Source organism: Scleropages formosus, chromosome 6 (genome assembly GCF_900964775.1).
Source record: "Scleropages formosus chromosome 6, fSclFor1.1, whole genome shotgun sequence".
Taxonomy (NCBI): Eukaryota; Metazoa; Chordata; class Actinopteri; order Osteoglossiformes; family Osteoglossidae; genus Scleropages; species Scleropages formosus.
The window spans coordinates 23,334,559-23,456,454 of NC_041811.1; the positions used below are offsets into that span (position 1 = coordinate 23,334,559).

At 46.0% G+C, this 121,896-nt stretch overlaps 3 protein-coding genes across 16 annotated transcripts; 1 reads left to right on the forward strand and 2 right to left on the reverse strand.

Annotated features, from left to right (window-relative positions):
- Positions 1 to 40,533: 40,533 nt before the first annotated feature.
- On the forward strand, positions 40,534 to 105,843 carry rapgef1b (Rap guanine nucleotide exchange factor (GEF) 1b). Of its 14 annotated transcripts, none has more exons than XM_029252880.1 (27): positions 40,534 to 40,844; positions 76,858 to 77,003; positions 77,479 to 77,657; positions 80,020 to 80,176; positions 80,397 to 80,485; positions 80,996 to 81,148; positions 82,482 to 82,541; positions 83,128 to 83,248; positions 83,412 to 83,592; positions 86,885 to 87,397; positions 88,158 to 88,360; positions 90,786 to 90,947; positions 95,242 to 95,388; positions 97,491 to 97,583; positions 98,856 to 98,944; positions 99,046 to 99,151; positions 100,190 to 100,265; positions 100,877 to 100,961; positions 101,395 to 101,487; positions 101,990 to 102,175; positions 102,383 to 102,467; positions 102,559 to 102,653; positions 102,828 to 102,906; positions 103,329 to 103,430; positions 103,882 to 103,979; positions 104,237 to 104,365; positions 104,467 to 105,843. In XM_029252880.1, exons 1-27 carry the CDS (start codon positions 40,817 to 40,819, stop codon positions 104,615 to 104,617), a joined length of 3,606 nt encoding a protein of 1,201 aa, XP_029108713.1. In that variant the 5' UTR covers positions 40,534 to 40,816; the 3' UTR covers positions 104,618 to 105,843. The 14 variants fall into 14 exon arrangements, with proteins under 14 accessions (XP_029108713.1, XP_029108711.1, XP_029108712.1 ...); XM_029252878.1 differs by lacking the exon at positions 40,534 to 40,844 and adding an exon at positions 72,053 to 72,336; XM_029252879.1 differs by lacking the exon at positions 40,534 to 40,844 and adding an exon at positions 72,053 to 72,336 and having other exon boundaries at positions 99,049 to 99,151.
- Positions 105,844 to 109,557: 3,714 nt separating this feature from the next.
- On the reverse strand, positions 109,558 to 114,290 carry uck1 (uridine-cytidine kinase 1). The gene is made up of 7 exons (XM_018749083.2): positions 113,978 to 114,290; positions 112,813 to 112,972; positions 112,332 to 112,428; positions 112,004 to 112,146; positions 111,813 to 111,907; positions 110,716 to 110,764; positions 109,558 to 110,594 (listed from the first exon to the last, which is right to left on the reverse strand). Exons 1-7 carry the CDS (start codon positions 114,065 to 114,067, stop codon positions 110,419 to 110,421), a joined length of 810 nt encoding a protein of 269 aa, XP_018604599.1. The 5' UTR covers positions 114,068 to 114,290; the 3' UTR covers positions 109,558 to 110,418.
- Positions 114,291 to 114,733: 443 nt separating this feature from the next.
- Positions 114,734 to 117,218, reverse strand: dnlz (DNL-type zinc finger). The gene is made up of 3 exons (XM_018751505.2): positions 116,746 to 117,218; positions 116,098 to 116,237; positions 114,734 to 115,907 (listed from the first exon to the last, which is right to left on the reverse strand). Exons 1-3 carry the CDS (start codon positions 117,118 to 117,120, stop codon positions 115,751 to 115,753), a joined length of 672 nt encoding a protein of 223 aa, XP_018607021.1. The 5' UTR covers positions 117,121 to 117,218; the 3' UTR covers positions 114,734 to 115,750.
- Between the last annotated feature and the right edge of the window lie 4,678 nt (positions 117,219 to 121,896).

The window sequence follows — 121,896 nt, forward strand, 5'->3', positions numbered from 1 at the left end:
AACCCAACAGTGTTGTGGGTTATAGAGGCTGTGGAAGGCATCCAGAGATATGACTTCCTTTGCATACATTTTTAGAAATATAATATGTAGTCACAAAATATTAACACTTCAAAAGTTATTATAACATATATTCAGTTCACAAATTAAAAAAAAATAAGAACAGTTTGTCAAAAAATCAATTTCTCGTGTCATGCTACAAAGGTACTGGCGGGAACTCACCCAAGAAACACATAAAATTTTGGATGTCGGGATGGACATGGACTCAGTTTCTGTTATTTGGTCTTCAAATAATTTTGTAATTATCAATGCTAAAAAAAGACTTTAGAACTTGTTAACATTCTACGCAAGAAAAAATATCCTTTTGCTCTAGATCTCAGATAAGTTTATGGTCTTAGATGGCGTAGAACTCTACTGAAACATGTACCCTGAGACTATTTAACTTGTCTATTGCATTTAAAGCTCAATGTCTCTCATACAGTATCAGAACCTTTGCTGATATGTATTGATTCTGATATATCAACCAAAGCAATGAGAGAACTCAGATGCAGAACCAGTAAGCTGTTCGAGCAAAATGGCAGCTGCACAAATTGACAAGGTTGTGAACCTGGAAGAAGATGAACCATTGCATGAGACAGGGTTAGACCTGACTGACCAGGGGTTTTAGCAATCCTCATATTAAATGAAGGCCAGCTGTCTTTAATGGGCAGACAATCAAAGACAATATAAGAGGCAGTTTCTCTAGAAGCTCACGGAATTAAAGAGAGTCCCATGCCTATAGAATGTTTTATTTATGCTTTATATCTCAGGTTCTTCTCTGTACATATTTTACGTTTCTGTTCTGATTTTGTTTAAAAGTGCCAAGAGCCTCATTTCACACTTTAGTTATTTTTTCCTGATTAAAAACCTTTTATTTTGGACAAATTAATGTCCATAATAGCACTGCCCTACCCATTTGGCTTTATCACTCCCACAATAAAAAATTAATATCTCAGAATCACAGGAATTTGGTTTTAGGAACAAAGTTAAGCATAAAGTTGATTTAAACAACTATTTTGTGCTTTAAAATACTGGTGAAACTTGACAAGAAATATAATACTATGTCTGTGCATTTTTCTGAAGTGATGAGCTTTATATATAATTTCCACTGACCTGCCAGTTATCCCAGCGCATATATACACATTGTAGTTATCCATCCCCATATTTCACCCAGCACGGTATGTCATTTATTCAAAATTAAACCTAATGTAATTTCAATTAATTAAACAAGGCCATATGACAGGATTGGCACCAGGGTAGTGCCTGAATGACTATATTATTCCCATGCCATGGACTAGACTTTCCAGGCCTCACCAGAATGTGCCCCTGAACACATTTTGCTTCCCACTCCGAATTACCTCAAATCTTGGTAAACTGACCTCTAGGACTGGTGACGCAGCAGCCTTGAGACCACTCTGAATCAGATTCTCCGCAGGCCCCCAGATGAAAATAGAGCGGGTCCAAGAAGTTCAAGTTGAGAAACAGAGTGACAGAGCGGAATAAACACCTCTCAGTGGATGGCATTTTATCCGAAAACCCACATTTTATACCAGTCTCATTGAACTGTTATGTTGTTGTTGATGTGTGTAGTTGCCTTTCATTCTTCAAGTGAGCTGTATAGACAGTGCAGAAACATTCACCTTGACAATGCCTGCATGGCTGGGCTTTTCAAAGCCGCGTTACTTTAAGTTCAACTCTTTGACTCCTCCGTGTTTTCTAAAACTTGTCTTTCCCTCGCCGCCTAAAATGCAAGTTAAAGAAACATTAAGGTTTAAATATTGATGGCTTAATATGGCATTGTTGGAATGCTCACTGAGCTGTATGTTCCAGGTCCTGTTGGTGATTTGTCACACTCCAGAAATTTGCAAGGGCTTTTGCGGATTTAACTCTTTGAGTGCTGGCAAATGTGCCCTTGTGTGTCATTAACGTGTGACCTTCTTAGCTGCCAAAATAGGTCATACACTGTGTTGATACATAAAATAGAGTGGTTCAGTGGGTTGCCCTGTCACCTCAGAGCTCCAGGACTGTGGGTTCGATTGCTGCTCTGGCTCGGTGCATGTGGCACTTCTGTGTTGTCCTCATGTTGTTGTGGATTCTCAGCGAGAACTTTGGTTTCCTCTCACATTCCAAATACATGATGTCCAAGCAAAAAGGCAGCTTTGAACTACCCTTTGCATATGACTGTGACAATGTACTTTTGTGTGCCCTACCTTATGCCCTGTGTTTCTCAGGTCTCACTCTATTTGATCTGAAGAATAATCACATGCCATATGCCAAATGTCTATTGAAGATGGAAAGATATAATATGGTCTCACCAGTGGGGCCCCATCTACATCACAGTTAATCTTCAATTTACAAGCATGTGACTTTAAGATCTTTAAGATCTTTCTTTTCCTTTCTGATCCCTTTCTTTCCCTTATCCAGTATGTGTTTTATTTGTATAATAATATCAGACATTCGACCTCATAGCCACCCAAGAATAAGATAATTTTTTAAATAGCTGTAATTGTGCAACTATATATATAAGGATTTGTATTGTCACCACTCTGCTCTGAGACACAAGCAATAAATCCTTTCTGTGTACTACAAGGCTAAATAAGCATTAAATTTCTTGGTTTTATGACAGCTTTATTATTCTGGCTTACTGCAGCATAACATGATGAAGTCATCAGCTTGAGATAATGACTGTATGAATTCCTCCATGTCTTTGTGGCACTTTTCTGCCAGTATTTTTTTTTCCTGCAAATAAACCCATGCAAATCAGTTGGAACCATTCCAGCACCCTTAATGCATGCAATTTAATGTTTAAAGTTGGTTTGCACGTAGATACATTAATACAGATGAAAAGGAAGAGGTCTTGTTATCCCATAAGTATGGTCATTATATGGTCATTACTTAAATGAAAGCAGAGTTTTTAAATGTTAATGGTCAGGTCTTTATTTTATTTACAGAGATACAGTACAACAAATTATGGTTTTGAGCTAAACTCATAATGTGCTTTGTTGATTAGATAGTTATTGGTTTCATAGCTCAGGTTTTTTTCAGATGTTATTTAGGAATTAGGAGATATTCTGATATGCAACAGATGGTAGAGACAGACATCAGCGACAAATTAGCCAGATTTTAACATTTATTTTCTCCACTTACAACACAGTTGACGATCAGACACTGCTGTTGTTTCAGAGATTGTTCTTCACGTTTTAGAAGAGAGCTAATTATGGTGTTTTCATGTTTATACAAAAACTACAGAAAATGATTCATTCCTTTCTTCAAGAATTCTAAGACTTTAGGCAGTTGATTTAATGGTGACAAATACACAAATGCAAATACAACTAGCCAAAGCAGGTACAAGTAAGAGGAAATAAAGGTAAAAAAAAAAAAAATACCCTCTGTGTTAATTCTACACATTGAGTGATTTAAAATGGGAAATTTAACCCCATAACTCTAGAATTTTAACAAGTGGCAAAAAAAGCCCATATTGATGCAGGCATTTTATTTATGCCTGAAAAATAAGGTTTGCTGTTGAAATACCTTGAATGGTGAATTAAAACCTGCAGGAGATTAAGGGAATATATGTGCTTGTTTTTGGCAGAGGATGGAGGCTGCGGTGAGGGCAGGCTCACATCCGAGGCAGCTGGGGCCTGTTCGGGACCAGACAGGGACTCCGGACCTCAACAGCCAGGTAGAGCCAAGGGAGGCCAGAAGACTGTGGATGTAAATAAAATGCAAATATTAAATCTGTCATTATCAATGCTCCAGCAAGGGTGCTGCAGAAGGTCCATGGGGTGTCAGTGATGCTGATTCCATTGATTGTTAGCTTTCTGACAAGTGTTCACTGATTTTCTGTCCCTAGCAGAAATATTGCGCTTGTTAATCCATTTGAGTCGGAGCGCAGGGGGGCTCCGGAGGTACAGGTCATCGTTAACGGGATGCTAATGAATGCCTGCTAATCAATTTGTGCTTAATCAGCCATTCAATGTGCACTGCAGCTGGCAAGCAGCCGAGACCTGAAGGAGTATCAGTGCCGTGAGAAACTGCAGGCCTGGCCCCAGGTTAATTTCCTCTCCCTCTATCTCACCGTTTAACTTGATTTCTTTCTGTTCACCTGCCCTTTCCTAAAGCCTCCCTCCTTGTCTCACATATTCCATTTTTTGCTGAGAACTTTGTAACAGTATTGACACCATGTGCCTAACCCTCAGATTTTGCCTTGCAGCCAAGTTATGAATTAATTTTATTTGTCAAGGTAATTTGGTCCAGTAACTGTTTAAACCTGAAAATGTAAGCAAGGTGACTTGTGCCAGAGCTGATTTTTTAAAGGTTTTTGTTATTAACTTCATTAACGTCAGAAAGAAAACGTAATAGTTTGTTTTGAAACCTAAACAAGATATCCCTCTCTGCTCCTTCAAAATCAAACTGTACGTATCTCCAATATACAATGACCCATTCTTGTCGTCGTTACTTTCTCCATCTCATTCCGAGGGAAGCATAAACACGTGGATTTTTATCACGACTGACAGTCAGGGACCGGCATCTCATCCACCATGTACTTTGCCCTGTTCTTCTGGGATGGGCTCTGGACCACCATGACCCTTAGAAAGCAGGGAACAGGACCCACGCATGGACCCAGAGGAACGAATGATACCGCACAGGACTTCCGCAGCAGTGTAATATTAGCACGTACTCTTTGTTTCTGCTTTCATTGCAGACCGTGGCAGGATTTGGAAGCTTTGCATTCTGCTTCAAAACAGCAAGACAATAAGACGTTCGGCACATAGTACCAAACGTTTCTTCGCAAACGCTTCTTTTCTTTTTTCTGCTCTTCCATTGTATTTCCTGTCTATACAGATGTTTTCAGATGCTTATAAAGTTTCCGAGCGACTAGGCCAATATAATTTGCTTCAGTTTATTAACCTTTATTATTTTGCCGTTTCCCCAGGGACTTTGGAGTGCACCAATTTTCTCAGCTGAGTACTAGCGGCCATGCTTTGATAGTTTCAGGGTTACACATTAATCCTGTTCTTTAGCCTCTCAGAAAAATGGTGTAACTCAATCTGTTTTCCATCCAACGACTGTTTCCCAGAGAGCGCTGTTTTAAAAAATGACTTCAATACCGATACTGACAGGCACGAGAGGGGAAGCGAGGAATTAATCTCGGAGAAATATCTGGAATAAAACACAGAGGAAGAACAGCCGCCCGTTGCCGGGCGAGAGTAGGGCGTACTTCTACTTTGGAATGAAACCGTCTGCAACTGCTGGGTTCAATCATAGCACAGAGAGTGCAGGAAAGGGTGGCGCTCAATCCACATTACTGACTAATCTGTATCCCAGAGACAATCTGTAAATGTCAAAGCCTGGAAAGAGGTATTTATGAAGCACTGAAAATATTTGCTGATTCGGACTGCACAAAATAAATAAATTGGAGGACCTGTTAACATTCTGCTGGTAACGAGAACATGCGCTACAAGCTAAGGGGGTTTTAATTGCCCTCAGTGATCTGCTTGAAATTAGACTTCCTTGTTTAGGGGGAAGAGACGGGTGTTTTCTCTGCATTGTTATGCAGGGATTGTCCTACATTTTGTGCGCTTGTTTAAGCCTTTAAAAAAAAGTGCATGAATTTTTTTGTTCTTTTTCCTTTCATAAAGTATCAAAGTTTCCAGAAAGGGTTTTTCTTGAATCTTTGTAAAATATTTTAATGGTCCTTAAAACGTAACACACTTTGCTTCTTTAGCGTGTATTAAATATACCTTCACGCATCAGATTTCCATCTCTTAAAAAGTACAGAACACACAGTACATTTCCAGAGTAAATTTCTGCTATTAATAAATGATGAAGCAGGGAACATGACGTGTTTGCAGATAATGTTTTGCTTTGCTCGCAAAACTGCGTACTGTATTTTACCGTGGCTCTCCAACCGCCAAAGCAAAATATCATTGCACTGGCACTGTTTCTGCATGTAAGGAGGAGAAGTGACTCCTCTGAGTGGTGTTTGCCTGCACCTTGCAGAAGACGGCCGTTTTCCGTCTGTGAAGTAGACAGTTAGTCTTCGGCAGAAAAGGTTCTGCAGTGACCGCGTAGCAGCGGCTAGGGGGCCCCGTCGAGCTCCGACATGCAACTTACTTGTGTCTTTCTTTTACGGCCCCTTTCCCTCCCGGTTTAGTCATGTACAATTACTCAATCCGTATGTCTCCTCATTGAAGCACAACACCCACGCCGACTCGTGAGGGATGAACATAGGCGCACACCTCCCCCGACTTTCGTGCTTTGAGCCACCCGCTTCTTTTCATTCCGCTGGCCGCGGGCTTCGTGGAGTGACACAACATGCTTGCGGGAGAGCGCTACTCACCCCGTTCCACCTCCAGTCTTGCAGGCGCCCAGCCAAGCACGGATGCTCACTTGTTACTGACGGCGTATTGTTTCTGCATTGCAACCTTTTCTTCCCTTAAATATTATCACATTTCTTTCTTTTTGTAACCTTTCAATAGCCTTTATTGAGTTTGTACGGAACTGCCAACTTCCACGTGCAGTATCGGTTACGCTTCACCGGAGGAGGAAAATTAACCTTTATTAACTAACACTATTTTCCAAGGGAGTTTACAAAGTTAGGGGAGTGCAGTGACGTGGCGGGCTTGGCCTCTACCTGCTCTCTGATGGGTCTGAGGTTCGAGTCCCGCTTGGGGTGCCTTGCGTTGGACTGGTGTACCGTCCTGCATGCGTCCCCTCCCCCTCCAGCCTTAGGCCCTGTGTTGCCGGATTAGGCTCCGGCTCACCGCGACCCGGCTTGGGACGAGCAGTTTCAGTCAATGTGTGTGTGTGAGTTGACGAAGTAAGACAACTTTAAAATGATTTACCATTGATACCCACAGAGTTTTCTTACTGTATTGCTTTAGGGAAAGTATCTTCATCTAAGGTCCTACAGCAGGAGTGGAATTAGAACCAGTGCCCATCAGATTTTAAGGTGATTTCCATAACCAGATCAGTATCTGCTGCCCCTAATTACAAAATACTGTATAACACCACCCCTGCAGAGGTACAGTCAAAGCTAACCTCTTCAGAGAAAGCCAAACTTAGTCAAGCCTTGGACAAAGGGCTAAGTATAGAAAGTGCAGGGAAAACAAAGAACAGAGGAGTAGTAAAAGTTATGGGCCCTCAGGCACTCCTGTTGCTTCTATTGCTTTTTATAAAAGCCAATTTCATTTTAGAAATAAAATTCAGAACTTGTTAATATAACCTTAATATAAAATGAGTAGCGACAATACTATGCAGAGTATGTTGTATTACCTGGATTGGAAAAAATACACACACACACACACACACACACACACTTTCCGAACCGCTTGTCCCATACGGGGTCACGGGGAACCGGAGCCTAACCCGGCAACACAGGGTGTAAGGCCAGAGGGGGAGGGGACACACCCAGGGCAGGACGCCAGTCCGCCGCAAGGCACGCCAAGCGGGACTCGAACCCCAGACCCACCAGAGAGCAGGACCCGGTTCAACCCACTGTGCCCCCTTGAAAAAAATATTTACTGTAAATTTACAGTATTGGCTGTAAACTCAATGCTTTCATGCAGGGGAGTCAAACTCATTGCCTGCCATTAAAATATGGTATTTGTAAATGCCACACTGTGAAATAGCTCAAAATGTTTTTTTTAATAACCAATGATTGTATCAGTCACACACACACAGCAACTCAAACCGCTTGTTCCGAGCAGTGTCGCGGCGAGCGGGAGCCTAACCCGGCAACACAGGGCACAAGGCTGGAGAGGGAGGGGACACACCCAGAACGGGACGCCAGTCCGTCGCGTGACACCCCAAGCGGGACTCGAACCCCAGACCCACCAGAGACCAGGCGCAGGCCAAACCCGCTGCGCCACCGCATCCCCTAAGCAATAAATAATTATTAGAATTAGTAATTATATGATAATTAATAATTGTCATGACCACACCTGCACCTCAACCAGCAACACCTGGCTCCACTTAAGCACCTGACTTCAAAAACCCATGCTCTTCAACCCACCCCCTCTTCCACCACTCAGTCACTGTGAGACAGCATTGCTACTTGCTGTGCCACATAAATGTAAAAAAAATAAATAAATTATTACAAAATACATGAGACATAACAATGTCTAATTATTATTAAGTCGGGGGTGCGGTGGTGCAGTGGGTTGGACCACATTCCTGCTCTCCGGTGGGTCTGGGGTTCGAATCCCGCTTGGGGTGCCTTGCAGCGGACTGGCGTCCCGTCCTGGGTGTGTCTCCTTCCCCCTCCGGCCTTACGCCCTGTGTTACTGGGTAGGCTCCGGTTTCCCGTGACCCTGTATGGGACAAGCGGTTCTGAAAGCGTGTGCGTGTGTGTTATTAAGTCACATAATAAGACCGTAGCAAAAACATGCATACAAATATCCTACCTGGAGTTTGACTTGACACCATAACTTAATCCACTGTCAATGGACACCTTAAAGGTAGAATGTACAAAACTTTCAGAAGGTAACTGAAAGGTTATTAACTGTAATTTGAACTTAAATGACAGGTATACACTCTGAATATTAAACTTATTTAGCTACAGAGCACCTAAACTTTGGAACAGTCTGCTAGTTATTGTCAGGAATGCCCCGCCTGCCTCAGCCTTTAAATCCAGGCTGAAGACTTATATGTTCATGGTGGAGTATTTACATTTACATTTATTAATTTAGCAAACGCTTTTCTCCAAAGCATCGTACATCTCACAGAAAAATACAAAAAATGCATTACATCAACAAAAAGAGAGATTCATGACTGATGTAATTCCTGTTTGCTGTATTGTTTTTTATTCTGTATAGGACTCTCTAATCTCATTATGATACCAGCACTTCATGTTGACGGAAGGTGACCATCGCAGGACATTGAGTTACTAGCGCTTAGAAACAATGTTATAAATGCCTATAAATTGACTTAAGTCTTTTTTTAATTCTAGAATGCCTAGTAGGGGTGGGCAGCCACTGGCACTTGGACCCCCAGAGGTTTTTTCTCCCTTGCCTTTTGGTTGAGAGTTTTTTTTTCTCCCCCATCTGGCCAGTAGGCTTACTTACAGCTTTATTAATTACATAGCTATTGTAGTAATTTAATGTATAGCCAACCATTTATTTGTATTATGCCTCTAATCCTTTGTTCAGCACTGTGTCACTGTGTGAGAGCAACACTCTATTAAAATAAATTGAAGTGAATAGAATTTTTATGACTGGAGCAGACCTACTATATGCAAACAACTAAACACCACAGTATTTACGTGAGAGACGGGAGAAATGAGAATAGCAGAATAAGTTTATCACGATGTATCCTTCTGATACCTTAGTCCATTTGCAGATATTAGCAGATTAGCAGTTTACGAAGTTAAAATATTACAAAAACATTTTCAGACGGCAACCGATCATAAGCTAATACAGATCGACTTTGTACCTCTTCAAGGCTCCTCATTACTTCTGATCAGGTGGCATTCATGATGAGATGATTCCTGAGACAGCACCTTCCAGATGAGCTCCACTTTCATTTGCATGAAAGGCTCACCTTCATTAGAGAGCAGAGCTCGTCGCCGGGCCAAACTCCAGGGCCCACTCTCTAATAATGACGCTTGAATGTGTTTGATTTGCTGGGCCTCCATACTTGGCAATGAGAGGAAAGGGGGGGGGGGGGGGGGGGGGGGGAAATAAAGCAGAAATGCCCCAAAGAAAAATACTCTGCGCGTACGGCTTCACCGAATGTTTTTATCCAAGAGAGGAGTGTGTTTATCATGCAATGTAGAATTTGTCTGTCAAATGCTTTGAAGTCGCGCAGCTTCAATAACCTTCAAGGGGGAACGCATATCATGAAGTACTCTCAACGAGTCACGGGGAAGATGAAGTAAGATCCTCAGACTTTTTCATCACCATCACGATGGAGCTTGCTGTCCTTTGGCTGTGGCTCTCCCCCAGTGGCACAGATGAAACCCTCTTTACTTTGTATAATACGAACCTGCCAATTTTCCAGCTGTTTTTTCAATTAAATAATAGCGGAGTGATACAAGAAATTTGATAAAATGCTGCATCACTATCACTAATTTATTCATTATTATTATTAATGATGAATTATTACGAGTTTATTCATCCTCATTACTCTTTGGAATGGAAATAGTTCTTTGGTGATACTTTTACTAAGCAAGCAGACAAAACTTTCACATTACATTCACATGAAGGAGACGGATTATATATTCCGTCTGATCGATTACCAAGCTGAGTTTTTAAGGCACTATAAAAATACTGAAAAAAGTAGGGTACCTAATAAATATAATCCTAACAAGAGTTTGAGCTACATCCAGACAGTAATTTCTTTTTCTTTTTTGGGAGGGAAAGTATTCAGTTTGTAAAGAAATAATTGATGTTCAACACTTAGCTCTAGGCAAACTTTCATCGTGAGGAATTCATTTAAAATCCTTTTTCAAGTTTTCCTACACAACAAAATTTAAGACTATTGATTAATCCAAAGATGGACTTGTGAATATTAGGCTTGAAAATTTGCAGACGATCTTAACATGAGTTGCATCATGTGATAATTTGTACTCAATGCATTCTCTCCCCAGGTCTTCGCTAAACTCGTGCTTTATAGAAGCCAGGTGTCAGAAAACCTCTGCCTTTTTATCTGTGGCACTGATTTTAAGATCATTACGGCCTGAGATTAAAGCGTGGGGTTGCTAGCCTACAAACTGGAGACTGGAGGCGATTTCCATCCTTCCCTACCTCTCCTCTCTCTCACTCGCTCACTGATGCCACTGGATAATGACAGCAACATTTCAGAAACACAGCATCCCTCCACATCTGCCTGTGCCTAATGCTATCGACAGTACGTCAAGGAGCACTAAAACTTACTGTGTCATGTGTAATATGAACTGACTGCTTAAAGAAGTCATAACACAGACAGTTTTCTCATAACAGAGCGTTCTCCTCTCAACCAAAAACATGAAATGGCGAGAAACAGAATAAGATCTGAGCACCTTCTTTCACATTGTCACGGGTACTTTGTCTCTGTAACAAGCTACGTTGCCCTTTTCCAGTTGAATACCCTAACTGTAACCCTACCCCTAAAATCATTTTAAAAAAAAAAACAAATTAAGGTGAAATCTTATTTTAGATTATTAAAGATTCTTCTTTCTACATTTTGCCATTCTTCCACACAAAGAAAAAAACAATCCCCTTGTCACATGTGAATGACCACGCCGTGACTTAGTTGTGGTATAGTGACACATGACAACTTTCCAGAGACATGTCTATGGTAGCATTCAACACTGTGCCTTTTTAATACCTGTCCACGCACTAAAATCTTATATAAACAGGTTTTAAACATGAAACCACTGTTGTTGGCAATGTAATATTAATTTCACCTTAACAGACAGTGGAAAAAACATACTTAACCTGAATTTCTGCAGTAAAATCCAGTTGTAAATATGCCAAATTGGAAAGGTATGTAAGCTACGTTTTATAAATGCATTTCCAAACAACACAGTAATAATGATGATGGGCTCACCATTCACAATCCACCATTTTCTTTCATGGATTAATTTTTATTTGATTAGTTTTTTAATGTTACGTCTCTTTAAAGAACTTCACATCCCCTTTAAATATTTATATTGGAATTTCACGTTTGATTTATTAATATGTAAGCTATTTATAAACATTTAGACTGAATGATTGCTAACAAAATGAAAGGGGGTAAAATGAGTTACTTCAGTGAATATTTTTCAGTATGATGGGAATTGCAAGGCTTTGACCAAATAAAGGTGTTTTGGAGAAATGTTACAATTAAGTCCCCATCGGAAGATTGCAATAAATAAATCATATTAATCAGATGTTGTGTTCTCTGAAAGATTTACTAATTAACAACAGATGGCTAATTTATTTGTTTAACCGCTGAACTTGTCTAGTATAAAAATTTGATAAGCAGTGTGTTATTTACCAGTAAAATAATTAAATGAATACTGTAAAATATTGTATTTACTGGTAAAATAATTGAATAAATTTAGAGAAATATTCATCTCTGTCTCACTTTTTCCTCAGGCCCAATTAAATTTCAGGACTTTCAAAAAATACAATGGAACGTGCTGACCAAATGATATTTATTCCTTTTTGATACATCAGTGCCATAACCACCTGGTTGTGACCAAAGACGGCAGGAGTTTTGCCGACTGCTCTGTAAACTCTACGGTACATAAGCAAAGAAGTGCTCAACACAGATATGTATCCACCACCCCGCCTTGAAAGCGAGCCATGACGACTAAATGTGCGCACAACCCCCCCCCCCCCCCGAAGGTCTTCGTTATCTACAATTTATCAATAGTCACAAATGCCTTTGAACCGTATGCCTCTGCATTTTTATCGTGTGCCTCCACCAACGGCACCCTGCAGATCCTTTGCAGTCCCTGTCAGAAATGCCTCTGTCTTTTTCTTCTGCTGTTGCTGTCGAAGGACTCGTCCCAAGTTGGCTATCAAAGCTTCTTTATTCTTTAGACGTGCACGATCTAGCGCGCTCTTTTAAGTCCCTCCCACCGCGGGGCAGCTGTCCAACTGTAGTCCGTCAAGTCAACTGAGTGACAGGCCAAGGTCACACGGCACTCCCACGGAGCACGAAGGTATTTCGAAAGGGCGCCAACAAGGTATATTGTTTGGTCTCAGAGAAACTGTAGATGGGGGGCTGTGGTAGCCCACTATTCCTGTGAAAAACCAAGCCTCTACTTGGCATCCCTTCCGCGCAAAGAGGTTTGGTGCAAATGAAGATTACATAACTATTCACATGGAAAACAGAAAATGGTCAAGATATATATGATGTGCTTGTTGGAAAAAACAGACTACAACTTTCAGCCCTTCCACCTGAAGCAAAAGAAAAATTCCCATAAATCTGCTCTTATTACATTGTAGACTGTTAACTAAGCTGCTAAAAATTCAATGGCACTACCACTATATCACAACGAAAAAAGTGAAACATCTTTCCTACTGAACACGGTTGCTGTGGAACGAAGGGGTCAAACAGCATACCCTACATACTATATGTACAGCATATAGAGCTCAGTGTTGAACTTCCTGTGCTTAGAAATGGACATTAGTGGACACGTCGGAGCAACTATGTTCAACCAGAAGCATTTCCTTTTGGAACCACAGCAGTTGTATTAGAAAGCATGCAGGGAAGAGAGAAACTGAAGTCTGAATTTCCAATGTAGTCATGGAGCAGGTGAATATCTAGGTTGGACCACAATTTTTAAAATATTGAGCATGTGTCTGCTAGAGGGATGGCTGAAAATTCTAGGGAGCCACCTATTTAGAAGTCTTTATTGAATCAAAAGACTTGTCACCTGGAAGGAAACACTGTGACCCTTCCAACGGGGAGGCTAAAATCAGATGATCCCCCTTTTTTCCGACCTCCCTCTTCTGGTTTTTTATTCTTTGCTTTTTCATGGAACGCTTGTCAAGGCCTGTATCAATAATAGATAGGGAAGCATCTGCCTGGCAGGCCCATGCCTGGGGGCTGTTTTTGCATCTCTCAGAGAATTTGTCAGCGATTGCCGAGTGCGCGCGGACACGGAGTGCTGCTCATTAATTTTCATCACCAATCCGCGCGCTGCCTCTTAAATAATGTATTGATCTCCGGGCCGGTTCCTAATTCCCCTGTTATCGGGCTAGGCGGAGTGGGCATGGCAGCCACTGACGGATGGGTGGCCTGGGACAGCTGTGACAGACAGAGTCGGGCTGTGCAGCAAGAGGGTGACCTCTGGGAGTGGTGGGAGGGCGCTCACAGCATAGTGATAATTTAATGCAATTTTAGGCATCCCTTCGTCAACCCCACCTACCCACCACCACGTTTCCCCTGCTGAAGAACAGACAGATTAATCTGGTAACCGATCTCCGATAGTCAATCGCCTTCATTGTAGTAAATATTTTCTCCCAAGATGCCAAGTTCACTCACGGGGTTCCTTTTGATGCTTCAGCGAGAGCATTTTAAAAGAAAAGGAACTGATCTGCAGAACGTGATCAAAACTCAGTTTTTAGCTGTTCGGTGTTAATGCAGCGTCTCACCGGATTTTCGATTTCATCGTAAGCGGTACTGACAAAACTAAAAAAAGATTATCAAAGGGTGGACGAGCAACTCCCAGAACAGTGACAGAGAGAAACATGTACAACTTGACAAACGTCCTGCAAATTACCAAGCAGTGAGACCAGTTTAAATACTCGCTTAGTTTTAATTAACTGGATACGACTGGCCAAGTGGTAGGCAGGAGCGCGAGCGTGAGAGTGTTTCTTTTTTTTTGGACCTCATCAGCGTGCACCCACACATAGTTTGGCAGTGCCCTACGCTGACATAAAGGTGTGCTGAGAGCTATTTTTAACAAGCCATTCACTTTAAAGAGCAAATGACAGATTTTTTTCACCCCACCCAACCTATCAAACCTGGCTTGTAATGCAATGGTAATGAAGACCGAAGCTTTGATCCGGGGTGAGCAGCAGCATAAAATATACTAATTTAGTTCTGAATAATATTTAAATACTTACTTTCTGTAACTGTTTTGTATTTTTGTAAATTCTATTTATCATGAAGGAACACCAACGTCTTGTGAAGGTTTTAGTGATGATGTTTGCACACTAGGGCACAGAAGACAGATAGGGAGATCTCTTTATATCCATTTATAAAAAAATAAACAATTTATCACAATTTCACTATGAAATTTTGAGAAACCCTGCCCTGTCCACATTTTATGCCTTATTTTCCAAGACTGGCATTAATATTGTGAATCAGATATTATTAACCAGTATTAGCCTGACACCTTTGTCCCATAATGATTCCCATAATGACATACAATGTTAAGTAAGCAACTTAAAATTGGTTTCATAAACGACACAGGGTGAAAACAGCACAGAGCTAGACAATACACTGAGAAAATGCAAATATGTCCCCAAACACAGACCAAAGGCTTAGGGTCAAAATGTTACAACTTACCACAGGTATGATCATGCAGTGCTTTTTAATAACTTCCAGAAGGGTGTCCGGATATTCCAGAATTCATGGTAAGCAACTTTATAATGATTTACCCATCGGTAAATTTTATGGTACGAATGTCAGCCAGTATTACCAGTCAAGGGTACTACAGCAGGAGGAATCAAGCCATGAATTTTTACGTCACAATAAAACAACCCCATTCACTACACTACATTCTGCACCTTAAACAGATGGATACATATATAACAGATACACTGAAGGTTGACAAAGCATCTAAAATATAATTTGACTTATAAAGTTAGAAATGTGTCATTTACACTCATTTAAACTGCCCAAAATTGAATAAAAGGGTACAACAGACATATCAGAAGATTAACTTTAACCATTATGCCTTTTATTTCTCTGAGACAGAAAGCAGTCCAAAGAGGCTGAAAAGCTTGATACATCTTAAGAATTAATGTAGAAGTGGCATATGGGAGAAGCATGCATTTTGAATGGATCTTATTTGTATGGTATAAAGTGGTGACTGGTCATTCTGTGAGCTCTGTGTGCATTAGTCCAAAGAAGGGAAACCCTCCAGTGAGACATAAAATGCACAACATGAAAAGACACAAAAAGTGGTTCTCAATGAGAAACGTCCATTGTCAACAACCGCCTTTCCATAGCAGGGTCTCGGTGAGCCAGAGCCTTACCCAGCAACACAGGGCAAAAGGCCACGGGGGGAGGGGACATACCCAGGACAGGATGCCAGTTTGTGGCAAGGCACCCCAAGCAGGGCTCGAACCCCACACCCACCGGCCACTGGCTGAACCCGTCACGCCACAGGCTCAACAAATACATTGAAAATTAGGCATATGTTTAAAAGCAACGCGGTTCAACCAAGCTGATCTCTAATACGACCCACACAAAGACAGAATATGAAGGCCCGACAACTTCACCAATAATATTTTTTCGTTTCACCTTAAAAGGCACGTCAAGGCAGATTCCTGAGCCGAACGCCTGTGTACTTGTTTGTTGCATGATTGTATCTCTGTCAGTTGACACTGTAAGGAGAAGGCTGCGGATAACGCGATAGTGTATTTGAAATGAATTCTTGTGCTGTTGTTAGAGAGGTAGCGGCGTGCACAGCAGGTAGGGAAAATGGCCTGTCAGACCGGGTTTCCTCACAGCAGACAGAACAATTAGACCTGCCTCATTCTGCTTGTGACACATGCTGTAACACACGTGCAGCACATGCCAGGTAAAGAGATTGTTTCATTCACTTCTAAGTGTCAGTTAATCCATGAAGCCTCATTTTTATCTCTCTCACTGATGATAAAGTCCCATCCATGGTGTACAAGACATCACAAGTCACACACACTGGCTGAAGCTGCTTTCCCAAGCAGGGTTGCAGTAAACCGGAGCCTAACCCAGCAACACAGGGCATAAGGCTAGAGGGGGAGTGGACACGCTCAGGACGGGACATCAACCCATCGCAAGGCACCCCAAGCGGGACTCGAACCCCAGACCCACCAGAGAGCAGGACCCAGCCAAGCCCGCTGCGCCACCGCACCCCCACACACACCAAGACATGTACCTGAGTATTGCGGAACTGTTGGAAACTCTTCCAACTGTTCCAAAATTTATTCAGCATTTGTAGAAGTTTAATCACAAAACTGTTTCGCTTGAAGAAAACAAGTTTAATAAGGTGGTGTTGAAGCCTGGAGCAAAAACATGAAACTCCTCACACTGTATTTCCCAGAGTTGAATTATGCCATACCATGGGACTTTTTATAAGGCTGGGTTCGCTACTGCCCAACAAACAGTGCCAAATTACAAATAACACCGCAGTCCAATGCACAACAATTTTGAAGAACTTGCATGCTAAAAAAAAAAAAATCTGAAAAATTTTGTGTGGTTAAATAAAGTTTGCCAAAAAAGTATTAATTTGGAAATGTTGTGACTGAACTTGAAACAAGCAGTATTAGTTCCAGTGCTGAAGAAGAACATTTGCAAATTCTAAGTTTGGATAGGAAGATACTTAATTAATCCCTGCACAGAAATTCACACATAGAGCAGCTTAATATGACACGTAGCAATAACATGCAGTTATACACACATACACTAGCTGAAACCACTTGTCCCAAGCGGGGTCACAGCGAGCCGGAGCCTAACCCGGCAACACAGGGCACAAGGCTTGAGAGGAAGGGGACACACCTAGGATGGGATGTCAGTCCATCGCAAGGTACCCCAAGCAGGACTCGAACCTCAGATCCACCAGAGAGCAGGACCTGGCCAAGCCCGCTGCATCACCACGCCCCGTGTCCCCCAGCATGCAGTTATAGCCAACAAAAAACAAACAAATAGTAACAAATAAAATAACTAAATCAACATTTACAAGTTACCTTGGATAATATACAAAAAATACATTAAACCAATGGCACAACTCAAAGGTACTTCTTCAGAGGTTGCTTCTCACTGTTGAGGAGCTAACAGGATCTTGAGTGGAATTATGGAGGAGGAGGACTGTTGGAAAGAAGCACCCTGGAAGCACCTCTTTGTACACCACAGCTAAATAATCCTAAGGCTAAAGAAGCGGATGGCGACCAGATCATTGAAGGGATGTGAGCTATTGTCCATAACGGATATTAACTTCCTCCTCATCCTAGCCTCTGCCACTGCCTCCATTGAGTCAGGGTCAGACTCTTGGCACGACCTGCCTTCTTTATGAGTTTCCCAGCATAAAAGGTGACACTGGTGACTACAGTTTGGTATGAATGTAATGTGGTGAATTTCGCTATATACATTAGACAACCTGAGCCTTCTAAAAAAGTACAGCCTGTTCCATTCTTGCTTATACAGTACAGCTATATTATGAGATCACTCCAGCTTGTTATTAATATGCATTCCCAGGTACCTGTAGAAGTGAACAACCGCCATGCCTGTGCTCTCAATGGTAATCGGGTGCAAAAGCTCTCTAATTGAAATGTACGACTTAAGTCCAACTCAAGTCAAGTCATTGGACTCAAGTCACAAAACGTTCAAACTTTAGCCTTTTTGATTGTACGTAAAACATTTGTCAAATTGACTTGGGCTTTGTGATCCAGAACTGGGTGACTTGGCTTGGCCTTAAGACAAATGACTTGTGAAGATTCAGTATTCTGTCAATGTGGTTATTCTCAATTTCTCATTGTAACATATCTGCATGTTATATTAGGAAAAAAACCCCTAAATAACAGTTGCAAAACACTCCATTTCACAACAATAACTGCAAACATCACGATTCAGTGCATGTTGGTCTGCGTCAACCAAGAACCAATTACGGCAGGATGAATGTCAAATATTATTTGATTTGTATATTCATAGTTTACATTTGACTACACTAACAAGACAAAAACAGCATTTGCAAACCCTCTGGGTCAAAAACAATGCAATGATCACATCAAATTTCTTTCCTGATTTTAAGACTTCTAAAGGCAGGTATGTTAACAAGCTAATTAGTTAGCTGGTGGGTCAGGAGTAACACAAAACATAAATGAATACAAATTTATTACCTTAGTAAGCTGATATGAATTATACTATTTATATTCCAAGGTCAGACACATTTAACAGGTTAAATACTATGGTCTAATTTTGATGAACGACATAGATTGCTGAAAAATAGCATGAGCTACTTGTCTCACTACCGTAGAAATTACATACGTTATATATATATTTTGTAGTATACTCTTGATGGTAGCATACAATACAAGCTTTAGAAGATGCAGTCCTACTTTTCCAGTCTGTTGCAATTTACTATCCAATATACTGTAACTTGAGAAAAAAAAGCACAATTCCAAACATCAAAATTCTTTATGACAAGAAAAGTATCATAAGTACTTCTCCCTTTTGACCACAGTATCTTGTCATTTCCTCAGGTGCTAAATGGCACCAGAATTTCAAAATGGTTCATTTTTTTGAATTGTGTTTGCTCTAGGGGGGTGCGGTGGCGCAGTGGGTTGGACCGCAGTCCTGCTCTCCGGTGGGTCTGGGGTTCGAGTCCCGCTTGGGGTGCCTTGCGGCGGACTGGCGTCCCGTCCTGGGTGTGTCCCCTTCCCCCTCCGGCCTTACGCCCTGTGTTGCCGGGTAGGCTCCGGTTCCCCGTGACCCCGTAAGGGACAAGCGGTTCTGAAAATGTGTGTGTGTGTGTGTGTGTTTGCTCTATTGCTTAACATTTGCAGATGAGATACTTTTTTATATTGTTCTCGGAGATGTACGTCACTTGGAGAAAAGCGTCCAAATGAACAAATGTAAATGCTGAATAATTAAACAGCAAGGTTATCAGTGATCCTCAGCAGCCACAAATTATTCAGTTTACTCATTCTAGGACTGTGTACAACCTAACCCAACTTTAGCTGAAGTGATTACAGATGCAGTTTTGTCTGACCTAATTATAAACTCCATCGTACTGTTATCATCATCGAAAATAAGCATTTTCATTTTTTTTTTTTTTGGTACTGAACAGCAAGGATTCTTCCGTCAGTTGTGAAGCCATCACTGCAAAAACTGAAAGCATGAGGACGGAACAAAATAACCTGTCAAGCTGCAAAGAACTTGTAGCCCTCTAGCTTGGCTGCACCACTCTCTGCTCATTTGTAATGTATGTCAGAGCAGTGTTCTGTTCTGGGTCATGAACCAGCAGAGCTTCCCAACACTGTCCAATGTGGCAGTGAGAGTACTGGCCACACCTGCATTCAGCTCACCTTTACAGTGTATGATCAGCCATGCAGGCTTGATTATGTGGCTGCATTGCTCTCAGTTAGGTGAGAAAATGTCATCAAACTTAACCTTGTGTAAAGACAATATAATACAGTAGATGCAATCCAGTAATGTCCAGCGATGCAACAATTGTTTCCAAAATGCACAGGAAAAATTTTTATTTGCTCACCACTTCAACAGACAATATCAAAAAAATACTCCCATAGCTGTGCTTGCTATATGCAGCAATTTTATTTTTTGGTTATTTTGTTAAAAATAAACAATGTCTAATTAGTTTAGCCTTTTCCAATCTGTATCTTTGTTTTGATGTGGAAATTGTACATATGCAAATTGTAGTTTCACAAGAAATGTTAACTGGGGCTCTGTTGTGTATGGTTTTTTTCTCCCCTATGGATACTATTCACAGTTAAATACACAGAATCATGTTTCACACCCAAGTCCAAACCATCACACAAAAGAGGAGCAGTACATAATAAGTAATACCATTGTTTCATTAAAGGCAGCATCTATGGTAGTTCTGCTCATGGATTTCTCATTATGACTCTACTTGATTTGATTGACTGAGTGCACTCACCTGACTTGAGTTGCTTATGACTTGAAGAACAGGATCTGAGACTATAACTTGCACAGGCAAAACTTACTCCCACCTCTGCTCTCTAACAAGGTGAAAATGCATTGCCGGATCCTTTGTCTTCTTGATGCTAAGCTGGAAATAGTTTATGTTACACCATGAAACAAATTATACGCGTGTACTCCATTTCGTCACCTTCCTCTGTACACCCTACTACTGCAGAGTCATCTGAGAATGTATGCAGGTTACACAGTCCACACCTCCAATTTCAAACAGGAAGTGTACACAGTGAACAGAAATGGAGACAGTACTGTTCCCTTGGGTCACCTGTGTTGCTCACCACCTCATCAGTGGTACAGTCCTGAACCCTAACAAACTGTGAGCTGCCTGTTAGATCAACCAAAATCCATGACGCCATAGGTATATCTAGTCATTTTGATGAGTTTGTCCCTCAACTGGAATGATGGAACATACTGAAAGCACTGGAGAGCCAAAAAACCAGCCACATGGTGAGAGTTTTCTCCAGAATGGAATAAGCCCTGCTGGGCATGTGAATAATTTTATTGTTTACGGGACACTTTTATTTAGTCTGTTATCCATTTTTATCCTACGGATATTTAATGGAATAAATCCAGATTCACTATCTTGGCCAGGAATACTACAGCCTTAACCTTATCAATTCTGAACCACTATACAACCTGTTTTATCCATGGAATTCTGAAAGTTAGAGGAACCTAAATATTTTCCTTATTTCACAATATTATAAGGATAACGTTTGTCTTGTTCCCCCAGCCCAGCAAGTAGAACTCTGAATTTATCCCATAGTTTGTGTTACAACATTCCTTGCTGTAATGTGTTGTATGTGATGCCTCAGTGAAGATATAACACACACACACACACACACACTTTCAGAACCGCTTGTCCCATACGGGGTCACGGGGAACCGGAGCCTACCCGGTAACACAGGGCGTAAGGCCAGAGGGGGAGGGGACACACCCAGGACGGGACGCCAGTCCGTCGCAAGGCACCCCAAGCGGGACTCGAACCCCAGACCCACAGGAGAGCAGGACTGCGGTCCAACCCACTGCGCCACCGCACCCCTTCTGAAGATATAACAAATGGTTTTAAAAAGAAAATGCCTATGTTAGCTTGGTCAAATGCTTTACATGTTATTGAAAGACTTGCTGGAACAGACTAAATTTCCAAGACAATAGTCCGGTTATAAACGTGCTCACATGTTATCCGTGAGGTGGAGCCCCATACATACAGACTTTAGGGTTAGATACTGAACTGATTACGCACTCAAATATCCTGCTTTAAATGAGCAGCAACTCATTACCTCGCTGAAAATTTTTAAATTCAGACGTGTATGAAAGAGAACAAACAGGCTTCTGATCAAGGCTTAAGCGCTTATGAAACTGGACGTTGCTGCCATTTGCTCCTGGCAAAACTCTAGCAGATGAGTTTGAAAAACATGAAGAAAATCTTAAATCCTACGATTATAATGTGGCTAATTGTGAAGATCTCCATCTGTCTTTGGTGTTCAAAGTACAAACACTGTCAGCGCTACCTTTACTTCATACAGAACATTTTTGAACAAATGTGTCTGTCCTTCAGGTCTCCTTGGCACTATGATTTTCAGGTAGGAAAGCTACTTATTCTTCACATACACAAATCACAGAGATTAACTGCAACACAGTACAGTGACTAATAGGCATGTTTTATTTCATGAAAAGTGCATGTAAGAGTAGAGATTTTTACATGGTTCCATTACTTAGAAAGAGAATAAGGGCAGTGAACAAGTATTCTCTTTCCCATAAAATGGGTTCCTACCCATTGATGTGTTAACAGAGAATCAGTTGAAATACTCAAAAATTGTACTCCATCTGCAAGCAAATTCACAACAGAGGACTGTGATGACTAAGGGTTTAAGGATTAATGATATTAACCGGAATTGGCTATAAAAGCAATCTTTTACTAAATAGCCAATCAGTGTACATATATGAATTTAAGCAGTAGTTCTCTTTAATTTCGCAACCTAGAGCCCGTCTCCAAATATTGCACACGGCATGTCTATCTGAAGCATTCCATATGTGCTTAACACATGCAGAGCAGACATCTTCAAAAGAGGGATTCCATTGTCCCACAACAAGCACAGCAGTGGGTTACGTGGAACCACGTTGCGGTATTTTAAAAGCCAGATGAATGACAAAGCCAGTTTGCTATATTTAAAGTCATCCTTACTTTAAACAGATGGTCGCTGTTGTGAAGAAATATTTATCCTGGCCCTCCAATGCGGATGGACAGCACTCACCCATCCACAGCAGATTGCCGCAGGCTCACACCAATCCACGAGCAGGCGAGCAAGTTTCTAATTAGCCCAAATAGCAGGATCCTAAGAAACAGGCAGGCTGGACTAAAATATTTACACCTCAATTATTTCAGGCAGCAGCTCCAATAAAATGATTTCTGTGTGTTTATAGGTGTGCAGTGTACTGTGTTGATGTTTCTCATACAAATTGAATGAGTATTTTTTCTTTAGCCATGAAGTCATAAATATCTATTGTTTTCTATGAATTATAAAAGGATGACAGATAAAAGGGAATTAGACAAAACTCCAGATGAATACAATTGTTTTTTTTTTTTTTTTTTTTTAAAAAAAAGAGAGGTTTCAGAAACCAATGCCTTCGTCCACTGCAAGACCAATCCCAAATGCACTATTAAGGTGACTTTCAACTGTGGTGTCACATAAAGGGTAGTATGAATGGGTGGCATTTCCTTTCTAAGGGAGAAGAACAGGAGGCTATGGATAGCTGCTGGGCTGGCTCATTCACCTATTGATGCTGTAGAGGCCTAGTGGCCTCAATAGCACAGTGCAAAAGAAGGGGGGGGGGCAACACAGCAGGTGCCCTCTGCCTGCCCTCCCAGCTTGCATTGACCCAACTTGGGCCCTTGAGCTCCATGACTGGCTTGCCAGCCAAATGTCACATGGACTTTCCCTTACACTCCTTCTTCCCTTGAGGTCGGGATCAGCATTTTGAGTCCTTAGAGCATAAAGGTGCTGTCCACTGAGACTGCAGCGGGACGGGAAGCCTTCAAATTGAGTTCCCTAGACTAAGAGGAGGTATCCCGGAGCGCTCCTCGAGTCGGTCCAGTTATACCCTTCTTTAAAATGAAATGTGAAGCACAAACTCTGTCTGTGTCGCTGCGAGCAAGTACGTGCAATGTTTTTACATTTCTCTTTTATGCTTGTGACTTTTCTCACCGCTTTCTTGACTTTCTGCCCTCAATCAAATCTATTGGCAGACCGAGCATGATATGACATGGCAGCGCAATGTCACAGCGCTAAGAAGGTCACCGTTCTCGACTAATTGTCCCCTTTGCCCTTTCGCTCCCTTGTGTTCCTCTGTTCCAGGTCACGCCCCCGGAGTGAGGTCTTGCACGATCTATCTTAATTCTAGAGCAATACAGGCAACTGATGCTCTGTGGTCGATGCCTCATCGACAGAGTATACCAGCTCACAACATTGTTTTTACGGTAATTTAATCATCTGCACTCCCATGATGCCTCCCTGCCCTGCACACTTTCTTTTAGATCAAGGCCAGACAGTAAGTCCTGGATGCATCCTAAGTTCACTGCTTTTACACGTAGAATCGAGCAGCTGAAAGGACACTCTGTGCTCTCTCTCTGTCAGAAACCTGCTCGCCAACGTTTTTCCTTACAACATTGCTTAGTCTACAATTTTATCCAGTGTCAATTGCATGTTTTTTTTTTTTTTTTTTTTTTAACCTTACTGGATAGTTGGATATGCCACAGAAGTAATTTAGGTTTAAATACCTTCCATATGGATCCTGCATCAGAGCCTCTCCTGGGACTTGATCTGCCAACCACAAGGTTATAAGGATAGGTATCGATCTATCAAACCACCTACTGCCTTGACTCCAGCATGAACCTTCTCACACACACTTATTCCTAAAAAAAATAAATAAATATTAAAGAGCTGTTGAGGTATACACTAGCGCCTCTACGAACCTTTTCACACTTTTCATACTCGCTCATAAGTCAATCTCTCGTCCCTCACAAGCTGCTATGAAACATTTTTCCTTTGACACCAAGTTGTGGATTCCCCTTTTCATCAACAAATCAGTTCCCTTACAAGCCAGTTTTCTTCCATATTAGTCCCTGTATAAGAAAATCACTTACTGCCATTGTAGCTTCTGAATGAACATGCTCACTTTCACACAAACTGCGTCAATGCCTTACTTACGCAGTAACTCTGGTACAAACATTTACACTTGAAACATTTAAATCAAAACTTCACTAGCTGCCATATAAACCACTTTCCTCCCAAGCAAACTGCTGAATACGTCTCTTCCCTTCCACGCTAGCTCATGTGTAAACCTACATGTTTTCTCACGCTGCCTGTCTATAGACCTTCATCTTCAACACTCTGGTTCGTGTATAAAAGCAGGCTATCGCATTCTCATTTTACAGCATGAGTGGATTATTCGGAAAAAGCTGATGAACATATCACACAGTACATGATTATGTGGTCATGATGTTATTTCAAGCATATAATGCAGTTATAAAACTTGCACACACGAGTTTTCATAATTGCTCCATTTCACCCCTTTATTGCACGCTTTGCAATTTACACTCCATAGCACCAACATGTTTTCAATTTTGTTTCTCGGGGTTGTTTTAGAACCATAATTTCAGAAGTACGTGGATAGTCTAAAGATGGGAAAGAAAAAAAAAAAAAAAAAAAGAAAGATTATTCCAAAAGTTACTGGCACAAAACGCATATTTTTTTCCATTATGAAACATCTTGTTTCAAAGTAAGACCACTCAAGCAGCTTGAACTCACATGCTGGGAACAAGCCCAGTTCCATAACCAGGGTGCTAACCACTACTTGCTAACAGATGGGGTGCACTCCTGTGCAGCTGAGCGTCCTTGCACAATTTGGATCACCATTTCATGTACATGGGAGGTCAGTGTGAGGTTTTTACTCTACAGCTGCCAGTTGGTCAGAGCCTGGACATTTGGTCAGAGGACTATGTTGTTATGACTAAGCATGACATCACCCTTGACCAAGACTCAACACTTCCCTACTGCTGCAGAGGAAGCAAACTTCTTTGTCCCTGTCCTTCCTAAATGACCCATTCAGAGAGTAATGCGTTTCAACATATCCTTTAATTGTCTGATGCCTTTCGCATTATGTGACAGCACTATAAACAATGATTTCTGTCCATACACTGTTTTGCAATGTGTTTACGTAACTTCTAGACGTCGCCTTAAAAGAGTCAAATATAAAATGTCCACATTTCGCTTTTCAGCATTCCGATACTGTTATCGCACCCACACTGATTCAGTATAAAATTTCTCACAGTCAGTGGTCAGGTATAGTGTGTCACCAACAGGGAAAACATGCAATCGGCTATGTCATGTCTAAATGTAACAAACCGAAGGGATGTAATTCGTGTGGCGTGAAATTTAAAAAATACTAATAAAAAGTATTAAATACTAGAAAAATTTTTCGGAAGTGTGTGAGCTCGTGCTGCCAAAAACAACTTTTTTTTAAACCAAAAAACTACAGGTTTCTGGCATAGATTATAAGGGGTCAAAATCGAGTTGCTGATTTTTACATCGTCACAGCCTCCTGTGTGACTGGAAAGAAGACAGTTGTAATTCTTAAAAAATGAACATTAGTGCAGACAGTAAAAAATATTGCATTATTGACATTTGTTAAATTACATTAAAATAACACATTTTTACATTTGAGTCACATCCAATCAGTGAAAATTCTTAATTCTGAAAACACTTTAAATTTGATGTTGTACCCTCAATGCAAAGCTTTTACAGGGTTAAGTAATTACTGAGTTGATTTCAAAGACATAAAAAAATGTCTTTGTAAGCACCCCACCCCCCCCATGTATAAATATGGTCATCTGATTTATGACACTGGTGGTTACTGATATGATTTGTGATATCTCAAGTTTCATCTTTCCTAACATTTATTTGATAACTGAGTAGATAAATGAAAATGACAAAAACTCATAGTATGCACATGTGCTATGTTTTTGTAAATATGCATCTCAATTTGTGCATAATTACAAGATCCCCAAATATTCCAGCAATTCTATCAGTCTATTAGCATAAATGCCCTGCACTCTGCATTCAGGTGTACAAGATTATCGTGCTTCAGTCAACATCTGACAGCATGGCATTTGTAGATGCTGTAACTAAATATACACACAACTGTTTATCGTCTTACAAAGGGTAATAACAACATCCACCTGTTCCAGGTATCAAAAGAAATATGACCATCCTCTAATGGGTGTGGACATAAAATTTTTGTCCAGGGATTGACTTGGACAGTCCATTTCTCCCATTGGCCTGCAACCTTTTATACATGGACAGCTGTGCTTTCAAATAATCTGATAAGAGGCAGACATATAATTAAAATAGTGTTAATAGTTGCTTTCTCTTTTTTTTGCATTTCTGTATAACACCAAACTAATACTTGCTTTGACCAAGAACGTGCTTTATCCATTCTGTTCCTATCTGCTCTTTCCGACCTCACAACTCTTGTGCGTCATCTAGTGTTTAGATGTAGTACTGCATCACTAGCAAGTGATTGAGAATCCTGTACCGGTAATCGATCATTACCTTATTATGTTATTGTTCCTTAGCTGAGATACTACAGACGAATATTATTATTATTATTATTATTATTATTATTATTATTATTATTATTATTATAATAATAATAATAATAATAATAATAATAATAGCTGTAAAGTTAATGGCAGTTTCTCCAATTAACACCAAACGGCCATACGGCTTGAAAAAAGGCATTAAAAGTTATCACCATTGATCTTTATAGCATTGAGCTCAGCAAGTGGCCTGGTGTTTAAAGGCCGTCGCTTTGTAATGTAGATCTAATCTAATCTAATCCAGACAGACAGATATTTGTTCGAATCCTCCCCCTCTGTTCTGTATTGTTCTATACGGTTCAGATAATTACTCTAAAGAATACTCTGCTGTATAAACGAGTACATGAGTATTCGGCGCTTGAACGAAGGCTACGGTTACATTAATATTTACGGTTTTCCATAATTTATGGTCGCCTAATTACCCCGTCATCCAGGCTTGGAAACGGCGCCTTGCTTGATCCCGGCGGGAGCGACGTGGTTAATGGACGAGAACAGCTGGCCGGTTGAGCGCGCGGACGGCGGCCGATCAGAGGCGCGCGCGGCCGCCTCACGGAGCCTCATTACGGCGCGCTTTTCAAAGCGTCGGCGCGGCTCCGTTTGAAGTCGACGGCGGGCTTCAAACCTACAACATGAAACAGCGGCGCGCATCTGATGTGCCCATTAGGATACTCCCCAACCGCAGGGGACACAAACAAGCCCGTCGTAATGAATAGGGTAATTTAGAAAAAAAAAATAAAATTTGGACATCTCGGATGGCATTTTAACTGAGACTGGGAAATACAATAACAGCTGCAATTACTGTACATGGTGGAAAAAAAAATCCCCACTGTTTAAGAGAAGGGAAATACTGCGTAACACATCACCGTGGAATTTTCCGCAATTCCAACTGCACAAATCTTCTGTCCAGTAGCACGTGGTTAAGTAGATTGAATCACTCGCTCGCAATAAAGCAGTAATGCTTTAAGTGTTTTCTACTGTAATCTCTTGAAAGGTTGTCCTGCTGCCGCAGAGCGGAGAGATCACTTGAGGATGACTGCGACTGTCGCTTTTGCTTAATGCTGTTAAGCGGCATCACAGATCCTGTGTCAACAAACATTAATTAGCTCCCTTTTTCACAAAGAAACCCCCCCCCGAGTAACGCTTGTGTAACACTTTCTTAAACACGCAGCTTATTTTTCTCTCACGGCAGCGTTTGACTGGAAAAACTCCATGCTTTCCGCAGAGGAAAGTTTTCACAGACTCCCAGCCCTCAGGTTACAGTGATTAAGGCTCGCGAAACCGCACCCCTGCTGTTACACGAGTTCTCCGCTAGGTGGCTCAGCTCTCCGCGCCCGCTTTACCGCGATTGCGTAGAAACTGTTGTAGGAGTTGTAAAAACGCGCGCTGATGTTTCGCTGATTCTTTTCACTTTGTGCAATTTATATCACGCTGGATTTTTTCCCCTTCCTTTCTACAAATGCACAGATAGATTACAGAATGACCAGCGACTACTCCACACCATACAAATGTGATACATATGGTGGCACAACGAGAGGATATGGGTTCGATCCCCCCCCCCTCGGTCTCTGGAGTTCGCATGTTCTCCCTGTGTCTGTGTGGGTTTCCTCTGGGTGCTCTGGTTTCCTCCCACAGTCCAAAGACATACTGTTCAGGTTCCTCATAGTGTGTTCCACTGATGTATGGATGAGTGACCCAGTGTAAGTAGTGTATCTAGCAGCGTAAGTCACTGCGGTGAATAAGGTGTGTGGACTGATGACACTACATAGAGTTCATTGGAAGCTGCTTTAGAGAAAAGTGTCTGCTAAATATATAAATTGAAAATGCATGTTCATTTATAGCTGACACTTTTTCCAAAGCAACTATTTACCCAGCTGCGTAATTTACTGGAGCAATTTAAGGTAAGTACCTTGCTCAAGGGTACTACAGCCACAGGTGAGGATTGACCCTGCAACCTTTGGGACTAGCAGTAGCTCTAACCACCACGCTACCAGCTGTCCCACTGTTCCTCCTACTGTTGCCAACCCCTGCAGAAGGAAATAACGGACACTTTTGGGTTCTTTATAGGAAAATAAGGGACACTGGGAATTTCTTTGTAGCTAATATATATGTGTGAAAAAAAGTCTCTGCTTGACTGAATTAAATGCTAAAATGAATCTGAGACATTCAATTTGTTTTTAGCTCACCGAAATCAAATGTAGTTTTATACTGGAAATATATTTTAACCAATGATTATACACTTAGTAATATATTTTGAAAAGTAAAAGTTTAAAGAGAACGTGTCTGCGTAATATACAAAACAATAACCTACCAGCATCGGCTGAGGTGGTACAACAAAAAAACTGGAAATTGCTCCTTGGGGGGTCGTTCCGTCGATGATTTTCTGTGGTCGCATCTTGTTTTACGTCGCATACCCACCGTGGACTTTGCCATGGACTCGTTCTCCCTGACTTTGCTAAGCCATAGGTTCTCTGTCTCCCATTCTTTTTCATACTTTTTTAAAAAAAAAAGTATAAAAAGATTTGTACTTCTCTAATCGTTTTCATTTACGAGGTGGACTATAAGTAGCCATTTAGTCCTATAGCTACCTGCCTTATTCCCCCCCTGGGAGGGATTCTCCTTGACCCTTGACCCTCCCTCTGACGATTGGACTCACACATGCAACACACAGCTCTGTTTCACATCCATTTTTGTGATGTTTTCCTTCTTTTAATATTTGCATGCAAACTGCAAACTTTATGTATGCAATAAATAAATGTAATAAATACTTTTAAATGTCTCTGGGAGTGAAAGGTAAAAATACGGGACAAACCGCTTTCCGTATGATATGGTTTTAATACGGAATGCAACTCTTATCCCTTACGGAACGATTCTGTATTATACGGGACGGTTGGCAACCTTAGTTCCTCTCCTCACCCACATCTATATTAATTCTTAAGATAGATCATGCTTTTCAACCTGTTTGGACTACTGTACTTTCTCCCTGAAACAAGAAAAGGCATAATGGGTTACACATTTAATCTTCTGATATGCTTCTTGTACCTTTCTGTTCAACAGTGAGCAGTTCAGATGCTATTTTTGAATGCTTTGGTGATACCTGATTTACCATTGATGGTGAGGAAGAGGAGATAGTGGGGGGTGTATACGTGCCTACAGATTGCATACAGGTTGAGAGGTTATAGTGGACCTGCAACACCAAGGCCCTGGATAAGAAAGGTCAGAGTCACCTTTACCGCCTTGGAAGGCTCGGCTCTTTTGGGCTATGCAGGTTACTGGTGCAGATGTTCTACCAGCTGTAGCGGGTGCACTGGTATATGCAGTTGTATAATGGGTCACTGACGTTTCTATAATAAACTGAGGAAGGCTGGTTCAGTCCTGGGAGTTAGACTGGACTTTCTGAAGAAAGTAATATTGCGAAGGACACTAAAATAATTCTTATCCATTATAGACAAAGACCATCACCTGCTTTATGCCACGCTGGCTAAACAGACAAGTATCTTCAGCAACAGACTGGTCGAGCTGTGCTGCTCCAAAGAGCGCAACCTGAGCCCCTTCTTACCAACAGCCGTTAGACTCCATAACGAGTCCTCTAGCTGCTGCGGCGGTACTCACTTCTTATTGCCCAAGTGCTGCTGAGCTGTGGGTTCAACTTTTTTATTTAGTCTTAGGTGATCAGGATTAGGGGGCGCGGTGGCGCAGTGGGGTGGACCGGATCCTGCTCTCTGGTGGGTCTGGGGTTAAAGTCCCGCGTGGGGTGCCTTGCAACGGAGTGGCATCCCATCCTGGGTGTGTCTCCTCCCCTCCCAGCCCTATGCCCTGTGTTGCCAGGTTAGGCTCCCGCTCCCCGCGACCCCATATGAGACAAGCGGTTCAGATAATGTGTGTGTGTGTGTGTGTGTGTGTGTGTGTGTGTGTTTGCTCAGGATTAGTCTATCCTGAATTTTGTGCACCTACTCATGCGATGAACATCGGTGCATAAAGTGGAAAGAAACAAACTAGGTTTACTTAAGAACCACACGTCTGCAACTATCATGTCTCTCTTTCTCCTAATGTGATGTACTAATTGTATTTTCTCTGAGATGTACGTCACTTTGGAAAAAAGTGTCTGCTAAATGAATAAATGTAAATGTAAATATAAATGTCTTAACCCACCTTCCAAATGAAATTCTTTCCTGAAAAACACTTTGTGAGGTGAATTCGCATAATTCAAAGATATAATTACCATTAGTTCCAATGGTAAAAAGTTTACCATTACAGCCCCAAAACTGACACCCATTTATGTTATAGTATTACCAAATGCTCTTAAAATGGGCACAATTACTTCAGTATTTAACAGCCGTTATCAAAACAAAACATACTAACAAGGCAGTTTCCTTTATTACTCTAATATTGTACAGCTGTCTGTGGGCATCTGTTTAGCTCCTTTGTAGCTGTTATGTACAGTACACTTAAAAATCATTCACAAAGAAAACATGCATATATATGACACTCAACATTCATCTATTAAGTCAATCTGTAATGCAGAAAAAATACAAAATAGTAAAGACAGAAGATTTAAGTGAAAACAATGCAAAGTGAATTGGTGACTATAAGTGCCCATAGCTTTTCCATATGTGTGTGTGTGTGTGTGTGTGTGTGTTACATTGTTCTGGTGTGTAGAGAGGTGAATGATTTTATTGAATGTATCCAGGATTGTAAGCCACCTTGAATAAAGGGGTTCCCTAAATACTAGTTAAAATTTACTGTATGAGACTTTGGAAAAAGCTGCTAAGGTGCAAAGGTAAATATAAATCTCTCTGGCTGCTCAGTTGTCAGGAGGCACACAAAAATCCAAACTCTAAAACTGGAGTAAATTCCTTTTTAAATCAAAGTTGAGGTATTAATTGAAATATTTAATTGTGAAGTTGAACTCTCTTCACTTGGATGTGATCTCTGGGTCACACTGTATTTACTCACTTTTTCTTTGCACACCTTATACTCAGCTGTCTCAATGTGAGATTTATTTATCCAGTGTCCTCTGTCACTGCTATGTATGTATGTACGTATCTTTCCTTACACCTGAGATGTTAACATGGTAGGACCATTATAGGTTCTTCACCAGGATGTCGCCCTTTCCTCCCTCTACTTCCAAATGGAATTCAAGAAAGGGGTGGTGCCACATTGTTTACCTGTATTGTCTGTTGGACCAACGTTGATGTTTACTAAATCTTTTAAAAGTAGGGTATTTGCATTTCAACCGGTGTCCTGCAGGGCTCGGTACTGGGTCCTCTTCTCTTCTCGATCTACACCTCCTCCTTCGTCCCGGTCATAGCCTCCTGTGGACTCAAATACCACTGCTATGCTGATGATACCCAGCTCTTCCTCTCCTTTCCATCTAGAGTGTCAAACATTTCTGCACACATTGCTGTCTGCCTGTCAGACATCTCTGCATGGATGTCTGATCACCACCTCCAACTCAACCTCTTCAAAGCAGAGATCCTACACCTCCCAGCTGGCCCGTCCTCCTGTCACGATCTCTCGATCAAACTGGGCAACTCACTCATTTTGTCTCCCTCCTTGGCTAAGAGTCTGGGAGTGATGATTGACTCAAGTCTGTCTTTCTCTCAGCACACTGAAGCCTCAACCCGGTCCTGCAGATACATCCTGCATAATATTCATAGGATCTGTCCTTACCTCACAACTGGCTCTGCCCAACTACTTGTCCAGGCCATGGTGACTTCCTGTCTGGACTACTGCAACTCTCTCTTGCCTGACCTTCCTGCTACTGCCATCAAACCTCTTCAGCTTCTACAGAATGCTGCTGCATGAGTTGTATTTAATTTGCCAAAGTGTTCCCATGTATCTCCTCTACTCATTTCTCTGCACTGGCTTCCTATAGCTGCCCAGATCAAATTCAAGACCCCGGTTATAGCCTACAAATGCATCAGTAGAACTGCTCCCAGCTATTTACAAGACTTGATCAACCGCTACACCCCAGCCAGACCCCTTTGCTCATCTACTTCTGCTCGCTTGGTGGTCCCGTGCACGAAAGGTAAAGCAGGGAGGTTCTCGGTTCTGGCTCTGTTGTGGTGGAATGACCTTTCCCTCTCACTCAGAACTGCTGAAATTCTGCCTGCAGTCAAGAAGGGTCTGAAAACTCACCTTTTCCGGACCCACTTCACCCAAGATCTCTCAAGCTCATGTATGGTGTAAATGTTCATGCACCGTAACTTCATGATCATCCCCAGAAAACCCTTTACACAGCCGGTACTCCAGTATTGCATGTGAATGTTTGTGTACCTTATTAAAAAAAAAAAAAAAATTCTAGGAAGGTGATCAGGATTCATTGATCCTGCATTTTATGCACCTACTTGAGCGATGAACATCGGTGCATCAAATGGAAGGTAACAAACTAGGTTTACTTAAGAGTGACATGTCTGCAGCCATGTGTCTTTCACACACACATCATCTGAAGCCGCTTGCCCCTTACGGGGTCGTGGGGAGCTGGAGCCCAACCCGGCAGCACAGGGCAAAAGGCCAGAGGGGGAGGGGACACACCCAGGACGGGACACCAGTCTGTCGCAAGGCACCCCAAGCAGGGCTCAAACCCCAGACCCACTGAAGAGCAGGACCCGGTCCAACCCATTGTGCCACTGCACCCCCTCTTTCTCTTAAAGTAATGTACAAATTGTGTTTCTCTGACATGTATGTCGCTTTGGAGAAAAGCATCTACTAAATGAATGAATGTAAATGCCTAAGTATACATGGCATGGTGGCACAGCAAGTAGCACTGCTGTTTCACAGCACCAGGCTGGTGTGAGGGAATGTGGGTTCAATCCTTGCTCAGTCTGTGTGGAGTTTGCATGTTCTCCCCCTGGCTGCATGGGTTTCCTTCCAAAGTGGTTCTGGTTCACCCATAGTGTGTGAGTGACAGAGAGAGAGTGTGTTCCACTGATGTATGGATGAGTGACCCATTCCAAGTAGTGTATTTACATTTATGTATTTTGCAGACGCTTTTTTCCAAAGCGACTTCCAGTGAATGTTATCAGCCCACACACCTTAATCACCAATGTGACTTACACTGCTAGATACACTACTTACAATGGTAATCATTGTATGTAGTGTATCTAATGGTATCTAGCAGTGTAAGTGACCCGGGGACCCAGGTGTGTGGGCTGATAACATTCATTAGATGTTGCTTTGGAGAAAAGCATCTGCTAAATGAAGTAAGTTGAAGTCACTGATGCTGGGTATAAGTTAAATGAGAAACATGGTTTGTTGGGTACCATATTCTATAGGATTTTCATTGTCTCTGTAGAATGTAAGTCACTACTGGAATATACTGTAACACGTACTGTCCACAATAATTGATCTATGGAAGTGATTGGAAGCTAGAGGTTGAAGAACCCAGTTACGTGCGGAATTCCATTAGTGGTTCTAATTCCAGTACCAGGCAATGCTGTAAGAATGCCAGCACCGGAGCACACCGTGACACACATTCTTCAAAATAACCAATCCAAGGACGAGATTGGAGGCTTCAGTGTAAATAACAGAGGTATGTGTGGAATTCCATTAGCAGGGTTACCAGCCTCCATACGGAGCTGCCAGCACTCTTGGTTAGAGCGCATTAAACATTGTCACTCCGAAGGTCTACCTTGAACGCAGCCACCAGAGAGCAGCAGTTAACCATCTAAGTGCCTATGAACAATATAATTGTGGATGATCTCTGAATATATTTATATTTTTGAATTCCTATTCCACAATAGGTACGGAATGTATGATAAGTGTTTAGTCATTTAAATATGTGCATTAATTATTCTTCACCATCGACATTAAATAAGGAGATGGGAGTCCCGTAATGGAATGACATGTATTTATTTTTGTTCATGTTTCACAAGAGTTGATCAATAGCACTCTGAGAGCTACTTATCACTCTTCAGGTCTGATGTTTAGCTTCGACCGGAAAAAACAACACTGGCATTTAGGCCTGTTGAACATTTACTTTTTGTGCTTTTGTGCCACGATAATGTAGTGTGAAAAACAGAACACAGAATAAGTGAAAGAAATTTAAGGTTATACATAGAGCGATAACAGGTTAATTGGGACTGGCCAAATTTCGGTGAGAAAAGGTTCCATCAGATTTCGTTATAACTGAAATATCTCACGCACTTGTGTGCAAAAAATAGCTTTGACAAAAATGCGGGCGTACATGCTTCAACAAGTCTGCCGTTGCACGGCTCACCTGAGGATCTGTTTTCTTCTGTAGATTCACAGGGGCCCCAGGGTACACATTCCCTGGAGTCTGAGGAGATTGCTTTTTCTGTGCTGAATGTAACCGAGGAGCTGGCAACCCTTGAGCTCCATGGGTCTGATCGCTCCCTTTTGGGCTTTTGAAGAGGGAAAGCAGGTTCACGTACATGATGTCACATACCTTGTGTAGCAGTAAAACACCTTGATGCAAGAAAAAACTATTTTACTTGGTATTTCAAATGAAGACGTAATATGGAGTACCAGAAAACCTGTATTTATATTTTAAAAATACAATTAAGAAAATTTAAGGATAGATGTGCATTACATAGCCAATGATATAAGCCACACATGCAGTCTGAAGCTGCATCATGGTGAACCAGAGCCTAACCAGGCAACAAAGGGTGCAAGGCTGAATGGGGAGGGGACACACCCAGGACAGGACACCAGTCCATGTGATATAATCCATCTCTTATCAAATACACACACACACACACACACACACACACACACACACACACACACACAGAGTCTGAAACCGCTTGTCCTGAGCAGGGTTGCAGCACACCAGAGCCCAACTCAGCAACGCCGGAGGGGGAGGGGACACACCCAGGACGGGACGCTAGTCTGTCGCAAGGCACCCCAAGCGGGACTCAAACCCCAGACCCACCAGTGAGCGGGACCTGACCAAACCCGCTGCGCCACCGCGTCCTCTTTCTTATCAAATATGTAAGCACAAATCAGACATGAGTATTTGTAGTCCCTTTACCTTTGTTACTAAAATGTTCTTTCATACCACTGCCAGGCCTCCATTGTTGAAACTTTACTGGCTGCTTTGAGAGGGTGTAGCCCATCTGAATTGTACTCTTTATTTTGTGCTTATCTTCCTTGTATATCTGTGCTGGCCAAAGTCACACAATCAGAAATTAAAGAACCTTTAGTATTTGAGGCTGGTCATTAGGGCCAGTTTAATGAGCAAAATCTGTTATCACTCATCTCTGTTTTTGCGAAAGCCTCAGTAAAATATTACCCTGACAAATTAATGCCTCTTTCCATCAAAGTGGAAATCACAGAAAGTGATAAAAAAAAAAAAAAAAAAAAAAGTGCATTTGGTATATTTTGTAAATTACATTCCCAAATGAAGGCACATATCTTGAGAGACGCAGTTGGTATTCCATTACTGTGCTTGCCTCCTTCGTGCATTATTCATACACATTAAAGCACTACATGCTGACTGGCATGTATACGTGAAACCGCAGAGAGCACCGTGCGGTGTTGCGCGCAGTTTGTGTGTGCTTTGTAAAAAGTGCACACGCAGCATGTCTGATGAGAAGAGAGAAGCTACTCTCAGAAATGCTCACTTCTGCATGCAGTGTATACAGCAGTCCTGTCGGAGTGTGCAGTGTGTGCAGCCGATGAGGTCATTCCTATGACACACACTGTGTTCCTGTATGGCCATGACTGATGCAGGCTAAGCTTCACCTGGATAGACAAAACAGGAGGCAGTACCAGACAACACAGTTAGTTATCCATGGTGCATTTACCCTGTTGTGGTGGCACCTCCAGTTTCTAGGTGTCTGAACCCTTTATATATACATGCCTGTGTACATACACAGTAATAGATTACACAATACCCATTTACTATGTCTGAAAGGCAAAAATAGCTTTACACAGCGCAATATTCTGATTCCAAATTGTCTGCTGTAGTAGCTTTATGAGAAAATGGAAGTGACAGTCCAAGTTGTGATCGCACCTCTTAAATGTTTAATTAAAGTCATTATTTGGATAGCACCTTTCATCACCTAATATTCCAGGTGTGAAGATGATAACTGGAAAGTCATTAAGCAGATGATGTACTATCTTCCTCTAATCCTTGCAGTGTGCTTATTTAAATTAGAGCTGTGTTATGAATCAGGGCACAAAGCTGATTACTAATTTCCTTTGAAATATTATGCCATAATTTTTTTCTAAGTGTACTACTGTAAAAATTACAAGTCACTATTATGGTAACAGTAAAATACCTCACGAACAACACAGCTGTCATTCTCCCAAATTTATTCTAAGGTGAGTTACATTCATATGTGTGTGATTGCTTATGTTTTATCAAATAAACTTACAGTTCAGCCAGTTTGTATGGATAGAAAGTTTATGTATATTGCTTACGAAATTCAAGTTAAATACCTTCACAGGGTACAATAAATTGGTCTGCTACCACTGGAATTAACTGCTGCTCCCACTATGGTCATAGAGAAAAGCACATTTTTTTGCATTTATAAAAATGTTGTTACTTTGAACCTCATTATCTAGTCAATTAACCAAATTGTGCCTACTGAAGACATTTAACTGTGCAAAAAGCATATTTTATTGATTATAGGAATAGTCTTTAGTTAATGGATTTGATTTAATGATTTTTTGATTTGAACAAAATAGATCTTGAATTTGAACCTATTTTGACTTTTGCTAACTAGATTTTTGCTTCTTCTTCTTGCTTCTTAATTCATGAAACTCGTCAGTGATGCAGCAGCACAGCAGGTAGTGCTGGTGCCTCACAGCTCCTGGGGAGTTCAAATCCAGTTCAGTTTGTATTGGGTTTACATGTTTTCCCCACGTCTGCATGGTTGTTTCTCCCACACACAGTCCAAAGACATTGCCTCGGGTCAACTGGGGAACCTAAATTGCCCTTTGTCTGTGTGTGTTGTATTGTTCTGCTGTATAAATAGGTGAATTATTGTAGATACTTCAGTACAATGTATGTAGAGATGTAAGTTACCTTGTACGTAAATATCAGCTAAATAGGCCTACTAATTTTCCAATAGCTGTAGTACAGTTATAGCAAAACACCCTTACGAATCTTATGTTTATTTATTTTGTTAATTTATTATGATTCAGTTCGAAATTTGCCTCTTTTTTTCTTTTTTTTACAGATCAGAATGGATCCCCAACCCACCCAAGGGTGTCTGGCTCCACACACTGTCTTACTCGACAGGAATAAATTTCTCCATTCATCATTTCCGATAGTTAAAATCTTTATTCAATAAATAAATTAATCCAAAAAAACTGCCATGCAAACAATAAAATTCCCTAACTGTAAAACATTTATACCCCTACAGAACACAAGTGTCTATTTGTGCCACTTTCACTCTATATCCCAACGCAATGGGTGTCATACTACGATCTTTATTCCAAAAAGCTTTATAATGCTATACAGCGTTGCCTTAATAAATTAGTGGTGATGATCTATATGTTACCACGTATTTACTATAATACATTCGACTGTTTACGTTGAAATATGTTCTGTTTTAAATGATGACTTTGCAGTGAGCGCGGCCACAGTGCGCGTTGCTGCCCCCTACCGCAGCGGAGGGCGAACTACACCAACGCACACAGTCTGCAAACACGGCTCACGTTCGCAACTCAAATTCATATGAACAGAGGAAAACAATTTGAGACTAAAATCTTCATGAAAAATAGGTGCTTTTGATAACTATCTGCAATGTACTCTTTTCTTTCCCAGTGTTGCAGTGAAAGCTTTGAAAATTTTTTAAAGAGAATTTTCACTTCTATGCATTGCAGTCGTGCCCTAACTGACTGTGTCTGTGAAATCATGTCTCTTTCCTTCCTTGCCAATAAAATGGGAATGTATTTACAGTTCTGATTTTAACACAGCCCGTTACAATTCGGAATAAGTCACTGTCACTGTGCTGTTCTCATTTCAACACTCACTCACTCACTTTCTCTGCTTGTCTAGGATCGTGGTCGGCAGAATCACAGGCAAAAAATCATTGTAGGACAGTCTCAGTCTGTCTCTCTCTCACACGCGCACACACCTTCACAGATTAAGGACCATAGAGCATATAGCGTCACCAGTTCTCCTGAACGTCTTTGGAATGTGCGAGGAAACCGGAGCACCCGGGGAAATCTACACAGACACGGGGAGAACAGGCAAACTCCACACAGACTAAGTAGGATTAGAACCAATACCTGAACAGTCCAGGCTCTTCGCTGTGCTGCCCTTCTCAGGTCAAATGAGATTATAGCTGAGAACTTCCAAACATGGAATGGATTCAATGGTTTGCAGTAAATGACCTTTCAAAGAAAGACTTAGTATATGCACAAAATACATTTACATTTATTCATTTAGCAGATGCTTTCTCATAGAAAATACAATTTGTCCATTGCATTAGGAGAAAGAGAGACACGGCTACAGGAGTGTGATTCTTAAGTAAAAGAATCACACGTACGTCTCTCTTTAAGCAATGTCTCTCTCTTCTTGAGCAATTAATACAGATATTAAATGTAACGTCTAATTTAAAGTTGACATATTTTGATTTGCATACATTGATGGTTGCACTGTAGCAGTTGTGCAGATCTCTTAAAATAAACGTAAATGTAGGTTTCGAGAAAACAATAATAATAATAATAATAATAATAATAAATAATTGTACAGTGGAGAACATTTTCCTGCAAATAAATCAGTTAAGTGCTCTGGTAAAATGGAAACCTTGATAACGGCAGCCCTGCAAAACCTGGATTGAAGATCTACAATTCACAGTAGACTGATCATGATTAATTATTTTGTTTGAGTGAATCAGTGTGTGAGAGATTGCACTCTGATGGACGATGGCATCCCGTCCACTTTATACCCTGCCTCGCACCCTGTGCACCAGGATAGGCTACGGACCACCGCGACCCTGCACTGAACAAGTGATTACTGACAATGAATGAACAGAACAAGAAAATATTAAAGCGTTGACTAAAAAAGGAAAAAAAAATGATTATGATGAATGTTTCTCCTTTCTGACTGCTTAGCTTGTTTCCACAAGTAGAAAAGTCTTACTGCCAACAGTTATTAATTAAATTACGTGAGTACAGTTATATAAAAAGTAGCCAGGGCTGCAAGTGCAAGTCATATACCTAAAAGAGAAACACTTGAGCCTTTGAGATTTTTTTTTTTTTTTTTTTCCATCTGAAAGATTACGTGTGGATTTGGATTTATGCAGTATTTTCCCTCGCCCTTACAGGGCGTGTTGCATTTGCTATGATTCCATTTATCCAGCTGTAACGTGACACGTTTCGGTTTCACAGGGACCCCGAGAAGCGCCAGAGCCAAACTCACGGAATATGTCGCCGGGGGGCATTTTTAACCTGCTCATGCCGTCCGGTAGGGGGCGGTGTTCCCCATTCGTACACCCACCCCCCGCCTCCTCCTGCTCCTCACTCGCTCACTCACTCACTCTCTCACACACACAGTTACAGACACACACACACATACACGCGCGCGCGCGCCGGGGTCAGGACTGCTGCTGTGGCCTCGCTGAGCGTTTCGGGACGGACGGGCGAAAATGAGCGGCTGCTCGTGCGGCTGAGGCGGCGCGTTCGGGGGAGCGACACACAAAGGCGCGTTCTGCTGTAAAACCTCCAGCGAAATCACGACATCCCGCTCCTGTGCCGCGGCTCCACGATCATGCGGGACTGACGGAGGAGAAAAAGAGGAGCCGAGCGAAGAGGGAATCGGGGAATCGGCCAGCGTCTCCTCTCGACATGTCGGGGAAAATAGAAAGCAAGCAAGGTAAGCGTGAGGCACGCGGCTCCGATGGATGGCGGGCCGCTCGGCTACGGTCCCCCCCCGGCGGCGTGTGGAGCGGACAGCCCGGGGATCCCGGCTGTTGGGCCCTGTCCGCCACACGGAATCCGGATCCTCCGCGCGCACACACCTTGATCGGAGTTTTTATGATTATATACGCTACTGCTGACGTCGTGTCCCGCCCGGTCCAGGCGAGACGGCAGCTGGAATCACCAGGCCCACGGCGGGTACGGGGGGGAGGGAGGCAGGCTCCTGTCTTCTTCTGGCGTGACGGCGGGCTTCCCTCGCCACGAGACACCAGCAGCGGCGGGGGGTGACTGGCTGCTCTGTGTCGGTCCCGACCCCGAGTTGCTTTTGACTCGGCTCCACCGCGTAGCCAGTACCGTACCGTACGGCGATCGGAACCGTGCCCGTTTAAAGGGTCTGCAGCCAGCCTGCACTCACTGGGTTCTTCCGGGCTTCTGTCTCTCTTTAGCACGTTTTAGTGCGCCGTGTCCAAGTGGGAAATGGTGCGATCCCGTTCTGTTCTTATGTGTGTGGGCCACCCGTGCCGGATCGTGCGTGGCTGTCCTTCCCCCAAGGGAGGCCGGAGGGTCGCCCACATGGCGGGACCCCCGTGCCGTGTCACTGGCACGGGACTCCCGGCCGGCGCGCGACTCACTGTTGCAGTAAAAGCCGCGGCACCGAGCTGCCTCACTCGTGGGATTGTGTGTCGTAACCGCGGTGGTCTGGGATGGTTTCGTGACATGGTGGTGGTGGTGGTGGTGGTGTGACAGAGTCATGAGTCTGGGGCTGGAATCTGCCCCAATACCGTGATTTATCAATATACCGGACATAGTCATCGATCCCGTGTCACCGTGCTCCAGTATTTGTGTGCTTAGTGATAGTTAGTGTATACTCTGCTGTTGAATACTTCTTCAGTATATGATGACGTTTTCGGACATTTGATGAAGGGAATTAATAACAATAAGAAAAGAAGCTGAGCTGTTGGCACGACGATCGTGGAATTGAATGAACGAGCGTCACCGGCTTAACATTTAGTAAATGTGTTCCTTTCTTTTATTACATTTAATTTTTATCGCGACAGCAGATCTTCCCAGACACGGTGTGATGTGTGGTATTATTTCTAAGGAGTTATGTTCTTCTGTAATTTGACGATCTGAATAAAGCGCAGTACATCGTGATTACCCGCTGCTGCTGCTGTTAATAATAATAATAATAATAATAATAGTAATAGTAATAATAATAATAATTATAATCTTTGAAACGAAAATGTTGCCGAGAAAAGTGAAGGCATTGCATCCCTTATTCCATCATATTTACGTGACGTCATAGGGCACGCTTCGCTTCCCTGTGACGTCACAGGTCTGGTTCAAGCCCATTTCTGCAGTGAGCTGGTGGAGTCCTTGGTGGGCACTGTGAGCACCTGTGGCCCCTGCCTACAGCTCTCAGCAGCAACCCTCAGTCCCGCAGCGTAGTGCTTTCTGCTGCTCTGTACTCTCGTGAATCAAGTGTGTGTGCAGTTCAGAGTGAATGCCAGCACCTGGTTTTAGCGAAACTTTTGTGAAAGGAAAACTACCAGTAAGGGTTGAGGTATTGACCCGCATTTGTATTACGTTTACGTTTATTCATTTAGCAGACGCCTTTCTCCAAAGCGACGCACGCCTCAGCAAAAATACAATTTGTGCATTACATTAAGAGAAAGACATAACTGCAGAGGTGTGATCCTTAAGTAAACCTAGTTTACTTTCCGCTTGATGCACCGAAGTTCATCGCTCGAGCGGGTGTGTAAAACGCAGGATAGATGAATCCTGATAACCTTTCTACATTTTTTTTTTTTAAAATAAGGTACACAAACATTCACATAAAATAAAGGCGACTGACCTAAAGGCTGTTGCTTCAAGATGAAAGGGGGATGTGAAGATGTTTGCATAGGAAAAATATTTAAAGGTATTGCCTCAGGAAACAAGCATTTCATCCATCCATCCATCCGTCAGGAATCGCTTGGCCAGTGCAGGGTCACAGTGGTCTGGATCCTATCCCAGAGAGTGGGGCAGGGTATGCCCTGGTCAGAATACCATTTCGTCTCAAGGCATTCACACACGTTCACTCACTCCTAGACGCGTTAAGGACAGCAACTCATGTGAAATACATGTCTTTGGAGTGTGGGTGGAAACCAGAGTAACTGGAGGAAAGCCACACAAATAGAGGGAAACATGCAAACTTGACACAGACAGCCACATTTAACCCTTGTCTGAATGTCTGTGTCTGTGGGGCAGGTGGTAGCACCTGGTTGATGCCTTTGGAGCCAAAAGTTGCAAGTTTGAATCCCACCCCCAGCTATAGTACCCTAGAGCTTGGTATTTACCCTAAATTGCTCTAGTAAAAATTACCCAGCTGTATAAATGTTGTTTAACACTATAAGTCACACTGGAGAAAAGCATCAGTTGAGTGAATAAATGCAAATGTAAACCCACTAAAAAGCACCCAGTTAAATGTTTTTACTGTATTTCTTTGTAAAAATCAGCGAAAACATTAAAACCACTCTCGGTTGAAGTGAATAACATTGATTATCTCATTACAGTGACGCCTGTCAAGGGGTGGGATACATTAGGCAGCAAGTGAACAGTCAGTTCTTGAATCTGATGTGTTGGAAGCAGGAAAAATGGGCATGTGTAAGGATCTGGGCAACTCTTGACAAGGGTCAAATTGTGATGGCTAGATGACTGGGTCAGAGCATCTCCAAAAACAGCAGGTGTCGTGGGGTGTTCTCAGTATGCAGTGGTTAATACCTACCAAAAGCGGTCCAAGGAAGGACGACTGGCAACAGGGTCGCGGGTGCCCAAGGCTCACCGGTGCGCGTGGGAAGCGAAGGCTAGCCCATCTGGTCCGATCCCACAGAAGAGCTACCGCAGCACAAATTTCTGAGAACCTTAATGCTGTCCATGACAGAAAGCTGTCAGAACACACAGTGCGTCGCGGCTTGCCGCGTATGGAGCTGCATAGCCACAGACTGGTCAGAGTGCCCATGCTGACCTCTGTCCATCGCCAAAAGCACCTATAATGGGCACGTGAGCATCGGAACTGGACCATGGAGCAATGGAATAGGCAGCCTGGTTTGATGAATCACGTTTTCTTTTAGACCACGTGGACAGCCGGGTGCGTGTGCGTCATTTACCTGGGGAAGAGATGGCAGCAGGATGCACTACGGGAAGAAAGAAAGCCAGTGGATGGAGCGTGACGCTCCGGTCAATGTTCTGCTGGGAAACCTTGGATCGCAGCATTTATGTGGACGTTACTTTGACATGTACCACCTACCTAAAGATTGTTGCAGAGCACATACACCCCTTCATGGCAATGATATTCCCTGATGGCAGTGGCCCTGCTACACTGCAAAAATTGTTCGGGAATGGTTTGAGGAATATGACAGTTCACGGTGTTGATTTCACTTCCAAATTCCCCAGATCTCAATCCGATCGAGCATCTGTGGGATGTGCTGGAAAAACAAGTCCAATCCATGGAGGCCCCACCTCACAACTTACAGGAGTTAAAGGATCTGCTGCTAACGTCTTAGTGCCTTCAGAGGTCTTGTGGAGCCCATGCCTCCAAGGGTCAGAGCTGTTTTGGTGGCATGAGGGGGACTGACACAATATTAGGCACACGGTTTTAATGTTTTGGCTGATCGGTGTATTTTAACGGACAGCTAGTGGCATACAACTAAGTGCATTAAAAAACTTAACTTTGAACTTACGATGGACTTGTAAAGTAGCAATCTGTGTGGCGTCGGCTTACGTAACTTGTTGGTCATGGCTCAGGGTCACGTGTTCGTTCAAAACTAGGTGTGTTAGTCCATGCAGCGCTGAAACGAAACAGAACGTGTTCTGCTGTTACTTGTGGAGTCTGACACATGTTCACATCCATCCCACCAAAGGAATGAGTTCTTTGCCCTTCTGGAGCTCCTGTCCTGTAAGTATCAGAGGCGTGTCACACACGGGTTCCCGCCATTGCTACGTAGGCCCGACACACGTGTTTGTACGACTGACCGCCTCGCTCTGAGCTTTTCCAGCTTTTGTGAATGAACAGATATGGTTGTGGAGGAGATTCCGCTCATGTGGTCTTTACCAGATTGGAACGTCTGCTAACATCTTGCTGCAAGAGTATGCGCCAACTTCGATACTTAGTTATTCCTCTTGCTGACGCTTTTCTACAAAGCAACTTGCAATGTTAAGGTTACTACAAGCTTATGATTATTTACCCATTGATGCAGCTGGATAATTTTACTGGGGCAATTTAAGGTAAGTACCTTGCTCAAGGGTACTACAGCCGGAGGTGGGGATCGAACCTGCGACCTTTGGGTCCAAAGGCAGTAGCTCTAACCACTGTGCTACCAGCTTTCTGTTCTCATCCCAACTGAAGGAAGAGAATCCACTCTGTTTTCTTGAAGGGACTCTACACATTTGCAGAGTCACCTGCTTGGTGAGTTTATAGTTTGGTTTAATGAGTTATGGCATATGTGTTTACGCGTTTGTGTTCAGGCAGATTTTTGCAGCCTCAAATAATAGCGTGAATGCATATTATTCCCCTTGTTCCGGATTTGCTCGCGTTACCATTTAAATGATCGCGGATGTTTTGATTGTATACTGACCGGATGATGGCTCCTGTTACAGTCCAGACCTCCCCTGCCAGCATTATGGACTAGAAGCCATTGAGATCTGTGTGTTTTCAGTTGTCGCCTGTCAGGGCGCTCTGTTTGCCTGCTTCCACATGCAAGTATTGATGCAGGGAAAGTGCCCCGCAGGCATGCTTTCTTTCTCAGTAGTGGCAAAATGATCTGGGACGAGAGCCCTGTTTTTTTTTTTTTTTTTTTTTTTTCTCTCCTCCTTCCTCTGACGCCTCGGTAACAAGCCAGAGGAGACGTGTCACTGTCCTCCAGTGCAAAGTACAGAGGCCTAGTGTCCAGCGGCTTCTTGGAGCCCTGCCCCGCGCTGCAGTTCCAGCACCGCTCTCGGCCTCTCGCGAAGTCACACCACCGTGCATCCTTCAATTGTGTCCCCAAGGTGGGAAGTGATGTCGCGTCAAAGGACATTTGGGTCATCGCCGGTCACTGGGGTGCGTTCAGGGTGCTGTGTGGGGAAGTTGCTCATTGCTAGGAAGGGGGGAACCTGCCACATGACACAGAAAGGAATGCTGCTCCTTGGTGTGTCCCCTCTGCCTGGGAAGTGTGCGTTGCAGCGATCATGTAGTATCGAGGGAATGAACTGTGGGCCACGTAAATGTTACGCGCTACCCCTCCCTCGGCCGCCGCATTTTTTCCACCGATTGTGAATGGTGAAATGGGAAATTGCATATTATGCCGTTTGGTCCTTGTATGGGACAGCTGGTAGCGTAGTGGCTAGAGCTGCTGCGTTTGGACCCCAAGGTTGCAGGTTCGAATCTCGCCTCTGGCCGGCTGTAGTTCCCCTAAATTGCCCCAGTAATATTACCCAGTTTTATAAATGGGTAAATAATTGTAACGTTGTAAGTCGCTTTGGAGAAAAGCATCAGCTAACTGAATAAATGTACGGTGGTGAAGTAAGGTCCGGTCTTCCATGTTTGCTTCAAATCCCGAGTCATAAATGATTTTCTTCAACGTTTGATCGCCCGCGTGGTCGATAAAGATGTACCATGTTATCTGTTTAATAATTTAAAATAAAAAGCCTCCATTCAGCTACCTGTGTAACGCATAGTGGTTTATACTGTGGTATGAGACAATTTGATCTGCATCTAGCTTTCTCCTTCTGCTGGTGTAATGCACTTTTGTGTTGCTTTTGGAGAAAAGCGGCTGCTGAATGAATAAATGTACGCTGTGAGGGGAGGGGGGTGCAGTGGGTTTGGCCTCTGCCTGCTCTCCAGTGGGTCTAGGGTTCGAGTCCCGCTCGGGGTGCCTTGCGATGGACTGGCGCCCCACCCTGGGTGTGTCCCCTCCCCCTCCAGCCCTACGCCCTGTGTTGCCGGCTTAGGTTCACCGCGACCCCGCTTGGCACAAGCAGTGTCATACTGTGTGTGTGTGTGTGTAAAGGTAGTGTCATTGAGTTGTTTAGGCATTTCTGTCATTACACCAAATGCAGCAATTAATAGATTTTAGAAATTTGTTCTCCTTCTGGTCTAGATGGAAGGAGTATCACACTTGAACCAAGTTTGTGTTTTGATTAAAATATATTGCCAACAAATTTTAAGTTTCTACACAGAAACTTTATATTTTCCCTGACAGTCGACAGTCGTCCCATTTTGGGCCTGTGACCCGTCATCAGATTTTGATTGTAGGTTTAGTTAATAGAAAAGCTGTGCTGTATATGAGTTCCCATCCTGATGATGCATTTTAAGTAGGTGAAAAATATATCGACATTACTTTCAGTTGTCGCTCGGCTTATTGTTTGCAGTACATTTATCTAATAGCAGAGTATTTTTATGTATGCAGAGCTAAACGTATAGAAATGGCAAACAAGGATATGTTTGGAAACTATAAATGTTTCAGGTAAATTTTTAACTCTTTATTACAGCTTATCAAAGTCACATCCGCCTCCTTGCCAGACGAGCCGCTGTAAGCGTATTCTGAATTTACGAGTTCGTTCCGTAACCAGCGGCTGAAAGAATTTTTTTTTTCCGCTTAGGGCGTGTTTGTGTGTGCGTGTGCATCTTTTCCGGAGCTGCCCTCAAGACTGACCCAAACACCGGGGTTGTCCGCACGGCGAGGGGAAGAGCTGCACCCGAGATAGACCCGCTGCTCTCGTGAGCGCTGACGCTGGCCGCCGCTCGACACGTTTATCACCGCCGACACCGTGTCCTGCTGTCACCAAGGGCTCGAATGTTGAAGTATCGTCACCTACTAAGCAGCGAGATAAGTGATTTAAACAAAAAAAAAAAAAAGTTCAGTGGCAGATACTGTCGTTGCGACCCATTACAAAGAGGAGGGACCGCAGGATGCCCCTGTCTCCCCCCACCCTAAAGGCCTCGTGGGGGGTGTTGGGAGGGGTCCAACAGAAATAAATGCAGTGTTTCTGGTGTCGCCCAGAAGCGAACAAAACCAGGAAGGGAATCAAACTTCCCAAGTTTTCCTCTGCGCAGTGAGAAAATTGACTGTGCGAAGGGGGAGTGGGGGGCTTAGAGGGAAGAAGAGGGCGTGTGCCGAGGAAGCGCGGCCCGGGGGCCCGGAGAGCCACTCGAACTCATAAGAACTCCTGCTGATACCTGAAGTGCTGGGAAGTGGCTGCCTGGGGCTCCAAAGAACACAGGATGTAGCGATGGATGGTGGGAGGGAGGGAGGGAGGGAGGAGAGAACGACCTAGACGGCAGGAGGAGAGCGAGAGAAGAAATATCTTCCGCTGCCTCTGTCTAGCAGTGCTTTTCAGCTCTGGTCCCGGGCGACTGCTGTGTCTCTTGATTTTTGTTTCAGCGGGAACGGTACCGTCTGATTCCAGGTCCGGGTGGCATTGAGCCGCTTCGCGTAGCTGCTGGACTTCGCTGGACCGCGGCCCTTAAGTCTGGATGTCCTGGAGAGGTGGCGGGTGGATGTCGGGGAGGTCAGCCTCCGCGGAGGGCCGGTGTTCAGCATTCCGGTTTCTGCTCCAGCCAGCGGACCTGCCTTTAATTGGTCCATTTAGCGCTCGATTTTCCCCCACATATTCCTTTCCAGCCAAATGTACATTTGCAGAAAGATTCCGTAATATCTTTTCTGTGTGTAATTTGTGGTGAAAAATCAGTTCATGCAGACCTTGGGGAAGCGGCTGGGCTAATAACTCTAATCAAGCGTAGCTGTTAAAGCAAAACTCGGCAGACAGCAGCCGTTCGTAGAGTTCCGACACTCCTAATGGATGTGATCGTACCCTCAGTGACTGACTCCAAATTGGTTTTTATTATTAATTCATTTAGCTCACAATATGTATGATTAAGCTAGAGAGGCAAACTCCTAGCGAAGTGCAGAGAGGCCTTCGGCAGAGGGATTATGGCTGATGGGACGAGCATCTTGGGGAAATCGCCACATTCGCAGTACTTCATTCCGATTCATAATATGAGCAAATACTTTGTAATTAAACAAATATCAGGGCGAATCAAATATCTGCGATTTAAAGGGAGCTGTTTTGTAATCCGCTGCGAATAGAGATACGCTTCATGTGGCGTCCGCAATGCATTCTTCTTTCGGGAGGGAGTTTTTCCGCTAAGAACTTGCTTGAAGTGATTGGAAATACAATTTAAGAAACGTTTCCTGCAAAAGAAGTGACTTTGAGCGACTGTGCCGGTGTGAAAAGGCAGCCTGTGACAGTGCACGGCTGGCAAGACTCCCGAATAGGATTTATGGTGTCTGCTGTGGTCCGGTTTTGCACATCATATGTACAAAATTCCGTCATATTTGTATGATGATGGACGCACTCATCACACCTATTCCCAGCCTTTGGGAGTTATTCAGTCCATATCCACCTATACTCCTGTTGTGCAGTATACTACTGCAATGTTTTTATTTCTTATGGCATATTTTTGATTCCCCTGCACTACTGATACTGAAAATGAAGCAGTTTCGGAATGATAAAATACAAGTCAATGAGATAAGCATCACTGTAACATGACGTGTTTTCAGCTTATTTATGTTGCTGCTGAGTTTGGACGAAAGCGTCAAAGTCACGCACAGAACTGCAAAGGGGTTGGTAATGACATCACAACCCCCCTGATGGCTGCTACGCTAACACACGTCCGTAACCCGTAACTACAAACTTGACCGCACGATAAAATACGCGAGCCTTTGCGTTACAACGATAACTTCAAGTAGCGTTAAACTCCGCGCAAACATCGAACTTGAGCAGCAGCGCGTCATGGAAAAGCCGCAGCCCCTACATCATTTTGACTTATTCATAACCGAAAACAGCTGTTCCCTGATGTAATTCGTTCCCAGTATGGACATAACCGATGAATAAATAGCCGTCAACCTGGGGTGTTCCGAACCGACGCGGCAATAAAGTGTCCCATGCATATCGCTGTCGCGATGTTGCACGCGCATCTTTATCAACAGCCTGAATGAACGCTGTAAGCCGAGCCGCACGGGTTACGTCTGTACTTTCATCGACTGCCAGCGAAAGGGCAACAAAAGACAAGACTTCGTTGGAAAGTTGACTGCACGTTGTGCGTTTGGGTGTGTAGTGATGGGGTTTTGAATGCGCATTAGCATAGTCGTGGTGAGCATCGGGGGGGTGCGTTGACCTTACCGACCGCCGTACGGTTCTTCGTATCGTGGAGCTTTGGCCGGCGTCTCCGTGTGTTTGGTCTAGTACGGTTGCTAAGACACGCCGAAGCGCAGCAGAGCACAAGTTCCCAGAGTCCCGCCTCCCAAGGCCTTCATTAGTAGCACCCCTGCTGACGGCATGGTCAATGCGAGATGCTGCGATGCCGACCCCGTGGCCAAGGTGTTGTCGGCCATTTGACGGTATCGCCGTGTAACGGATGGATTCGCTTACTGCAAAACTTCTCAGATTAATTGGTGGATTAATTGATTGATTTATTGATTTCAGTCACTGGTGTGTTGTTAGTGCTAGTTCACGTACTGCATAATTACGGTATTTTTTTCACGTCCGAATCCCCGCCCGATGATTGTGCGGCTCGGACGGATAGCTTGCCGCGGACACGTTCGACATCCCCGGCACGGTGAAGTGCGTGGAAATGATTAAGCAGGCGACTCTTTCTTCGGAGGCGCCGCGCCAACGCAAAAATCCCGTTTCGTTATCTTCGCCGCTTCCCGTCTTTTGCTCTCCGCTTCGGACAGCCTCGTCCTCCTTTCGCAAGTTCATAACGTTGAGCCAGGAATCCGCGTGCGAGGTGGTCATGGCTTGGTGTTGTAAAATTATGTCTCCGGGACAGGGGTTAGCAGCGGTGCACTTTGTTATTGAAAGTTCTCTGTGCGGAGCTAAAAAAAGGGGGGAATAAAAGGGAAAAATTAAAAAAAAAAAAAAAAAAAAAAAAGCTGTGGCTAACATCACAGATTTGTTCGGCCTTTTTCTCTGCTCTGCTGTTTTGGGTTGAAAGAGATTCCAGGGTAAGTTATAGGCCCAGCGTCTGCACTGACATTTCCACTTTTCGGCCTTAGTGGCTTTTGTCTGAACGGGAGCAGCAGTGAAGCCGAGCAGCTGCTTGTTGACCCAGAGCAGGCAGCGATCTCCGCGGCTCGTACCGCAAATTCGAGGAGTGAGACTCCCCCTGCTGCTTTTATTCTTAAAATGGTTACACTTATTTCTTAAAAAAGCTTCAGCATTGTACTTCAGCCTTTTCTCCTTTGAGAGATAATACAAACACACACACATTTTCTGAACCGCTCGTCCCATACGGGGTCGCGGGGAACCGGAGCCTACCCGGCAACGCAGGGCGTAAGGCTGGAGAGGGAGGGGACACACCCAGGACGGGACGCCAGTCCATCGCAAGGCACCCCAAGCGGGACTCGAACCCCAGACCCACCGGAGAGCAGGACCCGGTCCAACCCACTGCGCCACCGTGCCCCTCGAATACAAACAAATGAGTAGTTTTTTCCATGGTACAAGCATGTATTGCGTTATACCTGCCTGGGGGTCACCTCGGATTTGACCCATTGTACATGTGGGGAATGCATTTACCGCCGTTGAACTTTTCCATCTGCCTGCCTCTTTTTTTCTTTTCCTTTTTTTTAAAGAGACTTTTTGGATGCTGTGAGGCTGTAGGCCTCGCTGTGGAAAAAGGTAGGGGCTGGAAGCCGTTCAAATTATTCCTATTGTGGTCGGGGCACCTTTCTTCTTCAGTGGAACCTTTAGCATTACAAAACAATCAAAGCACTTTAAAGTTATATCCAGCCTTTAAAAAAAAAAAAAAAAAAAAAAAAAAAAGAAGAAAGGGGGGGAAAAAAAAAACGCTTACTACTTTCTTTCCTGGTACTGTCGGGGCTTATTTTGGAAATAGAATGCAGAAGTCGGAGACTGTGCTTGTGCTTGGCAGTTGTACCGGAGGAACAGCAGAGCTCAAGTGCACCGCGACGACTAATAAAGAGTAAAACAATGAATCTCCTGCTTGTTTCCTAACCCCGCACTAGACAGCCATCCTGGAGGGGTCATATTGGGTTTCCCCAGCAGGAGAACTGATTTGTCTTCTGCATGCTCCCAAACGCTGCTGACAGAAAGCTGAAATTAAGGCTCGAGTGCAGACAGTTATAAATTACTTTTTCTCCACGGAACCGTGCTAGACGCTATCTTCTTCCTCAAACACGCGCTTCCTCATGCTTTGCATTTTGGGTTATTGTTTGCACATACTGGATATAATGGATTTTTCTGTATTTTGCAACACCTGTTGTTGGGGGCCCGAGGGATGGCCAACTTTTTGGGGAGCAGCAGAAACGGCAAGAAAAAGCTGTGTGCTAAATATAAGGTGATGGCAGTATTGTCACCAAGAGAATATTGTAAAGGATCACAAATGGTTCACTATTGCAGGTAATTGAACATTTTGTTTGCACGCTAATGTAGCGGTGTATTTGATTTATCTACATCACCGTTACAAAAGCAGCCGCAGCGAGTTAAGCTGAACACCAGTTACCAGTACGGTCATCTATAACTGAGGTCTGAAAATCAACATTTTATACACACACACACACACACACACACACATATTCTCTGAAACCGCTTGTCCCATGCAGGGGTCACGGGGAGCCGGAGCCTAACTCGGCAACACAGGGTGTCAGGATGGAGGGGGGACACCCAGGACAGGACGCCAGTCCATCACAAGGCACCCCAAGCAGGACTCGAACCCCAGTCCCACCGGAGAGCAGGACCCGGTCCAACCCACCGCGCCACCGTGCCCCCCTCGACATTTTATTATGTGAATAAAACACAGAGACGGTTTAACAGAGTTTTAAACTCGGTAAACACCGGTATTGCAGGTGTTGAAAGACAGGTATTGCAAATATATGTCAGTCAAAAAAAACTGTAAGATTATTTAATGTGGAAAGGGGAACAGTGTGGAATCGTGACAGAATGTGCCAGAAAAAAAAAAGCAGCACTTGGAAAAGAGGAAGAGTGGTCGCAAGTCAACCAAGCAATGTACAAAAAAAGCATAACCGGGGGCAGCGAGCGCAGATCTGCATCTGAAGTAATGTGGTGCGATTGGGCATGGTTACTTACATTAAGAGAAAGAACAGTCTGAATTTGGAGGCTCCTCCTTAACCCACTGACTCATATCGAAGTGTGTTTGTGCTGACTTTCCTCCACAACAGGTCAGCATGAAATATTCCTGCTCTATGCCCCGTTGAAGTCCATGGACCCAAGACTGGGGCTTTCTTAGGTATATACAGTATGTAAAAAATGAATATTAAAGGTAGACAGCGCTCTAGTCTAGTATTGCTCTGATTATCTGCAGAGAATTCATTTGAAGAGTGCGGAAAAAGTATTTTGGGCTTCCTGCAAGCTGTCTTCACAATGAAACACAGCTGTTCTTTGTGTTAAGTATTAACGACACATGCAGCGCAGAAATGATCAAATTTGGAAGTTAATGTAGCGTGCCTGATGCCTTTTTGGTTTTACGCTGGCAACCGACAAGAGGCGTGCCATGGAAAAGTGTACAGATGTGCTCCTAGAGAGAGGGACATTATCCAAAGTGGATCTGGGGAAATGGGATGGGCAGGACCTAACAACAGCCCCACAACTGTTGCCAGGGGGCTCATTTTGTGCAGGTTCCAGCCATCGGAGGGCCGTACTTCGGGCAAAAGGAACGCCGGTGCCAGCCAGCCGACAGCCCACCCTGCGCCCAGTGAAATCTCCGATTCTGCGCCGGGGCTGTAATTTAAGGTTTCGTGGAAATGAGCGAGTAGCTTCCTCTGGAATGAGAGGCATGTTTTGCCCACAAAGACAATTTTGAAAGGTGCAGTAATTAAAAGCCTCTCCAGCTCGGCGTGTAGGCGGAGGCAGGCATTTGGACTGGGCTAGGGGCAAGCTGCACGCTGGCGCCAGAGGGAAAATCGTAGATCTGCCTTGTGGGAGCTAGAAGCTGGAGGAAAGGACCGTGGACATGCAGGAGAGTTTTGTATCGCTGCATTATATCTATACATCTCTTGCTCTGCAGTACTGTAGCCACCACTACAAGTTAGATCTTGTGCTGCTGTTCCTGGAAGTCACAGCCTCCGTGGATGTAGTTGGAAGTGGTGGTTGCAGTCATATCCCGTCTGGTGGAATAATCGTGGCATGGTGTGCAGTTGTGCGGAACCAGCTGTCTGCATTGGCTTGGTCGCTGGATCGATCCTTCTCTACGTGATGGAGTTCCGTCTTGACCAACGAGCTGAAGAAATCACTGCTGCCTTGAAGCACTAACTGGTTTTTGTGGTGGATGTAGCTCTGGCCAGAGCTTTTCTCATGAAGATTTGCAAATGTCTTTTTCCACAGTCTCTTGAGTATGTATTTTTAGAGTCCTTCTCTTGGCTTATTGTGAGTCAAAAACTGAGACAAACGTGTCATGAGATGCCTGATGAGTAAGATGGCTGATGCTGCTGCTCGGTGACCTTTCTTGAATGTTTGCAGTTGCTTGGTTGTCATATCAATGGTCCTTGGAAGGGAGCAGTTGGGTCTTCATCCAGAGAACAGCTGTTCTTGGTCAGAATCTGAATGGGGAATATATCCTGGAAGAGCCAGCCCAACCATGGGAAAATAGACTCTCTCTTTCAGGGAGAAACTGAAGATGAATCAGGTAAGAGCAATGAAGATGTGGTCGGGGGTTGATCGGGTGTCCTTGTTTAGCTGCAATTAACTTATCGCTCTCTATGTACACCGATCAGCCAAAACATTAAAACCACTGAAGCGAATAACATTGACCATCTGTTAAAATGGCACCTTTCAAGGGGTGGGATATATTAGGCAGCAAGTAAACAGTCGTTTCTTGAGTTTGGTTTGTTAGAAGCCAGAAAAATGGACGAGCGTAAGTATCTGAGCGACTTTGACAAGGGCCAAATTGTGATGGCTAGATGATTCGGTCAGAGCATCTCCAAAACGGCAGGTGTTGTGGGGTGTTCCCGGTATGCAGTGATTAGTACCTACCAAAAGTGGTCCAAGGAAGGACAACCGGTGAATCGGCAACAGTCATGGGCGCTCGAGGCTCATTGATGTGCGTGGAAAGCGAAGGGTAGCCCATCTGCTCCGATCCCACGGAAGAGCTACTGCAGCACAAATTACTGAAAACCTTAATGCTGCTCATGATAGAAAGGTGTCAGAACACACAGTGCTGGGAAACCTTGGATCCCAGCATTCATGTGGATGTTACTTTGACACGTACCACCTACCTATAGATTGTTGCAGACCACGTACACCCTTTCATGCTAAAATTGTTCAGGAATGGTTTGAGGAACATGACAGAGTTCAACGTGTTGACTTCACCTCCAAATTCCTCAGATCTCAATCCGATCGAGCATCTGTGGGATGTGCTGGAAAAACAAGTCCAATCCGTGGAGGCCCCACCTTACGACTTACAGGAGTTAAAGGATCTTCTGCTAATGTCTTAGTGCCTTCAGAGGTCTTGCGGAGTCCGTGCCTCAACGGGCCAGAGCTGTTTTGGCGGCATGATGGGGACCTATGCAATATTAGGCACGTGATTTTAATGTTTTGGCTGATCAGTGTGTATCCACAGTTACTGGGGTTCTGCCAGGGTATGTTAAGAGCTTTCTTTCTACCCATCTCAGCTTAAGTTTTACTTAGACCCATTAAAGAACAATGGCTCTTTTTCTTTGCCTAGTGAATCTCACTTCAAAGCGGTTCCATTTCTGTCGCAAAATTTTAAGGAAAACAAAATGACTAAATAAGACTCGGGAGACATTTCTCTTTTTTTATGCAATGTGGCTTTATGAAAGTGCTCATTTTTCCCCCCCAGCCGTAGCTCTGGGCGTGACCAACTAGCGGAGGAAGTGAAGTGGCTCTGGGCCAGTCCTGTTCCAGCAGGCCTTCGTTCAGAGCTGAATAGGACAGAGCCCGTTAGAGCTGTCTTTATTTCTTTTAATTATACTGTGGATTTTGTTTGTCCATCTCTGTACTCGAGTTCTGGTCCATCCTGCTTTGGGCTTCAATCCATGGACATCTGCGTTGTGTGTTGCTACGGTTGCCGCTTATTCCGTTGTTTTCAGTTAAAAAAAAAAAAAAAAAAAATCTTTATGGAACCACTGATAGAAAAAGTATCATGGTCAACTCTTGTTTGTGGCTCCACCCAGCAAAAATTGCTTCCGAGCAATTGAAAGATGCTGTTTTGTGTATAATTGGGTTCGTAGAATGACGGTAGGTTTAAAGAAAAAGCCTTCTTCAGAAGTATTGACCCAGTTTTTGTTATTTTGTTGTCTTGAAACAGCAGTGGTACAATAATAAATTGTATTTAAATTAAAGGCCTTCTGGACATCATGGCAGCAGATGGAAACGCTGTGTTCCGTTTATCAGATCAGTAATGGCTTTCTGTTAGTGGCAGAGATTGAGTTGCTTGTCCAGAGATTTCCTCTTCCTCTTGTTTATGGCCCCCTCAATATGTCAGGCTTTAATAATAGCCTAGTGAAGGCAATATTATTTGGGATTCCTAATTTTACAAGTGGGGAAACATTGTGCATTTTGCGTATCGTTGTTTGTGCGGGTTTACGTGGACATTTGAATATTATGAATAATAAAGCATTGAAATGGAACAACTGAATCTGTTTTGCAGAAGCGAACTTATTGTGACCCTCTGGTTCATTCGATGAGTTCAATAAGCGCCGCAACTCGCATCTGTACCGTGGCGTTCGGCTTCTCTCCTTTGGTTTTTCCAGGCAACGCCCACAGGGTTAAGTCACAATAAGGTGATCCACCCTTCCTCTAATTTTATTATGCAAAACCACCATGAAGTCACATGCGTGAAAGCACCGGGGTGAGCGTTTTGAACATGCGTAAGATATAAACACTTGTACGTGGCATCCAAGTATTGCTCTCTTGAGCTCTCTGGTTGTCTGTGTCCTCCTTCAAATAAAGGATGCGTACATGAAAAAGACCGCTGCGTGCACACACCTCATTGTTAAGATGAACCCCATACTTGGCTGTATTTGCGACATTTATACACTCTTGGAGCCTTGACCTTAATTCTCATCTTCTCGTATCACAGCCCAACCTTTTGGATTTCTGTTTTTTTCCCCACTGTGTTTTTGCCACCTCTAATAGGTTTGGTTAGAACCCATTGCTTACGTCCAAGTTACAGTTCTTCGTGTGCGCAGGGTCCGGTGGTTTATCGCGCAGCGTCGGCGATGGAACGCTACCGTTCCCTGTTGCTCGTCTCTGTTGCCTTGGTCTCCCGAGGTGCGATAACTCAGGTTTACATGTCAGACAGATCGCAGACCTGATTTGGTTGGTGCGTGTTTTGTTTGGAAACTCACCATGGTGAGGGCCCCCGGTTCCCACCGGAGGCAGCGTGTCATGCCCGTACCGAGGCTATCGTCAGGAGTTTCCTCTCTAATTACAGCGTTGACTCTGTCATCGCGTAATTACAAATTGAAGCGCGGTAATTTCTCGTTTTCCCTAACAAGAGCCGGTACGAATTGTGTTAATTCTGGGAGCGCGGCCTCTTTGGTAATCACCACCGTTTAGAAACAAATACCTTCATCGGGTTCGTTCCAGTTATGTATCTTCGGGTTGTGAGCTGCAGCGGCTGCTGTCGGCGTGTGAAGGTGGAACTCGTGCTGCCTCTCTCATGCATCTGACGATGTAAAATCTGCGCGTTCGTCGTGGACGTTTACTGTGGGACCACCCGGATGTTCTAGTATAGCGATGCAGGGAAAGAAGAGCCTCTGCGAGTCGGTTACGTTTTCAAATAGGAAACGGTCTAGCTAAGAGTGGATTAAGAAAATAAAACTTATTTTGAAATGGTTTTGTCCAGTACTTCTCATTTCAAAATGCCTTAATGAATGAAGTGTGTTAAGGAGCATGAGAAGTTTTTGAAGTGATGTGCAGGTTTGCATCATTTGGACCAAACTGCACGACTTTGATTAGGCCCCTGATGGACTTTACCCACTGTTTCGGTCATGTTTATTTTCTGTTGTAAGAAGTAGATTAACAACTGTGAGGGTTTTTTTTTGTTTATTATATCAACACACCACCTGCGAGGAAAACTCTCAAATAGATGCAATTTATGTATCTATTCCATCGCTCCTTGTAGTTTTTCCTATGTAAGTTATAAAACTGTGTATATATATCTTTTGTTATCATTAACACCACACAGACCCTCGTGGCTTCATATTTTAAGAATGAGCTCCTTGAATGGGAACGTGTAGTCCTGTGTCGATGTTCGTGATAATATACCTTTACCGTTAATAATGGAAAAAAATAGCAGTTGGAGTCATACAAAATATTTGGAGGTGGAGAGCATGCTGCGAGTGGCCTCTTGATTCATAGCGTCCGCAGCTTTCCGTCTCCCGCAGCAGCGGCTCATTTTACAGCCGGTCTTGTGCAAGCAGAAATTCAGAAATAGATACTGACTGGACACATGGAAGGGTGACTTGACGGAACAGCGGAATGTGGAACTGAAGACTTCCGTGGGATGTTGCCATTTTTAGGAATGAGAAACACAGATGAGCGTTTTGACTTCTTCACACGGACCGCCGGTTTGGGCAATTCTGCCTAAGCCGTCTGCTTTTTTCACCCCCTCCCTTGCGGTTCTTTAATGTGTCACACAGCTGGCTGCGGTGCCGAGTCTGTCCTGAAATATGTGGATGAGCACAGTGCAGCCTGGGGCATTTTAAATTGCTTTATTTCTTTGGCTGTTAGTTACACCACGCGTGCGTCTCCTTTCCGGGGCTCGGTTTTCGTTTCGTCCTTTAGATCCTTCGCTTGTCTGTTTCCTTGGAGAGCTCTGGCGAGGAGGTGTGGAGCTCTCTCTCTCTCTCTCTCTCTCTCTCTCTCTCTCTCTCTCTCTCTCTCTCTCTCCCTCCCTCCCTCCTCCCGCTCAGCCGCTCGCTCATCAGATTCAGCCATCGGGAGCATCTAGGCCCGAACCGTGCGTAGCCTCGGCGTGTCGTTTTCCGTGGCCCATTTCTCCGGACGCGCTTGCCGAAGCGTGGCTCTCGGAAATCCCGCAACCGCAGGCCTGGGTGGTACTGGGGGTTTTGGGGTTTGGATTAGGGTTGGGGGTGGATTGGCGTGGGTGGGGGGGGCTCAGAATCATTTTCAAAGCACCCCTCTGTGACTTGGGAGAACGGTCTCGTTGCACCAGCACTTCGTTGTCCAGCCCTCGTCACATAGCGGAGGATTTGCAGCAATTTGCTCGCTTTTACAGCGGATGCCTGATTCGGCAAAGCTGGCCGCAGCGGGTTTAAAGCGGACGCGGGGTTCGAGTCGGGGTTGGGAGGTAATGACATTCTGCCTCACAAAGGAAGGATCAGCGTTCCGCGATCGGTGGGCTTTACAGCCGTGCCGTCCGCCTGACGCGTGGTCGGCGGCCGGAGCTTGTCGGTGGTCCACGTGGGGATCAAGGTGACAAAAGGAAGCGGGAGCAATCATCCATGTGGCTTCTGCGATGAAAATGAGCATTAGGGAGAAATATGCTGCGCTTGCTCGTTTCACGTTAAGTCCGCGGCTGTCCTGGTAACGATTACCTTCGGCTGAAAGTATGTTAACGTGAATTTAGGATCCAAAATAACGCCTTTCTAGAAGACGCACGGTGGTACCGCAGCCGCTTTACTGAGACAGACAGTCGATAGGGGGCGAAAACGAAGGAAAAACCCGTCTGACCTTTAAGACCTGAAGAAATTCAGACAATTACACAAATCCCAGCGATATTTACACTTAGAAAATTAGTTATGTGCAATGCATGAAAAAGGACAATACAAATATTGAATATGGCTGTGATAACACCATACCAAGCAGGCTTACCTTGCACTGAAATTTGTTTCTGAATCGAGATTTGCGCTGTTTTATTTATTCCTGTATGCAAATTATGGCCTGATCGTGCCCAGTTGTTAAAGCAGGATTACTGTGGGGAACCACAATAGCATAGTGTGTTTTTAACTACCAAAGATCAGATCCATACCCTGCATTTCATAAACGTGGCACTGAGTGAAACACAAGTCATTCGGGTCCATGCTTTGTCCTTGAGATACCTCTTCCGTACCTAATGGACATGTAAGTAAAGAGCAAAAAGTAGAGGGAAAAGAGTATTGATTTTTTTTTTTTCCTCCCCCCCCCCCCCCCCCCCCCAGTGGAAATACTCCTCCCTATGAAACGAAATATTGAATAACTGTGTTTTTTCATACTGGCACGATCCACTCAATGGCACTCGGAAACAGAAGTGGCCCGAATGGTCCGCGTTCCAAGGATACCGTACGTATCGGCTGTCGTCTTCTCCTGTTGATTTACTCTGCTGGAATGTGCGTCGAGAACCCGGGAAGATAAATGACCAATTTACTGGCCGCAGGAGATCCCTTTAAGGTGCACTCTGCTTTTTTGCTCCCTCGCTCTGCGGTGCAATTAATCCGGAGCGAGGTGAAGCGGCCACCGCCCCGCCCCTGCCTCGCTCTGAAGGGCCAGCGAGTCGGCTGGGGGGGTGGCCAGGTCTCGCCTGTTCTGAGGACGGGAGCGGTGCGCCGGCAACAGGAAGCAGCGGTGCTGACCCCTCGGTGTTTATGGGGGGAGCTAGGGGGAAGGAAGAGGAGGAGCGCGCGGCGATGGGGCGGTCACGGTCGAGTTTGTGCACGCCGTGGAACGGGGTAGCGGCCTGAGGGGGCAGTCACGAGGAAGGGATTTGGGGCAGGAGGTGCGAGGGGAGCGGGATGCGCCAGCGGCACGTGGGCGTTCCGTCTTCCGTCCTTCGGAACGGAGCTCCTCCTCTCCCGCTTTCATCCCAGGCGTCTCGTGGCGCGGCGCGTTTGCGGGGGACGCGCGGGGTAGAATTAGGCGCGGGATTCCACGTGGGTCCGCGAGGCTTCGACTTTCAACGAGCTCGCTCCCTCCCTCCCTCCCGCGTCAGAGCTCGGAATTTTCGATGCCTCACCGCCGGTGCTTACCGGAGGACTTCGCAAACACTCGAGCCCAGCTCTTAATGGAGGGAAATGCCGCTATTAGCAGTCGGCTCTTCAAATAGAATTATGAAGTAGAACTTTGCCGTTCCCCCAGAAGGCTGAAAAATGAATCCTCGACTCTTCCCTGTACTCTAACGGCCGGGAACGGGGTTTTTTTTTTCCCCCCAATATGCGCGATTACGGGAGGATTTTCTTCCATCGCAGCATGCTTCCGTGCGGACGCTGTCGGGGTGCCCGTCTCGCAGCGGGGGGTTTATTTATGACCTCTTGTGTATACTGCCTCGCTGCCTGGTTCTCGTGGCTGCGGGGCGGTGAACGGTTTCAATTACGGTTGAATGTAAATAGTTCCCTTTTGCTTTGCATCTGTACATGCAGCAATAGGGAAGGTGCTTGAGTTTTGAGCGATTCCTTTCGCTTAGTCTCCGTAATTCTTTGCAAGGACTTCCAGCACGTAAAAGTCTAAGATGCACTGTTCGAGGGACTCGTTAGCGAGAGTTTGTTGGGGTAGCTGGGTGCTTGACTTTGGGGCAGTGAACTCTAAATTTTGAAAGACTTGGAAGATGCGCGGAAATTGTGCGGCGCTAATCCCGGAAAGTAAAGAAATCGCAAACCTCATTTGGCCTCAACTAAGTATAAAAACATAGGAATAAACATGTTAAAAAAAAGCTCCTTTAGCACTGGTGCATAAGCACAGGAGGATTCTTCTGGTGTTGCAAAGTTACAAAAGAGTTTGTGCACATGAAAATATGTCCAGTATGAGCTCCCGTGTATCCGGTACCGCGTGCTGACGCCAACTGAAATTTTCCACGCTTGCAGCCAGTGCTGCTCTGGCGATACTCTTCTCGGTGACGGCAAGTTCTGCTTTCGCTTCACCGGTCACGCGTGAATAATTCCGATGGACATTGTCCTTCAGAAGCCCACGTAAATAATCGCAGGGATTCGTATCTGTCGAGGAAGGAGGCCGAGGCCCTTCTGAATATCCCGATAGGAGAGAGAAACTCAATCGCGAAATAAGTTGCCGCATTTGACGTATGTGCTCGGACCCCTGTCGTTGGAAAAAATGCTTCTCTCTTTCCTCCTGAGTCTTAAAGACTGGGAGCGAAATGTTGGAGTTTCAGGTAGTGGTTCAGCATCTGCTGTCTTGTCCAGGAAAATTAATTTAGGTCAACAGTTCCATTAGACCTTGCGGTATTCGTTGGGTTCGGAATTTCCTGCTTATTAAGCTTCTAATGAACTCCCTACTGGTCCGCATCCTGTTACTTGCATGAAACCAGATGCAAGGCATCCATACGTTTCGCTCTTGAGGCAGCAAGGTCATTAGCTTATTGATGATGAAATATGGCGTTGGTTGAATGGCCGCTTACACGCACGCTTTTTTCAATCTTCAGGTCAACAGCTGAATTCAGATAAATTCTGAATTCTCCGTTCACGGCGGGGTCGGACGCTAGCTGAGCGGTTAGAGCCGTGATTTTGTAGCTGAAGGACCTGTGCGCGAGGCCCGCTCCTGCTGTAGTACCTTCGAGAACGATGCTAGTCCTGAATTGATAGCGTTAAAAATTATCCAGCTGTATTAATGGGTGAATAATTATAAGTAGCTTAGTATACAATGCTATAAACAGTACAGGTCGCCTTGGGCAGGAGCGTAAAATAAATAATACAGGTTGATTAATAACTGTTCATCTCTTCTTATTGACTGGTCTTCTTTGTGCTTGATGGACACAAACCCATGGATGGAGGGATCCGACTGTGACATTGGCGTTGAGGGTGGCAGTCCGAACGGTTCACCCAGGATGCCCCAGGGTGACGGAGCTACCGTGTTCTGGTGTTATGCGGCACGACGATCAGAGCTACACGCTTGGGTTTTGGGAGCAGCGTCAAGAACCTAATCCCGTCCGAATCCTGCTTTGTGTTTTATGGACATTTGCTGCGCGGGAGAAAAATCTCCTGGAATATTCCAGATGTTTTGACGGCAGCGCGTAATCTTTTAATCTTGTGTTCCACGTTCCAGTTCCACGTGACCTCGAATGCTGTCTTTTTTTGAACTTGCTGGATTATGCACGTCACTTTTACGTTTCGCCCGTTGCATGAGTAAATTGACGTGTGAAAAGGCCACCAGAAAGGCCGTCGCAGTGTCCAATTACAGTGTTTATTTAGGAGACGTTATCATGGACCTAACGCAGACCGTGATTAGTTACAGCGATCGAAAGTCAATGAAAAGATAATTATGGGGGGATGAAGAGCCCACAATTATGGATCAGTCTGAGACTCCTGGGTCTGTCTGGTCTGAGGCCTCTATCACTGAGCTCCATTGTGCAGTTATTATTTTTTTCAGCAGTAGGTACATTTCAGCTATGGCTTTTTTGAGGTATGATGATTATCCGCCTCTGTCCTGCGAAGTTCAACACGAGATTCTTTTGCAGGACACTCGAGGAGCAATGACGCAAGGCGGGAATGTTTAACCGGAGACAGACTGTCACGGCCGGCCCTCGCAGCTCATCGCTCTCGCTCTCGTGATACCGAGACACGGGGGGTCGGTCGTCATAGGAGTGATGTGTTGCTGCTGAGGAGGAAGACCTTAATACCTGATGTCTGGCAAGATGCTGCGAATGGGATGACGGTGGTATCCCAGGTCTGGATTCTCCTTATGCGCGCAGCACGTGAGGATCTGCCCGGTCAGAAAGAGGAACGGTCACATGTACGTGGCTAAGCCTGTTTTCCGTGAATTAACGAGGTTTCGGGTTTTAACGGAAGCCAAACGCGCGCGTTTGTCCTCACGGGTCAAACGCGGTTTGCTCTGGGCCTCGGCAGCCCCGGATCACGGGTACGTCAGAGTCTCCTCCCTGCAGCCCCGCCCCCAAATCGCCCTGCTCGTCAGGCGGAGGTAATCAGTATGGGATTTTGTCAATCTCATTCACCGTTTACGATTCGGTTCGGGATTAGAATTTAACATCGATCCTGCTTTATCCATATGCTCTTTAAACGTTCTGGCGGGGTACCCAGCTTCTCAGCAGGCTGGAGTCAAGAGCGCCGCGGATGGATCAGAGGTTCTCTTCCGCAGAGCCGGCCCCCCCGCTAAGCCGAGCTGTGATGTTCAAAGCGAGAGTCTGTCTGGTACGAGCGCGCCCTCCCCGCCGCTCGGTTAAGTGACAGAACGGACAGCCCCCCCCCGCGCCACCCGAAAATAACCACAGTAAGGCGAGATGATTAGGCGGAGCATGCCCCAGGCTAAGAATAACCGCTTCCCCGCTTTGCCATAGCAACAGGGAACACTCCTATTTGTGGACTGTCCACTGACAAAGGTAGGTGGCGTGGGGGACGGAAGCCTTCGTGTCCTCGGAAAAAGTCCTAAGGTGAAATTACCGCCGTGTGAGCCCACCTGTCTTGTCGGCAGACGCCCGGCAGCACAGAGGTTAGAACTGCTGTCTTTTAAACTGGAAAAAAGGTCCTTACCCTGAACCGATGCAATGAAAATACCCTTCTGTGTAAACCAGTAAATCGCTGGACAGTTGTCAAGTCTAACATTGTAAATTGCAAAGGTGTCACCTAAATTACAGATGATGATGATGATAATAATGGTAAAAAGTGTCCCGGGGGCTCTGGTGTTTTTGTGATGAGTTGGAAAACTTCGACGGGCCGTTTTTCTGAGAAAGGCTTCGAGGATCAGAACAGCGGAAGTAACTTCTGGACGTCTCAAGGGAAACGGCAGGCCGCTTTTCCACTTCACGTAGTTCGTGGCAATCTTTCCTCCTTCCGGGGTTATTCGCCAAATCAAAGGTTTTTCACGTCCATATTCTGCGCAGCCGCGAAGCCGCTACGATAGTCGACGCCGTAAGTGATCGAGCACTGATTTATTTTTTGCACAGCGTCTCTGCAGATCAGGGTCTTTCGACGCCACCAAGGGAGATCGCTGCCTCCTGCTCTGTGGAATGCGCTACGCAAGGATTTCGGTGACCGTAGGAATGAAAATAGAATCGTTGCCAAGGACCGAATTCCCCCCCCCATGCGCCGAAGTATCTCTGGAATGGATCTGACCTGCTCCGCTCGGTTCCCTTTATTGCAGACGAAAGCTAAATCCCCAGATAGACACGAGCTTCGATAAGCAGAGCTGGCCGAAGTGCGGAAGCGCGGAACTGTGACGGCTTGTGTTTCGGGCATCTTCGCGGTGACAGCCATCCCTTCGTTGGCTTCCGGTCCCGTGACGGCAAGTGGAACCGTCTCGTTCGGACCTTTCGGTTTTGTTTCTCTTTTTAAAATGGACTCGGGAACACCTGCTCCGGGGTCCCTCGGGCTGCGACAGATTCGCGTACGCTTGCGATGGTACCGGACCAGGCATTTTCCATGCGGAACCCGTGTTTATCTAGCCCTTATGGCACAGAGGTGTTTAACTAGGTGAATCAGCCCTCGCTGTTTTGTACCAAGAGGGCTTAACACTCGACTTCCAGAGTCATTCCTGGAAGCACTTCATCGCACTTTTTTTGACGCTGCTCCAATATTTATTATTCGCTGAGCTCACGCTTTTTTTTTTTCCGTAGCAATTTACAGCGGTACTTGCAACGATTGATCCGTTTATACAGCTGGGTAATTTTTACTCCAGCAGTTTAGGGTTAGTGTCTTGCCCAAGGGTGCTGCAGCGAGAGTAGGGATTGGAACCTCCTCTAACCCCAATGCCACCTGCTGCCCCCAACCGGAGCGGAGCCACAACCTGTCACTTTACTCATATTTCGGTAACGCTTACTTAAAACTAGAAGTGGCCTCGATTCCAGATGTTTGGGGCTCTCACACCATCAGTTCCGCACTTCAGTAGAATTTATGACAACCTTAGAATGGTCCTCGTTCGAATGAATGGCGTTGCTTTTTCCCCCTCGAAGACCTGGATATTTTTCTTCTGTATTCTTTGTGACTGGAGGCGGATGAAATGTTAACACGTTGCCGGTCTTTCAGACTTTCTCCTTGGAATAAAACACATTTGCTGCGTCGTCGTACCAGTATCGGCAAAATTTAAACTCATGCTGCACTTGCACAGAAACCTCTTAACAATCGTCTGTATTGGTGATTGCCGAATATTTGATTTGTTACGGTGCATTTAGATCGGTATCTAATTACGAGGTTGGACATCGTCTCGTAGGACTTGGACGTTCCGTACATCGTGCTGCTGCATCATCTTCAGAATTCCGGCGATTCTGCGATTCTTCGCCGAGCACATCCTGTCAGGACCGCTCTTGTGCCGTCGGAGGGCTGTTATAACGGTGGAAGACAGTTGCAGTTTGCGTACAGGAGACGGCAGTAATTGGTCGTCACGGGTAATTAAGCTTTTCTACTGGGGTCGTCTTATCTTCTAGCGGAGGGAGGAGGAATTAGATTCCCTCCTGACGCCTTGAATGGTTTCGGGAAGGCCATTTTAGCATGTCCTTCTTGCCGGTGGCGGCTTTTAAACCGCTCCACGAGGGCCAATCGCGTTAGATGGGTCCTTCATTCAAACTTAACGGCTTGGACGAAAGCCAAGTTGCGCATTGTGGATGTTGAAGGAAGCCAAAAAAGACAAAGAAGACGGAGTGTCTCGGCGGCGCCAGATCGGAAGTTGGAGTCGGCCTGGTGACGGATCCCCCGTCTCCGTCCGGGTGGGGAAGCGAACGAGTTCGGTGACTTTATGCCGCAGCACAGAGCTTTGGCCTGAAGATTTCTGCACCGATTGCGTTTGGGTTTGAATGGGCGTCGTTCGTCCGTGCCGCCGTCGTGCCGTCGGGACCTCGCTATGGATATAGAGCGCGCAGAGGCACGGCGAGTTTAAACTTGGAGGTGTGACTCTTCCCTCCTGAGCTGTGACTCATCAGAATTGTTTGGTGCTCTCACACATTTATCTTTTTTAGTTCACCAAGGCAACGTATTTCATACAGTTTTAGGAATACTGTAGTATGGTCACAGGGGTGCGGTGGTGCAGTGGGTTGGACCCGGTCCTGCTCTCCGGTGGGTCTGGGGTTCGAGTCCCGCTTGGGGTGCCTTGCGGCGGACTGGCGTCCCGCCCTGGGTGTGTCCCCTCCCCCTCTGGCCTTACGCCCTGTGTTGCCAGATAGGCTCCGGTTCCCCGCGACCCCGTCTGGGACAAGCAGTTCTGAAGGTGTGTGTGTGTGTGTGTGTGTGTGTGTGTGTGTAGTATGGTCTCACAATTAGGTACCCATTTATACAGCAGGGTAATTTTTATTTTATCGTTTTGCGTAAGATCAGGGCTACCATAGCAGGTCTGGGCCTTTCGATTACAAGGCAACGCTTGTGTTTCACTTTAGACCTCATGACATGCGTACTGTACTTCATTGCGTGTGTATATGAATTTTTCACTCTAAAAGAAATACATTGTAAGGATGATTCCATCCTTTTTTATTTTATTTTATTTTATTTATTTAAGTTTAGCAGGCTTTTTCTTTTTTTTTTTTTGAATTTTGCTCTAATGAAGTGGTCTGTGGTGGGGGCGCGGGGGCGCAGTGGGTTGGACCGGGTCCTGCTCTTCGGTAGGTCTGGGGTTCGAGTCCCACTTGGGGTGCCTTGCGGCAGACTGGCGTCCCGTCCTGTGTGTGTCCCCTCCCCCTCCGGCCTTGCGCTCTGTGTTGCCGGGTTAAGCTCCGGTTCCCCGTGACCCCGTATGGGACAAGCGCTTCCAAAAATGTGTGTGTGTGAAGTGGTCTGTGAAAGTTGGAGTTAAACTAAAACGCCCACGTTTGTGTCCTCGTGTGTGCTTTCACTGTGAATAATATAAAATTTGCTTTACCCTTTACATTACATTTTTATTTATTCGTTTACCAGATGCTTTTCTCCGAAGTGATGTACATCTCATAGAAAAGCACAACAGGTGCATTACATCAGCAGAAAGAGAGATTTGGATGCAAACGTGTGATTCTAAAGCACAGTTAGCTTGTCACATGCCACCATAGGAACCAGTGTACATTAGTACAGGAGTAGCTGCAAAACTGGAAAATTGCCGAAACTGCAGCACGATGGCACAGCGAGTAGCGCTGCCGTCTCACGGCGCCTGGGTGGTGCGAGAGGACACGGGTTCGATCCCCGCTCAGTCTGTGTGGAGTTTGCATGTTCTCTCCGTGGGTTTCTTCCGGGTGCTCTGGTTTCCTCCCACAGTTCAAAGACGTGCTGTTCAGGTTCCCCCATAGTGCGTTAGTGACAGAAAGACAGAGTGTGTTCCACTGATGTATGGATGAGTGACCCAGTGTAAGTAGTGTATCTACCAGTGTAAATCACTGCGGTGAATAAGGTGTGTGGGCTGGTAACACTACAGAGAGTTCATTGGATGCTGCTTTGGAGAAAAGTGTGTGCTCAGTAAATAAAGGTAAGTAATGGTCAGGTTTTAAGTTTTCTTTGGCTTTCGTTGGTCCGGAAGAGCGGAATCTCGGGTGTTCTAAATGCCAGGTATTTTCTCTGCGCAGGATGGCGATTTTGTTTCGGAGCTGCGTGCTGAGTACGCGAGAGCCTTTTATGGCAAGAGTCCTGTAGCGGTTCGGTTCCCAAAAGGGCCGTTTTCGTCCAGACTCCCCCGGCGCAGCCCCGTCGGGGTTACCCCAACTGCGAATTACTCTTTCGTTCTATGAAATTATGCCGAACATCACCTTTTCTTGCGGAACTGGAATGCGTGTCTCATTGTCAGAGGACGGCGGTGTTGTCAGTAAGTTATACTTTTGACTCATTACCAACTGTGCGGAATAACAGGTTCGCATCCCTGCCTCTTAGGCAATGATTTAAATGACAGAAGATAGCATCGCTGATGTTTTTACCTGGAGAATATATACGTGTTTCCCTGCTTATCTTCTCCGAGACTTGACGTCCGCGTACGCCGCTCTCATACGCACTCGTGTGGTTGGTTCTCTGTATGTCGCTCGCCTTGATTATCGTGCTGATCATCTCCTGGCGGAATTTCTTTGCCTTGCTGCCCGCCTCTGCGTTCCTCTGTGTGTGTGTGTGTGTGTGTGTGTGTGTGTGTGTGTGGTACACTTGCTATACGGCATGTTCAAATATAATTTTAATCCTTTATGCCTTGCACATTGCATAGCGTTTCAGAAGCAAAATAAAAAAGTCTGCGCGGCTTCTTCCGTCGGTTACCCTTCAATACTTGTCTTTCAGTTTAAGAAGGTGAGGTCCGATGAATTCGTAAGAAGCTTCATAAAAATTCCAGGAAAAAAAAAGTTAATTCCCCGAGCATCCGGTGTGCTCATGATGTGAAGGGTTCGAAATGTACATTTTGCAAGAACTGCAGGTTAAATGAGCTCGTGCGCTATGGGTGCGACTGGCCATGATGCTCGTTTTTCTAGTCTTGCTTATGCTAAATTTAATTTTTCTTGAGTGCTGCTGCTTTTCGGAATCGTCGCGAGCCTGCCGCCTCTTCCTCGCCGTCTTTTCTCTTGCGTTCGGTTTAGCTTGCTTCGGAAAGTCATCTGCCTGTAGATACCCGCGACGTATGAATAGTGGCGTCGCTGCCGAATTTCTGAAACGGGATAACGCCCCATCGTTAGGGATTACTTGCAAGAGCTCGTAAGGGAAGGGTGTGTCCCGGCAGCTCACGGGTAGATCCAGCAAAGACTTATGTACCCACTTATTTGTGAGCATTCAGATTTTTTTTTTTCTGCTTCTCCTTTGATTTCCAGGCAGACGTAGTGGAGCTTTACCCCACGTGGAGGAGGAGTGGTACTGATCTGGGAGAAAGCGGTCGCTGCCATCGATCTGCCATCAATCTGCCAATCATCTGCCAATGGTTGTTTCTGCTCTTTCTTATTAGTTATACTTGGCGAGCTTGTCCTGTTTTATTGTGGCAGACGCTGGACTGGACTGCGGGAGGTCATAGGTCAGCGGAGAGAGCGCTCTAATTAACTTTGTTCGATTATCACAGGAGGTGGCTGCAGGTTGATGAACGGACCTTCGTGTGGCACTGCCGACTTCGAAAGCTCCCGTGGATACACACACACACGCACACACATTTTCAGAACCGCTCGTCCCATACTGGGTCGCGGGGGAACCGGAGCCTACCCGGCAACACAGGGCGTAAGGCCGGAGGGGGAGGGGACACACCCAGGACGGGACGCCAGTCTATCACAAGGCACCCCGAGTGGGACTCGAACCCCAGACCCACCGGACAGCAGGACCCGGTCCGACCCACTGCGCCACCGCACCCCCCGCTCCCGTGGATATTCTTTCGCTTTTACCACGGTACTCTGAGACATCCGTTTCGTCACGTTGTCGTGTCGTCCGTCGGCGGCGTCGGCTTGGGAAACGTCGTCTCCTCGGTCTAGTTGTTGCAGGAGCCGGCCAGTTTGGCGCCGCGAGCGACGAGCGTAGCAACCGGATTGCGTTAATAGTAACGGCTCGCATGACACAATCCGTACGTCGGCGCACAGCTCGTTGCCGCTATTTTTAGCAGGCGTTATGCTCATTCTGTGTTCGTGCGTGAAGGTGTGAGCGGATCAGCTGACTTATTTCCTGCGAAAGGCGCGCGCTGCTTTCCCCCCCTCCGTTTAAGCCGAGCAGAATAGCGTCTTTGGGGTTACGCGGTGAGCGTATTCAGCCAGGCACGCGTGATTGTTACAGTGTTTTACGCTTTCAGATGTCTTCCTTCTCCGTCCTGCATCTCCTCCTTACGGCCCCTGTTTAACCCAGCGTGGGAAGGCGTGAACGAATAATCCTATCCGTGCTACGAAGGCGGTTCCTTTCCAGAAGCCTTTCGTGAAATCCCGAGTCCTCGGAAGCTTGCGACGCCGTGCGCCTGGCTCCGGTTCGCGTCTCCGCTAATTGTGTTTCGCCCGGCCGCCCGCTGCTCTGAACGTGGTCCAAGAGCCGGGTCGATGTCTTGGTTTAACCAGCAGCTGTGGGCAGCCTCCCCCCCCACCATACCCAACATACACCCTAAGCCTTTCACCTTGTGTGGGCCCATCTGCTGGTTGTGTGTTGGGAGACTCTTACAGGGTCCGGTGTGTCAACATACACACATCCATCTCAAGTGGAAGCACCTGCCTTCAAGGATTATCAAAACTCATTAGCTTGTTATATGTAAGGAAAAGCCTGATCGTGCAGCCAATTACATATTCATGGAGATGCTGCACAATTAGACATTCTTTGACCGGATTGTCTCTCGCTTCGTCGCGCTACGGGTGACACCTCTTGAACTTCAGCGGCAGATAGGGCTGTCGTTCAGGTGGTTTTCAAAAGACGGGCTCCTTTTGATGTCGAACGTTTTTCGGGAACCCTTTCTCCGAGTCGGGAATGTCTCGGGAGGTTCCTTAAAGGCTTTGATGTTTCCGGAGTCGCCCGAGGGAGAAGCCTCTACGGCGTCCCGGAGCACCGAAGGCGTAATTACCTCCTCGCGTTAGAGGCGGTCGCGATCCGAGATTCGTTTCCCTCTCTTTCGCGTCGGAGGTATCGTTCCGGGGCCGAAACCGTCGCCCCGTAGGCCGCTGCGTGGGCGCACGATCGCAGAGCTCGTTGACGTGGTAACCAGATGAGTGTTTGGTTACTGGGGAACTTCCCTGGAGAGTGGGCGTCTGAAAGCAGCGCCGGTAGGTCGGGTTAAGGGCGAAACCATCGGCGGTTCGCACTCATCTCTAGGTCTGCGGGGACGGGCTTCGGCTCCGAGTAAATATTTGTGGTAAATACCTCCTGGGTCGAGTTTACCCGCTTTAGCATCTCAGTGTTTATTAAACAGCAAGCCTTTTAAATAATACGTATTGATGTTCTTACTCATGCTTAAATTTGGAATTATAATTTATCGCAGGGCCGAACTGCCAGCCCTCCCCGAGGATATGAAATGAGTTAAATGTTAATGAAAATTAACCTACGCGCCGTCTTTCAAAGAGGCATATGTCCCATTCTCATTTTTTTTTTTTAAATTTTGAGCAAACCGACAAGACGGCATCCAAACAGCTGTTCTAATGTTGTTCTCCTAGCAGTGGCGCCTTGGGTCATGGTAAGCGGCCCTTGGTTTGAGCTTCCGTGTTCTCTCGATGCGATCTCGCCGCTTCGTTCAGGCGTCTGGTCGGTCATGGTGAACCATGTCACGTGTGCGTTGGGGGGTTTCAAAGGGCGCAGGTTCCAGTTTTTTAACCATATTTGCAGACAGGATATTTTCTTGCTCGATGACTCAAAAAAAAAAAAAAAAACGCATATGTTGGATCGTCTCTGCCGCCCAGTCTCCCTGCCTGCTTGAGACACAGGCGCGGATGGTGGGAACGATAACTGCAAATAAGGCAGTAAGTCTTGCAGACAGCTTGGCTGCGCTTGCTGCCAAATGTGACAGCCCCCCACCCTGCTTTCCTCACTGGCTGCGCAGCCCTTCTGCGCCGGAGATGACATCATAGCGCCCTGGTGACAACAGCCAGTCCGGCTGGGAATGCACAGATGACACCTCCACCCCCTCGGTGATGAATCTTCACCCCGAAGAAGACGCGGATGCGACGAAGTGTAATGTTAATTTTCCAAACATCTTCGCTGTGCCTCTCGGCTCCGTCGCTTCGGCTGATTTTCGGACCGGCCGGAGTACCACGGTACCGCAGCAGCTAGGGGTCTATTTCCGCTCGCGGCACTTCACCCCTGTCGTCCGATTTCACATCCTCCGAGCAGCAGAATTCGCCGATGGGTAAAGAAAAGCGTTCCGCGTGCGTCTGCGTTTCCGTTACGTTATTAAGCTTGGCTCCGGGGTGCGGGCTCTTGAGTCACTTTGGAACCAGTTTATTTCTTTTTATTGCCCGATGCTTGTTTACAAGCGTGGCTGTGTCAGAGATAGTGGAGTCCTGCCCCTGTCTCAAAGTGAGCGTCGGAACGGTAAACACTCGCGATTACAGCGCGGCCACATCATCCCCTTTGCGTGCCCACACACGCAAGCGTGCGCATCCACACGCGATGTCCCGGACTGCCGTGTCCAAGTGGCCCGCATCTAGCTTCCCTCGCGTCTCCGGGCTCCGCGAGAACAACGCCCCCCATGGGGCTGCAGGCTTAGGGCGACACGCATGTGGTCTTGGCCCAGAAAATGGGTCATTACAAATCTGGACCAGCGGGGACAAGGAGAGGTTTACACGGAGTGCCTGCTGTTGAAGTTGGCTGCACTTTCTTAGGATGCTGCCTCTTTATTCGCTAGCGGTGAAATGCTCGGCGGATGCCGTCGCCTTCATTGATGACGAGCTCTCGCAGGTGTGCGTCCGCGTTTGTCGGTTTCTCGTATAACGCCTTGCCTCGAAAACGACAATCCCCTTCGCAACAGGGGCGAGGGAGTCTTTCCTCGAGTCCGTTATTTCAGCGGGGTGCCCGCTGGAACTTGAACCCGGTGCCTTTTAGTCCCGATTTTTTTTCCTTAGGAAGTTTTTGCGTTTATTCTTCCGACCGATGCTTTTCTCCGACGCGGCGTACGGCTCGGAGCGAACAAAGAGCAAAGTGCATTTCGCCGACAGCTTGAGAGCTATGGGTGCAACTGCGCAGTTCGCCAAGTGCGCCGTTTAACAGCATACGTCGCACGAGTGGCTGCGCTTAGAAACGGCAGAGTACAGTTAAAGTTTATGGAGCAGATAGCGGGTCGGGAGGGAAGCGGGACCGTGTTTTCGGACCCTTCTTGAGGCGGATTCGGCAGTTCTGAGGAAGCAAGACAATTCATTCCGCCTCGTTTAAGCCAAAACCAAGAACCTTTGAGCTTTTCGTTTTTGGACTTTTTCCGTGTGGGACCGCCAAGTGGACAGAGGTAGAGGGGCATAGCGGTCTGGGTGGGGTATGGGAAGCAATCGGGTCTTGTGGGTTTCAGGGAGCAGATGCGTCATTTAGGTTCTCTAGGCCATAATCGGAGACCTGGACTTGATACGGAAGGCTATAAGACCTCTTACGGAAAGCTACGGGCAGCCAGAATCGAGAGACGAGGAGGGGAGATGCATGGGAAGACTTCGGTAGGTTGAACACAACTTGTGCAGCAGCATCCTGGATCTGATAATATCGCCGCTTGTCCTCCTTCCACCTTTTGTAGGGTGACGTGTAGCCTACGTGGAAGGAGGAGGGACCCTGCGCGCCGCAGTCCGTGTTCAGTCTAAACCCAAGCGTCCCTCGGGCCTCCGTGGCAACGGCGACGTTTCCCCGCAGCGGGAGCAGCGGCCTCTCCACGGGCGAGGCGATGAGTTGCGTTTGTGAATCGAGGGTTGCGCGCGAGCGTCGTCTGCCTTTTTCCGCCACGGAACGGAGCCGCGCTAGGTCCGCGGAGCCGTGGACTCCTCTGGGATCTCTTCGTCCGAAGCTAGGTGCCGGAATTTCTCTCTATCGAAGAACCCCACGCCTCCGAAAGCGCACCTACGCGTATTCTTACAGGTTCGGTTTCGGTCCCTTCGCCGCAGCCCGACGTGCGAACGCGGCCTGCGGCGGGCCGTTTATCGAAACGCGCCGTTTAATGAGAAAGCGGCATCTTGTGTTGCAACCCGCGTGGTTCCCCATGTCCGAGAAGCGACCGAGAGGTGTTTTCTCAGCTATTTTCTCGAGACCCGTTTCGGCGAGCGCTGAGCTCCGCTCACTCGAGAAAAAAGAAGCTGATCGCAAGGTTTTCGCGTCGCCCAAACGTCCCCAAAAAGGAAGAAAGAGAAACCACAGACCCCCCCCCCCCCCGCAGAAGGCCGAAATGACTAACCGTTTTTGGCCATCACCGCAAGAGCTGCTTTAGCTGTGTGGTTTTGACTGCCACCTTAGTCTTTCTCCCTTTCTAAACAGCACCGGTATTAGTGGCACAGTTTGCCGCGACAGGTCTCTCCGGCAGAGCTCCCTCCCACCTGTTTGAAACAAACACGCCCGAGGACATCCGATTTTTCACAACAAACTGTTCGTTTTCCTAAGGTCGTGCCAAAATGTTTGTCTTCTCTCAGCTTTCGGGCTGGATTTGTGGCAAGCGGTTGGGGTTCGGGAACTGGCCGCCGAAGCTGTGGCGCTGCCGCCGCAGCGGCCCTCAGCCCGAAGGAGGGCCGTCCCCGCTCCAGCCTTTAGCCATCACGCTTTGTGAAATCTGACCGCCTCTGTAGATCGTTGGCCATGCTGTCCGACTCCCCTTCGCCGCCGGTCCCGGGAGTCCTCAGCTCGTACCTTGGCGAGGGCCGGAGAGGTACGGCGTGGTTTTCGCACCTCTTTGTTTGTTCGCTTGCGTACGCCCTTCTCGATCTCCTTGAGAGGCTGCGGCAGGCCTCGTCACCTCGGGGCCGCGCGGGACGTGCGCACGATGCTGGATGCGCACGCGCTTCCTTCTGCTGTTACTTACAAAAGGCGTGCTGACAAAGCCCCCGGTCGCAGGAAAGAGGAACGGCCGCCGTCTCCACGTGTTGCTCAAGCGGAGGCGGTGACGTGGAGCGATTGGGTCCCATTGAGTTAAATTATTGTTGCCCAGCCGTCCGTCACAGAGACGCTGAAGGAAGAACCTCGCCGGGCCAATAAGGTCTTGCAAAACGCACCCTGCGTGTCTGTGTTTGTGCGTCTGGAGCCGCTCCTTATTTCTAGGCTACGGTGTTTACCGCACTTGTGCTCTCGCTGTCTGTGTTGATGTATCACGAGTGCCGACCAGCGCAGAGGGCGGCACCCCCGCAGCCCGGCTCTTCCTGTTGCGTGCGTCTGGCCGAGATGCCCTCTGTGACCCCGTTTGCCGCAGGCGTCTCCGTGCAGGAAGAGCGGGGGATAAAACTGAAAAAGCTGGGCCGCAACTTCGCGCTTGCCGGAAAAATCCAGAACGCTCGAAAGATGTCCGCTTAGAAAATGTCGGAGATCGCGGTGTAATTCTTTTCTCCGAGTTTTTTGACGTCGGCAAAGTTGCGTGAAGTAAATTCTGGGTTCCTTGGCGCTCCTCCTAGCTGGCTCATGTACTTTGCAGGGTTTCTGCCCATCTCTGCACTTACCTGCCATACCCTTAATTGGGGTAATTTAGGGTTCTTCGTCAGCGTCGAGGTTTCTGGCAGTATTGCGGTCAATCCGGCTGCCCTCCCTGGGGGGCGCGCCAGGACCTGGGTTTGAAAACCCCGTCTTCGGCAAGCAGGAGTTTAGAAAGCGTAGAAAAGCAGTGGGCTTCCTTCACCTGGCAGGCACAGGCTCGCTCTACTGCATGTGCTGGGCCGGAGGAAACAACAGTTTGGGTTGCTATGGCAACTGAAGGTAAGCTGGGGATGAGGAGTCGGTCAGGTCGTGGGCAGGAAGGCCTCTGGGGTGCGCGGCGTTATCGTTGCATCTCGGGTCCGGAACGTGTGGCCGCAAGGCGTGACATCACGCAAACCCTCCTCCTAAACGGGTGGATTAGGAAAGTCTGTCCTACGGTTGACGCAGAGCCTAGTAACCTTTTCCACGCACAAAACGGGTTGATCTTCAGTAAACCGCGGTGGAATCCACCATGGGGAGTGCTTGCAGTAAACATTGCTGGCCTGGTCGGCTCATTGATTTTGCGACAACGAACAAGGTTAACGCCGGGGGTGAGGTCGGCGCATGCCAGGCATGTGCCAGCTTGATCTTGCACGGGGGGGGGGGAAGGGCCTGAGCGAGTTATTTTCTTTTTGTCATCGTCCATTTTGAACTGCCGTTGGCTAAGGCCAAGTTAAACGTGTCATGACGTCAGACGTGGACCCGGTTTCATTTAATCTTTTCATTTCGAATCGCTTCGTAGCCGGTGATGCGTTGTCGGCTCCTTGCGTTTATTCATCTCTGCAGTCGTCCTGTCGGTTTTCAAAGCCCTCGTCGAGCGCGTGTTTTGAATCTGTGCCGCGGTGACCTGGTGCTGGAGCAGATGTTTGTTCTTTAGAAGGTTTCCGAGCTGTTCTCGTTATACTTATCGGTATTCTTACCATCCGCATACGATGACTTTGCGTACAATCGCACCTTTTACGTTGTCGAGCGTTCCTTGATGGCGGCGGCGGGTGCAGCGCCTGTCCTGAGCCACGTGAAAACGCCCATCCCGGAATCATGCCTCACCCAGCCTGCATCTCTCCCCTTCAGACTCCCAGCGGTCCCACCTCTCCTCCTTCACCATGAAGCTGATGGACAAGTTCCACTCCCCCAAGATCAAGCGGACGCCGTCGAAGAAGGGGAAGCAGCTGCAGCCAGAGCCGGCGGTCAAGGATACCGAAAAACCTGTTAATAAGGTGGGTGCATCGTGGGAATGGGAGTCCTCCGACCTCTCCAGGCGGGTTTCCCGTGAGGCTCGGGCATTCCTGCGGCACGTTTTGTTTTCGTTCGGGGTTTCTGAGCGATTGTTCCCCCTCCTTCCCTGCTTTGTCCTCTCTGCGCCATTGTCCGAAGAAGTCAAAGTTCCCATGGGCCCGGCGCTGGGGTCGCACGGGCTTGGCTGCAGGTGCGGTGAGTCAGCTTCCCTCTCAGGAGGCAGGCCTTCAATTGGAGAGCTGAACCGGGTCTCGATTCCTTGAGCTTCTTGAGCTCTCCCACGGCGCGGGTGTCGGAGGAACGTGCCTAGCGTCCGTTCTGAGAATTTTGATGCGAACCGCTTGAGGGCATCTTGGGTAGCATCGAGATGCTTGCTAGGTCTTCCGTAAAAAGGTTCTTAGATATTTGTCCTTCAGTGCTCTGAGGTGCGCTGGTGACCCTCCACGTCTCCTGTAGAAGGTGAGCCGCCTGGAGGAGCACGAGAAGGAGGTGGTCAGCGCTCTGCGCTACTTCAAGACTATAGTGGACAAGATGGTGGTGGACAAGAAGGTTCTGGAGATGCTCCCAGGCTCTGCCAGCAAGGTGTTGGAGGCCATCCTGCCACTGGTCCAGGTGGAGCCCAGGATACAGCACAGGTGAGCGAGCGCCAGAGTCGTGGGTGGGGCTTGAGAGGAGAAATAAGCCGGATTCCTTTGAGCGTGCTGCCGGCCCGGGTCTGCAGACGGCGTCCGGAGGGATGAGGTTCTCCATATCTTCAAAGTGTTTTATTGCTTGTCCGGAATGTTCCCACTCGACCTACGCTCAAACAAGAGTACGGCAACTGAGGCGAAATGGCTACGGGTCAGCGTTGTGATTTTGTTCCCGCGTCATAAATGGTTGCATTTATTAATCCGTTCAAGCTGTGTATCGGACCCTTTAGTTCTTATAATAGAAGAGCAGCTGGATATCTGTGAAACGGTCGCTCCTTTCTAGATGGACCTCGGCGTTCCGGTTGCAAACCTATGTCATAGCCACTGTGTTACCTTCAGGCTGTCGTTGTTAATATTTAATTGCTTCGTGTCCTTTAGCCCATACGATGTTTAAGGCACCCAGCCAAAGTGCTTCGAGTACAATTTTGTAGTAGCCTCCTCAAAAAAATGATTAATGCGTCTCTTTTATAGCCGTGTCTGGGGTAACGCGTTGACCGGTGATACCTTATTTATCGTTTTTCAGGATGGTTCTGACCTGTGTAGGTGAATCAGGCAGAAAGGTGTCTTGTTAGGAGTTCAGCCACCCCCCCCCACCCAACCCGCACTGGGATGCGGTGGATGGGGGTGTACATGTGAATTGGCCCCTACATGCCCAAACTGGCCTCAGCCTCCGCCCCCCAATTTAGTGACTCTGAGGACATTCATTGCAGTCACCTGTGACATTGGTTTTAATCCCTTGTTTCCCCGCCCAGCTGCTGCTTCGCCCCCTCTGTCCGACACAATGGCAATGAAAATATGAGGGCGGGGAGAGATTTTTTTTTTTTTTTAAAAAGGATATAACTTCGAAATACTTGCAATTTGTCGTCATTTCTTCTTTTCGCTGATGCTTTTCTCCCGAGACACTTACGAGGATTTACCCATTTCTGCAACAGGGTAATTTTTTACTCGAGCCTGTCAAGGCAAGGCCCTTATAGGTTCTTCGTTCTTGACTGTACGAGAAAGGTGCAGTGCGTGCAAACGCTCATTCTGCATTTTGCTGGAGTTCTCTGAGCATGATGGACAAAATAAATACAAAAAACAAAACAAAAAAAAATCCCACCAGTAGTGTATCAGTATGACAACAGTATCTTGTAATGTTTTTGTTCTCATGGCACAACTTGACGGTTACTTTTTCAGGCTGAAAGGCATCTTTGTTCTGTGCATAACTATGAAGCAAGGTATTTGGAGATTATTTAAACTGGGAACACCCAATTAACCATAAGCGCACTTCGGAAGAACGTGTCCCATGTGCCTTTGAGCCGGAGCGGATCGTTCCCGTCCGCTCGAGGAGTCGGACGGCATCTTGCTGCCACCTGACGCCGCGCTGTGCTATGACACGGGCGATGCCTGCGCGACGTGATGGCGTCGCGCGTCAGCCTCGTGACCTGCGTTCGCCAGTATGCCGGTTCACCTGTATACAGGTGTGCCGCTTGGTTCAGCTGTGTCCTTCCAAACAGGACGCGCCAATGCGATATATAAAATTACCCTGGGAATGGCGTGTTTCAATATCCTTGGCATTCCTAAAGTAAATCAGCCTGTTCTGGATCTCTCTTCAGACTTTTTCCTTAAGGCCCTTGTTTGTTTTATTCACATCTACTCTGTGTGCCTTGTTAATTTTCCAACCAGATTTGTCAGAGAAGAGGTAAAAAAAAAAAAACTGCATTCTTTTTTAGCGCTCTCGCTTTTTTTTGAATTCCTGTATTCCTAACGACTGTTGAATAAATACAGATGTGGTTGAGCATCATGGCGGCACAGCGGGTAGCGCCGGTGCCTCAATTCCTGTAACTGAGGGTTCAAATCAGGTCGCGTGTAAATGGAGCTTTCGGGTTCTGCCCGAGTTCGTAAGGGTTTGCGCCGGGTGCTCCCGTTTCCTCTCGCAATCCAAAGACATGTTTCAGGTGAATTGGTGACGCTCTACCTAATAACTCATTAATAGTTGCGTCGCACAGAAAACTTAGTCCTGTGATTTGTACAACTCACAAATCCACATTCATACTGTGCAGGGTTTGCTTGTTTGAAAGACGTTTTTTGGGATGGTACCGCTGTGTATGAAGGGCTGTTCCGAGCACCTTTATGGCATATAAAGCTCTTTTACAGGGTTCTTCGTAAAAATTGACACTTAGTGCTTGTGTTCCACTCATGAAGGTCCGGCGGGTTGCTTGCAATGATGTTGGGATGCTACATTTAGATTGAGGATTTGACAAGGCAAGCTGTAGGGGTAAGAGGCATCATGCCATCCTTTCAGACTCTACCCCCTGTTTTTCCCCAGCTCGGCGGTGTCCTCCTGCCTCAACCGTGTCTACCAGAGCCTGGCCAACCTCATCCGTTGGTCTGACCAGGTCATGTTGGAGGGCGTCAACTTGGAGGACAAGGAAACCATCGTAACTGTGACCGCTGTGATAAAAGCAGTGTTGGATGGTGTGAAGGTAGTGTAGAAAAAGAAAAAAAAAAAAGAAAAGCAAACTTAAGAATTTCACCAGTGGGGGAGGGTGTTTTCTGTCTTCTGTCAACAAAAATAATTTATCTCAAGTATTTTATGATGTCACCCTTCTGCCACTGACATAATGGCTGTCAGATGTTTCTGGCTGTCCAGATGTTTCTGCTTGGCTGTGATTTGTAAGTGCATGACTCTCTGGTTACTTTCAGGAGCTGGTAAAGCTGACCATAGAGAAGCAGGAGCAACCATCTCCTGCATCTCCTGTCAAGCCTGTGCCGCCCGTGGCGAAGCCTGAGAGGTGAGCAGGTCATGCAGTGGAAAACTGAATTGTAGAGGTATTTCTGTGTTTACATTTACATTGTTTATATTTATTCGCTTAGCAGATGCTTTTCTCCAAAGCGACTTACACTGGATACTATGTAGTGTTACCAGCCCACACACCTTACTCACCAAGGTGACTTACGCTGCTAGATACACTACTTACACTGGGTCGCTCATCCATACATCAGTGGAACACACACTCTCTGTCACTCACACCGTATGGGTGAATCTGAACAGCATGTCTTTGAGTATGGGAAGAAACCAGAGCACCCGGAAGAAACCCACGCAGACACGGGGAGAACATGCAAACTCCACACAGATTGAGCGGGGATCGAACCCACGTCCTCTCGCACCACCCAGGCGCTGTGAGACGGCAGCGCTACACACTGTGCCGCGGTGCTGCCACTGTGTGTGCGCGCGTGTGTGTTCTGAAACGTGTGCCGTCTCTTGCTAAGCCCGCTTTGCCCCCTCGATCCTCCTTAAACAGCATTGCAGAGCTGCCTCTCAATGACAGGGATAAGGAGATCCTGAGCAAAACTACGGTGGTGGCCCAGCCAGTGGAGGCGCTGGCGGATACTGTGGACGAGGAGGTGGCTCCTCCCAAGCCCCCGCTGCCTGGACTGAAGGTGGCAGAGCACAGGTGAGAGTCCTGCCCGAACACAGGCAAAGGAGCTGTCCCTGTCCCCTGTGGTCCACTGCACTCAAGTCTCATAGCCGCCACACCCCGCCCCCCCCCCCCCAACCTTTGCACAGCGCTGAACCTTGGAAATCGCAGCTACGTTTTAGAAGAAAATAATATTTTGGTTTACAGCCGTCACGGGAGTGAAAGTGTCTGAAAATAACCGTTTAAGCTGTGGCGGCGCCATCCGAGACTAATTACTCGCTGAATTGCTAATGCCGCTAATTAATTTATGAAACTGTTCGCTCAATTAAGAGAGAATTTTCTTATCTACTTGGCAAAGGTAACCGTGGGGAAAAATCAGAATAAGTATCGCATGCACCTATTGCCTTCCCCGATACGATGAGGAATCACAGCGTTTGTTTACATTAAGCAGGTTCTCTGGGTCGTAGAATTTTTTTTATTTTTTTTTGTTCCCGCACATAGGTGGGTTTTTTTTTTTTTACAAATGAAATGCTGCGGCCAGAGCTTCTTCTCCCTCCTCGTGGAAACAACTGCTGATTTAAAGCAGATCCAAGCTGGATGAACTGAAGGGAACTCTTATCGGAGCCGTCAGGGGAGGGAATGCAGAAGTGGGTCAAACCGGGCCTTGTGGCCCCCCTCGTTTAAGGAAGCGTTCGGCTGTGGTCATCTTGACGGAGGAATGCCAAGAAAAGATGCTCTGGGCCTTTTTTTTTTTCCCCCCCTCTCTCCGAGAAAGCGGACGTAGCTGCGCTCTCATGTTCTGCTGATCGGCGCGTTACGGGCGCATGTAGCGGTGGTGGATATATCGTTGCCGGCTTGGCCACTTTGAAGGTTTTAGTCATCGAGTCGAGGTGTTTCTACGCGCCTTCGCCCGTCAGACGTACGGGACCGTACGGCACGTGGTCAGCTGTGCAAGCTGTGCCCCCCGTTCGCTTTTCAGGCAAACCCGGTTTGCGAGATCCAGACGTTCGCGCCTTTGTTTTGACGCTCCGAGACGATCGCCCCGCACACCTCGGTGATGAAACGATGCTGCAATTACAGGGTAAATTACCTTGCGTCATGCTCATCCCCTGTGAGAAACTGCAGAACCTGCCTCGATAGACGCGTTAGTTCTCAGGAATGGCGCTCGGTTTCCTCCCGTTTCTGAGAAACGCGCCAGGCGGAGGTGGAGCTGAAGGCGGGCCGTGGGCGCGGGAACGGCGGCGCGTTGACGGTGTGCTGCGGTGGCGGGACTTTGCTCACTTCCTCTTCCTGCTCTTCTCATCATCTTGTCCTTCTTTCCATGTTGTCTGGGATTGGTTGGCTTTGTTCCCGCTGGCTTTGCGAGCAGAGTGCAGTGGAGCGCTGAGCCCCAGGTCGGCACACAGCGGAGGGCCACGCAGCCAGAAAAGTACGTTCACCCCCCCCCCCCCCCTCCCCGCCCCACTCCATGATGCCCAGTGCTCGCTCGCTCATGGGTCATCTGTGTTGCGCTGTGCTGTTTCTCAGCCCTGCCCCCCTCCCCACTTCCCTTGAACTCTCCGATTGGGAAAAGGGCAGCAAAGCATGTTCCCAGAGTGCATCTCTTTGAGTCACGGATGCACCGCCCGCCGCAATGCAAGCGCAGCGGAAGCGTGCATGTCGTGCCAATCCGTGGGTTTCTTCCTCCCCTCCCCTCACCTGCCCCTGCTCCCCAGGAGTAAAACCCTATTCTGGGTTGTGTGATGATCATGCGCCCTAAAGACTGAGCATCTGTGAGTCTCTAGGGCCTTGGCAAGGGTTGGGAAAGGTTGGCCGCCGGGTTGCCTTTTGGAATTCTGGGAGCGCTGCGCACTGTTCCGGGCTCTACGGCGCCCGCGCAACGATCGGGCCATCCAGACTCTGCCCGTGTTTGAGCGGGAACGGCGCCACGACGTTTGTTTATGCCGTTCTGCCTTGATGTTCAGGGTAATCAATGCTTGCTGCGCTGATGATAAACCGTGTGTATGTGTGTCTAGCCCCCCAGCTCTTCCACCGAAAAAGCGCCAGTCTGCCCCTTCCCCCACCCGGGTGGCAGTGGTCGCCCCTATGAGTCGGACTACGAGCGGCTCCAGCCTTCCTATTGGGATAAACAAACAGGTAGGAGTGGGCTGGCTCGACCAATGAGTAAGACGGTCTGCGGGGGGCGTACTTATTAATAAGGGATAACATATCTACGGCTATTTGGGCCTAGGGTGCCAGGACAGTTTTTGAATTCCGTGTTGCCTGTATATTCAATCTGTGCTATTTCTCTCCCCCCAAGGAGTACGACCTGGAGTACTTGCAGCGTCGTTTCTCGGGCGGCAGCCACTCGTACGGCGGCGAGTCGCCCCGTCTGTCCCCTTGCAGCAGCATGGGCAAGCTGAGCAAGTCGGACGAGCAGCTGTCGTCCCTGGAGCAGGACAGCGGGCAGTGCTCGCGCAACACCAGCTGCGAGACGCTGGGTAGGAACACGCAAGCGCACACGGAAACAAGGGGATGCACGCGCTTGCCGCCTTTGCCGTTTTCGGTTTGTTATTAGGGGAAGTAGATTCTGTAAGTGGCTAAGGAGTTGAACTTGTGACCAGAAGGTTATAGGGTGAGTCCCTGGAGGGATCATAAAATTTCAGTGGAAATGGGGAAAGTGTAAATGCACGACCATGTAAAATCTATTTCTGATTAGCTTTTATTTAGCTGATGCCTTTACCCAAAGAGACAATCCGAGTTTTATATTATGAGTTACTTATAATTATTTACTCATTTATATAGCTGAGTAGCTTTGACTGGAGCAATTCATGGTAAATACTGTGCTCAAGGGTACTACAAACGTGGATCCTTCGAGCGCACAGCGGCAGCTCTAACCACTGCGTCACCTGCTGCCGCTTTTTTCACGTTTCTCTTTTACTGGCTTAATCATGGATCCGTTGAACTAGCAAAGCTGCTCAATAATGCCGTACTGGATTTTTATGGGGGGTGCGGTGGCGCGGCGGGTTTGTCCGGGTCCCGCTCTCTGGTGGGTCTGGGGTTCGAGTCCCGCTTGGGCTACCTTGCGATGGAGTGGCGTCCCGTCCTGGGTGTTTCCCCTCCCCCTCAGCCTTGCGCCCTGTGCTGCCGGGTTGGGCTCCGGTTTGCCGCGACCCCGCATGGGACAAGTGGTTTCAGACTCTGTATGTGTAGATTTTTATGTGAATTCCGTGACATTTTCCAGGTTACTGCACAGTTATAAGGAACTTTGAGGATTTTTTTATGGATTATTTTCCATCACTATGGTCTGTTTTTCCATTCCCTTTGGGGAAAAATGCCCTGTAGTGCCTTTTGGGATTTGACTCATATATACTATATATGCACATTGATTTAATTGACCCTGACATGTCCTCGCTTCAGAAATCCATGCAAATGTATATGAACACAAGCACGCAAGTACAAGGACATGTCTGCAGACATGCGCAGGCTACAGCATCAGCTGGACAGAAGCAGAAATCCTGTAAACATCGATGTAAACCGCTGCAGTACCGTGGTTTGGGCCGTACACCAAGCGCGCGCACACACACACACACACACACACACACACACACACACACACACACACACAGAGGTTCTATTGGCTCTCAAACAGGACTCCTGCACTTTTTCCCTGTGCTCTCAAAGCCCTTGGCCCTTGGCAAAACCCGTCCAGAAACCAGAGATCTCCCGGGTCAGGCTCTTCCGGACTGGGCTGCTATGCCGTTCCTCCCAATGGATCATCGCCTTATCTACCGCAGGCTCCCCAGGAGGCGTGTAGAGAGCAGAGAGGAGACCTTGTCGTCTCTAGTCTGCTCGCTTGGTGCCGCGTCCATTCGTTCTGTTTACCCCAGTTTCAGAGTAATGAAGGGAATTGATGACAATCGCCCATTTAAAACGCGGCCGTAATGCGTCATCGGGCAGCCTTTCTACATGTCTGATTTCCCTCGCTCTTGAATTATTGATATTGTTTTATATTTAACTTGATATAATGTGCCACATAATCCATAAACCGCACGCTAGTGCTAAGTGGGAATTTCCGTGTGACATTAAATACACACAGTACGTGTGCAGGCGGAGAACGTGGAGATAAGCCAGCGGAAGGGAAACGCTGGTCCTCGACGTACAGAGCTCTGCTGATTTTGGAGCGAAGCGCCCTGATTGACCACGGTCTGGCCGTCGCCCTAACAGGGTCCGTCTGTGTTTAGTAGGTGGCCGCGGAACGAGTCGGTACAGTGTTTCCTTGTTTGCCGCCTGACACCAGGGCCTGTTAACAAGGTCTGCACTCACACGCCGACCGACGGGTTGGAACTGCGGGTCCCCCAGCTCTGCATCCCAGCGGGTCCGTCAGGGTGAAGGGGGCAGGTGAACGCCCCTCTATGCATTCCGAGTTCTTTTTTCCGGCTTTCGCTGGGCCACACTTGACCTTCTGTTCTGGTGGAGGCTGTTGCACCCAGGCTGCTAGAGGCAAGACCCCATGGGCAGCGAATGGGTGGTTGACCTCAACCGACCGCGGGATGTCGCACCCGAAGGCCTCTGCGGTCACCGAAAATCTAGAAAATGCGGAAAGGGCACGAGCAGCAACAGAGCAAGAGGCCCGTGCTGGGGATGCGACAGTTACCGTGGAAACGGAGCCCTTGTGGAAATCATCCAGTGGGCTTGAATGGAAGATGGAAAGTCTTCTCTGCCTTTTCCACCCCGAGGAGCTGCTGTGTGTGGAGGGAAAGTGTTCATCAGTGTTTTTGACTCGCTTGACGCTGTCACAGATTCCGCTTGGAGTTAGAGGGTTAACTGTTTCGGTAGCGGGTAGCTCGGCATTGTACTCGGTTTTAAAAAACATACTCAAACACCCATGCTCGCGACCACACCTGCACTTTAAATCCTTTTCGGTGTTGTTATATATGAGTAAGCCTGTATTGATAGTTTCTGTCAGTGCTAGGTTGGCTTTCATTATTATTATTATTATTATTATTATTATTATTGAAACACTCACTATCATTAACCACTTCAATAAGTCAGGATCACAGTGGTCCAGCACTTATCCCAGAAGCACAGTTGTTGTTTTTATCATTTTTACGTTTGTAATAAGCTATTTACTGGAATTTACCAATTTATACGGCAGGGTAACGTTTACCCTTTTAAACTTCAATTTAAGGTGTTACAGCAGGGATTTGATCAGAGACCTTTTGATTCCAAGGCAACAGCTGTAACCACTAGAGCACCTGCTGGCTCATATGATCATTTGCTTTTTAAATTCCTAAACTCCGGGGGGGGGGGGGGTGCCGTCCTGGGTGTGTCCCCTCCCCCCCTTCAGCCTTGCGCCTTGTGTTGCCGGGTTAGGCTCCGGTTCGCTCCGACCTCACTCAGGACAAGCAGTTGTAGACATTGTGTGTGTGTGTGTGTGTGTGTGTGTGTGTGTGTGTGTGTGAGATTCCTAAAGCAATTGAGTGTCTTTTATTACAGATGGCGATATGTGGCGTTCTGTGCATAGTAGAAGTGGTTCAATGTTACATATATCTAAAGGAGGGACCGACACCTACCCCTTCATCTGATTTCTTTTCTTTCATAGCTGATTCATTGTCAGCTCGCATTTTCCCAGTTTTTATTTCAGCTGTTATAAGGCAAATTGTGAAACCGAAACCCAAACTGATCCCAGATCAGGTACGAAGGGCATAGCGTCCCGAGAGATGCTGAGCTTCGAGCACGAGGCTTTACCGCTCTGCAGCATGACCGAATTTCCCTCTCTCCCCTGTGCAGACAACACGGAAAACTACGACCCTGACTATGACTTCCTGCACCAGGACCTGTCCAGTACCGACCACATCCCGTCCATGCCAACGGGGGGCTGCCTGAGCCCCCTGCCGGAGTCTCACAGCGAATCGTCGTCGCCGGGCCTCGCCCACCAGCCCACCCAGCCCTGCTTCGGCTCCCCGGCCGGCCCGCCTACGTCCGAGCCGTGGAGTCCCCGGGCCGCCTCGGCGGCACCGGCTCCGCCCGCCCTGCCCCAGAAGAAGCGCCGTAGCGCTGCGTCTCAGGCCTCCGGCTCCTTCGACGGCTCTGCCTTCCGCGTCTCCTACGAGCGCCACCCGTCCCACTACGACAACATCAGCGAGGAGGACATGCAGGCCGTGCCACCCTTCCCCTTGTTCACGCCTAATTCGCCCATGCCCCAGAGCAACGGCGGAGGTTTTATGGCTGACTTCATCGCCAGCGACGGTGCCGAGATCCCAGAAAGCCCACCTCCGCTTCCCGAGAAAAAGAGCCGTCACAGTGAGTCCTGGGTCCTCGGGGGTCCGTCTGGAGGTGGGAGCACAGTGACTGCCGGGGGGGGGGGGGGGGGGGTGTTTCTCGAGGCTGAACGGTTTGTGATTTTCCTTGTCCCTTTTCCTTGGGTGCGGTTGCAGGCAATAGAGCAGGGGGTGCGATAGTGGTTTGGCTGGAGGCAAGAGCGTGAGGCCACCGGGTCTAGGGGAGCGAGGCCCTTGAGGAGCAGGACGAAGACCTACTGGTCCAAGTGTTGGGGGCACAGAGAAGTCAGCAATAAGGGGAGGCTGCTGGGACAATTGGGGGGTTGTTGTTTTTATCATTAGCGCTGGATAAGTGATCAGTGGGCAGCTTGGTGTAGCGGGGATTTGTGTGGCATGAGCGGTTAGTAGAACTTCAGTCCCTACTGGGGAATTGTGGACAAGACAGAGGGGCTTAATTCACATCCTCTGCCATCTACATGGGTGGGGGGGCCTCTTCTAGGGAAATCATTGTTGGTGCCAGCGGGTTTCACAGAATCAGACTTCTGTTGGCAAACACGAGGAAATTTCTCTCTGGTTACAGCACGGGCCTCTCCCAGCCCTGCAGGAAATGACCTCGACTTTATGTGTGTCTTGGGGGGTGGGGTGCTGATGTAATGTCCTCGTGCTGTTTATCGCCTCCCGATGATGTCGGAGGAACGGGCGGGTGAGCGAAGGGAGCACGATGGGGACGTTGACTGTGTGTGTTGCGCTGCTGCCTCCCCCCCCCGCTCGCCGCCGCGCAGTCCTGCAGTACATGCAGTTTGTGGAGGACTACTCGGAGCCGCAGCCCTCGGTCTTCTACCAGACGCCACAGAGCGAGAGCATCTACGAGCAGCGCAACCGCCGCTTCCAGGAGGTGTATGGCTTCAACGACTCCTTCAGCAGCACCGACTCGGTCCACGAGCCCGTGCCGCCTCCTGCCCTGCCGCCCAAGCAGAGACAGCTGGTGAGTGCGCCCCCGCCCCCCACCGGAGTAACTCCGCCTGCTGGAAACCGCCCCAGATACTGTTGTTCAGAGGCCCTTACAGTCCACTGGCAGGGAGCTGGGCCCATCCTGTAATAAAGTGCCCCAGTGTGTTGTTCCCGAGCTCTCGGAGGTATTTACAGCGTGTATTCCGGAACGTTCCGGTCTCCTTTCACCGCAGGCTTCCTCTGTAATTACCACTTAGTCAATTAATATAATCCAAATTGGACAAAGCTCCTTCGTTTCATACTTTCTTTCACATCTCTTCATTAATTATATGTCGACGTGCAACGAGTCTGTTTTCTTTCTGGATCGGATCGATTGAAACGGCAACTAACGTGCCAGCCGTCGCAGCGTCGCGTCGACAGATTCGTGCGTTCGTGAGAAACGCAGATATTATTTTAGTGAGACGCGAGGCACCGACAACTGACCCGTACTACGCGTCAGACCTGAAGAGGGAGACTGCTAAAAATAACATTTTGAGAGGCTACTCCTTATCTGTTAAAACTGCTTGTACGCGGTTTGATGTTTCGCATATAAGCCCGTGATCCCTAAAACTAAAACCCTTAATCTGCGGGATTAATCAACGGAGAGGGATGAAACGGAAACCCCGGTGTCACGTGGCCTGCCGGAATCGCTTTTTTGGCACGCTCTCCTCGTAGGTTTCCAAGGAGGCTTTTGCGGCAGACTCGGGGGCGAGGGTTCGTGGGCGAACGCCGAGCTGAGGACGAGCTGTCGGATGCGGGCCAGGCGGCACCGAAGCCGCTCCCCGTGCTGTGGACACGTACGCTGTGCGACAGTTTGAAGCGACGCTCATCTTTATCCAGAAGTGGTAACTAAGCTCACGTGTCAACCGTCCTCGCTCTGCAGCGGTTAGTCCGTTTCGTTTCCCCGTCGGGGTTCCTCCAGCGGTATTCTGGTTACGAAAAGTGCTTCGCCGTTCAGGGTTTTGTGCCGTTTGTACAATTTAGGGAGACGGATGTAGGAGGAGCTGTACAAGTAGGTAAAAACATGCTCGTTGTGGGCTGTTCGGAGCGGCGAACGTACGTGGCTTTGCTGAGATGGAGAGTTTGTGGTTGGCAGGTGCTAGGGAGGCTGCGGGGGGGGGGGGAGATCTGTCTGATGTGGGAAGCCAAACTCCCCATCGTGCCCAAGGTTCACTCGCAGAGCTGAACACACACGTTATGTCCTCTATGCGTGTCAGTCTGTCTATCCACGCTAGTAATTGGTAAACCACTGAGGAAACATAAAGGGGATTAATGCACCATGAATGGAGGAACTAAAATTAATTTATTTTTGATAACCGCTTGTCCGACACGGGGTTACTGTCCTCCAGAGACTATCCCAGAAACACTGGGTGCGAAGCCAGGCAGGGGTCACCCAGTGTGGGATGCCAGTCCATTGCAGTACGATCACACGGTCATTCGCTCCACCCGCAAACGCACCGCGGGTCATTTGGATTCGGCGGTTTGCCCGAAACGCGTGTCTTCGGGAGAAAACCAGAGCGCCCAGAGGAAACGCATGTGACCAGGGAGACCCTGCAAACTCCTGAGCAGGCATCCTGGTGAACATGCGGTCAAGACCTTAATGGGGCAGACTAAGTCATCCTCGTCTCATGTCACCTCATCTCACCGGGAGCTGGATTTATTTGTAAGCAGCCTTCATTCATTATTAATGATTGCATCGGTCGCCATGGGGAGCCGTGATAACGAAGCTCGTAGAAGAAATTAGTGTGCTAAACAGGATCGTGTGCCTTTATTTCTTTCGGCCATGGATAGTTCCAAAAGTGAGCCAGTTTGAGATGACATCCTGCGCTTTCAGTCCACCTTGTAGAGTGATCCCGCTCTTCTCGCTGTGGAAGTAGTTTGTTTGTTCACCTGTCCTTTGGGGTGTGCGTGTGTGTCTGTGTGCGAGACATGAATGGGGATGACATGTATGGTGAAACGCTGTTATTCTTCCAAACTGGTTTCACCTTCCGCCATCACAGATGAGTGATGAAGCTTAGCCGATCTGCACTTGGCGCTGTTTCTGCCTCCGTTCCACATGCATTTCCTCTATGGTCTTCTCACAGCTTCTGCTCCAAGGAGGACTTTTGTTACAGGGGAGCTCATTAAACCATCCAGCCGGTTGTGATGGGCCTAAGGTGATTTGCTGCAAGGCCTTGTGGTTTTTAGTGAGGGGATTAAGTGCTGTCCGTGTTTACGGCAGCTCGAACACTTCTTAACTCCTTTTTTCCCCCATTGCTTTTGGGTTCTCCTCCTTGCTTAAGTCTCCCACAGCTGTGCTTGGATGGCCCTGCATAGTGAAATAAATTCTGCCCTTGCTCTTCTCTCCCTCCTGCCTTCCTCCATTTCTCTCTCTCCTGTCCTCTCTTGTCCTGTGCCTCCTTTCTCTCCTGTCCTCGCAGGCCTCGCACTCTGCTTCTCCTTCCTCCTCCACCTCCTCCTCTCTCTCCTGCCACCTCCAGCCCTCGGCGGCGGCAGCGGAGGAGGCCGGCGCCGCGCTCTCCCTCAGCCTGTCAGTCTCTAACTCCTTCCTGAGCGGCCACTCCTCCTTGACCACGCCCACGGTGAGTCCCGGCACCATCGCTCCCCCCCCCCGCTGGCCTGGGGCATGAGCCCTGGTCTACCGGGGGCCTTCCCGGTGCCAGCTCCGGTCCTGTCCGGTTGTTGCTTGCCGTGCTCTGCGCTCGCCTCGTTTCTTCGGTCGACGGACCGCCCTCGCTTTGCCCGACGAGGTCACGTTCGGAGTGTGTGTTCATTAACGGCCTGTGTGTGGTGTGGTTGCAGGAGGGGCTGGAGCGGAGACCTTAGTTGTCAACAGTGAGCTGGACCTCAGCCTTTACACCGGTTGTCCATGTTTCTTATATTGCATGCTTTCCGTCCTTCAGTATTGGAGGTACTGATGTTAAACATCTGTGTGCTTTGTTTTGCTCAGGGAAGCATATTTTGGCATATCCTACCCTTTTTTTTTTTTTTTTTTTTTTTTGGTTCTGTTATTTTAGTCTGGCGTAAGAAGAGCGATGGTTAAAGTGCAGGTTTTTCACTCCACCAGGTGTACTGAAGCAGGGACAGCTGATGATTCGAAAGCCGAAATGAAATTCCAACTGAGAAGACTGTGTTCTTGAGAACTGATTTAATAGACTTGAGAATATCTTATGTCAGATGTCTCAGCTTTGTCAAAACTGGCGTTTTTACTTTTCAGAAATGCAACAGAATCTCTTTGTTACAGGGCAAGTGTAAGAGTGTATCCCTAAGCAGCAGAGGTTTGATTGCGAAGACATCTGCGTTGGTTCGAGGCCAGTTGTCCCATGTCTTAGCGCTCTGTGCCGTCTGTTGTCGCTGCTCAATGATTTGGCTGATGCTTTTGTCCAAAATGCAGCCTGTTCGAGGCCATGACCCAAGGTCCTCCCAGTGGAGTTTGTACTAGGTGCCACAGTTGCTCTACTCTGCAAGCTCCTGAAAATCTGCACTGTTGTAAATGAGACTGAATGAAGACATTGCATCAGCTACCTATGGAAATGAGAAGCTCACTGAATGTAACCAAATTCTGGATATGTTGTGCAAAGCCACATTTACACCGGTGTTGACTTACCCTAAACAGGAACAGCAAGCGTTCTCTTGTTCTGGAGAGTCGCAGTACACACACACACACACACACACACACACACACACACACACACACACACCATTTCTGTTGAATAAATCGACCCCCGTGTGATTCCTTCATAAAAGTGCACACACTGCGCACTTCACCTGCGTTAAGTTGTGGCCTTGCCGCATAGCCTTATTGTCCAGTAAGGACACCCCTCCACCCCGCACTATGAAAACAGTTGTGATCACTTAGAGCCAGAAGACTCTGATAAATATTTCCTGGCTGGTAAGTCGGGCTCCTGTTGCAGCCTGTCATCCTGCACGTACGCCTTCCGGGGTTAGCGGCATGGAAGAGGGCTTCAGAGGTCATTGAAGGCCATGAAATTCCCACAGTTATGCGACAGTGAGAGGTCAGCTCCTCCAGCTGCAACTGCATGCGGTGGAAAGATGCCAGATACAGTGAACAGGTAGTGCTTGGCCTCTGCTTCTGAATTTGGTCAAATGTTTTGACATTGGACATCAGTACATATAGAATAAAGCACCGCTGAGGAACACAGTTTGTCTACTTTTTCTCCAGATCGGACGGTGAAAGTTATATTGGAGGCTTACTCTTTTAGTGCCATTTACTGCCCTGGGGTATCAGAGCACAGCTCAGTAAAATGGTCAGAACTGACAGACCTGCAGAGCTGAACAGAAATACAGAGGAGGTTAAGGCCTTAGATGAACCATTTCGACAAAGAAACGGCTGCCTGGAGAAATACGGAAAAGTGGTTAAGATTCATGAGACCAGGTGCTTCTTAGGCCTGTGAAACTGCAGGGCAGCATCTTCTGCTGAAATGCATCTAAATTACAAAATAAATGTGGCTAAGAATCTGTAGGAACCAGTGTTTTTTGGGATGGTTTATGCCGACATGGTGTCCCACCTTAAAAAAGTTGGATCGCATTCAGTGACTGCTTTGACGAAATGAGCAATCTTCTTTTTATTGTATTGACCTTAGAGTTAGTTTAGGAGTTCTTAATCTGGAGTCTGTGGACACTGTTTAATACATTTTTAAAATACACATTTGATTAGGCTGTTACTGTCGCTCACAATGTCGTGTGAAGGCAGTAAAGTTTCTGTGCAATAGACTGAGTGCAGGATTTCCTCTGAATTTATTTCTGGGCTTTTTTCTAGGGGAGGTTTCGTCACATTCTTAAAGGAGTCTGTGGCCTAGAATAGGTGAAGAATTTCTGAGTTGGGGGTGTATTGATAGGGAAAAAACTCATACTGAGACCTGTTACCTGGCCTGCTCAGAACTGATCTGTTTCTGTAACCGTCACCCACAACAGCGAACTTCAGCAGGGGTCGAGGTTCCCAGGTAAGATGATGGCGACATCATCTGTAGCGGAATATAATGAACACTGTTACCCTGTTGTAATTGTTTTAATAGTTCACTTTTTTGGCAAATCGTGTCACAGGGGATGTGGCTGCCCTGAAGTTCAGTGCGCTAAAAAAGAGGAACACGGTCACAGATGAACTGTCCATGACCGAAGGTGTCGGGCTTCTCACGGTCGCTGTGGTCAGACTGAAGAGGTTTTCATTCTTCACGGCAACATGCGCAGCATGCCGCATCAAATCTGTTCGGTGAGGGTCACAGCGGCTCGCCGGTCGCTCCTCTACCAGCAAAGCGCCTCACCTGGTATCAGTCCAGACATAAATAAAACGTATGGTAAATCCCGCAGCGCTCTGGCCCTCCGCTATCCTTGAGCGAGACGGTCCAGGGCTGGACGAACAGGGCCAGCCGTGTCCCTGGAGAGCCTCCGTCCGTGTGCCTCTGTGGATCGTGTGGAATGCCCGCCATATGGATGTAATGCAAAACAGATCGCTCTCCCCTTTCCTCCTCTTTTTCCTCCAGGACGTTTCATGCCTGACTCCTACCCCCTCGCCTGTGTACAAGTGGAAGTTTTGCATTCCTCAGTTCCTCGGGGTGTCTTTTTTTTTTTTTTTTTTTTTTTGCTAGAGAATTTTGTGATGGGAGCGGCGGTGGAGCTGTATAGAAAGCTGCTCCTCATTTAAGGCTGAAAGCATCTTTTATTTCTCCTCCTGTGTTCTGGCTCCTTCATGACTAGGAATTGATTTTTTTTTTTTTTTTTTTTTTCTTTTTTTTGAATGCTGCATTTATGTTTATGTGAGCTAAGCATTTGTCTGTGACATGAGCTAGTTGGCAGAAACACGGGAATGTCGAGGCTTGTGCGAACACGTCACCCGTGTCTCGTGCTCCGCGGCCAGGAATTTCCATACGTAGTCTCTGTGTTGACCTCACCGCCCCTGAAACCTCGACCACCGGGCCCGTGCCCTAGAGCACCCCCAGTGTCGATGGTGTGTCACGCTCTCTAAGGCTCAGCATTCAAATCGTAATGCGACTCAGAATAGCAGCTCGCTGTTCCTGCATGATAACATTTCCATTTGTTGTCTTGAATGTTTTGTCTCGCTTAGGCCACATGCAGAATAACGTGGGGGTGACCGCATTACTGAGTCACATATCTTCTCCCGTGTGTGTGTGTGTCTGTCTGTGTGTCGAGGGCCGGACTCGAGAAGCTTCTGGTAAAACAATAAGCAAAACAAGATGATTTATCTTGTTTTCACAGCATTTTGCTCCTCTGGGGAGCTGAAAGTACGCGTGTCTGTCCGAGCTTGTGGTTTAGTTGGTATTTTGTTTGGAATTCCGTGTTTGCAAGGGGTGAGGTACCATCGCCGAACGTTTTTGTGTGGATGCGGGCCACGCTGAGCACCGCTGCTCCATCCAGTGCTAGTAGAAGAGGTAAAACAGAGTACATGTTTAATGGATTATTCTCGTATACAGACTGCGTGCTGTGTGACCCTGGGTTGCGAGTGATGGCGTACGGAACGTACCACGCAGACAGACATACCACTGTATCATTGATCTTGCTTTTCATGCTCGCTGGCCCTTTCCATGTTGCACATCATGGATTTGTATGAGTTGGGGTGTTTCAGGCAGACCCATCAGTTTCAGCCTAGCACTGATGCTGACAGCGTGGATCATTAGATCCCTCACCAAAGTGCCTTCTCTTTAACGCACTCTTTCCCTTGCAGACCTTTCACCTCCTGTTTCTCTTTCTCTCTTTATCTCGCACCTTTGTCCCTCTTGCCCTCGCCGTTCCAGTGCAAGGCTGCCATGAGGCCCTGCTCTCGGGACTTTGCATCTCAGAGAGGGGCTGCCACTCCAGCTTTCCTCTTACCTGTGTCTTCCCGCTTTCCACCGATCACAGAGCTCGGACCTTATGGCGCCGGCCAACTGCAGCCGGTCCGTCGATCCCGGGGTCGTGGCCAACGGTTCCCTGGACGGCTCTGGGGGCTCTCTCGCAGCCTGCCTTCCTTCTGACTCCTCTCTCGCTGACTCTCTCCAGCCCTCTGTGGTGAGCTGCAGCGGTGCGCGGTAGCAGATAGGGGGCGCCGTGCGACAGTCCGCCGGCCGGACAGACCATACATACTGAGACTTAAATAATGCAAAAATCAATAGTTTCTTCAAGTGGGGGGGGTGATGCGGGTCATGCGTGGCAGGCTGTCGGAGAGGGAAGGAGACCAGAAATGGGGCCCTGTTAACGTGTTTAAAACTTGCATTTAGAAGTATCCATCATTGTTTTTCTGGAGTTGTTTCGTATTTATTTCTCGTTCACTTTTGTTCCGACACAAATGTTTCACGTGCGAAAACATGGCCGGCTAGTAAAAAGCTGCAGGTTGTAATTTTCACACTTCGAATTATCAGTCGACGAGAGCTTCTCCAACGCCAGCGGTGTGGTGAATGTGTGTCCCTTTTCCAAACATGCTTGTTTATCAGCATTTTCGTAGGTTAAACAACAAAAAAAAAAAAGAAAAAGACAAAACGGCACTGTGGTAAGGCATATGCACCACAGCCAGGCACTGCTGCTGAACGCCAACTGTCAGCGGAACATGGACGTTATTTTAAGCAAAAGGGGTAACTAACCAACTGTTCTGCCTCTGTTGCTTTTTCGATTCAGTCGAGTGAGAGTTGTATTCGCAGGAGAGCCGTATCTGACAAATTACAGTAAGAGCCTTTTTGTCACGGTCTGAGCGCCGGGCCATTGTGCCCGGAAAATGTTCCGATTTCAAAACATTTTTTAAATTTTAGATATGCTTGCGGAATATCCCTAACAGCCTGTGTCTGAAATTAGTTTTAGAATTCCATTCAGAGTCTATATTCAACGGAGAAGCCCAGAGGAAAACATTTTTTAAGAAGCAGATGCGCATAGGGGGATCGCGAGTAATATTATAAACGAATAATGTGTAATTTTAGAAGCGAGGTGTCACTGTTCCCGATCCAAATAATAAATGTTTCGTGTTAAAACAGCAGCGTTCCTGAGGCGCTCGTAATTACCGCGTCCGCTAAATACCTCAAAGAAAAAGAGCGATGTGGTTGGCAGCTATTAAAAAGACTAAACTTTAAGGAAGCTGTTAAAAAATAGTGAACTCCGGAAGCGCAGTGAATCGATGGGAGGACTTTGCTGCTGTTGGTCCTGTTTGCTGACGTGCTGTGAGTCCTTTCTCATTCCGTATGGAGTGAAAATCCATCGTCAGCGGCGAGGAAGTCACTCCGCATTCCTGCTCCACAGTCTGCCGCTCGCCTCACGAGTCACGTCCTTCTAGTAATATCTGCGGCTCGAGGCTCGCTGAAATCTGCCTAGACGTGACGATGCCTTAACGGGCTGGACATTTGCGTGGGGCGTGCGTGTGAAGCCGAGATATTTCCGACACGCTCGCTGAGGAAGCTGGCTGCTCCGGCGGGAAGAACCAGCCATTGGGCTTTTGAAAGTGTCTTAAGATCCATTACCGTGGCCCTCGAAGCCAAGAGTGTGTTTGTAAGGTGATACTTGGTAGCCTAGTGGTTAGAGCTGCTGCCTTTGGACCTAGAGGTTGCAGGTTCGATCCTCACCTCTGGCTGTAGTACCCTTGAGCAAGGTACTTACCTTAAATTGCTCCAGTAACATTACCGTGTTGTATAAATGGGCTAATAATGGTAACCTTGTAATAAGTCCCTTTAGAGAAAAGTGTCAGAAAAATGAATAAATGTAAGAGTGCATCGAGAGGGTTTGGTGTGTACACAACCCTGTACTCATGAGCGCCCCCTGGTGATGAATGGGTCTTCTAGTCCTTGTAACTTTTGCACCTTTGGAGTTCTTTAGGACTCTTACTACCCGTTTCTCATGCCCCTCCTCGCTGTCTGCCAGCGAGAGTTCCTTCGAGCGAAACGCCTCTGGGGTTGTCTCGTCGCCGTACGGCCCTAGAGCGCACCGGTCGTGAATCGGCTCGACGGGTGCGAGCGGCCTTCTCCGTCCATGTGCTCGCCGCGCACCTTTGCGGGAATGCTGATCGCAAGCGTGCATGCCAGTGTGTGTGCCCCCCGCCGCGCCTCGTTGCCTCCCCCCAAACGTCGCCTGTCATCTCCTCTGCTGTCCTCCCTCCTTCATCCCCACCCAACCCGTCCCCTCTCTCCCTGTAGAGCGAGAGCGCTAACGACGAGGGCGGGGAAGGGGAGTACGTCAATCTGTACTCATCCAGCCAGGCCAACGGGAAGCTGCCGCTCTCCCACGGAGTAAGTAGGCGAGGGTGGCACGCGCCAGGCTCGCCAGGGGAAGGGGTCTTCATGTGCTTCCGCTCCGCTTGGCATGCTGGGCCTATGCTTGCGCTGCTCATGTTCCCTTGCCTGTACCAGTGACTTTAACCGCCCCTCCCCCAATGAGCCACACTGTGACGTAATATGGGTCCCTCACGGAGAAGAGAATGCCTCCGCGCCATTTTGTTGCCACCAGCAAACCAACGGAGGGCATCACAAGGTTTATGGCCAAGTGTGGGACAAATGAAAGCGGTGGCTGAGAAAGATGGTTCACATCTTTGCGGCCTGATCCATTGTGCATGCAGCGTTTGGTTACGTCTGCCGTGTGAACATGCTCTTCTCCCATGCAGTCACATGGGGATGCAACACGCAGGAGCAAGGGGCAGTGAGGAACTGGGAATTTCACACTTGGGGTGCACAGGACAATCTGTGGCAGAACAATGAGGAGTGTACTTAGCGACGAAAGCTGAGAGTTTCTCAAACTGGGGCTGGGGGGTGAGGAGGGAGAACGTGGAAAACCGGACCTGCCTCGTAAAATATGCAAGTGGGTCCAGAGCTCTAAGGTCAGGTCAGCAGTTCCAATGAGAGCTGGATCAAAGCTACTCTGATTTTCCATCATAGTGCAAAATTTTTCACATTTCAACGCAGGCTTATGGGGAGCATTTGGTGGAAATCAGCAGAATCTCAATCCTCTGGGAAATTTGTACACTAACTCCATCGCAATCCCAGGGATTAAAGGGTCTGACGCCTCCTGTGATAGAGAGGGGCGTACAGGGGTTGTTCAGCTGTCTGCTGCGTGTCAGGGGAAAATTTACTCTCTCCAGAGGGATGAATGTCAGCGGCCCTGCCTTCTCCTTGCTTATTGTCCTGTCTGTTGGAAGAGGATGGGTTGACGTTACTCCTTTCATTCACACCCTCTCAAAATAACAGCGTCTGATGTCTTGTGTTTGTCCCTCATGGTTTTCCGTACCATGCGTCCGGTCCGTGTGCTGCAGTATTAGAATAACCACTGGCTGTTCTGACTATGGCTGCCTAACCGACTGAATGACCACTCGATCGGTCCTCTTGGTAACCTTGTCCTGGGTGGTGGACTCATGGTCCTTCTGGTACTTCTGCCTGCCGTACAAAACCCCCATCGCTGCCACCACGTGACCCCGGTTCTTTGTTGCCCATCTCCACGGAAAGTTGTAGGTGTGGCACCGCATCTGTGTACTGGATTGTCACCTCGACTGCGTTCTCATCTGTTGCCAGGATCCCGCCGTCAGCACCGATGATGCGCTTCACGAGGCCGTCCCTCAGAACCCCTCAGCCAGCGGCAAGGAGGCTTTAAACATGGAAAGGTACGTAACCTCTGCTCGAGTGGCTTTAGTGATGATCATTAGTTTGCCTTAAAAGTCTCGTGAAGACTTCTCCACTCTGACTGCATGTCCTCATCAATCAGCAGGAGGCAAAAGTCCACGGACTCGGGGCAGAGCGAGGAGGAGGTGGATGAGCTCTCCCTCATCGACCACAAGGAGATCATGTACCGTATAACACTAAAGCAGGAGGTAGGTCAGCATGGCGCCAAGGGTTAAGTTTCCCACTCATAGCTTTCTGAGACAGATTTAGCTTGGGAAAGTATGAATTATGCAGCCACCTGCATATCAGCTGAAAATTCTGAGTATTTAAAAAAGAAAGCGCTTGTACCTGGTTCTTGCTCGAATTGCATCGAACTCTCGGGACGTTTCCACTTTGTGAAATTTTCACAGTGACTTGAGCTTCAGTCTCTTGAACTGCCCAGGATTTGTTGATTTTCATTTATTTATTTTTTTTTTAAGGATTTTTCCAGTTACCTTGGTAACAGAGGAACATCTTCCAGCTCCAGGCTACACCCAATATTATTCCCCCCTCCCCAACTCTTGTTATAGACTTACTGCTGCCCCCTTCTGGGAGGCTTCAGTAGTGGCACCTAGTTTTCCTTTTTTTTTTTTTCTGTTTGGTGCAGTGTGACAGGCACTCTGTAATTATGTGCTGTTCCACACTCTGCAGCGCAAGGTCAAAAATACTCCTCTGTGGAACAATAGAAGTATAACCCGCGTGTGGCATAAGAGCACATTACGCATCCGCATGTGAAATGCAGCAACCCTGTATAAACAGAGGGAGGACGGAGAAGAGGTAACCTTGTTGGAATTCATTGTCGGTGGGAATAATCCCTCGCGTGGTGTTCTCTCCGCAGTGGCAGATGCCAGTTCAGCAGAATGACGTTTCGGTAGTTGGTTCCAGCAATACAGAGGAGTGCAGAGGCAGGGAGGGCACTGGATTTGCCCTGTGGGGGTGAAGGCTGTGGGACAGGGGTGGCTCAGTAGTTCTAGATTCTACTGGCTTGGCAGCTGTAGTCTTCAACCAGTGCTCTCTGACCCCCCCCCCCCCACACACACACATACACACACACATACACACACACACACACACACACACACACACACACACCCTCTCTCACTCTCTCTTTTTTTCCCTCCCCCTTCCTCCATACCTCTCCCTTTCTTTCTCTGTCTGCCTGCCTCCCTACCTACCTACCCTCTCTCTCACTTCTCCGTCCCTCTTAGAACGACGACGGTCCAGATGTCCGAGCGGGATCGGGAGACATTTTACTAGTCCACGCAACCGAAACAGATCGCAAAGGTATTTTTGACCCGTGCACAATTTCTCCAGAACGTGATCACGTGCGGTTTGCGCATATGTTTGTGTGTCGCATGTCGTTTGTCTGTGTTTTTGTGCTGCGTAAGCGTGTGTGCGTTTTACGTTCAGTCTTTCCGGATTCCGCTGCGGCGCAGAAAGAGGAGGAGCAGCTTTATGCTTCTGTGTGTCAGTGTGTCAGTGTGTCATGCCTTGGGTGAATTTTCCCTCCCGTGCACGTTTCTCCTCTTAGAATAAATATTTCTTACTTCTCCTGTGACAAAGCTTGTCGGTTAGAGCTGCGTTCTGTTCTGTAGCGACAGTTTATCCTCTCAGCTGGTGTAGATCAGCAGATGTGGTTACGTGCACAGCGGCACTGTCTCCTGATGCTGTTCGATTTGTGATCAATGTCCTGCGTGTCCAAAATGAGATCAGTTACCTTTTTAAAAATAAATAAATAAAACAGATGCTAAAACTGCTTTTCAGAAGGCCAGTAAGTGAGCCAGAATGATCCACAAACAACTAGAGATTTTTTTTTTTTTTTACTATTTGTAAAATAATAATTTGATAAGTCTGTCTCTGTATTTGTCACATTTACCTCGTTCTTCCCCTTACAGACCTTGTTTTATACTGCGAGGCTTTCCTAACAACCTACAGGACGTTCATAACCCCCGAAGACCTTATAAAAAAGCTACACTATCGATATCCTTTGCCTGCCTCGGTGGAGACGAAAGGGCCCTTTGAAAACGGAGATCCTCGGGCCCCCAGGCTCATGGCAGCTAAAGTGGCCCAGAAGTGAGATGTTGTGACATCTGAGTGCTTTTTACTTCCAGTCCACTAAGGGTCCAGTGCGTAATGTGCACAGATGCTGGATGACAGAGCAGCAACTGTGACCTTATTTGTAGATGGTTTTGAATGTGGGGAAACCAGAGTGACATTTATATGGTCTTTTGATCTCATCCTGATTCAGTGTGCATGTCGTCAAACGCACATTTTCTCTGACTTATTTCCAATGTAAATTAGTATATCCCTCGAATGCAGGCTTTATTTACGGGTTATGAGAAATGCACCATGACTGAGGCCAGTTTTGGTTGGGTGAGACCGAAAGTGGAAGTTCTCCTTAACGCCGTAGCACATACACGAGGTTTTGCCACAGCCCAGACACTTTCAAGAAGCGAGTCAGCAAAAACACTTTCTTCGTGCTGGTTCGAGTGGTGGATGAGCTTTGGTGAGTCTGCCTTCTTTATCTGCCTACAGTTCTTCTAGAGGACTGATGGTGCACCCCTGAAACGTAGGCATTTGCCTTTTCATTTTCTCCCGCGGCAGAAATTGCGCTTTTAATCATGACGCTAAAATGACTTGTCGCTTACTTTTAAGTCTTTATCCTAACTAGGTAGCGGGAGGCATAGTGGTTAGAGCCGTCACCTAGCAGTCTGAAGGTTATCGATTCAAAATGTTCTCCTCCGGTAGTACACTGAACTGATGTGGCAAGAATACTCTGCTGTAAATGGGTAAATCATTATAAAGTTTTCAACAGAAGTCCCCTTGAATAAAGGCGTTGGCTAAATAAATAAATATTAGTGTTACTTGTAAATGGCCAAGTGCTTCTGGGACATTAAAGTTATCCATATTCAGTCAACCTTGTGCGTATTGTCTGAAGTCGACTTTGAATTACTTGGCGTGTGGCGACTGTGAGTTACGTGACCACCATCTGTCTCTTTATCCCGCAGTCTGGTGGAGTTAACAGACGACATCCTGAAGCAGCTAATGGATCTCGTGTTCCGACTCGTGTGCAACGGGGAGCTGAGCCTGGCCCGGGTCCTGCGCAAGAACATTCTGGACAAAGTGGAACAGAAGAAGATGATGCGCTACACCAACTCCCTCAAGCCACTGGCCGCTCGTGGGGTGGCTGCCAGGTTGGGATGAATGAGTGTGTTTAATAGCTGTCTCCCAGGTGCCTGGGTTCAGGTAGCCGCTGTTCGTGGTCATGTGGTGTTTTTGTCCTTCCATCGTTCTGAAATCCATCTGTAAAAACTTTTCGGAATTTTACCAAGCCCCATATACTGAGCCTTTCCCTACCTAAAATGTGCTTATCTGATTCTCGGCTGGTTCTTGCACCCCAGGCCAGGGACCCTCCATGACTTCCGCAGTCATGAAATTGCCGACCAGCTCACTCTCCTGGATGCCGAGCTCTTCTACAAGATTGAGGTAGCGGCGGTTCCGTCGACATTTTTGCTGCCTTTATATTGTCGGGGTGTGTTATGAAACAAATCCTTAACCCTACCTCTCGTCTCTGCAGATTCCTGAAGTGCTGCTATGGGCAAAGGAGCAGAATGAGGAGAAGAGCCCCAATCTGACCCAATTCACTGAGCACTTTAACAACATGTCCTACTGGTATGCCCCGTGTCTCTGTGAAGGAGGATGGAGCGCGCGGTGTCTGCGCGTGCTCCGCTGTGCATGTCCGGGCCGCTCCTGGAAGCTTGTGCTTAGAAGAGAGGAATCGGCAACCTGTAACAATAGTCCGTGTACAGACCAGTGCTCCACCTCATCGCTGTTTGTGTCCTTCAGGGTGCGATCCATAATCATCCAGCAGGAAAAAGCCCAAGATCGGGAAAAGCTGCTTCTTAAGTTCATTAAAATTATGAAGGTAACTGACTATAGCAGCGTCATTTCTGAAGAGTGTAGTTTGTACTGACTGTAACTGCAGTGTTGACGTGCTCTATAATATAAACCACATGGACCGGGGGGGACAGGCTTTGCATTACATAGTCATTTTGCTTTGTGTAGATGGTTGGTTTGTCCAAAGCAACCTAGAAATCTCAACTTTTACACTTGACCATTTAGGCACTCTGACATTGACTTTACGCAGTTAACACACTTTGCTATTAGTTTTCTTCCTGGAATTAAATCTACGACCTTCCGCTTAGAAATTTGTGAAGCATCACTCAACCCATTCCCGTACCCATTGATGGTGATATTTTTATTAGTTATTTTACAGACAAGGGATCCAGGGTTCTTCAGAAGCTTTCTTATGTTTCTGCTCTTTCTTTCTCTTTCTTTTTTCGGTAGCATTTACGAAAGCTGAATAATTTTAACTCGTATTTGGCAATACTGTCGGCGCTGGATTCTGCGCCTATTAGAAGACTGGAATGGCAAAAACAAACCTCAGAGGTAAGCTGGCTGTGCTGGTGTAAATTGTTGACAGTTGCCTTCATCCAGCTGGAAAAAGACTAGGTGGAACGAGTCGGGATTCCAAAGCATTAAGTGTTCTGTTCCCGTGACTTAATTTGTACGGCTGTATTATTGTATGGAAATGGACTGAAAATGAATTAATAACAGTCCTCCTCTATAACGTGGACAGCTGGGGGTGTAGAGGTTAGATCTGGTGCCTTTGGACCCAAAGGTCGCAGATTCAGTCCCTACCTCCAGCTGTTGTACCCTTGAAGAAGGTGCAGTACTTACCTTGAATTGCTCCAGTAAAATTGCCCAGCTCTATAAATGGGTAAATAACTGTAAGTAGCTGAACAGTGTAAGTCATTTTGGGCAGAAGCATCAGCTTAATGAATTAATGTAAACATCTCTTCATGCATTCCCTGTTGTTGTTCTCTGCACTGCTGTTAAGGGCTTGGAGGAGTACTGCACCTTGATTGACAGCTCCTCCTCTTTCCGGGCATATCGAGCAGCACTGGCAGAAGTGGAACCTCCATGTATACCATACCTGTGAGTGATCCTTCTCACATGACTTTGTACTTTATGGAGCACAGAATAGAAATTGAGCTCGTTCAAGGCCATCGTCGTCAACCCTTCTGATCAGACGAAGGCTACAAAACGTTTGCATGCATAACCCGCGTGACATATTTAATTGTTGTGGTCCAAGTCAGTCCTTGCAGACCTGTCTTTTCATAAGCCTCTGGATATGATGGTGCCGTGCTGTTGATGTCATTTTCCTTCTTTTTCTTTTTTTCTTTTCTTTTTAGAGGCCTCATCCTGCAGGATCTGACATTTGTCCATCTGGGGAACCCTGACCTAATAGATGGAAAGGTGAACTTCTCCAAAAGATGGCAGCAGTTCAATATCCTGGACAGCATGAGGCGTTTCCAGCAAGTGTGAGTGCAGTAACCATTTAGAGCGCCAGCAAGCAACTTCTCGCACTTGGACCTGGGTGTTGCTAATTTAAATTCTCGTTCTGTTTCATTAACCGCTCCAGGCACTACGATCTGAAGCGCAACGATGAAATCGTCTCCTTCTTCAACGACTTTAGCGACCACCTGGCAGAGGAGGCCCTGTGGGAGCTATCACTGAAGATCAAGCCAAGGAACATTACGAGACGCAAGACGGAGCGTGAGGAGAAGACCTAGGGAAGCGGCACGGCTTCCCGGAGCCCCCCAAGGGGGCAAAAGACCAGGACGTACACTTTAAGAGACAAAAAAAGAAAAAACTGAGTGAATTGGGGGGAAAAAAAAACTGTGACGGCAGCTAAGAAAAACAGAAACTGGGAAACGTGTCTGTTACAGTTTACAGGAACTTTTACTTTTTTAAATTTGTGTGGGATTGTGCTGTGCCTCAGACTTGGCCACTAGACTGGTGGGAACGGAGGGTTGGCTCAGAGCACAAAAAAAGCAGGAGGCTACCAGAGGGAGACGTCTGGGTTTTCCACAGGCTTCTTTCACATTGTGTCCTACCCATTTCAGCCTGCGTTTGTTCTGTGCATTTCCGGAACTGTCCGGCAACTGTCCTCGCTCAAGATGCCCGAGAGCCCAAGATGCCTGCCTTCCCGTGGATATATCCCCTTTCGCCCTTCTCGCGTGCCACGCCGAGGTTCTCCTCACGCTTGTCCTGCTCGGTTTCCATTTTCCACAGTGGACTGCTGCTGGAACCGCCCCAGACTGCGATCCCTCCGTGCCACGACCGAACAATGAAAACCGGGTGGTACTGAACCTTGTCGGTGGTGGCCTGCAGGGACGAGGAAAGTGAAAAAGTTGCTGGCTGTTGGTAGGGGACAAGACAGATGGAGTTGGTGTCCTACAATAAACACATGATACCCGGTTTCAAAGGTTTTTTTTGAAACTCTTCATCTACAGACTGTCCGCGTTATAATGCATTTCTCCTTTCGTTCTTTAAAAAGTGTGAGCGTGGTAAGCAATGTATCTTACCCCCTCGAAAGTGCAATATGGATTTGCACTTAAAAAAGTAAAAATGCTGTGATCCATGTTAATTCCATCATGTCAGTGAGGCAAAAAATGAATTATGAACAGTAAATCAAAAGGCAATAAGACTCCTGTTCTGTGAAGTTCCATCCCTTCTCTTCATCTCTGCCTTGTTTGATTGATGGGGAGAAGAAGAGGGCAGCGCCACCCTGCTCTTCTCTCGCCAGCCAAACTGTTTAAGCCATGACTCTCTGTAGGAATGGGTCTTTCTTTGACTGGGATCCAAAGAAGAAAGAGGTCCATTCAGAGAGAACTTGTCTCATCCTGTAACATACCACATACTACATCAACTCCCCAGTTACTCCGTAGGAAGTCCAGCTCTGCCTATACACACATCACACTGTGCGTTCTGCATTCGAATAAAATATTCAGCAATATTCTTGCTTGTTTTGGGTCATGGTTGATAAGAACTGAACCCCGTTCTGTGCCTGAAAAATACTGTAACTGCAGTTCATGTTTACCCCTGTGCAATTCTAGGTCTACGGTATAGTTTTAGCGCCTTCATAGACAATCAAGCGTTCAGTATTTGCATTGTAACCAACAGTTAAATCTTCTTTTCGTACAGAAAGACATCATTTCAACTCCGTGTCCCGCGTGATTTCGAAATGATCAAATGCCACTTCGTGTTTTGTGAGAACTGCAGCTGTATGTTGAAGAAAGAAAAGGCCTCGGTTAATTTAAAAATGAGCAAACTAAAATGTATTGGGTCAGCGAGAAGTATAAAACTGTAAATATGTCCTGTGTATGATGGCACGTGCTAGCATTTTTTGTTTACGTGTGTGTTTTTTCAAGATAACACCGGCTTGTCTTCTCCCCAAGGTCGCAGTATAAATTTTTCCTTGCGGTAAAAAGAAAAGGTGTGAAAGTGAACTACTGAAGGACAGACAAGAGGTGTGGTTAGAGGGGTTGAAGAGGTCAGCCACAACTGTGACGGGTCTATGCACTGCAGCAGGGGACAGGGCTGCATTTAATGCCACAGCATTTGTAGTTGGACTGGGGACTGGATCATTTATAGTACTGTGGTTTTTATTGTTTCTACCATGGAAGGCCATTTTTACCTGCCAAAGGGAGTCTGGGAGGGTGTTAATTGATCACTGGTCTGTATGTAGGGGGATGGGAAAGGGGATGGGGTTAAGTGGAAAAAGTCTTACTTTTGCTTTGACACGGTGTGGATATTATCTGCAAACACCAACTATAATTTGATTAAAAGACATAAAAAGATGGTTCTCTTTGCAGGTATGTTTCCTTCAAACTAACGTTGTAGAATGTATGTGTAGGAAGGGAGTGATTAAGGTAGGCCTTCGAGCATTGCGTTTGCAAATATCCTGCTTTGCTTCGAAAAATGTTGGCTGTCAGCCTGTCTGGGTTTACATATTTACCACAACATTATACCAGTTGATAGGAATGCAGGCTTTCTTTACATAAGGAGTGTAATTCATCCCAAAAGATCTGCTTATATGACTCTTATTTACTATGAGTTTAAATGGGAAAAGCAATTCCGCCAAGTATGTGAAATCCCTGCATTGTCTTTTTTAATGTAGAAAAGCTAATCTAAAATCAAAAACCACACACACTGGCTGAAACCGCTGGACCCAAGCCTAACCCGGCAACACAGAGCGTAGGGCTGAAGGGGGAGGGGACACACCCCGGACGGGACGTCAGTGCGTTGCAAGGCACCCCAAGCAGTACTCGAACCCCAGACCCACCAGAGAGCAGAACCCGGCCAAACCCGCTGCACCACCGCATCCCCCCAATCAAAAGCCAAGTACAGAATATTAGAATTGCTCTGGGCACTTTTAAATCCAGGCTTAAGACCCACATGTTCAAAGTCACTTATAGGCAATACATTTGCATTCTCCCTTTTTTAAATCCCTTATTATTTTATTAGTTCACTCTCTTATTCTTGGGTTGGTACTGTGGTTCAGCAGATAGTGCTGATGTCTCAGCTTTTGGGCTGTGTGTTCACGTGAATTTGAAGTCTGCTCGGTCTGTGCAGAGTTTATGTGCTCCCCGCGTTCTTGCGGGTTTCTTCCAAGTGCTATGGTTTCCATCCGCGGTCCAAATATTTGAATTGCTGACTCTAAATTGACCTCAGTAAGTGCATATCTGACTGGCATCTTGTCCTGGGTGCGTCCCCTCCCCCTTCGGCTTTGCGCCCTGCGTTGCCGGGGAGGCTCCAGCTTGCCGCGACCCCGCTGTGGGGACAAGCGGTTGATAATGGATGGATGGAAGTGCATGTCTGTGTGTGTTACATTGCTCTACTGTATGATTGTGAATTATTGTGTTAGAGATAAAATGCACTCTTGGAAGAATGTTTAATCATTAGGTGAAGGCTGAGTTTGAGATTTTTGAGGTAAACATTTTGTTAGCAATTGAGTCAACATCATCTGCTTGTGAAAAGGGGCAATTGGGAAGGTTATATCACAGAGGTTATCAGGTGACGCTGATAGATGGATATTCATTTGTTGATCAGCCTGGTACTGATCTTCACCCTTTTCTGTTGACCTTTTCAAACTTCTGGATCCGTTGAACTCGTCAGCTCCAGCTAAGGCTGTGCTGTGCAATTCACTATCCAAATTCACTTGCCGGTTGATTGATCGTGTCAGAAAACTAGTTAATTATTCAAGTGCTCTGAAAATGAGTGACATTTAAAATCCATACATGTAGCTGTTTGTGTTGCTTTGTGGTGGGCGATTCACTGATGAACCACACTGCCCAACTACAGATGTAGCACTTGGGTAAACCTCTTCTCAAACAACTGTCATCCGTCATCCTATAAGTTAAAAGTGAGCAGGTTTTTCTCCTACCCACACTTGAACAATGAAAAAAACTAGAGGAGCAACGAACAAAAAATGCCAACATTTCAAGTAGATGAAACAACTTAGATTTGCTGTGTAGAGGGTTATACGGGAAACCTATTCTCAAACCCAGCACTACGTCTCTCAAACTTATTGCACCAATTGTATGCAGGACTTTGCTCTAGCCATGTATAGTCAATTAACTCATCGGGTTTGGTCATTTTGGATTATTTTTAATAACATAGCACAAACCCAATTCCAAAAAAATGTGGGACAGTATTGAAAAGGCTAATGCAAAAATTATTTGTAGTTACTTCGACTTGTATTCACTTCGACTTGTATTCAAACAAAAACAACATAAAGACAGGGTAGTTCATGTTTTACCTAATCAACTGCATTGTTTTTTGAAGACATGTTTATTCTGAAATTGATGCCTGCACATTCCAAAAAACCTGAGACAGGTAGTTCATGACTAATCACAATATAACAAATTGAAATTACAAGGTGATGTGAAACAGGTGAAGCAACTGTGCTACAGTGTATAGAGCCTCCAAAAAAAACATGGTCCTTCCAGAGCAAGGATGGGTTGAGGCTCACCAATTTGCCAACAGATGTGAGGGAATAATCCAGCACTCTTGAGAATAACATTCTCCAAAAACAAATCGGTAGGATTTTCAGCATTTCACCTTCTACAGTACACAATATAATGAAAAGATTCAAGGAATCCGATCGAATCTCGGGGCGTAGAGGGCAAGTTCGAGCATTTTTGGAATTGGTATTGTAGTAATGTGCGTTAAGGTCTGCTTCATACTTAATAAATGTAGCACTGCATGCCAGTGATTCAAAAGCAATATGATTTACTACTAGTTGGATCTATCAGCAAAATTTGACAATGTTTTGTACCTCATGTATTACATGAAAATTTGTATTTTTCCTAGTTTTGCAGGTGCTGAAATACCTATAAATCTGCTTGCGTTTTCTTCTACCAATGCTGAGCAGTAGCACAGCAGTTGGAGCTTTTACCTTACAGAGGACCTGGGTCCCACCTCTTGTACTACTAGCCTTCAGTAATGTACTTATCCTAAATTGCTCCAGTAAAAATTATGGAACTGTACATATGGATAAATCAGTACTTTAATATGCTAACATTTTAAGTTTCTTTGGAGAAAAATAAGCAAAATTGAAAATTGATTCAATAAGGAAATATTATAAATACATGTCAATGAATATAATACACATCTTTAATAATTAACAGTAATTTAATTGAATATTAGTTTTTTTAATTTACCTTGGTATCAATGTATTTGACATGTCACACAAATGAACAGTTAAAAACATTCATAGACAAAAGTACTCTACACTGTGGACAATATGCACAAATACAACAGCATACAACTCTACACACTAGAAGAGATTAATATTACCTATCAGGTGTATTACATACATTAAATGAGACAACAGATCTGACATGAAAGTAATTTCAACCTTTATCCAACCAAAATCAGTTTGGCTACGTTATTAGACTAAGATTGAGTATTCAATATCAGCACACATTATAAGGTCAGCTGTCACTCTAAACAAATCCTATAGGTATTAAAAGAAGAAACCACAAGGTTCATCTTGAAGTGAACATTCCACATCTGGCAAAAATAATTATCAAAAAAATGCAACTAATGTAAATAAAATATATTCTTGAATTTTTTTTATGATAAGGAGTACATGCTTGCTGCATTTTTCTTTCAATGCTAATTAGTCATTAAAAGGGACTGTGCACTTTTTGTAAGTCTCAACCTTTGTATCAGTTATGGTTAAAAATTCTACATGTGTTGCAGGTCACTTGCAACTGTTATTGTGCTAAAATATATTATGTTCTTACCAAACTGTCAATTTTCAAGCAGCTACTTACCAAGGTTTTCCATGTTTGAAAAATGTTATACAAATAATGTGCTCTAACTTCTTAACGTCTTAAGCCTCCCCAGATTTCTAACCATCCCTACCCCCTTGCTTACAGTCCAACCACAGACTAACTTCTTTCATCATGCACACTAGACACTCTGCTCTCTCCGTTCCAGGAGACTGGATATTTCAACCACATCTTTATCCCTGACAGGGGAATCAGAGGAGACAAGGCACAGAGCCTCACGCCGTCCCAGCTCAGTGAGGCCGACTGCTGGGCTCCAGTGGAACCCTCTTGCTCAGAGGTGTCTCGCCCTGCTCGGAGATTATCCTCTTGAAACCTCGGCTGTGCCCGCCGACTGAACTGCGCTGCCATTTGCAAATATCCCCATTGAGGATGTCTTGGATGTGCTGCACTATAAGGTTGATGGCCACTGGAGGAAGTAAACAGCACAAGTGCGAAGTGAGTGACTGCCTGTACAGTTTAAAATTAATCTCACTCAGACAGCTAAAAGTGCCTGCATTATATATCCTCTCAACAGTAAAACAACATACCCATGTTGTCAACCCCTCGGGGAATAATAACATCCGCGTATTTCTTGGTCTACAGAAAATAGGTAAAGCATTTGTAAATTTTTATACTGAGTTTTAACTTTTCACCAAAACAAATCAATGTAAATAAGGTGTAAAGGGGATGTGTTCCACCTTGAGTTAAGGATGTACACAAAACAAGTGTCAAAAAATGCATTCAAATATCCTGGAACACTTTAAATTCAGCCTTTTTATTCCTTGTTTTCTCAACAAAAACTGTCATTTTACTATGCAAAAATATCTACTCATTGTATTTCTACAACTAGCTTTTTTTTTTTTTAAAAAGACACTTATTAATGTGGAGTTACTAAAGTCAAACATTTTCTAATTCTCTGTGCAGGTAGATCTACTTTTATCTCACTCTTGCTCACTAAGGTTTAACCTTCCATATATGTGACATGTACAGGGTGTGAACAACAAAACACACACCACATGGCAAGGAGTTTAACTTAAGTTTCTAAATCACAGTTACAAACATAGCAGCAAAGGTGAGTTACAATATTAGGCTAATTGCCATTTATCAGTGTGTCGGTTATTAAGGACATCTAACAGTTATCAGTGACTTATATGTGAGTTTTCAAAGCACCACAAGGCAACCAACAGCGTTCCGAAGAGGTAAAATAGTTGGTGCCTGAATTGCAGGTGTATCGGTCACACAAAGGGAAAATGATTTCACATGTTAACAGGAGCAGTCTGAAAAATGACAGAATTTGGTAAACATGGACAAACTTCATCAGCAAAGACAACCAGTGGTCCCAAGTCAAAGGCCACTGTCAGGGACGGACAGATATTTCACAGGATAGTTGCTAAACGGCTCAAAGGAACAGCCTCAAATCACCACAGATGTTTCTGTTGTATTGTTGTATATATGGTTATGGAACCTGGATGGCATGATCAACAGTCTTAATCATAAACATGGAGCAGGGAAGGAAAAAAAAAAATCTCACAATATACTACCAAAATATTCAGTGAATTAAGATGTGAACTATATCTGGAGGTGTTCAGGCTATATTAAAAATGAACCATTATTATGCGATTTCAGAAAGTCAGTCTGCCATTACCGGAAGACAGAACTCTTCAAACGCAGGCTTGACAAAGGTGGTGTACTGGGCGAGAATCTGCTCAAGGTCCCGGCCTCTCTTCATGTCCCGCAGAACTGGTTTGAATATGAAAATATATATATTTTTAAATCTTTTCCTTTAAATTGTTTTATTACTGAGTTACAGGCTGTTCCAACACGGGTCATTCTTACCTCTGCGAGAGAGCCGAACATCAGAGTCCGTGTCCACAAATAGTTTCATGTGGAACATGTCGCGGATCTCCTGAGAATAGAAAACCAGGATCCCCTCGAAGAGGACAACGTCGGCAGGATACACGGTGATCCGGTCCTGCAGCCTGAGTAAGCAGAAAATTTGTTCTGATCAGAGGAGTACATGAGAGTTGTGTGTATTGTGACATTAATTGCCAAATAGGAGAAATACGCAAAATGGTTGACTTTATTGACCAAGAAAAAAGTACATTTAGGTTACCAAGGAGACTGAGCTGATGTTATAAATATGACTGCAGAATATAATTCTCACCTAGAATGGGTGACAAAATCATAGGTGGGCACCTCAACGACCTTCCCTTCCACAATGTCCTTAAGAGTTTTGTACATCAACTCGTTATCAAAAGCATCTGAAAAATAATCACGAACACACAATTTATACAAAAAAATGTAACAGAAAAAGCTGCAGTATGAAAAAGATCCTATGAAGGGAACGATGGGTGAATTTTAAGAACACGTGTGGGCAGCAAGTGGCGTTGTGGCTAGTGCTGCCTTGCACTCCAAGGACCCAGGTTCAAGTCTACTACCCACCATACCTGGTCCCTGGTTTAAGGTCTGCTCTTGCTGAAGTTCCATTTAACCAAGTACTTAATTACTACAGTAAAATTACACCAATGTATCAAGAAATAAATTATTCCAAGTGGCTTCGGACAAAAGTATCAGCTAAACGAATGCATTAAATGCAATTGACACAGAATCACATGAAACAAAGATCAGCGCAATGTTGGTGACACCTGGATGGTCGAAGTTGTACTGGCCCTTGAGCGCCTTAGACTTCTGCTCTGGGGTCAGTACCCTGTAGAAGCTGTCCTGGCTGACTATGGCCACCTTTCTCTGGCGATGGTCCACCTTGTTCTGCCCAAGCAGCTCCATGATCTTTGCACACACTGTGGACTGGGAGATGGTCACAGAATACCATTTAAAAAATTTTTAATCATTAATAATAATAATAATAATAATAATAATATTTTCAGCCAAAACCAAGCCATCTATTTGGTGAATGAAAAAAAAGGGGTAAAGTTATAACTGTATTATTAGCACATACATAAAAGCATCCACTACATGGGGTCAGCAGCTAATTTCTGCTGTCTTGAAACCTGAAGGTTCATGGTTCAAATCCCACCTACTGTTGTAGAACCCTTAAATAACACAATAATAATAGTGTTGTATAAATGGGTATGTCATTTGTAATTGACTATTAGTCTATTAGACTATTAATAGTCTATTGCATACTAACATTTGATAAAGGTGTAAGCTAAACAAAAAAATAATTCTAATAACACAAGTCTAACTTTACCAAATGTGGACGTTATTCTCTGTGTATTATTTTAGGCAAATATGTGTTGCATCGTCATCGACTAATTTTCAAGTATTTTTAACATAGTCCATTTTACAATAATCCTAAGCATAAGAAGAAGAAAGGAATTTAAAAACTGAACTGTATAACGTAACGGTAGGAATACTATTCCTAGTGAAAAACTAACTAAAAATAAAATTCTATTAGCAACTCACTGCCTACAAATTTCAACAAGTTTCTATCGCTATATTCTGTCAGGTATTGTCACTGTTAACTGTTTCCAGCGACGTGACAGGTTTTGTTTGTGTTTTAAGAAACAACTTAAAGATTATAGATAATTAATAAAGGGATTTTGCACCTTAACGGTGCGGGCACGCGCACGAGTAACGTTCAGCGCGGTGCCGTAGTCGCCCGCCAATAGCGCGAGCGACCCAGTGACATCAGATGGAGTTTTTTTTTTTTTTTTTTCGTACGGAAAGTGTGCGGACAAACTTCATTTTCATAAACTGAACTAAAACCACTAATCATTCGAAACTCAAAAATTCCGAATGTGCAGCCAGGTGTCGAATACTAAACGAGCGGCGTCTTCACGGTTTGCCTACCTTGCCGCTTGCGGTGCCCCCACTAACTCCAATCAGGAATGGATGGTGTCTCGGCCGCTCGAGGTCTGGCGGCGACTCGGCGCGAGCCATCACGCGCTCTTCTCTCTCCCTGTCCGCACACAGACAACAGCTAACTTACGTGGTACGTTTACTTAGTTATTTAGTCCGTGACATTTTTTTTCCAGAGTCTGCCAGGCGCTGAATTTGTCGATATTCCGATTAACCAACGAACCCGGGGGTTCTTGACGCACCACCATTTATTTTTCAGTTCAGTCGTAAAGTAAAACGAGTGGTGGGCGTGCGCAATATCGACTCGACAGCACAGGACGACGGGAAATGGAGTTTTTCGCTATGACTCATTGGCCTGCTGCATAAGACCAACCTGTGGTTACCAGTCGAACCGATAGACGGCGGTAGGGACTGGCGTTCGCGAATGTTCACCAGCGTCGGTAAAAACAGGCGTCGCGTTACTGCGGTGACCACAGTGGCGCTTGTAATTCTTTCAGTGAAAGTGGCAAGATGAGGAACATTGTACATCAACGGGCCAACACTCAGGGTTCAGTAGTACTTTGTAGAGACAATGTTTTTATTTGCAGTGATTTTTAAATTAGTTTTAATGCAGATCGATGTTGAAATCTGTAGTTTAATTTACTATAGCTCTGTCTGAGACTTGTGCAAAACGTAAAATTCAGAGAGTTCTGCTATTTAAGCTTTTACCATGATAAATGTAATTCAAAGTGAACAGCGGAGCAGGAACTGGGCCATGTGTTCAAACATAGGTTTGAATCATACGTTGTGTGAAGTTTGTGTGTTCTCCCTCCCTTCTGTGGGTTTCCTCCCACAGTTCAAAGATATGTCCTGGGTAAATCGGTGACTCTACACTACTCTTATTACATAGACAAACCGAAACTTTTACGCAGCTTAGTAACCTCTATGGTTTACTCACAAACACCACTTAATGTTAAAAGAGCTCTTCTGCAGTGCTGCTTGAAGGTATATGAGCCCCTTGTCTTTTAGTTTTACCACAAAATCATTATTTAATCAGGATTCTTACTCATCTGGTATAATAGGTGTGTAACTGCAAGTTCTTTGTTGGTTTAGAAGAACCTGTAGAGAAATGGAAGGACTGCAGGTGCAAAAAGAAGTGAACCCCAAGCTGTATTGTTTAAACCAAGGAGGTCAATAGAGTGAAGTGTGTAAGTTAATTTGTTTTAGAAGTTTAATATTTCATACAAGAATAATAACCATCCCTATATGGTTCACATAGTTTCAACCAGCATGGTATTCTCCTTCAAAAGAATAAGGTAGTTGCAACTGAGAAATGACTCATTCAAATTGGTGATTTACTGCAAAATTAAACAAGATAAAAAAATTGAGCCACAGAATATATTTAATTATCAATATACATAACCTTGTAAGTCACCCTAGACTATGTATCCAATAGGTAAAAAAAGTTAAATCAGATTACTAAGTATGCTGGCAAAATAAATGGCAAATTTGCCATTGTTAGTATCAGTGAAAATGGCTACTACTTCATAGAAAAATGGTAAAAGTTAAGATTCTATATTATAACAGAAAAACAGTTGCATAGACAGAGATAATAGAAGTGGTATGTCTGAAGGTACTTTTTTGGGCGGGGGGAGTTTCAAACAATGCCTTAATTTGTTCATTTTATATACCGATGTTTAAATATATAACTACAAATCAGTTTTCCTCCCTCCTTCCTATAGAACAATACACTTATGACCAGCTTCAAGGAGGCTCAGCTTGACATCACGTTTTCTGTGATTCCTCTGTCTGACGGAGGACCAATTCTTCATCTGGTTTCTCTGCAATCTTGCCAAGTTCTTCTGCAACAACCTCTATAGCTTCATCACCCTCCATTCTCCTCACAATTTCCCCTTTACCTGCCAAGATCTCTTCTATATTCCTGTATAGGACACATAAATTGCAGCTAAGAACTTATTCATTCAAATTTCTTTTAATATAAAATACAAGTATAAAAAAATGGCAGCACAGAACATACTTAAATATAAACAAATACCATTTCAGCTAGATAATTTCCCACTTTGTTTACATTGTTTACTTTTAATAGTATTCACAAAGATTTTTAAACTCACCTTTTCCCCTCAAGGTCTGAGAACCACCCCAAATTGTCTGCAATTATATGATGATTTTTGCAGCCATGACATGTCACTATGACAACCCCCTTATGATAGGCTACCTTAGATATTTTTTTCATTGATCTGGTTGAGCACACCTGAAAACAGATGTAGATACATTAAGACATATGATACGATCTAGAGTGTTGCTTGAATGTAAAGAAAATGTATCATGTCACATGTAATTATAGTAATTGTAAAGTACCAAATTGTACTGTATATATTATATAGTGCCATGGAGGTATCAGCAATCTGAATCTGTGACATAGCTAAATACCTCTTAAAAAGTCGATGTTAATTCAAATTTTAGTGCACGTGACGTGTGTTTAATTTTAGATTTATTCATTTTAGCTGACGCTTTTCTCCAAGCAACTACAAGCAATTTATTTACCCATAATTTGTACAGCTGAGTAATTTTACTAGAGCAATTTAGGGTAAGTACCTTGCTCAAGGATACTACAGCTGGATGGGTATCGAACCTACGAACTCCAAGTTGGATCCAACAAGCGCTAACCACTGATTGACTAGGTATCTCATCGCAACACACATCACGTTGATCTCCACCACGCACGCGTGCGTCTCGTGCCCATCTGTCGCAGGCCCCACCTTGCAGGTGTAAACCAGGTGATAATGGCCAGATGTCCCTGTTGCTACGGGCTCGCTCCTCAGCGGAGAGCAAGTGGACAATTCCCGCCGCAGAAGCTGCAGGGGTCCGCCGCTCTGTCCTGTCACTGTTCTGATAGCGCTGCATGTCACACATGATTCAGTACAGGATCGCAGTCGTGTAGGAATAAAAGGCCCGCGGTCCACGTGTCTCTGTCTGCTGCTGCTGTTATTCGCCGAGGACGTGCTGCGAGAAGCCTTCAACACGGGACGTAACTGCTCAATTTTTGCGCCAGACCCACGAACCAGTGTTCTTAACAGAAGTGAAGAATGCTGCTTCGCTGCACAGTTCACCACTTTTATTGTTCGCTGGAACATGTCGTTTGACACTGTGACAATGCCTTACTTAAACACTAACAAGATGTTCGTACGAGCGTACGCTCCGTTTTTACACTTCCGGGATCACGATAGTGGCGATTGGTTCTATGACTCAAGAGGGTGAAATCTTTACCGGAAGGAAAAAAAAAAAAATTCAACAATTAAAGGAGCGCCGTGCAGTAAAGGTGTATTTATAAAGTTATACTGCCCCCTGCAGCCCTGGAGTGTGATTACAGGTACTGTCGTACATTTTAATGTGAGGAAAGCCTTCGTGCTAGGCGCGTTCTGGGTTGTTTATCCTTTACACTTTCATGTCTTTTAGCCACATCTTAAAATTAGTGAATTTGTTGACATTGCTTTTGAAGCAGTTGTTTTTTAATCGTACTGTTTATCTTACTTTTGACTTAAAACAGTGGTCACATGAGGTCATCCGTGGTGTTAATTTTCCTTCCAGGATGATGCATATACAATACTCAATATTGAATATAACGTTGTATTCTCAATAATACTAAATAACTTTGGCCAACAGTGTCATCTGAGCAATTAACAGGTAACTGCTAACCAGTTAAAATTGAAATAATGTCTTGAATACCATACGTGCATATGTGCCGGTCAGTTCTGAGTTTAATCCTTTCGGTGCTAAATACAGAACTTGTCAGGCGGGCATGAGCCAACAAGTCACATCTCATCACCAGGACACTTGCTGACAAGTAGTACATCACCTGTATCTGAGGCCAAGTACCAGAATTTTCCAAACTTTTCTTGGTAAAAATAACAATCCTTTTATGGGAAATCACTGATTTTCAAAAAAACTACCCACTGACAGTTTCATTTTCAGGAAATTAAAATGTAAAACCCAAAAGACAAATTTATTAATATAAAAAAACCCTTTACTTAAACAATTTCTTACCCATCCAGAACATCTAGATGAAGAAAACAATACACCATCCTTCCATTACTAACATATGCTTATCCAATCAGGGATGGGATAATCCGGAGCTTATCCCTAGAAGGATAGAGCAGGATTCCAGTCCATAGCAAGGTATTAACACTCATACACAATAAGGGCACTTTAGTGTTACACGTTCACCTACATAACATTTGTAAAGTTCTTAGGATTGTAGCAGGAAACTCAAGTGGACGCAAGGAAAACACAAACTCCATATAGACAGGGCTGCGCTGCACTGAAATCAAGTGTCTCTTAACACTTGAGCTCTGAGATGAAATCCAAATCAGGTTAATCACTGTGTGGCCAACAGCAAAATATATAGAATTTAACAAATTTAGAGCTTACATAATGAAAATGTACTTTTGAAAAACAAGACATTCCAGCTAATCGTGTGTGACACTTGCCTTTGTTCTCTAAAAGCTGCAGAAAGTTAAAAGGGCAAGTCTGAATAACTGGCAGGAAAACAGAGCCCCTTGAATGTGAAGGTGGATTTTTGGCAGAGTGGTCATTTTCACAAATTTGCAAAGGCAATTCCCTCAACTCCTTTTTCATAAACACTGAGTGGGAACAAAATCCTCCAACAATGTGGGGAAAGGGAGGCAGGCAAACTGTGATGATCCCCATCGCTCAAACGTGTATTATGTTACGTTGTTCTCTAGAACTTGGAGATGTTTTGTTTGGACTCATTTAAGCATTCACTCTTTGTAGGCAAGGATTGTAAGAACAGCAAACTGTTTTAGGGGAGATCAAGTATGAAACAAGGCCGTAAACCCTTTAGCACAATGGACACTCCCAGTGTGATCATGTGAAGGGTGGAGCTCTGCTAAGAGTTTCACAGCAGTCTTCATCTATATCAGCTGGACATTTGCTTGTGAAGCTATAGGAAGAGTAGCAAAAGTGCCTAATTAGTTTAAATAAATTAATTACACAATATAACAAATTTTTATGTCTTTTTTTTTGCATTTTCCATCCAGTTTTGTTAGATTAAGCTTACTTTTGCCATTAGCTTGTACTCTGTGTCAGTTTTTTTTTTAAAAAATTCTGTATTCTTGAAATTAGTAAGTTTTGGGAAATTTTGACACCAGGTTCCAAGCACTGAACATTCCAATACCTTTTAGGATCTGATGCTTTCTGGAATGTTTTTTGGTGCTTTCTAGAATGTTCTGGTGCATTCTAGAATCTTCCAATGGCTGTAAAAGTACTAAACTTTTCAGATGGAATTAATACAGTACTGCATTCGCTATGTGTGGCTCAAACAGATTTATAGAGACTCAGCATTCATAGCAACCAAATACAAATTCCTATTGCTCTACAAGTGGCAAGGAAGAACACACACATACACGCTGTCTGAAGCCGCTTGTTCTGAGCCTAACCCAGCAGGAGAGGGCACAGGGCCGGAGGAGGAGTGGGACACACCCAGGACGGGACGCCAGTCCATCGCAAGGCACCCCCAGCAGGACTTGAACCCCAGGCTCACCAGAGAGCAGGACCCAGCCAAACCCGCTGCGCCACTGCACCTCCCAGACTCAATAATCTTAAACAAAGAATATCAAACACAAAATCTTGAGCACTCAAACTTTATTTTATACAAACTTGTAATAATGCCTACAGTTTACAGTTGTTTTGAAACAACATTCATTGTTGTAGTGCCAGTTTTGATAATTTGCATGCAGTGGTATACTGTACATGGTACTTGTTGGAACAAGCAAAAATGATAAAGTGATGCCATTAAAGTGTTAAAAAACTACTTGGCTGAGCACCTGGAAAAAGTTTGCCAAAGGAGGTGAAGTGTTTCTACTGATGTGTCCATAGTAACTCATACATGTTATACTCATTTCCTATATTTTTTCTTCTATGAGGATTATATTTAGTGTTATAGGGAGCACTTTTTAAATATTTTTCGTCAGGATTGGGGTCTTGGTGTTTCTGACAAATGTTTTGGTAATGTCAAGTATTAAAGTAAAATGGAAACTGTACAACATTTTTTGTGGATACCACCTCATAACCCCTTTTTAGAATTGATAAAAGCAGTTCGCTAGTCTGTAGGGTAATTAAAAACTAGTTTTATTAATTAATTTAATTTTCTCATAGGTTAAGAGCAATTATAGATGTAATCACACATTCTTTTTTTTAGGAGTTACAGAATAATAAAAGCAGGGTTTACTGCAGTTGGGAGTATCTTGCATTGGGTTGCCAAAACCAAAATCAGTTAAGCGCTTTGCAGCCACATGGGTCATGGCCGGCATCTTTCTACCTTCGGCCTGCTACGTTGAAAAAAATGGAAAGTAGCTCTACTGAAAATACTAAAACAATACATTTACAATCAACTTAACACATGTATATTTGAGATGAGAACGTAACCATATTGCATAAAGTCCAAGTGAAATTCAACAGTCATCAAAAAGTGATATGATCACGCTGCAATAAAATGTTCCAGTCTATTTAAACTTTTAACAGGCGGTGTTCACTCAACATGATTTTTACTGCTTGTTCAATTTACTTAATTAAAATTAGTTAATGCAACACAATTCTTTTGCATTTTGTCTCAACTTAATTTCATTGTGTACAGTCCATCTACGTTTACTTAATCCAGTTGTGTTGGGACTATGTGAATAATATTTGTTGGGTCAGGGTATTACTGAAACTGAACTGGAAAAGGGAGGCTCTATTAAAAAAAAATATATATATATATATATTTATATAGTATATTGTATTATATATATCCATCCAGGGGGTGCGGTGGCGCAGTGGGTTGAACCACAGTCCTGCTCTCCGGTGAGTCTGGGGTTCGAGTCCCGCTTGGGGTGCCTTGCAATGGACTGGCGTCCCGTCCTGGGTGTGTCCCCTCCCCCTCTGGCCTTACACCCTGTGTTACCGGGTAGGCTCCGTGACCCCATATGGGACAAGCGGTTCTGAAAATGTGTGTGTGTATATCCATCCATCCATTTTTTATCCTGCTTGTCCTAGTAGGGTCGCGGTGGCAGTAGGGAGAGCAGAGAGGCCCAGCCTCCCCTGTCCCCCACAACTTCCTCCAGCTGAGCCTGGGGGAATCCCCAGCCATTCCCAGGCCAACTGTGAGATATAATCCCTCCAGCAGGTCCGGGGCCGACCTCAGGGCCTCGTCCCAGTTGACCATGCCTGGTATACCTCCGAAGGGAGGCGCCCAGGGGGCATACTTATCAGATGCCTGAACCACCTCAACTGGTTCCTCTCAATGTGAAGGAGCAGCGGCTCTACTCTGAGTTCCTCCCAGATGTCCGAACTCCTCACCCTGCGGAGAAAACTCATTTCGGCCGCTTGTATCCACAATCTTATTCTTTCGGTCATCACCCAGAGTTGATGACCATAGGTGAGGGTAGGGACGTAGATCGACCGGTAAATGGAGAGCTTCGCCTTATGGCTCAGCTCCCCCTTCACCACTACAGTCCGGTACAGCGACCACATTACGGCTGCCACTGCTCCCAGTCTGTGGCCGATCTCACGCTCCCTTCTTCCCTCACTTGTGAACAAGACCCCAAGATACTTGAACTCCTTCACCTGGGGCAAAAACTCTCCCCTTACCTGAAGGGGGCATACCATCCTTTTCCATGAGAGAACCATGGACTCAGACTTTGAGGTGCTGATCCTCATCCCCACCGCTTCACACTCGGCCGCAAACCGTTCCAGTGCGTGCTGGAGGCGGCCATGTGACGGTGCCAAAAGGACAACATCATCCGCAAAAGGCAGAGACGTCACCTTCCGACTCCCACACAGAATGCCCTCCTGACCTCGACTGCGCCTTGATATCCTGTCCATGAAAACCACAAACAGGAGTGGAGACAAGGCAC

Bases quoted from the DNA above. Each gene is read 5' to 3' on its own strand.
- dnlz (XM_018751505.2), bottom strand. From the start codon at position 117,120: ATGTTCCAGCGAACAATAAAAGTGGTGAACTGTGCAGCGAAGCAGCAT. The intron at 116,238-116,745 runs GTGGGGCCTGCG...ATCTGTTTTCAG, and splicing joins ACCTGGTTTACACCTGCAAG to GTGTGCTCAACCAGATCAAT. The intron at 115,908-116,097 runs GTGAGTTTAAAA...TGTCCTATACAG, and splicing joins TCAGACCTTGAGGGGAAAAG to GAATATAGAAGAGATCTTGG.
- uck1 (XM_018749083.2), bottom strand. From the start codon at position 114,067: ATGGCTCGCGCCGAGTCGCCGCCAGACCTCGAGCGGCCGAGACACCAT. The intron at 112,973-113,977 runs GTAGGCAAACCG...ACCATCTCCCAG, and splicing joins GGGGCACCGCAAGCGGCAAG to TCCACAGTGTGTGCAAAGAT. The intron at 112,147-112,331 runs GTGAGAATTATA...CTGCTTACTCAG, and splicing joins GATTTTGTCACCCATTCTAG to GCTGCAGGACCGGATCACCG.
- rapgef1b (XM_029252878.1), top strand. From the start codon at position 72,297: ATGAATCTTCACCCCGAAGAAGACGCGGATGCGACGAAGT. The intron at 90,948-95,241 runs GTGAGTCCCGGC...CACCGATCACAG, and splicing joins CCTCCTTGACCACGCCCACG to AGCTCGGACCTTATGGCGCC. The intron at 103,431-103,881 runs GTAAGCTGGCTG...ACTGCTGTTAAG, and splicing joins GGCAAAAACAAACCTCAGAG to GGCTTGGAGGAGTACTGCAC.